General features: G+C 36.1%; 3 protein-coding genes and 1 non-coding gene across 5 annotated transcripts; 2 read left to right on the forward strand and 2 right to left on the reverse strand.

Annotated features, from left to right (window-relative positions):
- Window positions 1–45947: 45947 nt before the first annotated feature.
- Window positions 45948–66920, reverse strand: LOC149844906 (uncharacterized). The gene is made up of 3 exons (XM_089995359.1): window positions 66800–66920; window positions 66623–66703; window positions 45948–47271 (listed from the first exon to the last, which is right to left on the reverse strand). The coding sequence occupies exon 3, from the start codon at window positions 47212–47214 to the stop codon at window positions 46153–46155; it is 1062 nt and encodes a 353-aa protein (XP_089851485.1). The 5' UTR covers window positions 47215–47271; window positions 66623–66703; window positions 66800–66920; the 3' UTR covers window positions 45948–46152.
- Window positions 66921–70129: 3209 nt separating this feature from the next.
- Window positions 70130–71894, forward strand: LOC149844907 (uncharacterized). Its single transcript, XM_089986529.1, has 8 exons — window positions 70130–70386; window positions 70768–70822; window positions 70912–70986; window positions 71070–71163; window positions 71338–71401; window positions 71486–71547; window positions 71653–71719; window positions 71813–71894. Exons 1-8 carry the CDS (start codon window positions 70130–70132, stop codon window positions 71892–71894), a joined length of 756 nt encoding a protein of 251 aa, XP_089842655.1.
- Window positions 71763–101252, reverse strand: LOC149844908 (uncharacterized). Of its 2 annotated transcripts, XM_089995361.1 has the most exons (9): window positions 101074–101252; window positions 98463–98918; window positions 81001–81175; window positions 80400–80697; window positions 73888–73960; window positions 73664–73754; window positions 73456–73535; window positions 72848–73128; window positions 71769–72058 (listed from the first exon to the last, which is right to left on the reverse strand). In XM_089995361.1, exons 1-8 carry the CDS (start codon window positions 101161–101163, stop codon window positions 72871–72873), a joined length of 1521 nt encoding a protein of 506 aa, XP_089851487.1. In that variant the 5' UTR covers window positions 101164–101252; the 3' UTR covers window positions 71769–72058; window positions 72848–72870. The 2 variants fall into 2 exon arrangements, with proteins under 2 accessions (XP_089851486.1, XP_089851487.1); XM_089995360.1 differs by having other exon boundaries at window positions 71763–73128.
- A 22265-nt stretch (window positions 101253–123517) lies between these two features.
- On the forward strand, window positions 123518–123590 carry TRNAA-UGC (transfer RNA alanine (anticodon UGC)). The gene has a single exon. It is a non-coding gene; the product is annotated as a tRNA-Ala (tRNA).
- Window positions 123591–144179: the final 20589 nt, after the last annotated feature.

The raw sequence follows: 144179 nt of genomic DNA on the forward strand, positions 1-144179 counted from the left end.
TGGATGCTCATCAAGCCACCACTCTAAGTTGTGCTCCTATGGATTTCGCAGCTACTCACACACACACACACACACACACACACATATATATATATATATATATATATATGAGTAATGCACTGGTTTTGCCCTCTCAAAATCAATTTTCTTTGGTATTTTTTCTTACAACTAACATCACAGATGTGATCTATAAGTTTTGTTTAGTGAGAACCGGCTTTTGGATCACCGAAATCTGACCTGCATACTTGTTTTTTTGGTGATCCAAAATCAATGGCTACAAAGGTACCAATTTTCCTAGCTTATAAAATACTCCATTCCCACTAAATCGAGCATGCTAAACACATCTAATGGTTCAAATCTATCATAAAACACTTCAAAACTACAGGCAGAACGAGAAATGAGGCCTAAAGCTCTCTCTCTCTCTCTCTATATATATATATATATATATATAGCTCCTAATGGTAGAACGGTGTGGACAGTCTCAAATGTTTATTTTTTTTTTATACTTATTTCACAATCTGACCTTACAGATGTGATCTACATGGTTTGTTAAGGAAGAATTGGCTTTTGAAACATCCAATTATAACATGTGAGTAAGATTTTATAAGGATTCAAAATATGGATACAAATTTTTACAAATTTTTAAAAATTAAATCATATTTACTTATCAAAAAAACATGATCCAACAGTCGACTCCTAGCAAATGGATCATGCTAAACACATCTGTGGAGTCTGATTCATCAAACATGGCTTGAAATACTCAAAATCATTGTTGTCCACAACACTTTATGGATGGTTAGGAGAAACCAATTGCTACACACACTATAAAATAAACCATGACGAACACATATCTAGGGTTGGATGCTTGAGTACTTATGAAAATTCCGAGTTCTTGATTTTGAAGCCTTAAAAAATCCCGCGCATGCTTAACCTTAGAAAAAGAGTTATGTAGATCACATCCTCATGGTCAAATTCAAGAAAAAACTATAAAAAAAACATGAAAATCTTGATTCTTATTCTCGTATTTCTATTGCTCATATTTTATTGTGTTAGATTTACTGAAAAAAAAAGGACAAGACAGTATAAATACACACGATCGTAGCAAATATTTTCCTGTATATGTGTGTGGGGTGCAGTTGATTGCAAAATTTTTTTTCTGATCTAACCATGTAGACGTGATTTAAATGGTTCATTTAGTGAGCAAAGGCGTCGGAAAATTTAACTGCTGCAGCCATAAACACACAAAATTTTTGTGAATTAAAAAGTCAGATATTTTTCAAATTAAAAACGCAAGAGTTGATCCCAAAGAAATAAAGCATGATGAACACATATCTAGGGTTGGCTTGAGTCAAAACTACTTGCAACTATGGGATCTTAAATGATTGCACAAGCAGTCGACCATGATATATATATATATATATATATATATATATATATATATATATATATATATATATATATATATATATATATATATATATATATATATATATATATATATATATATATATATATATATATATATATATATATATATATATATATATAGTGATGGGAGTGTAGTGAAGCTTGGTGAGCAAGATATACCGGTGAATGATTATTTCAAATATTTGGGATTCATCATTCAAAAGTATGGAGAAATTGATGGAGATGTAAATCATAGGATAAAGGTTGGGTGGATGAAATGGAAAAGTGCTACTGGAGTGCTGTGCGATCGTAGAATGCCATTGCGGTTGAAGGGAAAGTTTTATAGGATGACTATTAGACCCGCTTTACTATATGGTACGGAATGTTGGGCTGCCAAGAGACATCATATTCAAAAAATGAGTGTAGCTGAGATGCGGATGCTTAGATGGATGTGTGGAAATACAATAAAAGATAAGATTCAGAACGAAGAGATACGTAAGAAGGTAGGTGTTGCACCCATTGAAAATAAGATGCGAGAGAATCGTTTACGGTGGTTTGGACATATTCGGCGAAGGCCTAATGATGCTCCAGTTAGAAGGTTGGAGAAATGGGAAAATATATTAGTTAAAAGAGGTCGGGGTAGGCCTAGGAAGACTTGGATGGAGATGATAGGAAAGGATATGAATGCTTTGAACCTCACCGAGGACATGGCGTTGGATAGAAATGATTGGAGGAAAAGGATTCATGTGGAAGACCCAAAATGAATTTCTTTTTTGGTTCATATCGCTGACCCCAATTGTTTTGGGATGAAGGCGTAGTTGTTGTTGTTGTTGTTGTATATATATATATATATATAGTAGAGTAGATGCCTACAGCTATCCGTGCTTACCACTGCTGCAGGGGCTTTTGAAGGATTATTTTTCATGTTTTTCTCCAATCTGACCATACGTGATTAATTTTATAGGAATAGACTCTTGCATCATTGGATTCTAACGCACATGTATGCTTTTTTTAAAAATTTTACAAATGTTATAAATATTCAAGGCTTAAAAATCATGTTTTTTTTATCGAAAAAACTTGATCCAAATGTCATAATTGCCTAGCAAATCGATCATGCCAAATGCATCTGAGTAGTTAGATATGGGAAAAAAAAACTTGAAACCCCTCCTTCGCTCGCTTTAGGCTGCTATAGGTAGCTACTCTCTTCTCTCGCTATATATATGATAGGATCCTATATCGTGCGTACAATATGGATGGTACGCAATTTCAATAAATATTTTTTTTTCATTTTTTCGGTTTTTTTCCCCTAATCATATCTAAAGAAAATTTTGCTCACTCTCCCCTTCTTAAATCACAGGATTCCTCTGACTTTGCTCCTACTTTCCCAGCTAAAATACATCAATTGTGATACAATATGATTGTTTGCCCTTATGGTAAAGTGAGAGATGTTGGATCTAGGCATTGGATCCAAAGTTGGCCATTGAATCTCACAAAGGATCCAATAACGACCTAGGTAGTGGACTCAGTGTGCAGTGATAGTGGAGATATATAGACAACTCATGTAATCAGACCAAATCAGGAAGTAGTCGATGTAGGAAGCAATTTTTTAGATTTCAGGACCCAAAAAGTTAAGTTTTTTCATTGAAAAAGAAAAATCATAGCACTGGATTCTAGCAAGTGGACCATTCGAGCACATGTTGGAGTGATTTGCAAAAGATGAGTCCGGACGTAAACAATTAGTGCCATTTTCCAGCCATCATAGCCGGGCTGGTGCCACCCGGCAAGAGAGTAACCAGTCCGGCCATTTCCCAGATGGCGAATGGCCGGAAAATAGCTGACTATTTTTGTTTTTTAACTTTTTTTTAAACTTTTTTATAGTTTAGGATATCCGGCCACCCAACGGCTAAGATTGGCTGGGCTGATGCTACCCTTGCTGGGAGATAATAACTAGGTCATTTTCTGGCCGGAAGCTGGCAGGTTTCTTTTTTTTGTTAATTTTCCCATTTTTTTTGTTTTTTGTATTTTAAAATTCTGAAACCTAGTTTTTAACATTTTGGGTCATCCAAACACCAATAAAACTTAGTTTTCTGGTAAACCATGTTTCTACAAACCTGGTTTTCCCTCTTGTCATCCAAACGCTACCTTCTTAGGTTTTGTTATAAAAAACTGATTTGACACCCCCAAAACCATGGTTTTCAACTCAGTTTTGAGTGTCATCCAAACGAGCCTTAGAGTTGTCCAGCGGTCACCCTTGCCTTGTTTCCGTAAGTTTTGGCTAAAATTCTGGAAGGACGCAGGAAATCATTGATGTGGATCACATTACAACCAGAGGTTCTTGAGGTGGTGGGAGGTTACTTGAAGCACTACATTTAAATTGCTGATCTATGGCATACAATATTCTCTGTAGCAAATAATATTTGTAGACTTTACTCCATAAATATGTTTCATTGATAAATTCACCAAACCTTTTTAACTATACTTTTGTCTTGTTACGATAATACAAAATAATGGATTTATTTTTATTTTTTGATACGCTACAATATCATTTGGACTTTATACTAATAGTAGGAAAACTGAACCATGTGGAATGCAAATATGCGGACTAAAAATATGTGGGCTTTCATGTGGACAGAGTATTTTCCATTTTTTTTTGGCAAATATATCCGAACCTGCAGGTGTGTTTGGCATGGTACAATTGTAGGAACCAAAACCTGGATCATGTCTTCTCAACAAAAAAAGAAGATTTTTTTGACCTTGAATATTCATGAAATTTCTGCGGCTTTTATTCTCAAGCCATAAAAAAAACCTGTGCAAGTGGATGATACAGGATACTTTTGTTTTTTAAAGGCAGGCTGGGGTTAGGCAGACGCCTACCAGTTATACAACTATACCATTGGGTTTTGAACCTGCAACATCCCAACACAAGGTTACATGCACTTAGGGGTGGCAATCGGGTCGGGTTGGCGGGTTGGCGGGTCGGGTTGGCGGGTCGGGCAGACGGGTTGACGTGTTGACGGGTCGGGTTGGCGGGTTGACCCACCCGCCTAACCCGTTTATTAAACGGGTCAGCCGGGTTGGCATACCCCCAACCCGAACCCGACCTGTTTAATAAACGGGTTGCGCGGGTCGACCCGTTTATTAAACGGGTTGGCTTAAGCCCAACCCGAACCCGCCTAAGAGGCGGGTTGGCGGGTCGTGTCAGAAATTGCCACCCCTACTTGCACTAGCTGCTCCTACTAGACAAGCGGGGCCTCGATCCGTTTCCTATAAAACAAAGCATGTAAATTACATCTGTGTTATCAAACTTCAAAAAAAAAACATGAAAATCTGGGTGCACAAGATAGTGCACGTATTTCTAATACATACAATATATATATATATATATATATATATATATATATATATATATATATATATATATATATATATATATATATATATATATATATATATATATATATATATATATATATATATATATATATATATATATATATATATATATATATATATATAATCACTAGAACATGAGAACTGAAAATATGTGAACTAATTGCGAACTGATATTTTCATGGATTTTTTGTGCCTTTCTCTTGAATCTAACCTTACCGATGTGATCTACATGTTTGAATTTATAAGAACCCGCTCAATTGAATCATTGGATTTTGATGCATAAACATGATTTTTTTAATATTTTAAATTCAATAGCTCATAATCTTCATAAATATTCAAACATTAAAAAATCACATTTTTTCATCGAAAATACATGATCCAATGGTTGATTCCTAGCAAATTCACCATGCCAAGCACATTCACATGGTTGGATTTGCAAAAAAAAGGTTGAAAATGCCCATATTTCTAGTTATCATGTTCTAATTACTCTCTCTCTCTCTCTCTCTATATATATATATATACACATGGTTGAGTGCAACATCGAACCAAAAAAAAATCGAACGCATGCATCACGTGCCAAGTGTAAGTAAAAAAAGCTTTTTAGCGGACCACCTCTAAAGCATCTAGTAAAAAAAACCTTTAGCAATGGTCAAGACTGCCACTAAAGGTCATTTTTCTTAACTATGTGAGTGCCACTGATCGTGCACACGTCTGATTTTTTTCTTTTCGATTATACACCATAGCCTATATATGTGTTTATATGAATGTACAATATACTCTAGTATTCTATTGCGGCTACTACCCACATTCTGAGGATCTATACCATGGTACATCTCAATGGTTTGACAGGTACAAAAAAATATATGATTAAACGACTAAATTGGGTAAGTCAAAACTGAGCTCGATAGTGAATCGAAAAGAGATTCCAGTTTAGATCTGAAAATACATGATCCAAGGCTTCTAGAGAGGCCTAGGGATATGTGTTGGGGTCTGATATAGGTGCTAGAGGTTAGAGAGGTGAGATTGAGTCATTGGAGAGACTGATGAGGTCAAACGGGCAAAACTACACGTTTTGTCAAATCAGTATAAGTAATTTTGATATTTTGGGTTCCGAACGTAGGTAGGGTCTTAACTAAGGCTGAGATCAGTTCTAGAGATTGTGTAACAGATCTAGAAAAATCTTAAAGAGGTCTATACATTCAGTTGTTGTCACAGTATATACAAAATATCTCACAACATTAGACTATACTAATCCTTCGGGAGCAGTCTTGGTCTAGACAACTTAAGTAGCTTTAGGGAAGGTTAGGTACTAGTAGTAAGGTATGACAGGGGATCAGCGAGTGTATAAATACCTAGGATAAAGCAGAAAAGATGACTGATTTGCAGAACTATGATTGACAGGGCTCTAACATTAGCTTCCGCAGGTAAGGAAGCACCCCGTTGTAAGACAAAGGTACAAGGAGGGTTTGGGCCTTTAGAAGTAATAAAGGAGCAACCTAGGAAGGCATGGCCTTACATGAATCATAAAGAGGCGAGGGAGAAACGTGATGAAGGAGAGAGAAGAGAGAGAGAGAGATGAAGAAAAAAGAAGGTTATAAAAAAACTTTAATATTATGTCATTGCATTATAAAAGAACCCCAAACCTCTATTTATAGATGAGAGGCCTGAGATAGAGTCTATACTTAATCACATAAGTCATAAAGAGTCCTACTATAAAATAAGAACTAGACTAGAGAGACGATTCTAAAATCCTACATCTACCATAACTTTTACTCTAATCAAAAGTCCTAATTAAAACCAACTTAAAAAGACCCAATTAAACTCTTTTGAATTACTTTCTTGTAAGTTGGAAGAATCCTCTAGAGAGGTGAGGATGTCACACCCTAGACTTCTTAATTAACGGCCTCCCATGTAGGTCCCACCGATTAACTCTCCCTGCTTCTGGCGTGGACAAGTGTCATGCTCTTTTCTCTTCTAGTATGAACATGTGTCCGATGACTTTTTCACATGTAAAGAGGATACCTCAACTACTATATCACCCTTATGGGTCTCCACCTATGCTTGAACAATCCTCACTGCCTGTAAGAAAAAGTATGCATATCTTCGAGCTCGGATCTATACATTCTTCTGAAATTTGGGTTGTAACACATTCTTAATATCAATCCAATGTCGAATTGGCTTGAAACCAGTAATGAAGTACACGCAACAACTACCGGTGCCACTGTACTAAGTAGGTTTCAGGCCAATCTGACATGTTCCACCTGGTTGGTCTTAGGTCGATCTGACATCGGATTCGTATTGATAAAAAAATTGAAACTTTTGGGGCCAAAGAAAGCTAAACTTGATATGAAAGATCTACCCTAATGCCATAATTTTGTTGGTTTTTTAACCAAAATACACCAGATATTGAAAGAGGAGATGATGCCCTTAGTGAGCATTTCGATAATGTACCCGTTTTAGGTATATCATCATGAGGAGCAACTAGAAGCATACAGATGCAAGTATACACTCAGTGTACCAAATAAGGTGACATATATATTGTTGCTTAATTGTAGGTAAAATTGACCTGTAGATGTGAAATGAGATTTTCATGAGTTTTATTCTTTAATTTTCTTAAATCTAAATATACGGATTTGATATACTGTTTGGTTTGAAGGGACCGGCTCTTGAATCATTCGATTGAAATGCCTCAGTAGGAGTTTTTAGGCTAAAAAATAGAAGACTTAGAATTTTCATAATTATTCAAGAATCCAATTTTTTTTTATTGAAAAAGCATGATCCAACAGTTAGATTCCTAACAAATGGACCATGCTAATCACATCTTCAGGGTAAGATTTGCACAAAAAACATTGAAAGTGCCTAGTTCACGCTCTAATTCTCATATTTTAGTCTCTCTCTCAATATATAGTGCGTATAATTCTTTTATTAAATCTAACCATGTAGTTGTGATCTGCATGGTCCATTCATTGGCGAACTTTGGATCTTCAGTTTTTGACTCATGAGTAGGTTTTCTCAGTAATTCAATAGTGGGTGGTCATGAAGGTACCAAATTTTAAGAGTATATTTATTTATTGAACAAAAAACAGGATTCAAGAGTCCATGTAAACCCCATAAAATTTTAATGAATTATCAAATCAATAAAAGATTTCTTATTCAATTTTTGGAGCTCAAATATATATATATATATATATATATATATATATGTGTGTGTGTGTGTGTGTGTGTGTGTGTTGAAGAAAATGAAATGTTTCAAATATTTTTATACTCGAATAAAATTAAAGGTTTGAGAAAATCAACCTGAAATTGAATTCCACAATGGTTGAATTTAATGTTTGGATCCAAATCCCTTCCAGAATTCATTACAGAAGTGGTTTGGATCCGATCCAATCACCTTAAATTTGGTATTTGGATACTGAATCTTGGATAGATTCAAAATCCATCCAAAATTTGGATTTAAATCTTAGTCGATCCAAATTGAATGCAATTCAATTGGGATCCAAAATCAAATAGGAAACCCAAATCAGAAATTTGATTAGGATATCAAGAAATCAAACATAATTTTTATTTATCAATAAAGGATAAGGAGGCTCAACCCTAGTAGGACCCACCTACTTGATAGCATGGGGTTGATCCCCCTTCTCACTCTATATTTATGGCATATAAAACCTAAATTAAAACTAAAACAAAAAGAAAAGCAGGTAATAAAGAAAGAAACTAAGTAAGAAAAAATTAATGTGAATAAGTGATGGTCACTCTTCCCTAGTGCCCCCCTCCTACTTAATTGATTGGCAAAATCTATTTTGAAAGAAAATAAAAATATAAGAAAGAAGAATTGTGGATCGACCTTCCTTTTTCTCTATATGAAAATGAATACAAAAAAAAAGGACAAGAAGAGAGAAACAAATAGGAAAGAAGGGAAAGGATTTTTTCTTAAAAGGAAAACTTACCTTTGAGTGAGGGCACCAAATGGGCAAGAAGAGGGGCCCCTCATCTTTTTATAATTGGTTTGAGGCTCACTAGGGAAGGGAACTTCACACGCCCAACCCTCTCTCTCTCTGTATTCTCTCTCATACGGTTTTACGTGAGAGACTCCATTGGACGAGTTACATAGTTTGGTATTCATGAAAGGGGCACACGTGTAGGCCGTGCTAGTGCCCATCTTCATGATTTTTGGTTTCTCAATCTTCAACAAGATAGGGGTACTTGACCCACTGTTCGTTAAATGACAGACCAGTATGTAAGGTCATGTCAGACCCACATCCCTATGTGCATCGACCCATCATGACCGGTGAGATCGATGGCACAATGGTGGTGAAATGAATTATACTTTTATATGAAACAAAATTTTATTTAAGATCTTCCCACTTAGTGTGATAGTTCAAAAGAAAATTAAGTATTGATGGGTGTTTCATCTTTATTTTTATAGATGCACATTGAGTCATTCACTTCTTTGATGTTTCATGATTTTAATAAAGCAATTCATGAATCTGTTTGGTCAAACTATAACTGAATTCTGTGAGCATCGATTTTAACTAAATGAAGTTCCAAAATTGTATTCCAAATCTAAGTATTTGTGATTATCATTTAATGAGTTATGATGCATGTTAGTCATGAGATCTTTTTATGTGTATCAATCTTTAATTAAAATCTTAGTATCTTGTCTTTACATGACTAACATTACATGTAATCGATTTCCCATCAATATGATTTTGATTTTTTTTTTGTGTCACGTATTCGTGATTATAAGTAATTGATTTCAAGCACCATGTGTTCTCAAAATCTGATTTATCCATGACTGTTTACAGGGTCACAATTCTAATTAGATGACAATTAAGATCTGAATACTATGTCTATGTATGATTGTATTATTTTGAACATTGATTCTAACTTAGTTCTTGATTCACATGTTGTCTAAAGATAGATTTCTTAATTTCAGATTCAAACAAAGTTTTATTCGCGTGTTAGATTTTTTTTATGAATTGAGTCTATAACCTGAACCTTATGAGCTTTTGAGCGCACATCGACATATTTATAAATACATTTATGCAGTGTGTGGGTGCAGAGAATGGACTGGGGTCTGCTCGATCCAAACCCTTTTCTCGAACTGCCCTAGGTCAGGCTGGTCGGACCAGCTGCTTGACCCTGGGACGGTCCAGTCACTGGCCTGAGTGCAGCAATGCTGCAGTAAGGCAAGCAACACCCTGCTGAGCACTGCTGCTGCTCACGGCAGCATGCCACAAGTTGGCAGGTTGGGGTCTACTTGACCCTCAACCTACTTATTCGGAAATTGCTGCGACAATCACCATGATTGTTGCAGCCGAGTAGAAAAAAATAAAATAAAATAAAACTATGGCAGACAGGCTGGGGTATGCCAAACCACAGGTGGTCACTGTTGTGTGGTTGACAGCAGAGTGATGCACCTTGCTGAACACAACAGACTCGGTCTGTTGTGTTGACATTTCATGGTGTATATTAAATCAAATGTTTACATTCTTGTGTCACCGTTATCGGCTTTAACCTTATGTCGCCATTATAATCTATAACGGTGACTTAATTGTTGCCTTTATAGCCTATGACAACGACTTCTTGCCATTATCGACTATAACAATGAGGTAATTCTTCTCATTACAAGCTATAACAATGACACAAAATATCACCTTTATAGGTATCAGTCACCGCTATTGGTGTTCCTAGTTCCAATAAGATTCTTTGTTGGTGTTGGGTCACACATTAACGACGACCTATAAATATCACCATTATTACTAAGCTGAGACAAAATTTTAGTGGTCATTTTTGTTGCCATTAAAGACCTATAGTAGTGATAAATAGAGCAATAACGGTGAGAAAAGTCACTGCTATTGACCCTCATCCTTATGGTGCATGGTTCCGTAAGGTGGTAAAATGGATCTTAGTCGCCAAATCAAATGTTAGATGTAGCCATATAAATGCTTTTAATGTGATAAAAAACATTTAATCATGTTCATTATTCTTTAAGATTCAATCTTGAAGATGACAAGAATAATAGTTAATAATTTATAATAGCTCATAATTTATGAAGATGATAGTTAAAAAATGCATCTGAACAACACATTAGAGTCAACTTTAATTCATAAAAATAGTAAATCATATGGTGCAAAGATTATTTTTTGTTTTCAGAGATTAGAAACATTTACATCAAGAACCTACTGCTATGAGTTATAGACAGACACACACACAAGCAAAGATTTTCCCAACAACCACTTCTCACGAGGTAAGTCACTACGCTGCAAATGTGATAATTTTCTTCTTAGACTTCAAATTGTCTCCTGAATCGTACATTGTTGGCACACGAGAGAAAGGAGGGAGATGCTTGTAGTGTTGGATTGGTGATCGACAGGGTCGGGATAAATTATATCACGGAGAGAGATTTTTCAGTTAACTAGGGTTTTCGTCCACTTGATTCTTCATCTCCTTGTAACTACTCTCCTCACCTCCCTATATCTAGAAGCAAACCCCATGTAGAAACGGAAACACATCCCTTGTTTCTCTCATATTCAGCTCTATCCAAGTAAAAGATAAGATCCACTTTTCGAAAAATGGTTTACAAGATAAAATGAAGATTTTACCAAAACTGAGTTTTACAGAAGGTTTTAATTCAGTAACAAGTAGAACTAGTGGGTTGTGGGTCCCACACACATGAGTCTTCGTGGCCACAATTGCATGAGTGCACCATGGCCCACGCTCAGCTCATCATCTCCAACTTGGCCATGAAAGTCGAATGTATATGCTGTGATTTCTAATTCTCCCACTATTCATAGTTTGAAAAATTTATCATGGTATTGGTCATGATATTAAATTTAAATCAAGACCACATTCTGTTTCTTAGCATACAAGGAATTCATCCATTGTTATGCTATAGGGTTTAATAAATTTTTTAATCAATATGTTGCCCATAATCATAGAAAGCAATTTGTTGGTTCTTCAAGCTCCAAATAAATATGAAGCAACTCACCAGACGATATTCATGGCTGCTACCTCTTAGCCATGTGTTTAAAGGGCAACCAAAATGTGTTTCTTAATCAAGAAATAATGACTCCACCAAAAAAATAATTGAAATTTCCATTATCCTTGCTAGTTGGCACCAAAGTAGCTTTGATTTCTAAAGAAATCAAACACAATTCTTTTGCATTTGCTCGGTCTATCACATATATTTTGTGATATGTTTTTCATCTACTCCAATCATGTAATTTGAATAACAAAAAATATGACACATCACTCAAGGCCTATACTTTAAATACATACAAGCCAACTTTGAATATCACTAATTATATTGTCAACATGAAAGCCCAGAACTATAAATCTACTCCCATTGTTCAAGATATACCTTTATAGGATATAATAACAAATTCACATACAAAAAGAACAAAAATTCAAAGTATAACAGTTGACTGATTCAGGCAAACAAGGATCTCCTCCAGTTGCATGCCTGTCTAATTCATCCTTGAACAATAAACCAATTTGAGAGCATAATAATAGGATCCTTATGGAAATAAACGTGGTAATAGCCCAAAAATCAATTCTCTCTGGAGAGAAACGACTTGGTTAGCCTTAATCTATCTAGACTATCTCCAGCTTTCCTGAGGATCCATAATATCGCATATGGAGCAATACTACATAGATTCAACAGAACCAAACATAAATAAAATGGATCTAAAAAAACTATTTTACATATTCTTGTTAGGAGCTCATTGGTTTCAACATTAGCGGCAAAATATAAGCGCATCAACATTGTGTGGATCCCCATATTTTTGAAAGAAAAAAGAAGGGTTTTCGTGATAACTAATTTAGAAAATGGGTCTCAAAACTGGATCAAAGTTTGAGAGTTGTGGAGTCCGTTCTCCAAGGTTGTATGCCTTTCTTCCTTTCTTTGAGCAAGGATCAATAACACTAAGAGCTCAAAATTTTCATTTTTGGGGTTGTGGTTTGCGAGTATATGTACCTCGTACACATATCCTAAAAAATGTGAGTTTGGTGGAGTGAGCCACAAAGACTCTGAAAAAGATGAAACAAGCAAAATATACCAACATTAGAGAATTCAATACGTATAAAATACAACAAATGAACAAAATAAATGTCAAAATGAACTGAATCTCACATCGGGTTTAGGTAGCCCTTTCTACGTTATTGTAAGTATTGATAACAAATAGGGTTTGTCATCAGAAAAGTGCTAACGACACATAAAAAAAATGCTACCAACAATCCCAAATTTCCCATGTGTCATCAACATTTTTTGGACAACTACTAACGACACATCACATGTCGTCAGGACTTTTGAGTAAAACAAGCTCGATATGTTAACTTGTTCCAGCCATAACTTCCTATTTGGATGTCTGTTTGAGGTAATTTTCAATGCGTTGAAAAATGCTGACGACATTGTATTTCAAGGGAACCCAAATTCTATCATTTTGGTGGTAAAAAATATGCTCAAAGTAGGTGCTATCTGAAGAAAAAAAATTACTGATGAAATAACCTTGTTTTGGTCATAACTTTTTACTCTGATGTCGTATTGACTTGATTTTTTGCATGTTGAAAAGGTAAGATCCTCTAGTTTAATTAATGTTTTGGATAAAAATCTTGATGTATCTGTAACACCCCAAAATTTAAAACCCAGAATTATAAAAATTTTCTTTTGAAAGAATACATACCAAAAAACAATTATTATTTGTAGTTAAAAATTTTGGGTGGGTTACACACATGAAAATTCATTATGAGTCTGGATTCAATTCCTGTATCTGACTTGGGTCCAACTCTAACTCATAATTTGATTCTCACTCATGAATTCGAATAACAATAACATCTATGCATTTAATCAAAATAATTGAGAATCATAGTCATATTAAATACAAGTTTAAAAAATTCATAAATTATTTTCAAAAATATCCCATAACTAAGAAATTGTCACTAGCATCATCCTGCCATTGCTTTACTTTCTTATTCATTACCTAAACATTAGTAAAGTATGGGGTCAGATACAACGAGTCTCACTAGAAAACACCACAACTAAGCATGCATATACAAAATTAAGTGCATATAAAATTAAATATTATTTTGAACATGTATAGTACGCAAATAAATCACAGAGAATTCAACTGAACATGCATAACCAATATTTTGATGCAACATGCTATAAAACAAGAATAGTATCATAATTATGCATATGGTTTATTAGGGCATATTTTCACACATAAATGTGATCAAATTTAAGGCTTTTATATTTCTTTTTCTTACCCTCCTACAGGTACTCGCAGCACAATCCTAGTTTTAAGAGAGACCACTCAGGTGTTTATTATGCCATGTATTTTAATTTTGGAGTGGCTTATTGAGACTGATCTACTGAGAGTGGTTTGTGATAAAAAAATCCACTAATGACTGAGATTTTGAGGATACGCCCTAACACTTTTGCATAATACAAGGACCTACCACTTAGGATATATTGGTAGTCCTTGCCCCTAACTCCGAGGATTAAAGACCCAAGTGAGACGTTGTTTCTCTCAAATAAATATATGATGGTCCAATGGAATTTTGTACCACCTACTATCTTCAAGGTAAACCCAGGTTTGAATGGATTATTAGGTGTTGTTATTAAAACAAGGTTTTATACATTTTTATCACATGTGCCTACATAGCACCCTAAGACTCAAAAAGCCAAAGTAACCCTCCACAATAACTTTCTATTTTGCCCTTCAGGCATGAGCACCATCGTACCTATCATGGCAGTTACACAAGTTTATTTACTCAGTCAAGTTTATAACCTATTCAGTATGCCCAGGTGCCTTTAAATCAATCGAGCATTTTGCATATAAAGGCGATCCCAAATTATTGTGTGTGCATGTGTATATTTATTTTTCATAACTTTGGTGCACTTTTAGCAATCCACTGAGTTTTTTAACAACCTATTGCTCACTCATGAGCGATCCCGTGTGCATGTATGTTTTTTATGCCCAACATCACAATGATATCATATGCTATACATACATACATTCATGCACCCATGCCACCATATTGGTTCATTGAACTATAATTTCATTAATCAATATGTGCATGCATGTCTCTCCATGTCTTACAACACATCATACATATGAATATGCATCATATTAAATTTGTGTTCTCAAAAGCGCTAAATTGGTTTCCTAAACCATATGCACATACATGAGCATTCTCTTATGCAAGCATGCATATCATGTTTAATAGCACATAACAATAATATATAAATCATTATGATGCATACCATAACATCATACTACATGTCATATCATCATTCATACAAGCATGCAAATACAACATGTAGTCTATTAGCCTTGTAACAAAAAAAATTAGTATAGGAATCAACATATGTTGACAATTGAACACACACACACAATTAACATCATTAGGGCTATACACTGCATTCTAACAAGTAGTGTATCCATCTGGTTCAGTTATGAGAACAATTCATGTCTAACTAGTTCAATTTTTGAACCATGACATACATGCAAACAAGAGTTCCAATTCGAAACTCAATCGACAAAATTTATTAGTCAGTATAAATACTGCAGTTCTGATAATGAATTTAAATCTAGGATTTTTATTATAGAGTATAGTTGTGTTAGTTGTATACAGGTGAAAACCTAGGTCTAATCTCATTCCGGATAAGGGAGAAATAATTTTTTATTGAAACTGGTTTTCTATTCACAGAACAGACTTGTCTGGCTTAACTTTACTGAAAAACCATCAGCCAATGAATTTACATAATGAAGTAAATTTTGTAAATTTTAATATAGTAAATTGGGTATGTTTTGACAAAATTTCTAAAAGAGATCATGTCTAAACCCTAGTCCAGCTGAGAATTAAAATTTACGCACTTCAATCTGTTCTTGTTCTTGGACAGATTATGCTTCAAAAATTTCAATTTTAAAACAAACTTTCATCATTTTTAGTTCCTAAACCATAATGAATCTGTGCATAAATTTTTTAGCGTGCATCTTTAATTATATAAACTAACACACATAAAACTTTTGACCATAAACATCTAACAATTTGAAAGAAATAAAATCAGCAAAAACATAGATCCACTTAAAATTGATCCTAGATCGGATACCCCATGGTCTGGATCCAATCTTAATCTAGACCCATAATGACCAGGTCTCGTGTTGGATCCAAAACCCGATCTGTACCTAGATTCGGTCCGGAATAGGACCCGAGTTGGTTCCAGAAACTGTACTCGATGAAGGCCCGAATCTGATTGGGTTCGAATCATGACCCGATTTATCCGGATTGACCCAAACCCCAAAACCAACCCGGATCCGGCTTAGGTCCAGACCACAACCCGATCATTATGGATCAGACCATACTCGAAACCAAATGGGTCTGGTTCCAATCCATTCGGGTCGGATCCAGTTACCAGCCACTATATGGATCAAAACCAGAACCCAAATGAATCTGGATTTGAACCCGGGTCAGATCTTACCCGATCCAGCAGAAAAGAAAAGCAAACCCGATCCACCCAAAATGGGTCTGGATCGAGTTGCCACCGGGTCAAAAAGTAAGGCAGACCCGATCCATAAAAAATGGGTCTGGATCGGGCAGCCACCGAGTCGGTATTCCCGATCCGACCCGATCAATATATCGTAAAAGGGAGCCCAAAGGCCAAAGTTTTCTCAGAAACCAAACGTCACCCCATGGTGACCCACGTCACCGACCAACGTTGCCCCTCGATGACCGACCGAAAGGCCTGCCGATGACGGTGGCCACCACCGTGCTCTACGATCTTCGATGACAACCCTGGCAGAAACTGCCCCGATCCGATCATCATCGAAGAGGGCAAATGCCCCTTCGGCCTCCTGGTTGAAGGAAAAAGATGCTGCCGGTGAAACGACGATGGCCTGCGAAAGAGGTCCCCCCATGCTTTTCAGCGATGGCAGCCGGATGGCCGGCCGGATAAGAAATCAAAGAGGGCAAATGCCCCTTTGGCGCCTCTGGTGACAGGGGATATCGTCGGCGAGGTTGCCGGTGAGGTGGCGACCCCCGACGACAGCATTTCTCTCTCCGACGATGATCCAGACGAAAACCCCCTTCCAACGAAAGGGTTCCACCTGCAGCCACCCTATCCAGATGTCGATGCTCCAACGATGGTGGAAATCCGGTGAGGGCATCAGGCAACAGCACTGACGAGGCCGCCGGTTACCTTTAGCCCCTCACCTCCCCGACGAAAAGCCATCTACAGGTAAAGGGTTACAACCTCTATTTTTTTTATTCCATCGGCAGATCTGCCAGTCACCGACCCAACTAGTTGGGACAGGCACAAGTCTTTCGGTTTATGAGAAACCAAATTTGGTTTCTCAAAAACAGTAAGACAATGGTTTCTCGATGGCGTGGTTCTCCTTCTTTCCCGGTGAAAGTGATTTTTGCCAAGGGGACCAGAGAGCTCGGACCATCCCCTACAGTTTAGAAAACAAACTAGTAGAGGGAGTAGCAGTACGCTTACTACCAGAGAATCTCGTCCAGAACGTGTACAGTTCCTATGGCATCTTCCAACATCGATGGTGTTTTTTTTTTTAAAAGCCAGCTGGGGTTAGGCAGGCCCCTACACAACTATACCATTGGGGTTTTGAACCTGCAACGTCCCAACACAAGGTGAGGTGCACTTGATGATCATACTAGAACAAACATCAGGATTTCAAGATTTTTTCAAATTGAATGAATGGGAGGCTAAGTTATCTAGCTTTTCCAATCCAAGAGGTCTTTGGTGTGTACAGGTGTGATCATGGAGGTATCCCCATTGGTGGAAGGAAAGTTGGTCAGCAAAATTGAAGACTTAATTGCGAAAATAATAGTGGGGGATTAGGGATGACAAAAGATGGCATCAGAGGGTAAGAGTCGATTGGTAGGGTTGGGGGAGATTCTAACATGGGTCTTTTTTCAGCTCGTGACTTTGGAACATAAACACTTAAATAAAATTTCACTAATTCATATAGGTGGGTTGGAGTTTTTGGAGCCAGTTGATGCATCGCATATGGACCAATCTGATTCATACGAGAAGGTTGATTCAGACAATCCACCATTGAAGACCCACTCCGAAAAATAATATCCACGCACATTCTAGCCAAATTAGGGTATACGGTTAATTTTTTATTCTTATTTTTTTATTTTTTATTAGTGTAGATACCTAATTTTTGACCGAGATATTTTTTTTTTTCATAAAAATATGTGTCTTACCATCTTAAATCTAATTGTGTCCCTCCAAAATTACCTCTCTCAAAATTTTCACCACATGAAAATTATCCAGGATATTCTTAGCTTTGCAATCCATAAAAAATCACTTCAATCTGACATCGAAGTGAGAAGTTATGACCAAAATACCATTCACTCTTCCTAACGACAACCTGAGTTGTCATCAACCCTTCAAGAATTATCGTTAGAGCTCAAAAATTATGGGCCAACACTTTCCCTTGTCACCACTGACTTTGAGTTGTCAAAGGATACTCCTCTTTTTGGAATGTGTCGTCATTTACCCCTAACAACAACCGGAGTTGTCGTCAGCACCTACTCAGTTGTCACCTTTGTCTTCCCAACCTGAAATTAGCGTTAGCACCTACCTCTAACGACAACCCAAGTTGTCATCGGCACTGAACATAGTGACAAAAGTTTAAAATGGTAAAATATCGACAGTCAAAAACTTGAAAGATTTTAAAACTTTTTATAAATCTTGCATTTTTCAACAACTTAGCAATAAAAAATAATTTTAAAAATATAAAAAATAATTTTAAAAATATAAAAAATATTTTTTATAAGAAAATATAAATAAAACATATTTAAAAAAAACTTGAGGGTTTTCATGATAAATATCTTGCTAAAAACATAAATATTGTGATAGTTGTCACAGTTTGAAAATCTCGCAAGAAATTATCGTTTGAAACTTTCTGGCAATTTCTCGTGATATTATCATTGGTTTTTTTATAAATCTCGCAATATTTGTCACAAAGGCATTGAGTTGTCATTAACGCTCCGAAATCCTTTTTCAATGCGCTTCTTGAGTGAGATATGCCTTCTCAACCTTCCAAAACTGGAATGGAAAGCCTATCTTTACCCCCCTTTCCCTTTTCTTTTGAAAAACATCCATCCAAAGCAATAAACCCTGGATGAATCTCAACCATTCATTCAGACATATCCATCTAACCGTCATCCATCTAGATGAATCCCTGATATGCATAAAACGTATATGGATCTGCCTAGAAAACTATAAATAGGGACTCTCACCCCCTATTTTAGTATCTGAAATTTGTATTGTTACTCTGTCAAATTCTCTACAAGACCTAGCCTAGTGATACAAAGCAATCATATTGAAGAGGAGTTGAATGTGAATTCAACTTTGCATACTAGATCTGAAAAGAGATAGCCAAGAAGATTCACTCCAAATTCGGACCATTCTGGTCCAAATGGATCTCAAGGGTAAAATCATCATTATACATATTTTATTTTTAGAGAATTTTAGTTCTTATCATCTCAAAAAATATATTTTGATTTGTGGTTCTATTTTTGTGAATTTTGGAATCACCCTTGTATTTTTCTGTTTTATTTTTTTTAAGTGTTCGATTCTATGGATCAAGATAGTAGTTCTGGTGTCCATTAGAATTTATTTTGGGCACTAGAGGGTGTATGGGGTATTTGAATAGTTTTTATATTTTTTTCAGCTTTAGTTTTGAATCTTGAACCATTCGTTTGATGTGGTCCAACTTGCAAGTATTGGATCTTGCAAGAGATCTAATATTTCAAGTATTGGATCCACATTGGTGCCATAGTAGGTTGAATCAATGTGGACCCAACACTCTAGTCATTTATCTCTTCTACAAAAATCGTGTAAAGAGGTTACGAGGCCTCTTAAAAATCGTGGAAGCCTTTTTATTTCATGTGACTGATAGAAAAGGTGAGTAAAAGCCAAGTTCAAAGCTAATTCAAAACCTGTGCTTTTATTGGCCACATTGGGAGGTGGCATTGGAACCTTACTCAGTCATTACTCAGCCTTTGCTGAGTCCTATAAAGCTACTTGAGAAAGTTGTGCAAAAGGCTGCTCTCTTTTTTTTTGTGAAAAAAATTTTGAAGTGTGAAAAATAGAGAAGACATCATCATCATTCCCTACCTCTAGCGTTGGAGTATATCTGTTGTATAAGCTCATTTGCTGCTGCAATCTCTGTTCGTTAATAAGAAGTCTGCTATTGTGGAAGCGTGAATCACTTTGTTGTTGTTAGAAGACTGCTGCTGTGTTGGAGAAATCATAAACATCTCGCTGCCATTGTAACCCTTCAGAATCATGGCTAGTGCTTATTCGAGTTGTAGGCTTTCAAAGTTGTTAGAGAGGCTACCTGGTGAACCTGCAAGCTATGAGTTGCTACTGCTATGAACCACCATTGTTCCCCGACGTCCTATCATCTCCTTCTTCTTGTTGTCCTCTTCCTTTTGTCGATTTGAGAAAAAAATCATGTCATTGCTAAACACGATTCTCTAAGACATCACGAACCTCCGAGCTATTGCTGGAACAATCTTTCTTTTGTCATTATTATCGGTTTGATCTGAACTTGAGTTATTTTATATTAGAAAACTTGATGTGCTTTGCTTTACAAGGAATATATTTCTAATTTGTCTTTGAGATAACTTGTTAGATAAAATATCTATTTGTGATACTTGTTTAGACTAACCAAAAATAGGTTAAGGTGGATGGGATTTTCATATCGTAGAAGCTACCATTTGAAGTGTCTTTCTGTGCAGGTTGAACTATAAACACTAAAACTATGGATTAATCTAATTTTTTGGTGTTTGAAATATTGTATGAATAATTTGATTAACTTCAAAACTCTATCAAAGAGGAAACTTCGTTAGTATTTTGAGCATAACTCACTCGTTCACAGTCAAACAATTACATGGTTTAGTTTGTTGGAAAGCTATCGAGCATCCCTACAACTTTCATGTTTTCATCGTTTCCTGATTCTGATGTTAACTCTGTCGAAAATGCTTCAGAACAGAGAGGACAATCACTTTGATGATTGTCCAGGCCTGTACTAGTTTGGCTTAACATTTGAGCCATATCTGAGTCATTCAAACTCAAATTTCCCTAATTTTTGTTTTGTTGGAACCAAAATAATTTTATCTAGAACTTTCATGTTCTGTCCTTCGACAGAAAAAGTAAGATTAGCCTTAATTCTGGGTTGTCCCAAGTATGACAGTTTTCTAATCCAATAACTAGTCCCCTTGTCTATGTTGTATTTCGACAACCAATTGTCGAAAAACTATAAATTAAGGCTCTATATAATGGCTAAGAAGTTATCTACACTTTTTGTGTTGCCCATATTTGCAGATTAAGCAGGTAGCTAAGTCTAAGCACTTCCGGACTTAACCTTATCAAAACTTTAAATAGTTGTTTAGTGCTTCCTCATGTTGGATCTATTTGAATCTTGAATCGTGGACTGACCCATAGTCGGTACCACATCATTGTTGATATCAAAGCTCATTGGAAGACCCTGTTTCTATATTCTCCAAAAAAGCTGACCTGAACAGAGGACTCTGTCATTCACGTGACTGTGTCCTAGTTTGTCAGATAGTCTCAGTGTTTTTGAGTAATATCTCTTCAACCCAATATTCGTTTTCAGTGTTCTTTTATTCGTTGATGAGGTATCAAAAATACCTCCAACGTTTGTCTTCTGATCGTTTGCAAAATCTGTCATGCAATCTCTGAAAATAGATGTGAACAATGTTTGTCCAGAGTGTCTGTGTTCTAAGTGTATCAGTTTGTTTTGTTTATCAGATTATATCTCTGTGCTTCGATATCAAAAAATTCTGATTTTATTGCGTTGAAAAGATAATTTTGTTGGCTACACTTGCTCAGTTTACCATTTTTTATAAATTTTGTGATTTACTAGACCTAATTCTAGTATTACCAGACTCTGTCCTGTTTCTGTATTTTCATTTGCTCACTTCTGCAATAGAACTAATAGGACTGGAGTCTTGTCTACAAACCAACTCGTAGTCAGTACTGCACCACCTAGTCTATCTTACTTAACCCACCACAGCCTAGCCCAGCCTAGCCTATGTCCCAAATCCTTATCTCACTAGATTTTTTGGAGACCTTGCCTAGCCAAAGTATCGTTTGCGCTCCACCATGCTCGTCAAATGTAGAAAGGGCTACCTAAGCCCGATGTGAGATTTGATTCTTATTTTGATATTTATTTCAATTATTTAATGTGTTTAATTATGTTTTGGATTGTCTAACGTATCGTATTTTGTTTACCTCATATTCTTTTCGAGTCTCGGTGGTTCTCACCACCAAACTCACCTTTTTTTATAGGATTCGTGGAAAGGTATGAATCATCGCAATGCTGTTGCTCCCGATACGACAATCGAGAGTTCCTGGTTAGGCTGACCCTTTGTCATCATAGGAGAAAAATATTTTTACCTTGACTAACATACAGCATATTTTCTCAAATTTGGATCCGATTTTTTAGACTCACGTAAAACAATTTTCTGAAGTGGAAAAAATGTTTGATTTTGTTTTCAAAAATAAAGGAGATCCACAGAATGACAATCACCATGAGATGTTCGCTCATCTTGAAGATTTGAGTTTCTGAAAAAGTTGACATTACGAGGATGGTACCCTTATTTTCGTTTTTATGTGTTTTCGGATATGGATCCACTTTGGATCTAAATCCAGTCATTTTCAATTTTGTACTATCAAACCCTGTCAGAGTGATAAGGGTGTATCTCTCGCTTTTCAAGCTCATTTTTTGCGTTCTTAGGCTCGTTTGAAATTTTACGAGCATGACTTCGTTTCTCATGATTGGCCCATTTTCAGATTTTGTCGATACAGTCTCCAAAAATAGGCATGAATAGTGAAAATAGTCATTTTGTGGCTATTTTGCATGAGAGGGGCTTGTTGTTTTTTATGTTTCTCAGCTATCCAACAACAAAAATCTGTGTTTCTTGGCTCGTTGAAAAGTTGAGAAACAGATCTTATTTTGCTCAATTTTGGGCTAGAGCTAAATCCTTCTCTAGAACCTTTGTTTTCTGACTCAAAACTAGGTATAGATTCCTTTTCTGTATAGAGAAATAGTCTGCCAGTTATCCTTCTTGGAAGCGTATCTCTCTAATCGATCACCAGGTCATTATGATTCTGGTGTTGTTGGAAAGATGACGAAATCTCCTTTTTCTATCCTTTTTATTGTTTTTCATTTTTTTGGTGCAATTGCTTGAAAAATAGCTAGTTTCGGTTAGAACAGGGGCATCTTATGCCTGTTCATCGCATGTTTTAGGGTTGTTTCTGAGGTTGTATCTTGGTACTCGCTTGTCAAAATCTGGTGTGCCATACTCGGTTAAAAAGGTATTTTAATTTTTTGTCTTCTCTCTATTGAGACTTTTCTAGAACCTGTTATCTTCCAAGTAGAAAATAGTTAGTTTTGTCTATTGCTGTTTTCCAGACTTAGAGGATTTTTTGGAAAAAAAATTCCTTTTTTGGGGGTTGGATCTTATTTTCTTGGATTTTGGAGCCCTAGTCCCATAAATCGATGCTTGCATCCTGTCATTTTGTGCTTTTGTGCCATTGGGTTTTAGATATATCTTTTGGGTAAGATTCATATCCAAATCCAAGATCCGATCCACTTTTCTTTTTCGTGCAAAAAACCATTTTGAAAACAAAATCATAATATTTTGGCATACTATTGTCTATTTTTTTTTTTATGAAGAAATCTTAGGTAGATTTGGTGTTTCCTTTGCTGTCTTAGATTCTTAGCATGATTAATTTAGAAACCCTTATTGGGAAATGGTATGTCATGTAGTTTCTTTTTTTTTAGAAATATCTCAACCCTTGACAAGTTAGGAAAGTCAACCTGATTAGGAGATTGCCTTTTTTGTGATTGTTTTTTTCCTATTTGTATTATGTGTCTCTTAGTATTTTGATTGTAGAGCCACTATTTTATGTTTGATTTTTCAAAAAACCTATCCCGTCCAATTATTTGGATACCTACTAGAATCAGGAGTCATCAAGACCGTGAACCCGCTCGTAATACCAAAAACCTTAATTCAAGTGTATCATAAAAAATCTGATTTCAACTCAGTTTGCCACAAGAACGAAACCATGAATATGGAGGGGACTTGCTTGGGTTTTGAGGACCTTCTATTTGCTCAACTCTCTGACTTGGTATGGGGCTGACAACAATCAGAACCTCGAATCTAAGATCTGAGGCGATCAATAGCTAAGTTTTGTAACCGATTTCCCATGTAGACAGAGCACTCTAACATTCAAACTAAAACTCCAGACTTGCAAGTGGCTCTTAAATTTATGGGGTACATGGATGTCTGCCATGGTAGTACAAACGATTCAAAGGTCAAACCAATTCTACTGGACCAGTGCAAATAAAGCAACTTGCCAATACATGGACCGCCATAGGATTGGTTTTGACCTTGCCGGTTTGAGGTGGGCCCTAGCGACAACTTTGGTTCACTAGGAGGAACAAATTCACTAGGGACCAGCTCACCTAAAGAGAGAAGGGGTTAGCCCTTTGAGACAAAGATGAGTCAGGGAGCATGAACTTGTTAGAGGAGTGAGAGGCGAGTCAGGAGAGAGACTCGAGCTAATAGAGAGGTCAGTCAAGAGAGAGACAAATTTGAGAGGGAAGCAATTATAATTTTCATTCCCCATTAAGCTAAAAAACAAGGGGCTATATATAGCCCAAGGGTAGGCTCATAAGGCCTAGACAAGTTACAATATAAAATCAATAAAGAAACCCTAATATTAGATAAATCCTTGAAAGCTTTGGTTATCTTTGGTTAAACCTAGTGAGGTTGGGGTGCCAAGGAGGTGGGTCTCATTGAGTTCTTTTGGTTTACTTCTAGAAGAGGCATCTTAGTCTTTAATGTTGCAAGGATGAAGTGACGCCCCCATGGATGAGTCCCACAAATTCACTTGAACAATTGGATCTATATGTATGCCTGATCACTTTACAACTTAATTATCACACTTATGGATGAGCCCAAATATCCTTAGTTGCGCTATGGTTTGTCTAAGATGAGTCTTTTCTTGACGGGGCCATGTAAACGACTCCAATGAGCCGAGCTTGAAGTGTTCAAGCTCGGCTGATCATTTGGTTAAGCCAAGCCGAGTTCAACCCCATATAATGAGGTCAAAGCTACTCAAGCCATGCTGGAGGGAATTGTTTATAGAAAAAGTACGTGGTTTAAGAGTTGAAGTAATAGGATCATAAAAATATACATTGTTTAAGATTAAGATTTCATCTCTAAATACTACAATCATTTGTTCTCCACAATCATATACGATGCAAATATGTTTATTTTAGAATAATTAGTTTACCCAAAGTGAGTTCGAGACTTATGCTGTTATGTTTTGCATATTTAGCCTATTTATTGAGTCGGAGTAAGCTCTTTCCATGACTTGGCTTACTTCTTAGCACTAATCCCAAAATGGATCCTCCGACTTATGAGGTTAGAGGACCTATATTGATCCTAAACTGATGCATTTCAACAACCAAAACTAGTCCACATTCAGGTGGACTAACCCTAATCATTGGTTGGACAACTAGGGTTGCCTCAAAGATGGATGATATCATATGCCGCATAATAGAATCAGTTCTTGACAAGGGATGTAAACAGTTTGGATTCGGATCGATGTGGCCAAATACCATATCCAACTAATCAAATGTTGGCTAAGCGAATTCGAATTCTGATTCGGATGGTAAAAAACTTATACCGGATCTTATTTTTTTACATGTAAACCGATTTGAATATCTACCAAATTTTGATATTTGTCGGATTCTGTTGCATAAAATCAAAACCATAGCCACACGCGATTATAATAGCATATGGATCCGGCTTACCAGATGCAACTAAAGGGAATCGAATTTGGTTGGACATCAGATAAATCCGATTCATTGACATCCTTATTCTCGACTAATCTTAAACTTATTTTGCTCAATTTTGGGCTAGAGCTAAATCCTTCTCTAGAGCCTTTGTTTTTCTGACTCAAAACTAAGTATAGATTCCTCAGAGAAATAGTCTGCCAGTTATCCTTCTCTAATCGATCACCAGGTCATTATGATTCTGGTGGTGTTGGAAAGATGACGAAATCTCCTTTTTCTATCCTTTTTATTGTTTTTCATTTTTTTGGTGCAATGGCTTGAAAAATAGCTAGTTTCGGTTAGAACAGGGGCATCTTATGCCTGTTCATCGCATGTTTTAGGGTTGTTTCTGGGGTTGTATCTTGGTACTCACTTGTCAAAATCTGGTGTGCCATACTCCGACCCGCCAACCCGACAACCCGTTTTCCCGACCCAACCCATTTATTAAACGGGTTGTCGGGTCATGTCGGGTTACCTGTTGATTAAATGGGTCGGGTTAGTGTTTGCCACAGCCGACCCGTTTAATAAACGGGTCGGGTTCGGGTATGCTGATCCTCCAACCCTCCAACCCGACCCGATTGCCACCCCTACGTAAGAGTGCGTGCTTTCGACGCTAGACGCGGTTTCGACGCGGTTTTGACTTGACGCCTCGTTATGTTCGCAAAAAAACTGCAAATTCTCATTTCTGCTGAAAGGGGGCGGCCGCCGCGACTTCAACCGGTTCGTCTCTCCTTTTTTCTCTCTCTCATTGTTTGTTGTCTGTTCTGTGCCTGTGCCTGTGGTAATACAGTATCCAGTTATCCATTTTTATGTAATGTATATTCTGTATGAAGAAGCCAAAGTGTTTGTAACTTTTGAATTGAAAATGAATCCAAACAGCGGTTTTCAATTTGATGTTGGTGTAACATTTATTTCTTGTTTATTTGAGTTTTTTATGATCTGGGTGTTCCTTGTTTAGCATAGTTTGCTCTTCCAAGTGCTGATCTCGATTTAGGCAATTCTTGTTCATTGGGGTTTCAATTTTTTTATTTTTTCAATCTGTTTCTCGTGCATATTTTCTAAATAGGTTTGCATTTGTGAATTGGTTAGTAGTGTTCAAGGGGTTTGAATTTGGTTTTGTTTGAGATAATCAGGGATTGTCCCTAAAACTGTAGTTTTTATGGCTGAAATTTGCTCATGAGGTATGATGATTGTGCTATTTTCAATATCTTATGCTTCTATTTTATCAACAACACTAATCTTCCTTATCAGTTTGCATCATTTAGGGCTGTATCATTGGGTCCATTGAATTGATCGGAAGAATTCTGGATCAAGTCTGGATCAAGGAAATGTTCTTTTTACATGAATTGTTAGAGGTTATGATACTCCATAAGATCCATATGCTATCTGACTTCATTTTGTCAATCTACTAGACGTGATACTAGTTGCTATGCTTGAGTCTTACCTCACAATGAAGTGACATATGGGGTTATGGGTTACTGACTTGGTTTACGGTTGTCTCAATGGTTAGAGGTTAGCATCTTGTGTCTTTTTTTTTCTTTTTTGGTCAAAATCCTTCATCAATCCTTTTTTTGATAAAATTTTGTTAATTATTTCAGGTTCTTTGTAATTAATTCGTTAATTTGTTTGTTTGTTTTTTTTAAGTACATTTGATGTACATGCTTGATGCTTGATAGTTTTTGAAAATACAACAACAACAACTACTACGCCTTCATCCCAAAATAATTGGGGTCGGCGATATGAACCAAAAAAGAAAATCATTATGGGTCTTTCACATGAATCCTTCTCCTCCAATCATTTCTATCCAATGCCATGTCATCGGTGAGGTTCAAAGCATTCATATCTTTTCCTATCACCTCCATCCATGTCTTCCTAGGCCTACCTCGACCTCTTTTAACTAATATATTTTTCCATTTCTCCATCCTTCTAACTGGAGCATCATTAGGCCTTCACCGAATATGTCCAAACCGCCGTAAACTCAAGAAATATTCAAAAATTTGAAAATCTCCTGAGAAATTCATGAACGAGAAATTGTCGTTTTAAACTTTTGTCACAATGAGTATTAACTATAAATTGGCACTAAATTTCCCTCTAGGTGTATGCGTGAAAAAAGGCAAACCCCTTCCAACGGTTTGGGCGTCCCCCCAACAAGTCCCGACGATGGTTAGCGCTATACTTTTGGGATCCCTCCCGTGCCTCATTATTGCTGCCGTTGTCGTTGTTGGATTAGTCGTACTTGCTGATCGAATTGGAGACATCCATGGAGTCGCCGGAACCATGGTTGGTGAGCATCTTGAGCGTAGCGAAGTTCGCGTTGAGGTTGATGGCACAAGAACTGAAGGTAGGCTCCTTTTTGGCTCCAACACTGTCCTTTATTCTTTATTTTAGTTTTTCACTTCAATATTATTTGGACTAATTATGTTAGATTCGATTAGGTCTGACTAAATCCCTGTATGAAAGTTTACCATTATTGTTTATGTTGTTAAAAACATGCATCAGGTTTTCTTGTTTATTTTTATAGATCATTCGTAAAAAAAAAAATCATATGAAAAATGTTCGTGTGATTTCGAACTAGTGAAATGTCGGAAATCTTCTAAATAAATATCTTATTCAATTTTCCATTTAACACAATTATGCTAGATTCAATTAGGTCCAACTCGATCCCCATATGAAAGTTTATCATCATTGTTTATGTTGTTAAAACATGCAACGGGTTTTCTTGTTTATTTTTATAGATCATTCATAATAAAAAAAAAATCATATGAAAAATATTCATGTGATTTCAAACAAGAGAGAAATGTCAGACACCTACCAAATAACTCTTATTCAATTTTCCATGTCACACAAACCAGGGAGGAATTTTTGGCAAGTTTTTTCATATATATGACAACTTTTCATATCAATAATTTTCTTTTCATAGGGAATTTTTCATAGTTCCATAGAGCCAATCTCATGGTTACGGATGTAAAAGGCTCCATTTTTGTTGGGGTCAACCTTGATTGGATCTGCAATATATATGGATTAATTTTGAAGGGTGGTTCAATCCAGATCTGACAGTATGGCGCCAGATTAGGTTATGAAATGAGACCTTTGATATTGTATCCATTACAAATGGGTAAAAGACTGATTTTCAAGTGGAAAGCAAGATTGGTTGTGCTAGTTCCAGTTCCAACCTGGACAAAGCATATCTTTTCACTTAGCTTCAACTTGAATCCAAGTAAACCGACCACATTTTATTTTTCTCTGTCCTACCCTCCTTTGATATATGATATCTGAATCTGAAAATTTAGGTTAGATCCTGTTTGGACCTGGGCTAGAGCTCCAACCCATTTGCGTCCATGTCCCACTCGGTTGAGGAAGCATGGATGCCCCTGGGCACTATTGCAAAGGCCCTAGAACCGTCAATCGGTCAAATCTGTCTACCGTATCCAAGTTAACACAAATTTCTGAGATATGGGGTTGAAAATGCTGTCAATCATATATTGTATAGGTCAGGTTTGGCTCTTACTTTTGCCGGATATCCAACATGAACAGATCTGACCCGAGTATTTTGCATGCAATTTTCTTTTTTGTAAAAAAAAATAATATTATCTTAAAAACTCTTTCCTTCACACAAGTCAGTTTTGGATTTCAATTTTCTTAGCCTGACATTGCTGCTCGAGCCCCTGAACTCTGCTAATGCTATCTAGTAGGTTTAGAAGCACCCAAATGGTCAGACTGTTTTAGTCAGAGTAACCCGATTGAATCAGCTTTGATCCAAATTTTCACCCAGAATTGGCAAAGTCATTAGAGGTCCACCATGGGTCCCATATGTATCAGGTACCTGTCTGCCTAACCCCAGCTTGATTATTGAAAAACAGAAAAGGGTTTACATTTTGTAGTGTTTGATTTCAAAATTCCCAAAGATAACCAGATTCAAGTTAATTAATATCAGATAGTGAAAAAGCTTTTCCGAGGAAATCAAACACGCTCTTACAATGTCCTTGTTTTCTGTTTTATCAGTTCACCAACGCAAATTCCGTGGAGTACAAATCCGTTCACGTATGGCAGTAAATGACAATTCCTCATCTGGCACTTCCACCGCTATAGCTTGATTCTCAAATGGCGAGGAGACCGCCATTCAGTTCCTTGACAAGTGAAATTGTCAGATTTCTCTGTTTTCAACTCTCAACTATGATTTTCCTGTTCTCCGTTTCTAGTTGCTTTGAATGCTTGTGTTTACTGATCGGATTCTGTTTCTTGCCTTTTATTAGCTCTTTCAAGTTTTTCTGTTTTTTTTTTCTCCCGTTCATAAAAGAATTACTTGTTGAGCTTTCTTTTTCTTCTATATTTCATCCTTTTGGTTTGCATTCATGCAACATTTATGTGGCTCTAAGCTCTTGGCAACCGCAACCAATGTGGTCCACAAGTTTGATGCTTACAGGTGACAACCCATGCCATACGGTCAAAGCTGGGTGTACTTTCCCATGAAAATATAAAACCCAAAATATAATAAATATAAATATAGGTTATCACGTATAAAACTCCTAATTTTTTTATATTTTATGAAAAATAATAGTAAATTAAGATTAAAATATTATTCAAAATTAAGCTATAAATTTAATTATAATTCAAGCATTATTTGAAATTCAAAATAAAGTTTGAGTTGATACTAGATTTCCACTAAATTGAGCATGCTAAACACATCTAATGGATCATATCTATCATAAAATACTTCAAAACTATGGGGCAGAACAAGAAATGAGGCCTAAAGTTCTCTCTCTCTCTCTCTCTCTATATATATATATATATATATCGCTCCTAATGTAGAATGGTGTGGGCAGTTTCAAATGTTTATTTTTTTATACTTATTTCAGAATCTGACCTTGCAGATGTGATCTACATGGTTTGTTAAGGAAGAATCCGCTTTTGAAACATCCAATTATAACAGGTGAGTAGGATTTTATAAGGATTCAAAATTGAATGGATACAAATTTTTAAAAATTAAATCATAATTACTTATAAAAAAACATGATCCCAAAGCTGACTCCTAGCAAATGGATCATGCTAAACACGTGAAATCCGATTCATCAAACATGGCTTGAAATACTCAAAATCTTTATTGTCCACACTTTATGGATGGTTAGGAGAAACCAATTGCTACACACTATAAAATAAACCATGATGAACATATATCTAGGGTCACTATAAGAAAATTGTTAATTAGCGATGGATTAGCTAGAGAAAACTAGTCATTCCAGAATTGAAATTAGTTGCGGAATTAGTAACAGAAAAATTCTGTCTCAAAATTCATCGTTAATTCGCGACGAATTTTGGGACGAAACATTTTCATCGCAATTGCGACGAAATTTTTCGGTAGCTACTCCATCGCTAATTTGCGACGACGTTTTAATTGCCTAGCAAATTGATCATGCCAAATGCATCTGTGCAGTTAGATATAGATATGGGGAAAAAAAAATTGAAACCCCTCCTTCGCTCGCTATAGGCTGCTATAGGTAGCTACTCTCTTCTCTCGATATATATGTGTGTGTGTGTGCTAATAGGATCTATATCGTGCGTAAAATATGGATGGTACGCAATTTCAATAAATTTTTTTTTCATTTCTTCGGATTTTCCCCCCTAATCTGACCTTACAGATGTAATCTATATGGATTATTTAGTAAGAATCAGCTTTTGAATAATCTGATTATGACACTTAAGTGGGCTTTTGAAGGTAGCAATTTTTTATATTTCAGGACCCAAAAAGTTAAGTTTTTTCATTGAAAAAGAAAAATCATAGCACTGGATTCTAGCAAGTGGACCATTCGAGCACATTTTGGAGTGATTTGCAAAAGATGAGTCTGGACGTAAACAATTAGTGCCACCGGCCGCTGGCACCAACCTGGCTATTTCCTAGCCCGTGGATTGTCGGAAAATGGCCCGGCAAATTTTTTATTTATTTTCAGTATTTTTTAACAATTTTCATTTTTTTATTATTTTATGATATCCGACCATTTTCTGACCAGCCACCGGTAGGAAAATGGCCGGACTGTTGCCTCCCTTTGCCGGGTGGCACCAGCCCAGCCATTTCCTGGGCAGTGGATGGTCGAAAAATGGCCCGGTGATTTTTTAATTTATTTTTCAATATTTTTTAACATTTTTAATTTTATGATATTTGGTCAGCCACAAGCCGGAAAATGGCCCAACTGATGAGTCCCTTGTCAGGTGGCACCAGTTTGGTCATTTCAGGGTCGGTGGATGACCAGATCATATCCAACCATTTTCCGGCTATCCATCAGCTGGACAATGGCTGGACTGGCCATTTCTCGGCCGGTGGCTAGTCGGATATCATAAAAAAAAATAGAACAGTAAAAAAATTGAAAAACAAATAAGAAGTCTCCTCGCCATTTTCCAGCCATCATAGCCGGGCTGGTGCCACCCAGCAAGAGAGTAACCAGTCTGGCCATTTCCCAGATGGCGAATGGCCGGAAAATGGCCGACTATTTTTTTTTTAAACCTTTTTTTAACTTTTTTATAGTTTAGGATATCCGGCCACCCAACGGCTAAGATTGGCTGGGCTGATATGCTACCCTTGCTGGGAGATAATAACTAGGTCATTTTCTGGCCGGAAGCTGGCAGGTTTCTTTTTTTGTTAATTTCCCTTTGTTTTTGTTTTTTGTATTTTAAAATTCTGAAACCTAGTTTTTAACATTTTGGGTCATCCAAACACCAATAAAACTTGGTTTTCTGGTAAACCAAGTTTCTATAAACTTGGTTTTCCCTCTTGTCATCCAAACGCTACCTTCTTAGGTTTTGTTATAAAAAACTGATTTGACACCAAAAACCATGTTTTCAACTCAGTTTTGAGTGTCATCCAAACGAGCCTTAGAGTTGTTCAGCGGTCACCCTTGCCTTCTTTCCGTAAGTTTTGGCTAAAATTCTGGAAGGACGCTGGAAATCATTGATGTGGATCACATTACAACCAGAGGTTCTTGAGGTGGTGGGAGGTTACTTGAAGCACTACATTGAAATTGCTGATCTATGGCATACAATATTCTCTGTAGCAAATAATATCTGTAGACTTTACTCCATAAATATGTTTCATTGATAAATTCACCAAACCTTTTTAACTATACTTTTGTCTTATTACGATAATACAAAATAATGGGTTTATTTTATTTTTTTGATACGCTACAATATCATTTGGACTTTATACTAATAGTAGGAAAACTGAACCATGTGGAATGCAAATATGTGGACTTTCATGTGGACAGAGTATTTTCCATTTTTTTTTGGCAAATATATCCGAACCTGCAGGTATGTTTGGCATGGTACAATTGCTAGGAACCGAAACCTGGATCATGTCTTCTCAACAAAAAAAAGAAAAAGATTTTTTAGATCTTGAATATTCATGAAATTTCTGCGGCTTTTATTCTCAAGCCATAAAAAAAACCTATGCAAGTGGATGATACAGGATACTTTTGTTTTTTAAAGGCAGGCTGGGGTTAGGCAGATGCCTACCAGTTATACAACTATACCATTGGGTTTTGAACCTGCAACATCCCAACACAAGGTTACTTGCACTAGCTGCTCCTACTAGACAAGCGGGGCCTAATCCGTTTCCTATAAAACAAAGCATGTAAATTACATCTGTGTTATCAATCTTAAAAAAAAACATGAAAATCTCGGTGCACATGATAGTGCACATATTTGTAGTGCATACAATATATATATATATATATATATATATATATATATATATATATATATATATATATATATATATATATATATAATCACTAGAACATGAGAACTGAAAATATGAGAACTATTTGCGAACTGATATTTTCAGGGATTTTTTGTCCCTTTCTCTTGAATCTAACCTTACCGATGTGATCTTCATGTTTGAATTTATAAGAACCCACTCTTGAATCATCAGATTTTGATGCATAAACATGAATTTTTTAATATTTTAAATTCAATAGCTCATAATCTTCATAAATATTCAAACACTCAAAAATCACATTTTTTCATCCAAAATACATGATCCAATGGTTGATTCCTAGCAAATTCACCATGCCAAGCACATTCACACTGTTGGATTTGCAAAAAAGGGGTTGAAAATGCCCATATTTCTAGTTATCATATTTCAATTCTCATATTCTAATTACTCTCTCTCTCTCTCTCTCTCTCTCTCTCTCTCTCTCTCTCTCTCTATATATATATATATATATATATATATATATATATATATATATATATATATATATATATATATATATATATATATATATATATGGTTGAGTGCAACATCGAACCCAAAAAAAACTGAACGCATGCATCACGTGACAAGTGTAGGTAAAAAAAGCCTTTTAGCGGACCGCCTCTAAAGCATCTAGTAAAAAAAAACTTTAACAATGGTCAAGACTGCCACTAAAGGTCATTTTTCTTAACTATGTGAGTGCCACTGATCGTGCACACGTCTGATTTTTTTCTTTTCGATTATACACCATAGCATATATATGTGTTTATATGAATGTACGATATACTCTAGTATTCTATTGCGGCTACTACCCACATTCTGAGGATCTATACCATGGTACATCTCAATGGTTTGAGAGGTAAAAAAAGATATATGATTAAACGACTAAATTGGGTAAGTCAAAACTGGGCTCGATAGTGAATTGAAAAGAGATTTCAGTCCAAATCTGAAAAGACCTAGTTCAAGGCTTCTAGAGAGACCTAGGGACATGTGTTGGGGTCTGATATAAGTGTTAGAGAGGTCAGGCTGGGTCATTGAGGAAACTGATGAGGTCAAACGGGCAAAACTACACGTTTAGTCGAATCAGTATGGGTAATTTTGGTATTTTGGGTTCCGAACGTGAGTAGGGTCTTAACTAACACTGAGATTAGTTCTAGAGATTGTGTAACAGGTTTAGGAAGATCTTAAAGATGTTTATACATTCAATTGTTGTTACGGTATGTGTAGAAGATTAGAAAAGGCAAAATAGCTCACAAAATTAGACTATATTAATCCTTCGAGTGCAATCTTGGTCTAGACAACTTAAGGGTTCAGTGAGTGTATAAATACCTAGGATAAAGCTGAAAAGATGACTGGTCTGCAAAACTATGATTGGCAGGGCTCTAACTTTAGCTTCTGCAGGTAAAGAAGCACTCTGCTGCAAGACAAAGGTACAACGAGGGCTCGGGACTTTGGAAGTGATAAAGGACCAACCTAGGGAGGTATGGCCTTATGTGAATCATAGAGAGAAGAGAAAAAAATGTGATGGAGTGAGAAGAGAGAGAGAGAGAGAGAAGAAAAAGAAGTCGTCAAGAGAGAGAAAGAGATGGAGAAAAAAAAAGGTTATAAGAAAACTTCAATATTATTTCATTGCATTATAAGAGAACCCCAAACATGTATTTATATATGAGAGGCCTCAGACAAAGTCTGTACTTAATCACATAAGTCATAAAGAGTCTTACTATAAAATAAGAACTAGACTAGAGAGATGATTCTAAATTCCTACATCTACCATAACGTTTACTCTAATTAAAAGTCCTAATCAAAACCAACTTAAGAAGTCCTGATTAGATTCTTTTTAATCACCTTCTTGTAAGGTGGAAGAATCCTCTAGAGAGGTGGGGATGTCCCACCTTTGACTTCTTAATTAACACCCTCTCATGTAGGTCCCACCGATTGGCTTTTCGTGCTTCTAGCATGGACAAGTGTCATGTTATTTTCTCTTATAGTATGAACATGTATCTAATGACTTTTTCACATGTGAAGAGGACACCTCAACTACTATATCACCCTTATGGGTCTCCACCTATGCCTGAACATCCCTCACTGCCTATAAGAAAAAGTGTGTAGATCTTGGAGCTCGGATCTATACCATCTTCTGAAATTTGTGTCGTAACACATTCTTAATATCATTCCAATGTCAGATTGGCTTGAAACCAGTAATGAAGTATGAGAAATATCTGTCAGTGCCAATCTGACCTATTCCACCTGGTTGGTCTTAGGTCAATATGACATCGGATTCGTGTTGATAAAAAAATTTGAAACTTTTGGGGCCAAAGAAAAGCTAAACTTGATATGAAAGATCTGCCCTAATGCCATAATTTCGTTGTTTTTTTTAACCAAAACACACCAGATATTGAAAGAGGAGATTATGCCCTTAGTGATCATCTCGATAATGTACCAGTTTTAGGTACATCATCATGAGGAACAGCTAGAAGCATATAGGTGCAAGTATACACTCAGTGTACCAAATAAGCCGGCATATATATTGTTGCTTAATTGTAGGTAAAATTGACCTATAGATGCGAAATGAGATTTTCATGAGTTTTTTTCTTTAATTTTCTTAAATCTGAATATACGGATTTGATGTACTGTTTGGTTTGAACGCACCAGCTCTTGAATCATTCGATTGAAATGCATCAGTAGGAGTTTTCAAGCTTAAAGATAGAAGACTTAGAATTTTCATAATTATTCAAGAATCCAATTTTTTTATTGAAAAAGCATTATCCAACAGTTGATTCTTAACAAATGGACCATGCAGACTGTAGGGTAAGATTTGCAAAAAAAACATTGGAAGTGCCTAGTTCACGCTCTAATTCTCATATTTTAGTCTCTCTCTCTATATATATATATATAGTGTGTGTATAATTCTTTTATTAAATTTGACCATGTAGTTGTGATCTACGTGGTCCATTTAGTGGTGAACAACTTTGGATCTTTAGTTTTTGACTCATGAGTAGGTTTTCTCAGTAATTCAATAGTGTGTGGTCATGAAGGTACCAAATTTAAAGAGTATATTTATTTATTGAAAAAAAAAAAGGATTCAAGAGTCCATGTAAAACTCATAAAAATTTAATGAATTATCAACAAATAAAAGAGTTCTTATTCAATTTGTGGAGCTCAAATTTTGATATATATATATATATATATATATATATATATATATATATATATATATATATTGAAGAAAATGAAATGTTTCAAATATTTTTTTACTAGAATAAAATTAAAGGTTTAAGAAATTCAACCTGAAATTGAATCCCATAATGGTTGAATTTAATCTTTGGATCCAAATCCTTGGTAGATCTAGAGAAGTGGTTTGGATCCGATCCAATCACCTTGAATTTGGTATTTGGATATTGAATCTTGGATAGATTCAAAATCCATCCAAAAATTGGATTTAAATCTTAGTCTATCCAAATTGAATGCAATTCAATTGGGATCTAAAATCAAATAGGAAACCCAAATCAGAAATTTGATTAGGATATCAAGAAATCAAATATAATTTTTATTTATCAATAAAGGATAAGGAGGCTCGATCTAGTAGGACCCAGTTACTTGAGAGGGTGGGGTCTATTCCCCTTCTCTCTTTCTATTTATGGCATATAAAACCTAAATTAAAACTAAAACAAAAAGAAAAGTAGGTAATAAAGAAACTAAGAAAAAATTAATGTGGGTAAGTGAAGGTCACCCCTCCTACTTAATTGATCGGCAAAATCTATTTTGAAGAAAAATAAAAATATAAGAATCAAGAATTGTGGATCGACCTTCCATTTTCTCTATATGGAAATGAATACAAAGAAAGAAAAAAGACAAGAAGAGAGAAACAAATAGGAAAGAAGAGAAAGGAATTTTTCTTAAAAGGAAAACTTACCATTGAGTGAGGGCACCAAATGGGCAAGAAGAGGGGGTGCGCCCCTCATCTTTATATAATTGGTGTGAGGCTCACTAAGGAAGGGAGCTTCACACGCCCAACCCTCTCACTCCCTTTCTCTCTCTATATATATTCTCTCTCATACGGTTTTAAGTGAGAGACTCCGTTGGATGAGTTACAGCTTGGTATTCATGAAAGGTGCACACGTGTAGGCCATGCTAGTGCCCATTTCCATGATTTTTGGTTTATCAATCTTCAACAAGTTAAGGGTTCTTGAACCACTGTTCGTAAATGACAGACCTATATGTAAGGTCGTGTTGGATGCACATCCCTATGTGCATCGACCCATCGTGACCGGTGAGATCGATGGCACAATGGTGGTGAAATGAATCGTACTTTTATATAAAACAAAATTTTATTTAAGATCTGCCCACTTAGTGTGATAGTTCAAAAGAAAATTAAGTATTGATGGTGTTTCATCTCTATTTTTATAGATGCACATTGAGTCATTCACTTCTTTGATGTTTCATGATTTTAATAAAGCAATTCATGAATCTGTCTGGTCAAACTATAACTGAATTTATGAGCATCGATTTTAACTAAATGAAGTTTGGAAATTGGATTCCAGATCTAAGTATTTGTGATTATTATTTAATGAGGAGTTATGATGCATGTTAGTCATGAGATCTTTTTATGTGTATCAATCTTTAATCAAAATCTTAGTATCTTGACATTACATGTAATGGATTTCGCATCAATATGATTCCTATTTTTTTTGTGTCACATATTCATGATTATAAGTATTTGATTTCAAGCACCATGTGTTCTCAAAATCTGGTTTATCCATGACTGTAAATAGGGTAACAAATCTAATTAGATGAGAATTAAGATCTGAATACTATGTCTATGTATGATTGTATTATTTTGAACATTGATTCTAATTTAGTTCTTGATTCACATGTCATCTAAAGATAGATATATTAATTTCAGATTCAAACAAAGTTCTATTCGAGTATTAGATTTTTTTTTATGCATTGAATCTATAACCTGAACCTTATGAGCTTTTGAGCGCACACACCGGCATATTTATAAATACATTTATGCGGTGTGTGGGTGCAAAGAATGGACTGGGGTCTGCTCGACCTCAGCCCTTTTATCGAACTGCCCTAGGTCAGGCTGGTCGGACCAGATGCTTGACCTTGGGGTGGCCCAGTCACTGGCCTGAGTGCAGCAATGTTGTAGCAGGGCGCGTAGCACCTTACTGAGCGTTGCTGCTGCTCACGGCAACATGCCACAAGTTGGCAGGCTGGGGTTAGTACAAAATGGTTAGTTTTGTTTATGCCTCCAAATTATCAAAAATAAACAAGCTAAATGGGACCAAGTTTCCTGTTTGAAAAAGGCGGATCCCCTTAACTTTAACTCTGGAAGGATTGAAATATGTCCTTAGTATGTCTATAGAAAAACTGAATGACGAATCATCTCAAGAAGAAGTAATCAAATTCAAAAAATTTCAAAAAGATGATCTGATGGCAAGAACCATCATGCTCACCTACATGGACGATGATCTAATCAGAGTCTTTGAAGATTATAAAACTACTAAAGAAATGATGGAGGCCATCGCCACCAAGTATCATACCACATCCGAGGTCCACATTCAATTGTTACTCGAACACTATAACTCATATAGGATGAAAGAAAGTGATAGTGTGGTAGATCACGTAAATAGGATGTTGGTCATGGCTAAAGACCTAGCCATTGCTGAAAATGTAATTTCAGATAGAATGCAGGTGTCCACCATACTGAATAGCCTCCCACATTCGTGAAAAATGGTGACCACTGCGTTAAGATTAAATTCAAAGAATTTAAACTTGACTGAGTTGCCCCTGCAATTAGCCATAGAACAAGAACACATGGCTAAGGAGAAGAAGTCTGAGTTGATGGTGGTTCAAGACACATCATCTCATAGCCAAGTACCCGTTAAGCAAAATAACTTTAAAAAGAAGGGTAATGGCAAGTTTCATAAAGGACAAAGTACAGGTTTTAAACCTCAAGGCCACAATGGCTCACAAGTCAAGTGCTTCAAGTGCGGCAAGATAGGACACATCTAGAAGAACTACAGGACAAAATTTTCCAATAACAGAAGCAACTGGAATGGTGGGAGATACAACAACAATTCAAGCAAAAAGCATGACAGAAAAGAAGTCATATGTGTTGTATCTGAATGTCACTTTGCGAATGAAGAACTCTCAGGGTGGTGGGTGGACTCTAGAGCTACTCGGTATATAGCCAAATTCGTCGATGGAGCTGTGAATCTCAAAGAGCTAGGACCAGGCGAGCATAAGGTCTATATGGGCAACAACTCCTATAGTGATGTTCTAGGAGTTGGGTCCTACAGACTCAATGTGGGAGGGACTAGCGTGTTACTGAAAGATGTACTTTATGTCCCTTCAATGAGGAGGAACCTGGTATCTGTACCAGCTTTGACTGGAAAAGGTTTTGAGGTCCGATTTGTCCCTGGGAAGGTCACTATGGGGAAACATGGTAGAATCCTATTTGAGGGTAAATTTGACAAAGAACATGGGATGTTTAAATTATCTGAAAATAAAGAAACATTTTCTCGTATATTGATTGTGCCTTAGTTATTGATGTGAATGCATGGCATAAAAGACTTGGACATATAAGCCTAAAGAAAATGAAAAATCTGGCACAACAAGGACTAATCCCTAACTTCAATGAATCTCACTTTGAAAAATGTGAATCTTATATTTTTGGAAAGATGACAAGAAAACCCTTTCCACATAATGTTATTTGAGCCACTGAGCTATTAGAAATAATCCATACAGACATTTATGGACCTTTTAGAGTCAAAACTCATAGTGGCATGTTATATTTTATAATATTTATTGATGATTTCTCGAGATATAGATACTTGTATCTCATTAGAAATAAATCAGAAGCACTTGAGAAATTCAAAGAATACAAAAATGAAGTTGAAAGACAACTTGGTAGAAACATTAAAATTATGAGATTTGATAGAGGTGGTGAATACACCTTAAATGAGTTCAACAATTATTGTAAAGATCTTGGTATTAATAGGCAAAGAACTGTACCAAGGACACCGCAACAAAATGGTGTTGCTGAAAGGTATAGCAGAACTCTTCTGAACATGGTAAGATCCATGTTAGCAGGTGCTCATCTACCCAAAGTTTTTTGGGGTGAAGTTGTAAATACAACTATGTATACATTAAATAGAGTACCTTGTAAGGTTGTCACGAAGACTCCATATGAAAGATGGACTGGTATGAAACCAGAGTTAAATCATCTAAGGAGATAGGGATCTGTAGCTCATGTAAAAATCTTAGATCCAACTATGGATAAATTGGATAATAGATCAGCTAGATGTATCTTTATTTGTTATCCAAAAGGATCAAAAGGCTACAAATTGTATCACTAGAGACTAGGACTGATAGAGGGTAGAGATGTTGAGTTTCTGGAAAATCTCAACAATGAATCTGGTGATCCAACTGAGGATCCCTTTGATTTGCTAGATGATCATGATGATCAAAATGAACAGTTAGGTAATGAACCAACTGTAGAATAGTTAGGTAATGAATCAACTGTGGAACAGTCAGGCAATGAACCAACTGATTCTGAACCCTCTATCTCTCAAGGACTAAGTGGTCGTAAAAGATCTAGAGCTCCTTCATCCTACTTGGATGACTACTATGTGTATTTGTATAAGGAACTCTGTTATTCAGTAGATCTTGATGAATTAATCGATAATCTCTCATATATTGATGCAATTGATTCAAAAGAGGTATCAGAATGGAAAAAAGCTATGGATGAAAAAAATGAATCTATTAAAAAGAATAAAGTCTGGGACTTAACTGATCTTCCTGAGGAAAGAAAACCAGTTGGTTGTAAATGGGTTCTTAAGAAAAAATATAAAGCAGATGGATCTATCGATAAATTTAAAGCAAGACTAGTCGCGAAAGGTTTTTCCCAAAAGAAGGGAATCGATTATACGAAAACCTATTCGCCAGTTGCTAAATTTATGTTCATTAGGATAATATTATTCATAGCTGCTCATTATGACCTGGATATATGGCAGATGGATATAAAGACTGTCTTCCTAAATAGTGACTTAAAGGAAGATATATATATATCTCAGCCAGAAGGCTATGTGATAAATGATGATAAAGTGTACAAGTTGAAAAAATCCTTGTACGGATTGAAACAATCGCCAAGAGAGTGGTATTTGACTTTTCACAAAGCCATAACAAAGATTGGATATGAACCAAACAGTTAGACCACTGCGTATATGTTTGAAAAAGTGGGAGTCTTTTTTGTATCCTATCACTATATGTTGATGACATTTTACTGACTGGGAATGATAATGAAAAGATAGTCAATACAAAGAAATGGTTATATACCAACTTTGAAATGAAAGATATGGGTGAAGCTTCCTATATTCTGGGAATTAAAATCACCCAAAATAGAGATTCAAGAACTCTCTATTTAAGCCAAGAAAGGTACATTGACTATATTCTTAAAAGATACAGAATGCATGACTCCAAACCTATTGGAACTCCTGTTGCAAAAGGAGTAAACTTAAGCAAAAGCGATTGTCCTGGTGAGGGCCAACCAAATCTTAAAATTCCTTATGCTAAGGTCGTTGGAAGCCTAATATATGTGATGCTATGTACAAGACCTGACATAAGCTTTGTTGTAGGTCTTGTTAGCAGATATCAAAGTAATCTAGGATGGCCTCACTGGCAAGCCGTAAAGAAAATTTTTCGATACCTAAAAGGTTTTAAAGGCTTACAACTGAGCTTTCAAGCTAACAATCTTGATTTGATTGGATACTCTTATGTTGACTTTGCAAGGTGCAAAGATGACAACAAATCTACTTCTGGCTATATCTTCCTCTTTGGAGGAAGAGTTGTTGCGTGGTCCTGTAAGTAACAGGATTGTGTGGCTCAGCATACTCAAGAGGCTGAGTATATCATGTGTAATGCAACCACGACATTTGCAGTATGGATCAACAGGTTCATTAAAGATTTAAAGATAGAAATATTATGTGAGCCTGTATCAAGTTGCTATTGCTCTAATGAAAAGTGGAGTTGATAGCTCCAAGAGCAAGCATATAATGATGAAATACCACTACATACATGATATGATTGAAAACAATGAAATAACTGTAGACTACCTTCCTACATTGAATATGGTAGCGGATCCCTTAACTAACGGTATTGCAGAAGACTTGTTTATCAAGCATGTTGCCCGAATGGGATTAAAATATATATGATTACGAAGGAAATCCTTAATGGAAAATCCATAATCAATTCAAGGAAGCATACAATAGTGGGAGCAAACTGAACAGTCTCATGTCCAAGTGGGAGATGTTGGTGTGTGTGGCTATGCGCTGCACATTGTGCTTATCCATGAGTAGGCCTGCTCATGGATAAGCTAAGTTCGTTTTACAAATAACCCTTTTCATTTAAAATTCAAACTCTAAGTTTATCAAAAACTTCAGACTCACCGATATTCTCTCAACTGTCTGCTGAGCCGAGAGAGGGAATCCGAAGGCTATATAAACATAGGACTCATACCCTATGAATATATGTGATACAACACACCGTGAAGCCTTTGAAGCAAACCTCCAAGCAGAAAACAATAATCTGCACCTTCTCTTCTTTCTTTCTTCACTCTCTCTCTTTGTTGCCTCTCCTCAACGTCTCTGTTGCCGCCACAACCGAGGACCTTCCGTTGTGCAACCTCAACAGTTATTTTCAGTGTCGGTCTTGGTTTCAACTGTGGCACCCCGCATGTACCCCTTAGTCAAACTCAGTTTGGGCTCGCCCAGCCCTTGGTTCGAAACAATCATCATTCTTGTGTCTGACGGTCACCTACTGCAAACCGTTGCCTCTCTCAGAATCTAGGTGCCGAAAATCTCCAACCAGCCGCCCTCGCCCTCTCCTCACCCTCCCCTGCCGCAGTGCGATGAGGCTCGGCATGACTCCGCCTATGTCATGAGCTGGGCTGGGCACACCCCTCCCACAGCCGTCGAAAACCCATCGGCCGGATTCAGCCAGCTAGCGGGCCCCTTTACCTGTTGAAGGTGACGACAGTGAAGGCAGCGTGATGGCATTAGGGGGCGCCTCCATCGTCATTCCCAACTTTAGAGGGAGGCCCCTTGATGCCCTAACAAGCCGAACAAGGTTCTTGAACCGGTTTGACATTGACACAATTGTTGAACCCAATCAGAATGAAAACCATATTGGTTTTCATAAGCAGGATACCGGTTCGGGGTTGACCCAAACCGGTTCTAACCCGATTCCCACTAGATCCCAAGTCCCAAACTAGTTTCCACTGGAATTGAATTCGGATCCACCTCCCCTTTACTTAAAATTAGTAGAGATTGGTTTGAATTCCTTTTTTTATCAAATTTAGATCATTTTAATGCTAACCCCTATCCCAAACCCCAAATCTTGGACCCAACTTACTAAACTTCAATCCAAATTCATCACCAATACACTTAGACCCAATCAAAAAACCTATAAACCTAAACTCAACCCATGATCCAAATTTGAACTTAACCCAAACTTTAAACCCATCCAATCCATATCCAAACCAAGATCAAACTCGGATTTTGCATGTCCCAAGACTCAGTTCCATCATGACACGTGAAAGCTCTATGTTTGACCCCAGAAGTGACATGCATCGATTGCAGCAACAATTTTCAAAGAACTCTCACCTTGAAGACAAGGCAAATTTGAGAGGTAGATTGTTATGAACCGTTCCAGATTCGACAATGAGAAGCCATTCAAGGATCCGTTCAAGAGACACACTGGAGGCCCCTTTCTTATTTGGATTCTTATTTTTTATCTTTTATTTTTTTAGGACTCTTAAGTAGACTCTATAAATAAGTTTTATTATTTTTTATTAATTATAAATAAAATTAGTGAATTATTTTCCTTTTTGTTTTCAAATTCTTTACCTATTTGTGTTTAAGACGCACCCTCTCGTTGCCCTCTCGAGACCTTTTGGTAGAATATGTTCCATCCTAGGTAGCTGTCAATTCCATGCTTTAGTGTAAATACAATGTCATTTCCCATCTCAAATGCATTAACTCCCATCCCAGCTACCAGTTTCCAAACAGCCACCTGGTGTTAGTTTGACCAACATTTTGCCAAATGCTTTGAATTCTATCCCAGTTCCTAGATTCCAAACAGGCCCTACATTGAACTCAAATTACTCCCTTTTGTCATTAAATGTTATAATACAACTAATTTTTTGCCCCATAGTGTCCTTCGTTGGTTCTTTATTAGTACAAAGTAAGCTCTCAAGACATGTATTTTTCCTTTTTTAATCAATAAAAATTATTTTTTTGTATTTTAATATATAAAAATACATTTTATAGAAATATTATTAAAAGGCATTACTTTTTTTTAAATAATGTCAATATATGTTAAGGTTGTCTAACCGTGTGTGATAGCATGTCCAACTTGTGACACGCTGAAATGGCATGTCATTGTGACATAGGACATAATTTCCAGCTTTCCATCCGTGAGAATGAAAGCAAGGTGGTTAAAGCTGGGGGTGAATTAGATAGCTGGATTGTTAGGTCGCACTATCATAATGGAGGTGTCTCATGCTCAAATCCATGGGTTTAACCCTTGGTTTGCCTAAACAATGGATATGGTTAAAGCCCAGTACCCCCGGAGAGGGGTGCTTGGCTTTGACCCTTTGATAGGAGCAGCACAGTGCATGCGAAACAAGACCTAGATAGACTCGTGGACTCGCAATGGTACTTCCTATTATGGATTCCAAACGATCTTAGCTAAGAGTAGACCAATCTTAATTTTATGAGCCCCATCCAAAATGTGGCATGCTTGTTCAGTTGTTCTGCAAGGAGAGGCTGAGTGATATGATTGAAAATAGTGTGAATATTCATCATCCCAGATGGCGTTGATTGAATTAGTAGGCCTGTAGGATCTTTTTCATAAGTGCAACCAAAATTTTGCCTAAGCTTAACATATAGCAATGGTTGATAGAGTAGCCGAAACAATCTAAAAAGTAAAGCCAATGATGAACGTGTGGCAGCACAAAAGGTAAGGACTGTGTCCAGACCTGATATACCTGTGCCATTGTGTACTTGTCTCGACCTGATCATACGAAGCTGTTGGCATGTCACAGTTGGGCTTAGGATTCCAAGCCACCACCTGAGCTGCTTGGCCTTGAAATTAGTTCATCAAGGATCCCAGGTAGCAAATTTGTGATAAAAAAAGACGGTAGGATTACTATGCATTGGTTATAAAAGTGAAGATACTTAAATCATAAAAGGAAATGCACTTAATCTTGCAGATCTTGAAATTGTGAAGGAATTGTTTTCATGGTGAGCTTTTAGACTTCAGAGATAAAAGCAGGGTCCAAAATTGCTCATGGATGCTGCACCCTGCAGGTAGCTTTAATGCCTACAAAAAAGAAAAAGATCACACAATTCACAGCCAAGTGCCTTCACAAATGGCGTCATTCTTCTCTCATCCACTCTTTCCAAGAAAACTGGGCTCACAAAGTGATCGATTTTCTCATATCTGGAAAAGCAGGGAGTGGTGAACTGATATATCAGTCATTTGGATGGCTACACCAGAAAAAGCACCATTTCCTTCATCTTATGCACTTTCCAAATCTTATGACAGAAAAAAACTTCCAGAGTATATTTCCCATTTTTTGCACTGAGATCCCAACTTGTCCAAAAACTCGGCACCCAATTAATTGAAACATCACTTATCGGAACGTAAACAACTGCCTGGTAGAAGGAACCTGAATCTGTCAGCATTCTTAATGAGATAAGAAGGAAGATTAACAGAAGAAAATGATCTTGGAATTGAACCCATCTTCTTGATCAGCTCCCTATACGTGTACTCTTCAGGAAGCATATCAAACAGATCATTCCCATCGCAGATGATTTTCTGTATCCTTTCATGGTTCAAGTAATGTGCATACTTAACACGGTCAGTGTGGCTGTATCTGTTCATCTTTAGCACAAAATCACTGAGATAACGAAAGCAGAAACTACAGTGCCAACCAGAATCTGCAAATATAGCATCTGATTGTCGCGAGTGCCGGTAACGTGTTTGTTGATTATAAACATGAACAGAAGCTCTCCAACTGTTTGTGTCGACAGGGAACTCAAATGAGTAGAGATAGTTCCTTAGCTCAAGGTGGGTAACTGGTGGTATTCGATCACACCATCTAAGTAAATTGATTGTGTGTGAACTAGGGATCTCATCTGTGTCTGACATAATGAGGTCACCGGGTGATATACTAGAGCGCTTTAAGAGCACATTGACTGAAACACGATGTAAGGCTTCAATTGCAAATGGGCTGCTGTCTTTCAGGAATGCTTGACTGATCAATGTCCCATAGACCAGTTTAGGTTCAACAAAATTGAATCGGGCATGGTTTTGGTGAAAGAAAAGAGGTTTGGGCAAGCCGGTGAAGGTGGTATTGGATTCAAGGATGATAAATTGTGTCACAAGGGGGAACAGCTCATGCATCCGGATTTCAAGCATGTCAAGTTCATTGCTGAAGATAACAGCATCAAACACTCGGCGTGGCTCAGGGAGGGCAGTCCAGCCATGGAGATAGCATAGATGATGCATTGATACATTCTCAGCATAGTAGTGAGGAATGTAGTTGAAGGATTGAGGACTGCTGTCCCAGAGAGGACGTAATAAGTAGGATATTTTCTGACCATGCAAATATATCTCTATAGTGGATATAGAAATAATGATGATGATGATAAGTAGCAAAAATGTCTTCGGTCGAGTTCTTTTTGTCATAGGACGGAAGGGTAGAGATGTTCATTTTTGCTGAGTTCAACCGTCTACTTGCACCATCTGTTAAGGAAAAGAAACATGACAAGCATCATGGAGATGCCACTGATTGTAATAAGTTCATGCAAAATGCAGCCATCTATGAATGTAAGGGGAATAAGTTGCCAAATCAGCCTAAAAAGGAAATAACTAGGATGCAGAAATAAAGTACTTAAAAAATCTTTCTCAATATTTATAAGCAGTTACTCTAGAATTCTGAACTGATATGCTGAGCAAAATAGAATGAAGCATGCACGAGTTTGAGAGTGTGCACACACACACACAAATTCTTATAAGAATTGCTAAAACACAAAGCCTCCAAACTGTTTCCAAGTTGGATAAGCAACACTAGATATGAAAGTCATAAGTTCAAATCGTCAAATAACTGCATCATGATCATATGGTAAATTGTAAAGTAGAAAACAAGAGGTACAGAAAAGAGCATTTAGTTGTTCCATGTTACAAGATTTTCCATCCAATTTTTGGATGTTGCATTCAACAAGAAAACACCTTGGCATTTCCAAATGCAACACATTCGTTCAGATAACACAATGGTAAAAGTCAAAAGGATTCATCAGGAAAAGCCAATCAGTGATCACGGGTCCATTTCCCGGAGCGACATGATCAATACAATGAAACAATGAAAACCCTTGAACACAAGGCTTCTTCCATGTTGAACTTCCATAATGTGCATATACTTAAGGTGAATTATCAACGACCACCATATGCATGTCAGCAAATGAGAAGCATGCAATTTGAAATTTCTGTCCCAAGCCCGGATAAAGGAGGAGGGTTGCGGTAGGCCTGTGACAGCCAACATAAAAACTTAGTCATACCCTATGAATATGAACCAATATGAGAATTTCGTTGGGGCGTTCCCTACTGAGCGATGCGTTGTACTCTATAGGCCCGGAGGCAATGATAAATGGGCAAGGGTTGCTAGGTCGTCGCCCGGAAGCGACGCGTCACACCGGCGCCCGGGTGTGGTGTCAAATAGGCAAGGGTTCCCTCACTTTGTTGGACGGGTAGGGGTAAAGAAGTTAGTCCAAGACCATAAACTTAGGTTAGCCTCTTGGAACATAGGGTCTTTAACTGGTAAGTTGGTAGAGTTAGTAGATGTTATGTGTAGGAGAAAGATTGATATTTTATGTCTACAAGAGACCAAATGGGTAGGTGAGAAAGCAAAAGTGATAGAACCTTGGGGATATAAGATTTGGTATACAGGAATAAATAGGAATAGGAATGGAGTAGGGATTGTTATGAGTCGTGAGTTTATAGATAATGTAGTTGAGGTCCGTAGGAAGGGTGATAGGATTTTACTTATTAAATTAGTATTAGGTACAGATATTATTAATATTATTAGTGTTTATGCTCCTCAAGTAGGTTTAGATGATTCCATTAAGCATCAATTTTGGGAAGATTTAGATGGAGTAGTACAAGGGATATCTTATGGAGAAAGGCTTTTTATCGGCGGTGACCTTAATGGGCATGTAGGCATTAGTAGGGATGATTTTGAGAGTATCCATGAAGGCTATGGTATAGGAGAAAGAAACGAAAGTGGAGAAAGGATTTTAGATTTTGGTTTGTCCTATGATATGATCTTAGCAAACACTTGGTTTAGGAAGAGGGAGTCTCACTTAGTAACATTTAAAAGTGGGGTTAATACGAGTCAGATAGATTTTTTCCTACTTAGAAAGAGAGATAGGGGTTGTTGCATCGATTGTAAGGTTATACCGGGAGAAAGTGTAGCTACACAACATAGAGTCTTAATTTTAGATCTTAGAATTAGACAATGCCGCAAAAGGGATAGATATAGGATAGATCCTAGAATTAAGTGGTGGGCACTGAAAGGAGCTAAACAAGGAATGTTTATAGAACAGGTAGTTAAGGAAGCTGATTGGTGTCTCGAGGAGGATTCAGAATCAATGTGGAATAAGATAGCGGGTGGCATGAGAAATGTGGCTAAGAAGGTATTAGGTGAGTCTAAAGGCGGTGCACCGCTAGATAAGGATACATCGTGATGGAACGAGGATGTCAAATTAGCTATTAAGGTTAAAAGAGAGTGTTATAGAAATCTAAGTAAGAGTCGTGATAAGGAGAATTTGGAGAAGTATATGATAGCAAAGAAGGAAGCTAAAAAAATAGTTCGGAACGCGAAGGATAAGGTATATAAGGAGGTTTATGACAAGTTGGATATCAAAGAAGGCGATAAGGATATTTATAGGCTTGCAAAGATGAGAGATAGGAAATCGAGGGATCTGGGTATGGTTAGATGTATCAAAGATGAAGCACAAAGGGTTTTAGTCAAAGATGAGGAGATTAAGGAGAGATGGAAAAATTATTTTGATAAGCTATTTAATGAAGGTCATGCTCAGGATCTTGGAGACTTCTCTATTCCTTTTCATGAGATGAATCGTGACTTCATGCGCAAGATTCAAAAGAAAGAAATTGCAGAGGCTTTGAAGAAAATGAAATCAAGAAGGGCAGTTGGCCCAGATGGTATTCCTATCGAGGCTTGGAAATGCTTGGGAGAGAAAGGTTTAGAATGGTTGACAAATCTTTTTAACAAGATTTGGCGGACAAATAAGATGCCTAATGAGTGGAGGAAGAGTACTTTGGTGCCTCTATATAAAAATAAGGGTGATATACAAGATTGCACAAACTATCGTGGTATAAAACTCATGAGTCATACTATGAAACTTTGGGAGAGGGTGATTGAGTCTAGGTTGAGGAAGGTTGTCATGATATCGGAGAATCAATTTGGTTTTATGCCCGGAAGATCAACTATGGAAGCTATACATCTTCTTAGACAACTTATCGAGAGAAATAGAGAGAGGAATAAAGATTTGCATATGGTTTTTATTGATTTAGAGAAGGCATACGATAGAGTACCTAGGGACGTTCTCTGGTGGACAATGATGAAGAAAGGTGTTTCTCTCAAGTACATTAAAATAATTAAAGATATGTATGAAGGAGTAGTAACCAATGTCCGCACTTGTGGAGGGGTGACAACCAATTTTCCTATAACGGTTGGGTTACATCAAGGATCTGCTTTAAGCCCTTTCCTATTTGCTATAGTGATGGATGAGCTTACGAGATCAATTCAAGAAAATGTGTCGTGGTGTATGTTGTTTGCTGATGATATTGTTTTGATTGATGAGTCTAGAGCTGGGGTTAATGCTAAGTTAGAATTATGGAGACAGACATTGGAAGCAAGAGGTTTTAAGTTGAGTAAGAGTAAGACAGAATACATGGGATGTCGGTTTAGTAAGCAACGAAGTAATGATGAGAGTGTAGTGAAGCTTGGTGAGCAAGAAATACCGATGGATGATTGTTTCAAATATTTGGGATCTATCATTCAAAAGTATGGAGAAATTGATGGAGATGTAAATCATAGGATAAAGGTTGGGTGGATGAAATGGAAAAGTGCAACTGGAGTGTTGTGCGATCGTAGAATGTCATTGCGATTGAAGGGAAAGTTTTATAGGACGACTATTAGGCCTGCTTTACTATATGGTACGGAATGTTGGGCTGCCAAGAGACATCATATTCAAAAAATGAGTGTAGCTGAGATGCGTATGCTGAGATGGATGTGTGGAAATACAATAAAAGATAAGATTCGGAACGAGGAGATACGTAAGAAGGTAGGCGTTGCACCCACTGAAAATAAGATGAGAGAGAATCGTTTACGGTGGTTTGGACATATTCGGCGAATGCCTAATGATGCTCCAGTTAGAAGGATGGAGAAATGGGAAAATATATTAGTTAAAAGAGGTCGGGGTAGGCCTAGGAAGACATGGATGGAGGTGATAGGAAAGGATATGAATGCTTTGAACCTCACCAAGGACATGGCATTGGATAGAAATGATTGGAGGAGAAGGATTCATGTGGAAGACCCATAATGATTTTTTTTTTTGGTTCATATCGCCGACCCCAATTATTTTGGGATGAAGGCGTAGTTGCTGTTGTTGTTGTTGTTGTTGTATGGTAATTAAATGCACTACAACCAACTAAATTTCCATCTGCCATATACGAACCATATCCAGATGAAACACACTGGCTTCAACATGAAATACACTGCCAAGGATGCATAACAGACAAACTACTTGTCTTACAGGACCCTTCATGATCTGTAATGATGTTAAAGTCACAGTTGGATTCACTGTTTCATTTGAACCAGAACATAACAAAACAGAACTTGATTAGCATGATAAACAACAGAGTCAAAATTTGTTCATCCACAAACTGATTGTTTCCTGCTCAAGAACTATCTTATGCAAACTGCCATCAAATCCATAGTAGCATGGAGTACTCCCCTGACCAGATAGAGTTGAAGCAGAACATGAAGAAAAACACTCGACAGACTGGCATTTTATTCATAGAAAGTTCATTTTAGATTTGCTGCTAAATGCCCTTCAGCTCATTTCAAGTTAGTTTCAATCAAGTGCACATGCATCTTTTCTCATTTTTCTTTTTGATGGGCAAATTGGGAGATAACTCCAGTGAGGTTTGAATCCGAAACTCCTTGGTTATGATAGTGTGACCCAATTATCCAGCTATCTCTTTCGATGCCAGTTCACATATACCTTTTATGCAATAACTCTTCAAATTTCATAAAGCACCATCAAATCCATGATAGCAACACATATTCCTGCGACCAGGAAGAGTTGTGGAGCATCAAAAGACGGTAAGATTGGCATTTTATAGCTAGAAGGTTTATTATAGATTTTCTGACATGCCTTTAAGTTCCTTTCCAGTTATTTCCAATCAATTGACATATGTTTAAGGTTTCACTTCATATATTTACAGATTTGATTACTCTGCCACTTTCTAGATTGAAATTTCACATATATGCTTTACACGGCTATTTTTCAAGTTTTCCCCATGTGAAGCACCCTTAGTTGTCATAGGTGCTAGGCGGAGCCTAGGCGGTGAGCCCCTAAAAAGGCCTACGGCACCTAGGCGGGGCCTAGGCGGTACCCAAAATAAATAAAAAAAAATAAAAATATAAAAAAACATAATAAGAAACATGTATACAACATAAAATCAATCAATAATAAGCAATAGATAAATAATATGTCGTTGAACACTGTAAAACAATTATATTACATAACCATAACCTTCTCAAACAAATTAAGAATAAATTAACAATTGAATAAACAAATCATACAACTAACAATGTGAATAAACAATACACAAAAAATAAAATCATGTATACAAAATAATTAACAACAATAGACAAATAATATGTCTTCTTATTCTTCTCAACAATAGACATAATATAAGCAATAGACAAATAACATGTCTTTTCTTTCTTCTTATTCTTCTTCTTCTTCTCCTCCTCAAAGAAGAAAACAAATGATGTCTTTGAAAAATATCTTCAAAAAAAAAAACTTCGAAAAAAAAAGCCTAGGCGGTGACAGCCTAGGTGGCTGTGCGGCAAAATAGGGCCCCACCGCCTAGACCTGGTCGCTCAGGCGGTGGGGCTGCACCTAGGTCACCTAGGCGGTGCCTGGCCACCTTTGACAACTAAGGAAGCACCCCAGGTTCATGGCCATAAAAACAGAGGCACTGTAATGATGAGACAGCAGTGTGAAGCCTTTGAAGGCTTATATAGCAGTTTTTGAACTTCACAAAAATATCATTGATGGACTATCTACTACAAAAAAATCAATAACTTCAATTCTTCTCAAGCACTAAACAAGACATGACCCCATAAAGTCCTCTTGAAATCTGATAGGATAGAGAGGGAGAAAGACTAGGGTTTCACCAAGAAGACCAAAGAGAGAAGCAACAAAAATGTTTGCTATATTTCATATTGTGAGAGGACTTACCTCTTTACATAAAAAGGGTCAACCCTCTTTAGTGTACAATAAAGAATGAAACAAAGACTAAAATGCCCCCTAGTATTAGGTAATATACAATAAGTCCTAATACAAACTATATTACATAGAAATGTAAAACACTATATTATATAGTTACGTAGTTCTCAATACTCTTCTTCAAACTTGAGAGGATGCAAAGGAATCATTCTAAGTTTGGAAAAGAAAGTATTGAAGTGCGAGGGAGAAAGACTTTTGTAAACACATCTGCAATCTGATTTTTTGAAATGACATGCTCCAAATTTATAATCCCATCTTCATAAGTCCTTGTATAATGGCAGTCTATTTCAATGTGCTTGGTACGCTCATGAAACTCTGAATTCTTGACAATATGAATAGCACTCATATTATCACAATATATCTGAGTTTTCTTTTCATATGAAATTCCTAATTCATTTAATAGCTATCGTATCCAAATAATTTCAGCAACGACTTGAGTCATGGCTCTGTATTCGGCTTTCGCAGTAGACAAAGCAAACATCTATTGTTTCTTGCTCTTCCATGAAATCGGAGAGTTTCCAAGAAAAACATAGAACCCGACAGTGGAAAGTCTATCTCTAGTGGATCCTCCAAAATCAGCATCACAAAAGGCTTTCAACTCTTTGCCAGATGAAGATGAGAAAAACATACCATAGTGTATAGAATCTCTGACATACCTCATGATTCTGAGTATAGTTGCCAAGTGAATTGATCTGGGGGCACTCATAAATTGACTAGCTAAGTAAACTTCATGAGTTATATTTGGCCTGGATATAGTCAAGTATATAAGGCTCCCGACTAATTGCTTGTATACAACAGGAACTTCTAGCTCAACACCATCATAGGTCTTCATGTTCAAATTTGCCAACATGGGGGAATTTACTCCTTTTGAGTCAACTAATCTTGTTTTTACGACCAAATCTATAGCATACTTATATTGAGACAAGTACAGTCCCCTTGGAGAGTAAGCTATCTCGAGCCTAATAAAATACTTTAAATGCTCTAAGTTTTTCATCTCAAACATGTTGGCTAGTTTCTTTTTTGGCTGTTCAATCTTCTTTATGTCATCTCCAATGAGAATCATATCACCTACGTATGATGTTGTTGGGGTTTGTAGAACTTAGAGTTTACGATGTTTCTCAAGTTTTTCTTGATAATGGATCATGTGAAATGATTTTTCCAAGTGTAAGCTTATTGTAGGATGACAGTAAGGCCTTAGTTAAACATGATGCTTTTGGGGAATGTAGGTGACCCCATGTGTGTAATAAAGTGATTGCACAAATTAGATAATTAATTTCATAAGTTAAGAACTTAATAATAGCTTGTTGGGCAAGGCCCTGTATATCTAGAAGGTACATTGAGAACTAATGTAAAAATAAACTTTAATTAAATATAGAACAAGTTGCACAGAGATTGTTTGGTTACATCCTGAAAGATGGGGTAGCCTGTCACCTTGAGTGACCTTGTACTTGTCTTGTAAGCAAGTTTGCACCAACCCCGTGGGATGTGATGTAAAAACCAATATTTTTCTTTAACAATTAAAATAAATAAATGATGAACTTTATCTGCATCTATGATATGAGAGCATTTTTTTTATTTTTTTATTTTTTTATTTTTTTTTATTTTGTTAATTTTGAATTATTATGAAATTAAGTCTCGAGTTATGAAGAACATTGCAAGAATAATTGTAAAATTTAAAATATGTGGACTAAACAAGAAATTAAATGATTTGTATATGTTTAGATTATAGACATTGGATTTGGATATAAATTCTAGCATTCAGATCAAATATGGATTTGAAGTAATAATTTGGATTGGATCTAATTTAAAATATTACTTGGATCCAATCTCATTGAATTTGACCATAAGGTGGGACGCTCCGAAAAATGTTATTAGTGTTTTAGCAGAATTTTTGGCTGATAGGTAGCTCACCTATTAAATCTGAGTTGACCTTGACGTTCTTCATTTCGAGGGTATCGAAATCAACTATTTATATGCTCAAGTTGGGGTTCATTTGAGTGTTTTATCATTAACCAAAATTTATGCCTAATTGTAGGTCAAAATCAATATTTTTTGGTGTCGACTAATTTTTTTTGCTAATCCGTATGTGTATGATTAAATCTAAGATCAACATGATGATCTATGTTTCAAGAGTTATCAAATCGACTATTTAAACGTCAAATTTTGTTGAGTCTTTGGGTCTGTAGGCCTCCCAGAAGGTTAGCATATTACTAGAGCTCAAGCCATGGTAAGAAGTCTTCATTTTTTTTTCTAGCTTAATTAATTTCAAAATCTAATGAGTTAAGAGCCATAATTTATTTTTTTATTTTATTTATAAAATAAATTTCTCCCATTCTCATTTGAGTTCTCAAATTATTCTCTCTCTTCCATCTTCTTCCTTCTTTTTGAAGTTTTTTCAGCAGTCACTAAAGCTCCTCCAAGGTTTGAAGATGCGAGACGAAGGTTATTTTTCATTTAAGAACCTGATTTCCTTTTTGTCTAAAGGATCTATCAATTTTTTGAAATGAAATGGGGATCTTCGAAACACGAGCTTAGATTAACAAGAGCAAGTGTCAAGAATGACACTAAAGCATAACCCTTAAAAAGGGTATAACTGGAAACAAAATAAAAATAAAAATATATTCTTTATTGATATGAAAAACCAATTGCTTAAGAAGCATTGGAGTAAAATACAAGAGGGGCTGCACCCCTTTATATACACAGCTGAAAGAGGACTCAATAGAGCTGTTGGGCACAGTCCAACAGCTCTATTTAGAGCTGTTGGAATGTGTCACTCCAACAGCTCTATTAAGAGCTGTTGGACTGTGTCAGTCCAACAACTCTATTGCTAGTCAAGTCTGGACAGGACTTGACTAGCAACAGTCATTCTAGTTCAAACTGAACTAGATGACATACAACAACAACAACAACAACAACTACGCCTTCATCCCAAAACAATTGGGGTCAGCGATATGAACCAAAAAAGAAATTCATTTTGGGTCTTCCACATGAATCCTTTTCCTCCAATCATTTCTATCCAACGCCATGTCCTCGGTGAGGTTCAAAGCATTCATATCCTTTCCTATCATCTCCATCTAAGTCTTCCTAGGCCTACCCCGACCTCTTTTAACTAATATATTTTCCCATTTCTCCAACCTTCTAACTGGAGCATCATTAGGCCTTCGCCGAATATGTCCAAACCACCGTAAACGATTCTCTCGCATCTTATTTTCAATGGGTGCAACACCTACCTTCTTACGTATCTCTTCGTTCCGAATCTTATCTTTTATTGTATTTCCACACATCCATCTAAGCATCCGCATCTCAGCTACACTCATTTTTTGAATATGATGTCTCTTGGCAGCCCAACATTCCGTACCATATAGTAAAGCGGGTCTAATAGTCGTCCTATAAAACTTTCCCTTCAACCGCAATGGCATTCTACGATCGCACAGCACTCCAGTAGCACTTTTCCATTTCATCCACCCAACCTTTATCCTATGATTTACATCTCCATCAATTTCTCCATACTTTTGAATGATGGATCCCAAATATTTGAAATAATCATTCACCGGTATATCTTGCTCACCAAGCTTCACTACACTCCCATCACTACTTCGTTGCTTACTAAACCGACATTCCATATATTCAGTCTTACTCTTACTCAACTTAAAACCTCTAGCTTCCAATGTCTGTCTCCATAATTCTAACTTAGCATTAACCCCAGCTCTAGACTCATCAATCAAAACAATATCATCAGCAAACAACATACACCACGGTACATTTTCTTGAATTGATCTCGTAAGCTCATCCATCACTATCACAAATAGGAAAGGGCTTAAAGCAGATCCTTGATGTAACCCAACCGTTATCGGAAAATTGGTTGTCACCCCTCCACAAGTGCGGACATTGGTTACTACTCCTTCATACATATCTTTAATTATACTAATGTACTTGAGAGAAACACCTTTCTTCATCATTGTCCACCAGAGAACGTCCTTAGGTACTCTATCGTATGCCTTCTCTAAATCAATAAAAACCATATGCAAATCTTTGTTCCTCTCTCTATATCTTTCAATAAGTTGTCTAAGAAGATGTATAGCTTCCATAGTTGATCTTCCAGGCATAAAACCAAATTGATTCTCCGATATCATGACAACCTTCCTCAACCTAGACTCAATCACCCTCTCCCAAAGTTTCATAGTATGACTCATGAGTTTTATACCACGATAGTTTGTGCAATCTTGTATATCACCCTTATTCTTATATAAAGGCACCAAAGTACTCTTCCTCCACTCATTAGGCATCTTATTTGTTCGCCAAATCAAGTTAAAAAGATTTGTCAACCATTCTAAACCTTTCTCTCCCAAGCATTTCCAAGCCTCGATAGGTATACCATCTGGGCCAACTGCCCTTCTTGATTTCATTTTCTTCAAAGCCTCTGCAATTTCTTTCTTTTGAATCTTGCGCATGAAGTCACGATTTATCTCATGAAAAGGAATGGAGAAGTCTCCAAGATCTTGAGCATGACTATCATTAAATAGCTTATCAAAATAATCTTTCCATCTCTCCTTAATCTCCTCATCTTTGACTAAAACCCTTTGCGTTTCATCTTTGATACATCTAACCATACCCAAATCCTTCGATTTCCTATCTCTCATCTTTGCAAGCCTATAAATATCCTTCTCGCCTTCTTTGGTATCCAACTTGTCATAAACCTCCTTATATACCTTAGCCCTCGCGTTTCGAACAACTTTTTTTAGCTTCCTTCTTTGCTATCATATACTTCTCCAAATTCTCATTATCACGACTCTTACTTAGATTTCTATAACACTCTCTTTTAACCTTAATAGCTAATTTGACATCCTCGTTCCACCATGATGTATCCTTACCTAGTGGTGCACCGCCTTTAGACTCACCCAATACCTCCTTAGCTACTTTTCTCATACCACCCGCTATCTTATTCCACATTGATTCTGAATCCTCCTCGAGACACCAATCAACTTCCTTAACTACCTGCTCTACAAACATTCCTTGTTTAGCTCCTTTCAGTGCCCACCACTTAATTCTAGGATCTATCCTATGTCTATCCCTTTTGCGGCATTGTCTAATTCTAAGATCTAAAATTAAGACTCTATGTTGTGTAGCTACACTTTCTCCCGGTATAACCTTACAATCGATGCAACAACCCCTATCTCTCTTTCTAAGTAGGAAAAAATCTATCTGACTCGTATTAACCCCACTTTTAAATGTTACTAAGTGAGACTCCCTCTTCCTAAACCAAGTGTTTGCTAAGATCATATCATAGGACAAACCAAAATCTAAAATCCTTTCTCCACTTTCGTTTCTTTCTCCTATACCATAGCCTTCATGGATACTCTCAAAATCATCCCTACTAATGCCTACATGCCCATTAAGGTCACCGCCGATAAAAAGCCTTTCTCCATAAGATATCCCTTGTACTACTCCATCTAAATCTTCCCAAAATTGATGCTTAATGGAATCATCTAAACCTACTTGAGGTGCGTAAAATTCTATCACCCTTCCTACGGACCTCAACTACATTATCTATAAACTGACGACTCATAACAATCCCTACTCCATTCCTATTCCTATTTATTCCTGTATACCAAATCTTATATCCCCAAGGTTCTATCACTTTAGCTTTCTCACCTACCCATTTGGTCTCTTGAAGACATAAAATATCAATCTTTCTCCTACACATAACATCTACTAACTCTACCAACTTAGCAGTTAAAGACCCTATGTTCCAAGTGGCTAACCTAATTTTATGGTCTTGGACTAACTTCTTTACCCCCACCCGTCCAACAAAGTGAGGGAACCCTTGCCTATTTGACACCACACCCGGGCGCCGGTGTGACGCGTCGCTTCTGGGCGACGACCTAGCAACCCTTGCACATTTATCACTGCCTCCGGGCCTAGAGAGTACAGCGCGTCGCTCAGTAGGGAACGCCCCAACGAAATTCTCATATTGGTTCATTTTCATAGGATATAACAAAGTTTTTATGCTGGCTGTCACAGGCCTACCGCAACCCTCCTCCTTTATCCGGGCTTGGGACCGGCAGTGTATAACTACACAGGCGGAGTTAAACTGAACTAGATGACATAAAGACAAAAAATAAAAAATAAAGGAAAAAAATTACAGAAAAGAAAGAAATGAAAAATGTATATATATATATATAATAATATAATATTATTATATATACATATATGTACAGTTTTACATTTTAACACTCCCCCTCAAACTTACGGTACAATGAGCGAAAGTTTGTCTAAGAGAAAGTGAAATCGGGGAGCAGCGAGAGGCTTTGTAAAGAAGTCTGCTAACTGATATTCTGAAGTGACATATGGCAGATCAATTATCCCGTGTAGATATTCCTCTCTGACGTAGTGACAATCCATTTCGATGTGTTTGGTGCGTTCGTGGAATGGTCTGTTACTGGCAATGTAGATCGCACTTTTGTTGTCACAACACATTTGTGAAGCCTTTGTTGCTTCAACTCCCATGTCAGCAAGCAGTCGTCGGAGCCAAACTACTTCCATGGTCGTGGTTGCCATGGCTCTGTATTCAGCTTCGGTGGATGAGAGAGATACCTTCTGCTGCTTTTTACACCTCCACGAGATTAATGATTCCCCTAAAAAGACACAAAAGCCAGTGGTTGAGTGTCTGTTATTGGGATCACCTCCCCAATCAGCATCAGTATATGCAATTAAATCAAGAGAAGAGGAGGAATATAAGAAAAGTCCTCGTGAAAGAGAGGACTTGATGTATCTGATAATACGCATGACTGCTCCCATATGAACAGAAGTAGGAGCATGTTGAAATTGACTTGCTGTATGAACAGCATGTGCTATATCTGGTCTGGTAATGGATAGATAGGAAAGTGCCCCGACAAGCTGTCTGTAAGGAGTAGGGTCTGCAAGAAGTTCTCCATCATCAATCTTCATTTTAACATTAACAACTTCTGGAGTGTCGACTTTCTTATCATCAGTAAAACCAGACCTGAAAACAATATCAAAAGCAAATTTAGTCTGAGATAATAAATATCCTCTAGGAGAATAAGCAACTTCAATGCCTAAAAAATATCTCAACAAGCCCAAATCAGTCATTTCAAAATGAGATTTAAGAAGTGTTTTGATTGTTTCAACTCCCTGTTTATCGCTTCCGGTGATGATCATATCATCCACATAGAGAAGAAGCACAATGATCCCTGCATCAGAATTCTTAATAAACAAAGCAGTGTCAGTTAAACAGAATTGAAAACCAATATCAATCATAACACGACTAAACCTATCATACCAAGCTTTTGGTGCTTGTTTAAGTCCATAAAGAGTTTTTTCTAAGCGAAGGACTTTACCCTTAGGAATACTTAGACCAGGAGGGGGTTCCATATATACTTCTTCAACTAGCTTTTCATTTAAAAAAGCATTTTTGACATCCATTTGAAAAATAGACCATTTTTTGATAGAAGCTAAGGCAATTAAGGTTCGGACAGTAGTCATACGAGCCACCGGAGCAAAGGTTTCTTCATAATCAATCCCATATTCTTGGGCATAACCTTTGGCTACTAAACGGGCTTTATATCTTTCAAGAGTACCATCACTCTTGGTTTTAATTTTATAAACCCATCGACATCCTATAGTTTTCTTCCCTGGAGGAAGATCTTGAATATTCCATGTAGAAGCCTTTTCAAGTGCATCTAATTCAGCTTTCATGGTTTCTATCCATTTGATATCATTTTTTGCTTGAAAATATGTGGATGGTTCTTCATATGAGTGAATTAATGCAATAACTGCCCTATATGTGGGTGAGAAAGACTCGTATGATACAAACTTTCCTGGAGGCCTCGAGATTCGGGTTGATTGTCTAGTTGAAATGTTAGAATATTTCTCAAGTGCACATGGAGGATTAGACTCTTGTCGCCTGGAATATTGAATACTAGTATCTCTATGAACTTCTTCATTTTCAACATTAAGATCAATAATTCTTTGATCATCATCAAAGTTACAGTCAAGGTCATATTCATTAGATGTTGATGTTAGATCTAGCAAAAAGGAGTACTCAGTGACGTCTTTTAATTTTCTAAAATCAAAGAAGCTCTCCTTTTCAAGAAAGGAAACATTTCTAGACACATATAGTTTATTATTTTTGAAGTCAAAACATCTATAACCTTTCTGGTTTTCAGCATATCCTAAAAAGGCACAGGGAATCGCACGAGGGGAAAGTTTATCATTTTTGTCAGTAAATATGAAACATTTGCACCCAAATATTCTTAGTCTAGAGTAGTCTGGAGAAATGTTCATAAGTTTTTCAATGGGAGTGATATTTTGTAACGAAGAAGATGGCATCCTATTAATGAGATATGTGGCAGTTAAGGCAGCTTCTGCCCAAAAGTCTTTTGGGACTTGATTTGCTATTAATAAAGTCCTAGTGGTTTCTATAATATGGCGATGTTTTCGTTCTGCCAGTCCATTTTGTTGAGGTGTATAAGGACAAGATCTTTGATGTGTGATGCCATGCAATTTAAGATAATTTTGAAAATCTGTGGATAAGAACTCTCCCCCTGAATCTGTGCGAAAAATAGTAATATCATTTTGAAACTTGTTTTTAACCATATTATGAAAAGTTTGAAAGTATGAAAATACTTCAAGACTTATGTTTGAGAAAGTACATCCATGTATGTCGGGAGAAATCATCGACAAAAATAACATAGTAAACAAATCCTCCTTTAGAAATTACTGGTGCAGGACCCCAAACATCCGAGTGTATTAATTCAAGTGGTCTTGAAGAGAAAAAGGTTCTGTTCTGAAATGGTAATCTTTTCATTTTGCCGAGAATACAATCTTTACAATCAAATGATTCAGAATTACAAAATTTCCCTAGATTTGGAAAATGTTGGATTTTGGCTATATGTGGGTGACCAAGTCTCTTATGCCACAGTTCCAACTCTATTTTTTGAATATTATAACAAAAAACTTTCTTTGGCATTTCCAAAAAATCCATGTAATAGAGTCCTCCTTCTCTATGGCCTTCCCCAATCAACTTGCCTGACTGGCGATCCTGTACCCAACAACCATGAGAAGAAAAAGAAATATTACACCCATAATCAGAAATTTGAGATACAGATAAAAGATTTAAATTTAATTTGGGAACATGTCTAATTTCTGGAATAAAAAAATTTTTTGTTTTATAAATTTTTTCAAAATTTCCTATTCCTTCTATTTCAAGAGAAGTCCCATCAGCAGTAAAGACCTTTGACACACTTGTTTTATTTTTAACACATTTGGATAGACTTTGATTATTTGGGGTCATATGAAAAGATGCACCAGAGTCAAGAAGCCAAGAAATTTTACCTAGATCAGAAAAAGATGAGGCTGCTGCGCCGGTTGAATCTTCAGATAAGGAAGAGGCACCTTTGATGAGAGGCTGAAGAATCTCCATTAGTTGGGCCAGAAAAACTGGTGCATCCTGATCTTTAGGCTCCGATCCAGCAATTGCAGCTCTTTTTTCTCTCAGCTCCTTAAGTTTGGGACATTGTGGCCTGTAGTGTCCCGGTTCATGACAGTGATGACAAATAACTTTCTTCTTATCATAGTCACCATTTTGTCGGTTAAAGTGAGGAGGCCTATATGATCGAACATGATTCTCTGGTCTAGACACGGCTAAAACGGAATCATCTTCAATTTTTAAAGAACCTTTCCGGAGACGATTTTCTTCCATTGTTAACTCTTCAATAGTTTCAACAATAGAAGGAATTTTTCCCCGGTGAAGTAGGGCCGATTTAGTGGTTTCAAATTCCGGCCTTAATCCAGTGATAAACTGGTAAAAATGTTCGGCATCGAGTTGTTTCTGACGAAGCTCGATGTCTTCGGCACAATGCCACTTTGGTTCTAAAAGGGAAAGTTCTTCCCAAAGTTCGGACAACCCATTGTAATATTCACGAATAGTTTTGTCTCCTTGTGTCATCATTTGAACTTTTTCTTGGAGGTTGCACACGTGTGCAATATCTTTAAGGGAATACATATTCTTAAGGTATTCCCATGCCTTATCGGCATGATCAAATTTGGCAAGACTTGAGCATTTTTTAATGTCAACGCTATTGATAAGTCATGACATTATCTTCGCATGAGATATTCTCCATTCTTTCCATTTCTTCTCGTATGAGGCAATAGCCTTGATTTTCTCTTCTTCCGATAGAGGGACCTCTTTATCTCCCTCCTTTTTAGTAAGAGATAGCTTAGGTTCCGAATTGGAACCATCCACAATCCCCCATAAGCCTTTTCCCCATATATGGTGCTTCATGATTGAAGCCCATGTTACATAGTTCATATCGCTTAGTTTCATAGGCATGATGGTGACTTTATCATTGTCATCCATCGATTACAAGGAGAGAAAGAATAGGGATAGAAGAGAAACAAGAAGGAAAATGAAAAAGAAAAAAAAAAAAACAATACAACAAGATGTGAAATCTTCTCCAATGAAGTGATAAAACACTTCTCTTCAAGTGGCGAACACTTTTGCAAACGGGCACGGAAACCGAGGCAGCTTTTCCTCAAGATTTAGTACTTCTGCGGCTCTGATACCATGAAATGAAATGGGGATCTTCGAAACACGAGCTTAGATTAACAAGAGCAAGTGTCAAGAATGACACTAAAGCATAACCCTTAAAAAGGGTATAACTGGAAACAAAATAAAAATAAAAATGTATTCTTTATTGATATGAAAAACCAATTGCTTAAGAAGCATTGGAGTAAAATACAAGAGGGGTTGCACCCCTTTATATACACAGCTGAAAGAGGACTCAATAGAGCTGTTGGGCACAGTCCAACAGCTCTATTTAGAGCTGTTGGAATGTGTCACTCCAACAGCTCTATTAAGAGCTGTTGGACTGTGTCAGTCCAACAGCTCTATTGCTAGTCAAGTCTGGACAGGACTTGACTAGCAACAGTCATTCTAGTCCAAACTGAACTAGATGACATAAAGACAAAAAATAAAAAATAAAGGAAAAAAATTACAGAAAAGAAAGAAATGAAAAATGTATATATATATATAATAATATAATATTATTATATATACATATATGTACAGTTTTACATTTTAACATTTTTCAGGTAAGATTTACGTAGTAGATGCTTCTTACATACATTAAACATGCATATCTAAGTTATATTTATTTTCAATAGCATATTTACATATTTGGATCTGTTATAAATATTTTTTTTACGAAAAAATCGTTATTTATATTCAAAGAAGGTGAATCATGAGTTTTTCATAAAAATGATCTTAAAAAACATGCCTAAATAGGGTTTCTTTGTTGGTTCGTATTGGATTCCGTTATAACTTGATTATCATTGGTAGTATTCATAAGTTAAACCCATATTGTATTTGATTGAATCTAGAATATTGAGTTTTCAAAGATTTTATGGATTCAAGAAGATTTTTAACAAAAATGTTTTCTGAGAAACCTAAGTTTGTGATGACTGATATGTTATTTCCAACCAGTTTTAAAAATAAATCGATATCTCTTCAAATATTAGTCCAAAAAATCTAAATAAAAATAATAAGTTAATCTATGCATCTTGATCTTGATTTTAGAATCTTGTTTTCCTGATTTGGATCTGTATTGAGGGAAAAATGTTCATTCTAACAAAGATCCAGTTTCGAGCTCTAGTTATAGGACTATTTTGACCTAACTCTGATAAAAGATATAAACGCCTAAGTAACATGACTCCGAATATTTTATAAAATTTTTGGACGAAGATTAACATATAATAACAAAAAGTGTAAAAAGGGTTTTGCTAAAAATATTTTTTATAAATTCCAAGAAAATCTTTAATCTGATAAAAAACTTGTAGTTTGTATATTCAGAATCGAAACTCTGTCAAAATAGGGTTTCGTAAATAATTTTTAATTATTTCTATACTCATTATTTTTTAGATCGGTTTATTTTGTTGTGTTCTTGACAGGTACATGAAGCAACAATAAAAATATCATGATTTGTTATGTGATCTACTATTTCAGACAGATTTTTTAAAACGGTCCATCAGGGATCCAAATTTTTCTGATAACTCATGCTTGCGATTAGTTTGTAATGTGTTTGGATCTTATGTTTTTACTGTTTTTTTGTTATATTCTGCATATTATCAGTGTTTAGAAACCTTATCAAATCATAAACAAAGGGCTAAACATTTACAAAGATCTAAGTTAGAATTTATGCAAACTGAAATTGAAATACATTATCAAATCTTGATTGTCTTGTAAATTAACTGTTTTGATTGATTCTAAAGGAGAGTACATTTGTTTATATGATCATATTCAGTATGTTTAGCTTGTTTAATATCTGAATTCATGCTTGACTTAATGAAAATTGATGATTTGTGTTTGAAAGAATCAAAACCCCGATTTCTCATAAATCGATTTAGGGTTTTGAGCTTTTTCTTGAATTTTGATTCTTCCAAATGCATATGTTGTTGAGATATTGTTTTTCCAAGTTATGTACAATATGAACTGAATTAAGTTATGCATATTTATATTATTTAATTATGGCTACAACTGAATATAATTAAAAATATATAAGTCTTTTCGATTTTGGCTTATGGGGGCCTGGATCGGGTAAATCAACTTATGTGTTTTTTGTTATAGGTTAGTTGTACTGGATTCATTGATTCAATATGTTATCATAGATATTTTAATTAAGTCTGATATGATTTGAGTACTGAAAAAATCAATACACTAATTAGAGTCATGTCGATTTGCTCAGTGAGGGTTTATGGGAGTTCTTATAGGGAAAGTCGGGTTTATGGTTTTAATTATGTTTTGGTGTTTTCTCTAAACTTTTTACAAATTTATTTTTGAATCATATTAGATCTGGTATAAATATTTATCCAAGAGTGACAAAACATGAAAATCCAAGAGGTTGTGCGAAATTCACAATGAATTGTCCCTTAAGAAATTCATTGAACAATTGGTGTGTCGCACTTAACACCAAGCAAACACAACAAAAGAAATTTGGCTGGGCGTTCTCTCACTGGCATAGAGTGTTACCATAGTGCACAAATTATGAGAAATTGTAAGAATATATTTTTGCACAAGAACAATAATATAATATACAAATTGGTAATCCAATTTTTGGAAAATGCATTACAACATACCGAAAATAAGGAACAAGCTTGGACGACTGTGTTAAGCATCTCCTTTGTTCTACACGCAACCCAAAATGTGCACAAAGCTATGACACGAATTCTGAGGTACCCAATTCTAAAGAAAACTCAATTTTTCTTGAAAAAAATATTCAAACGAGGAGATCGAAGAAGAAAAAGATGAGGCAACTGAACTCAACATTGCTATAGCTGACAGAGGTAGCGTCAACAACAGGGTATGATTCCCAAGGCTGGGAATCGAGCACACAAAATGAGGAAAACCTCAACAAAAGGAAATTGGCAACGAAAAACCCAAGAAAAGAAAATTGATGGAATGAGGGAGGAATACATACCTCAACATGCCAATGAGTGTGAAAACGGCCCAGAGGCTTGATTCCCAAAGCAAAGAATTGCATAAAACCCCAAAGAGAACCCTAATTAGGCAAAATAGCTAGGTAAAATCCTTGAATTTGAAACAAATTCGAAGAAGATGATGGGAAAGATAAGAAGGAGAAGAAGATGACACTTACCACCACGTTGTTGGATGGCACAGATCCCGAGTGGAGGGCATGAACCCCTAGGCCAGTGCATTTCCCAAGGAGGAGAGAAGAGGGAGTAGAAGAGAGATTTTTTTCTCAAACCCAAAACGAGAAAAATAAAGGAGGGTGTGTCAACCTCTTGGAAGAAAATTATCAAGAGGATTAAGGGCCCTCTTAGGCGCATCATCCAAACTGGGTTTAATTTGGATCCGGTTTGGATCCATATAGGTTAAAACACTAATTAGATTTTAAAATATATAAACAAATACACATGTACTATATATAGATTATATTTCAAAATAAAATGATTAGAAATAGTTAAAAACATCTTTACTTATCATAAAAACTCATCAAATTTTTTAAATTGGGTCGACCCATTTGGGTCCAAACCCATATGGACTTTGGGTCCATTCTAAAATCCATATATTCTTCTAAAATAAATTATTTCTTCATACGAGCTCGAAATAGCTATGCTAATTCTATATGGTTCATGATTTTGATACTTTCTAAAATAATAATTTATTCAATTAAAATATTCTTGGTAAATTATTTATGACCAAAATACTCTTTGATAGAATTTCTTTCGAAAACTACTAAAATGCATCTAATTAGGCTCAAAACACTTTGAAAACACCTAGATGAGTCATAACTCACTAAAATAAGTAGTTTTTATGATAAATCATATATTTTTAATAGTAATTATCTGAAATAATTCTAGAAAATATCAATTTTACTCTTATTGGTCAAAATGAGTAATTGAGTATGTAAAATACCAATAAATAAAATTTGAAAGATATAAACACATTTCTATCATGAAGATAAAGCTAATTTCTTTATTTATTTATAATATCCAAAATTTAAAGGTTTTACATAAGTGATCCCTCCATCCCCACTTCGAAAGAAAAGACCCTTAAAATGAAGGCTCTTGAGCTGGATGGTTACATAACCATTTCTGGCATCATCCACTCGATGGATCAACTAATCAGACTCAATAAGTTATGTATTTGATTGCCCTATGATAATTTCGGAATTCCTAGAGACAGTTTCCTGGCTAGGCATAGGACTACAGAAGAAACCATACCAGGATCTCATAAGAATTACAGGAACCAGACTCAGACCGTATCCAGTAAAATAATATAATTAATCTTTTTTACATTGAAAATTTGCTCGGGTCGGGCCTAGATCTGGTATGCAATAATCAGCCCTTTGTGTCTGACCCAGATTCTAATCTGACCTTGTTTATCACCAAACCCTGACTCTATAAGGTTTGGTACGGGTTGGATCCAAGTCAAATCTGAACCATTGACACCCTTATTCCTCCTGTCCCAACTATTTAAATGCTGTGATCTGATTACTTGGAAGATGTTCTCAACCGATCCAAGTAAAATAGGCCCAGCTGTGAATTGGTTGAACAGCTGACCCATCAGGCTGCACCTGAATCTGTCCAGATCACGCATCTTGGTTCGGGTTCGAATTTGGTTTATGTCAGGTTAAGAAAATGTAAGCCTTGGCAACCTGTATAATTTAAAGAAATTGAGATATGCATTTTTACGTAAAAGATGAATATATAAAATTCAATCTAGCTATTTGGGTATCCACTATCCAATACAAATCATAATCTAAACCCGACCCGAATAATATTTGGGTCACTATCCTTGTGGCGATCGATATGATCCAGAACTTGAAACTCAGGTCCAGGCTGAATACCAGACACACATACGATCAATTGACAGATAAAATGGTAACTGGTTTGGACAAAGGAAGGTACTGTTCTATTGTCAATTCCAACTGATTCACAAAATCTTGGTATTTGGGATTTTCTCTCCAGATAAACTGCAAATTCTTGTTCTTATGTCAAAATCCCTGGAAAATATCAGCAAGTATAGAATATAAAAAAATAAATAATATGAATGAAAAACCTAATAATCTAAAATTTTAGAAAATGCTTTTGATCTAGTATATACTAAGATAACAAAAAAAGGGCTTTATTATGAAAATACCCCCATATTTTCAGGATTATGTCATCGTCTGAGGGCATCAAAACAAAGATTGTGATATCTTCAAAATATCGACAATGGTTGTGACATCATTTCCAACCCGCATTATGTGGGATTAACTCCCAGATCCGAATAGGATCCGACCCGTTTGCTTCCTTTCACAAACCACCAAAGTGGGACCAGAACCTTTCAAAAAAAAAAAGTGGGACCAGCGAAACGTTGCCAAAAATAATGTTTGAAAATTAGCCGTTCTTTCAACTGTTCGTCGACGGTTCACACATCTTTTTTTTATTGCAAACAGATGTAAATCTACACTCAAGAGTCAAGCCTCTCTCTCTCTCTCTCCTCTCTCTCTCTGGCTGTTTTTTCCCTGCAGATCCTTTCTTTTTGTTTGGCTTGGAGAAGAACACATTATACTAGTGGGGTCAAGCTGGCGAACTTTTGCTGCTCGGTTTCTTGTTCAGACATCATGAACATCCTGAGATGCAGATTTTACAACAAGAGAACCATCGATTCCTCCTCTCTTTTGGTCTCTTCTATAAAACCCACCAATGCTTTACTAAGAAAGCCGAAGGCAAGGACTCAAACCAACTTGTTCTTTTCATGTTACTTTCCTTCTCCTTACAATCTATTTGTAACCATGGTCACAAATATCGGCCATTTTTTTAACCTAACAAGATTTTTACATTAAAAACAAATTTATCGTGAGATTTTCCTTCACCGAGAAAATTCTGATACTGAGATTTGTGACTATGCTTCTAATTTTTTGCGAGAGAAGCAAATAAATGTTCAAGACAGACGATACCTCCTTGCAAGCTATTAGAATCACACAGAGTTTTGGAGGCTAATCTTCTGTTTTTGGTGCAGTTCATTATTACCACTAATCCTTGTCTCAATATTAAAAAAAGTTGCCATTTGTTAGAAGTTGGTCAAATGTAGATTTTTTGGCACATTTACGGGCACTTTGAGGGAGAGATTTAAAATCAAAAGAGAATATTTCTCTAGAAAAGGAGTCAGAAGGGAAATTATTTTCAACATTGTTCCATTCACTCATGCAACCATAGGAGAACCGTTTTCATTTTTGCAATCACATGAGAAAATGGTTATCCTCAGTATCATTCTTTCAAAACTTGAATGAATGCTTTTCACAGGGATGTAAAGGCCTTTTTTGACCTTCATTTTCTTGGAATGAAATCTTTTTTGTGTATTTTGCGTTTTGTTGCTCTTAACTTTTCATTGATGTTTCACTGTTATTGTGGCTGGAAATAATAACTGAAAAAAATAAAAAATTTGCTGGTTTCAGGTATGGTTCGGAGAGTGTCCGATGGAAGATCTTGTGCTTGGAAAGGTTCTGGGAATAGGAAGTTTTGGCAGAGTTCATCTTGCTCAACACAAACCAAGTAGAACCGTCTGCGCAGTTAAGTCCCTCTCCAAGTCAGTAATACTGAAAACACAACAGTTGGACCATCTGAAAGCAGAAAAGAATATCCTACAGAGGTTGGATTTTCCTTTCATTGTCAATCTCCTCGGTTATAGTCAAGACAAGAAGTACGTTCATCTTATCATGGAATATGTAAACGGGTAAGCAACAATTTGAGCATGAAAAAGAATTACTTTCTTCCAACAACTGACAAGTTTCAGTAGCATAAGAGCTTGTTTCCAAGATGAGGAAGGAAGGTCTGCAGACTCTCCTTCCATGGAAAACAAGCCCCAACACCTCCCCCCACCCCAACAGAAAATGTTTCTGCAGATTTGGGAAGGGCTGTGTGGAACTTGGCGCTACTTTTCGGTCATAAATAAGCTTCCATGTTTTAACGGGGTATATGGAGCACGCAAAACAGTGCCTGTCTCGGCAGAAACAGCGCTGTTTTCATGGCAAACAAACGCCTTCTAAATCAGACACATGGTGTTGGTGAATACAGCATGGACTTATTAGCACTTAATTTTTCCTATTTTTCTCAGTGGAGAATTCACAAATTATCTGGAAGCAGCAGGGCGATTTGACGAGGCAACAACAGTCAGTATCACCTGCTTGTCTTTTTAATATTTCGGTAACAGACCTAAAAAAAGAAAAAATCATGAAAACATGCACTGGTTTATTTGCAGCGTTTCTACACAGCACAAATTCTCTTAACATTCGAGTATCTTCATGGTCAGAATATAGTGTACAGGGATCTTAAGGTACATAAACTACCTGCATAATCTATTTATTTTAGTTTATCAGATCTTTATGTTATGAACTGTGTGATAAACGACACTTACAGCCAGAGAATTTACTGTTGGATGAGTTGGGTAACATAAAATTGGTAGATTTTGGGTTTGCCAAACACATCTGCAGGAGGACCTTTACTCTATGCGGTAAGACTTCAGTTAATGACTTCTGTTTTCATGTGACAAAAGTTTCATTCACAAAATGTTTGGTTTCTATAATTTGAACTCCAAATTTGAATTAGAATGATCATAATTTCAAGTATGGATCTTGTCAAAAGTTCACCCTGAAGAGATTTTCTTCCTGATTTTGGGCATTTCCAGGAACACCTGACTACCTAGCTCCTGAAATAATCTTAAACAAAGGTTATGGGAAACACGTTGACTGGTAAAGTTTGTGCTATTTCAATTTCTTTAATATTTAGCATTTCAACTTTATAATATTCTAAGCTTGTTGAACTCAACGTTTCAGGTGGACATTTGGTGTCTTCATATATGAGATGCTGGCAGGATATCCACCATTCTATGACGAAGGTCTGCATATATATAGTTCCCTTTATAAAGATGGAATATTAAATTAACCGTTACTAAGAATTTTAAATTAGTTGTTTAATGTTTTATCCCTTATTTCAACTACAGCAAGAGTTGGTACTTACAAAAAAATCCTCAGCGGCAAACTAGACTTACCAGATTATTTTTCTAAAAGGCGAGTAAACAAACAAAAGAGCAAAAATAGAAACAATATCAAAATATGGATTTTTTTTTCAAGCACCAATTTTCTTTTCCTTTCTGCATTTAGATTAAGGAAATGTGTTTCTTGTGGTTACAGTGCAAAAGATCTGATAAGAAAGCTTTTGACTGTTGACTCAAACAAGAGGTAATTTACACTTACGGAGTCTTTTTTCCTCTTTATTGCCTTCTATCATTTCTGGTGTCACTAGGATATCTCATGGATAGTTGCCCATCCAGAATCGGCTGTCTCAAAGGTGGCATCAGCGAGATCAAACTGCATCCTTTTTTTGCATCCGTCAATTGGCACGATTTGCTGCAGAAAAGGCAGAGACCACCTATAAGCCCTAATATTATGGTTAGTTACAAATGCTGTAAGGAAAGAGAATGCCCTATTGGAGAGAGTAATTATACTAATTTTTCTCTTTTTGCAGGAAGAAATCAGTTTCCAAGAATGTTCAAATCAAAACTATCATGACAAATTTGAGATATCAGAAAAGGACCAGCTACAGTTCAAGGACCTATAGGACTTTAACAACATGGGCTTCAACTTTGAATACCTTACAAACTAATGATATGCTGTAACAGCATGGGCTTCAACTTTGAATACCTTACAAATTAATGATATGCTGCGACCGTTGATTATGAAATGCTACAGCATTTGTATGATCTTATTTTAGATCCAGTACTCTATTTCAAGTTAGTATACAAAAAAAATGTTGTTCAAGACCTTTTACATTTTTTATTTTTCAAATCAAGATCAATGAAATTTCTGTCTGCAAATGCATTAAGAATATTTTGATCACCAAGTTGTACTTTACTACTTTGAATAAAAGACTCAAATAGGATAGTGCAACTCTACCTGTCCAGCTATTGCAGTCAGTATGTTTTTTCCTTCATATCTTTATATAAGCATCAAATCTTAAGTACCCTATTGATTTTCTTTCATTTTCAGAAGCCCAGTATTCTTAAATCAATAACAGATCTATATACTCTTCTGAAATGCAACTTACAAGCCATAAAACTGGGCTTTAGCTACCAAACCAGCCAAAAGAATAGCCCTAAGCAATTAAACAGCTATATTTGGCAAATCAATAAACAGAACCTGAAATCAGTAAAGAATTAAATTCATCTGGGCTGTGAAGCATTTATAGCTACTGAATGGTTCTCTTGTGGCCCAGTACCACCTCCAGGTGTAGACCCAAGGTTTTCTCTAGGCTGCTCCTGCCCTTGCTCTCTACCATTCTGTCGCTGTGCCAATCGTCTTTGAACTTCATGCCTTGCACTCCATCTTAAATACTCTATCAACAAAGAATTTGTACTAATTGCAATTCCAAACCCCGTAAAGGATGAAAGGAGCACCGAAAGAATAGGATGAACCTTCAACTGATGCAGATTCCAGATGAACAAAAGTACACCATGAGTTCATTTAGATATCAAGAAAATTTTAAAACAAAGACAAATACAAGTAGCAAACTGATACATGTTCAATTGGATAGGAAATATTCAAACTAAAGGATAAAGAAAGCAAAAGAAAGGTCGTTTTGTTATGTGAAAGGATCATTTCAGCACTGGTGTGAGACAGACAGTACATCTAGTTGGAAATAATCCAGAAACCCTCTATAGTTTCAACACTTAAAATTTGAACTTTGGTTTCGGAAAATACTTATCACACCATGTTTAAATAAATTGTGAGAAGAGTGTTTTACTTACAATTGAGTAAAATATGTGAGCAAATAGGATGACAGCTGCAAACTGGAACGAGGCATAAGCCCATATATAGTTTCTGCTCACTGCAAATATATGTAACTCATCTTTCTTAAAGGAAAACATAAGAACAGCCATCATGCACTTACAACAAAACAATTCACTGTTTGAGAATTGTTAATAAGTTACAAAGGTTAAAATCGGATGGTCATACCCATTGTGGAAGCTATCATGGATGACAGGAGGCCTAGTACACAAGAAAATGGCAAAGAGATTGCAAGAGCACTGGAACCCATATCAGCAACCTGCTTTGTATATTGATGCCCAAAGTATTATGCTCAAGAATCAGTAATAAGCAAAAATGGACAAACATAAGCCAGCCAACCACAGAAATTAAGGTTTCCACTAGATACATGCCACGACAATGAATTTTCTTACCAGAAGCTGCTCCAAGAAACAGAAATAGGCAAGCATGCTAACCATGATGAGCACTGGAACATCCTTCCAAACCCTGCAACGGGTGACATTGCTCATGAGAAAGCATGATTGGAGGTTGATTCAAAAAATTATGTGATCATACAAACTTAAAATTGCACAAAATTATACAAGGTACCCATAGAAAAGAATTTTCTTGGGAGTCTAACTTCAGTACTGTTCTTGCCCATACTTCCAGGACTTCTGACTAGTCATAAAGTAACTTTTCATTGATCATCCTACCAAAAACGCATTCTATACCAACATTGCTGACAACTCCATTGACTTGTAGCACTATTAAACAAGCAAACCTAGGGAAATCATTTTCATTAAGACCATTAAGCCTTTCAATCTTTTCTTTTCAATAAATCTTAGGCTGTCACTGAAAGATTTGACTGATTCTTTTCCCCTGTTTACTGGAAGAAGATCTAGTGTAACTTTCTGCACAGTGAAAAATGAACCCATTCAGATAGTCATAAAGCACTAAGATGGTTCCTTCTCATCTCCTTTCCCCCTGACCCACCTACTGAAACACCTAGCTAAGGATGGCATGAAAAGATCTTACTTGCATATGAAGTCAAATGTAATAATTGAATAGCTAGTGGCAATCAGGCCTGGGAAAGAAACACTCAGGCATTACGCCAGTATCTGCAGCTATTAATCACAAACAATCCCAAAAAGTTCCTTGCACAAACAATCCCAAGCCCTTTGGGACAAGCCAACTAGCGCACAAAATCATCAATCACTTTGTTAAAATATTGCTTCCTGAAGGATATGCTCCTCAAATGGAGCTGCTTTTACCTCATAACAGATGAGTTTTATTTGCCTAACAAGTTATGTATGTTTGCATCACAGGTAGCCTAGAAGAACATGTGACAGATTTCAACTAAAAGATATGAATGTACCAAGGTTGTAAGTATCGTATCGTAACCTGTATCAGTCGGGACCAAAATAAGATATGTATCGTATCATAAAAACTCATAAATTTTGAAATAAAAAATAAAAAATTCTAAAAAAAAACTGAAAAAATCAGAAAAAATAGCAAAAATTCTAAAAAATCATAATACATGAAATAATGACGAAATGCACAAAATGCAACCATAAAACCGGTTTTCACTCATTACTCGAGTACCCCATTTCCAATGACAGATCATTTGATGCCATCTTCTCCCAAAAAAACTCAATAAGAAGCAAAGAATACGGTTTTTACCTTAACCCACTTCCATGCGTGGAAAAATGGTGGAAATGCACTCTTGATGAAATCACAAAGGCCCTCTCCCTTGTGCACGGATTGACTCCCAAATCTCTTGTTGAAGGTAAGGTGAGATGCACAGCAACCGAGGTAGAGAGAGAGAAAGAAAGAAAGAAAGAAAGAGAGAGAGAGAGAGAGACGGCTGGAGAATAATAGAACTTCTTATATTCAATTAGGGCTAATCTCTATATTAAATAGAGATAGTCCAAAGAACAAAATTACACCCAGGTCCCTCATTAAAGAATAAGATTCAAATAACCTCTAGTTTAGAAAAACTTATTTACTAAAAACACCTTAGTCTCAACACTCCCCCTCAAGCTGGAGCATAGATATCAATCATGCTCAGCTTGTCACAACACTGAGAATTTTGGTCTCGCCAAGGCTTTGGTAAAAACATCAGCTACTTGATCTTCGGAAGATACATGATCGGTGCAGATATACCCAGCCTGAACCAAGTCTCGAACATAGTGACAGTCAACTTCAATATGTTTAGTCCTTTCATGAAACACTGGATTGTTGGCAATATATGTAGCAGCCCTATTGTCACACATCATCAAGATAGGTAGGGATACTTTCTCATGAAGCTCGGTCAAGACTGATTTTATCCACATAATCTCAGCTGCAGTCTGGGTCATTGCTCGGTATTCAGATTCAGCACTCGACCTGGCTACAACGGTTTGTTTCTTACTCCTCCAGGTAACAAAATTTCCTCCCACAAACACACAAAATCCAGATGTTGACTTCCTATCTTCAACAGATCCTGCATAATCCGCGTCAGTGTAAGCAACAACGTCCAAAGATGGATTTCGTTTAAACAAAAGACCTTTACCAGGAGATGTCTTTAAGTACCGAATAACCATCATAGCTGCATCCCAGTGAACTTTTGTAGGTTTGTCCATGAATTGACTGATTTTACTCACAGCTAATGAAATGTCAGGTCTAGTAACAGTCACATATAGTAACTTACCCACCAAGGATCTAAAGCTGGCACTCTCCACATACTCAGACTTCTCATCGAACATGTGAGTTTTGGGATCCATTGGAATATTAGCTGGCTTGGCTCCTAGCATTCCAGTCTCTTTTAATAAGTCCAACACATACTTTCTTTGAGACAACACTAAGCCCTCTTTGTTTCTTGCAACTTCGATACCCAGAAAATATCGAAGGTGACCAAGATCTTTAGTAACAAAGTGTTTCTGAAGATGATCTTTTGTGGCAGAAATATCTTGGGCAACAAGGAGTGATCTGAAGCTGACCTGACAAAGCCAAAACTTGACATTACCTCAAATAATTTGTGAAACCATGCCCTTGGACTCTGCTTCAGGCCATAAATAGCCTTCTTCAACTTGCACACCTTCTTACACTCCCCCTGAACCTCGAAGCCTGGGGGTTGTTGCATATAGACAATTTCATGCAAATCCCCATACAAAAAGGCATTCTTGACATCCAACTGAAACAAGGGCCATCCATGGTGCACAGCAACAGACAGAACAAGACGAATAGTGCCAAGACGAGCAACTGGGGAAAAAGTTTCAAAAAAGTCAATACCACAAGTCTGAGTATACCCTTTTTGCAACCAACCGGGCTTTGTACCGTTCAATTGACCCATCCGAGTTGTATTTAATGGTATATACCCATTTACACCCAATAATATTTGCATCAGTTGGAGGATCCACCAAATCCCAAGTGCCCCTAGAACATAGGGCATCCATCTCATCCTTCATAGCCTGCATCCATTTGGGGTCGAATAGAGCCTGACTATGATGAAGCGGAACAAAGGAGGCAGACAAAGCCGAGATAAAATTCTTCATAAAAGCCCCAAGATTAACTTCAGAAACAAACTGAGAAATGGGATGAAGGGTGCACTGTCTTTTCCCTTTTCGCAGAGCAATAGGAAGATCCTCATCAATAGCAAAAACTTCAGTATGCTCAGAGATACTTACCTCAGGAGAAGGAGATAATGGGGGCATGGAGGTAGGTGGTAACCTGTGAGTATACACTATAGGAGGGTTTCTGTATCGAGACTCCCCAGAGGATGGAGCCACAGGCTTTGGAGTGAACGACTCTAAAGGAAAAGGGGGAATTGGCAGAGGAAAAACATCACCCTGACTATCTTGTAACCTTGGAGTAGTACTCGAAAAATAAGGAATAGACTCAAAGAAGGTAACGCCCGCACTGACATACTCTTTATGAGATATAGGGTCATAGCAACGATATCCTTTTTGGTTCTTAGGATACCTAAGGAAAACACATTTAATAGACTGCGCAATAAGTTTATCTCGATTAGGACCCAGCTTATGCACAAAACACACACATCCAAAAACTTTAGGGGGGATAGGAAAGAGAGGAGCCTCTGGATGGAGAATTTAAATTGGGATCTGGTCTTCTACAGAACTTGACGGCATGCGATTTATAAGAAACCCGGCTGTCAAAACCGCATCGCCCCAGTATGTAGCAGGCATATTGGATTGAATCATAAGGCACCGAGCAACATTAAGGATTTGTCTATGTTTCCTCTCAGCCACCCCATTTTGCTGGGAGGTATGGGGACATGTAAATTGAGGTTGAATCCCATTAACAGAGTAGAATTGAAGTAAGTCTTTGGATTTGAACTCACGAGTATTATCAGTGCGAACAATTTTAACACATATGTCAAATTGAGTTTTTATCTCTGCAATTAAAGATTTAAGAATGACAGGACCTTGAGACCGATCTTTTAACAGGAACACCCACGATAGTATCGAGAAGTCATCAACAATAACTAGATAATAACGACATTGAGACCTATTCGGAATCCTACTCGGACCCCACACATCTACATGAAGAAGATCAAACAATCTTGGACTTGATGGACTCTGACTAGAGGGAAAAGAGCTTCGACAATGTTTTCCCAATTGACATGTTTCACACTGAAAAGAAACTGAAGGAGGTATATGAGGAATGACACGACGAAGTTTTGTCACTGGAAGGTGACCCAAACGATGATGCCACAATAGAGGACTTGAGGATGATGTAACAGCAGAATAGGCCGAAACCTCTGGTTGGTGTAGGTAATACAGACCACCTTCCTCGTAGCCACCACCAATCCTTCTCCCCGTCAGCAAGTCCTGAAAGGTGCATCCCATAGGATCAAAAATCACTCTACAATTCAACTCTTTTGTCATTCGACTGACGGATAATAAATTTTGTGGAAACGAAGGAGCATGAAGAACATGCGACAATTGAAGAGTAGGGGTAATAGACATGTTTCCCTGACCTACAATTGGGGAAGAGCTACCATCAGCAAGACATACCCCTTTTTGACCTGTCACAGGTTTTAAACTCAAAAAATTGCTCGAGTTTCCGCACAAGTGACCAGAGGCTCCAGAATCAATGACCCACCTACCACCTTGAGCAGATAGGTCATCACCTGCCGAGCACGCAACCTCCGCAACAGAAGACTTCAAATTGGATGATCGTAAAGCAAGGAGCTCATCATATTCAGCCCTGCTAAGAGTTACACAATCATTGGAGGAATCTGCATCTGATTTAACCACTTGAGCCATAATATAAACTAATGGGCTTGATTCACAAAATGCAGGAGCAACCACACGCGCATACCCACAATCAACAACAAGCCCGACTATATCAAGTTTTGACTTCACCAATGAAATCTAAGAAACACGACCTTCGACTGTTCAGATCCAAACTTCAAATATAATTTTACAGAAACTTGACCAAAAACTTCCACCTCAACCAAGGATGACTATAGGTTGTAAATCAAGATCACACATCCAACGCGACTTAGAATGTGTTACCATCACACATCCGCCACTACGACAACCAGTAGCAGCACCCAACACAGAATCCCACTTCAAAAGACAAGGTTCCCACACACAGAATATTTTTCAACACAGCAGGGAATCACGCCCGCTGATTCCAAAAAAAAAATTTAACATGTTGTTTTCAAACGTCAGCTGAGTCAAAAGGATCACTACACAGCACCCAGCTGCTTGCTAAATAGAATCTGAGCACAACCAGCGATAACATGAGCAGAAACAAATTTTTTTTTTTTAACTCACGACATCTGCTCCCAGCCATATACATCATGACAGCAAAAAAAAATCAATTTCACAACTTTTGCATAGCACTTGTACTTATCAACATGGATAAAGGTATTCACGACAGCTGCTCTCAGCAATAGACTATAATAAGCTGTCTACTACGACTATACATCCACCACTATAGAGATGCATATCACAACTACGATAGAGATGCATACCTCGATTGCACATCCACCACGAATATGCCTCTGATTCATGCTAGAAACTGGAGACTTATTCAACATCCACTCTACCCCCATTGACTCACTTTGAAATCACATCCAACACAGTTGGATCACCATATGAAGAACCCGATCCAGACTGCAGTTTGGATCAATCGTATTGCTTGCTCCTTCCACGCACAACTACCTCGACTTTCACAAGTTGTAGATGTTGACAACGATCACCATCTAATCTGCTTCAGATCACTGGTTCACTGGTTCACGATGATAAGACAACTTTTTTTTTTTAAAAATCACTCAAATTTGGCGCAGGGCACGAGATCACGCTCCCAAGAACGATGGCTCTGATACCATGTTGAAGGTAAGGTGAGATGCGCAGCAACCGAGGTAGAGAGAGAAAGAAAGAGAGAGAGAGAGAGACGGCTAGAGAATAATAGAACTTCTTATATTCAATTAGGGCTAATCTCTATATTAAATAGAGATAGTCCAAGGAACAAAATTACACCCAGGTCCCTCATTAAAGAATAAGATTCAAATAACCTCTAGTTTAGAAAAACTTATTTACTAAAAACACCTTAGTCTCAACATCTCTCTCACGGCTCCTAGGGTACGTGGATACCTCTCTAACAGAAGTGTCCACGATACAAACCCATATCATACAATACGTACAATACGGATATGATACACACTCATATCGCGATACGAGTGTGTATCATATTGTTTTTCTAAAAAGAATCTGGAATTAATATGGTAATGAAAATAGATATTGGAGATATAAATAGTAAACAATTTGTAAATGATGAAAGCACACAGCTTTCTTTTCCAGTAGTATGACTTCTGTGGGTTCCATATTTGTAACATAAATGGCAATGGAACTTAGCATAGACAAAAGGAAAAAAAAGATCCCAAGATGTAAAGCAAGAAAACAGGGTTTTTTCAAAGACTAATTCCAATTTGTACCTGTAACGGCTAACTTCTCTAGGTGGTGGTACAATAGCAGGTTGTCTATTGACTGGCTGAGCATTCTGTAATCTCAATAGTGTCACTGGTAGATTTCTAACTTCTTGCTTGCAAACATCACAAGTCTTGTTACCCTTAATGCTAAACCATTTCACAGCGCAATCTTGATGTGCAAGTGCAAGTTCACCTTTGCAGCAACATTCCATCTTTAGAGTCTCGCCTCCTTCAGCAAGCTCAATTAAGCATATCCTGCAAACTGCCTCTTCTTCAGGAATATCTTCACCATCATCTTCAGGCTCTACAATTAAATGCAAGAATATAAACTATGTAACCAAAATTTCAGTTTGAGAATAACAACGGACCATGTTAAATCTGGTTATTCCTGGAATTTCCATGCAAAAAGCCAGCATTACTCAATCATATATAGGAAGTTGCAAAAGAAAAAAAAGAAGATATAGAATGTATCTGGCATCAAGCGACTTTCAATTGATACTATCAAAGATAACCAACTTAGAAAGATAGCATGTGCTTGATCTAATCAATACCAAACTTTAAGTACATATTGAGAGGTGCATGTACCAAAAAGTATGAGAACACAAACCAGCATTGATATCTGGGAACTCATTAGGTGTTGCACGCTCAACTGCTGGAACACGAGGGGTTGCAGGAATAATACGTATCACACCTCCTAAGGAATCTGCCCGTCTCAGAGTTCTGGTTTTCGCATTCACTGGAACAGAAAGTGAACGTGCCATGTGTTGCTGAACCTCTGGTCTCTGTTACAGCAATCACATGAAACTCGTTATGATATATGCACAATAAACCATGAAAAACAGCATTGAGATATTATTTTCGAATAACTTAATCAAGTATTGGTAATATATTCTTAAGAACTGATCCTTGAAGCATGGATCGATGAAAATATTACCTAAGTAAAACTGATGTTAAAATTGATAGTTGTAACTGGAACCAAATCGTTGGGCTTTTGACAAGAAAACAGTTATAGGTCATTTTCAACCTATGCTTGGGTTCATGAATATGCACTTACGACACATTCCTGTGGCGTAAAAACAGCATGGAAATGATGCCCTTTCTGCAAGCCCCATCCATGTTACCTAAAATAAATGAGCCACTCTCTAATGGAAAGTTGTTCCCATTTTTAGGGGGGAAACCTTTGTTAAATTATGTAATCAATTTCATGTACTCCAATCTATATTTTATATATATAAGGTAATACATATGCATATATTATATATATGTATATGTATCTACTTATTATATATAATATATATTTTTGTATTGATAGTCGTAGGGGTAGTTTAGTCTTTTTATGCATATTATTTTTCGTGAATATGCTTGTAATTCTTTTTTGTATTTTCTTTTTCTTTTTCGTTATATTCTTTTTCTTTTTATTAGATAAAGTTGTACTTACCTTGGGAGGGGGCAACACACTAGTCGTTGGACCCCTCCAACGGTCACATTTGTGACCGTTGTGTTAGAAAATGACTTGGAATACATTAGGTTCAACAATGAACCCATACACATGCACATGAAGTGCGAATATACCCATTAAAGGGAACAACACAAGCACATAATGTGCTAACACATAAACCCACAAAAGGGGAAAATAAAAAAGAAAATTAAAAATAAAATTACAAACATATTCCAAATGGAATATGCGTAAAAACTGTGAAATGTCTAAACTACCCCTATGCCTATAAATAGATAAATATATATTTTATATATAATTAGGATAATACATATGCATATATACCATATATGAATATGTATTATCCTTTATATATATAAAATATATATAATATTACAATTGTCGAATGATACATTTTAACACCCCCCCCTCAAGCTTTGTGTGGGGGAACGAAAAGATTGAAGAAAGCAAGACGAAAAATCTCAAGGCTTCAAGAGCCTTCAGTACGAATGTCATTGTAAATGTCTTCCTCCAATGTCTTTAACGATGAGCACCTTCCATGATCTATCCAAGGTACTTCTTTTCCTCTTATCTTCAAGATCCTGAGGAATAACAACAAAGAACAAGTAAAAAATATCTTTGCACTTACTTCAAAAAAGAACATTCCTAACAAGGTGCAAAATTTATGCATAATAGGATAAGTACTTTATCATAAAAAGAAAATTTAGAAAACCAAAGTTTCAAAAATCAAATATCATGTTAAAGAGTGAGCGGAAACAATTTGCAAGAATGTATAATGCATTCATAAGGTCCAACATTGGACAAACACAACCCCATAATGGGGAATAACAAAAAGGTCCACTAAGGGACACCACAATAAGCCTATGAAGAGGCATAAGCTACATATGTTTTATTGAATGAGGGCCTAAAAGGTCATAATGAGCATATGCATATACTATCAAAAAAATGAATTAACACTTAAAAGAAATCATTAATGAACATGCTTCAAACATACTTTAGTCAAAATGAATCACAAGAGCTCAAAAGGTTTTAAAAGAACACGGGTACAAATGTCCAAAGGCATGACAAATATGATCTTCAATAAGAGAGGCTTTATAAAGGTATATTTAACATATCCACCCAAAATTCAAGAATGAATATCATTTGAGACAAAAAACACATTTTGCATATCAAATACAAAAGTGACCGAAAAACTATAAGCACTTAATATATAGATTAAATGCTAAAAAATCAATTTGATTTAAGAACATATCATAGATATGATTCACTTTTATCTAAAAACCCAAGTTATGAATGAAATTTTGTAACTTTCAATAGTAGTTCATTCACTACAAGCAACTACCTCATTAGTCCTCCAAAACCCATAAATCAAGTGTATAAGCTACTAGATCAATAATATCAATATAATGCCATTAAAGGTCAAATAACACACACAAAGGTGTGCAAAAGAACCTCTTGTCTACATATAATAATACTTGAAATGAGTGCATCTACGACAAGAACAAGAGAATACGCACCAACATGGACCAAAAGCATCTCTTGTCTACGTAAAAATATACTCAAAACCAAGTATGTTCAGCTACTAGAACAAGAGTAACAAGCCAACCATGGGCTAAAACACAATACATCTCTTGTCTACATAAGATGGCACTTGAAATGAGTGAAATAAGCCAACCATGGGCATACATCTCAGCGACTAGAACAAGGACACAAATGCCAACATGGACTAAAGATCACACACCATGGTGTGAATCAACGTTCTTGTCTACATATAATAACACTCAAGACAAGTGTGTTCATCTGCTAGACCAAGAGAGCAAAAGCAAGAGTAACAAGCCAACCATGGGCTAAAACACAATACATCTCTTGTCTACATAAGATGGCACTTGAAATGAGTGAAATAAGCCAACCATGGGCATACATCTCAGCGACTAGAACAAGGACACAAATGCCAACATGGACTAAAGATCACACACCATGGTGTGAATCAACGTTCTTGTCTACATATAATAACACTCAAGACAAGTGTGTTCATCTGCTAGACCAAGAGAGCAAAAGCCAACAAAGGGCAACCAACACACGAAGGTGTAATAAAATTCTTGTCTACATATGATGACACTTAGATAAGGGGCATAAAAGGAGAAGACTTTTGAGGTAATAAAACTTGTAATGACAAACATATATATAAATCAAACCTTGAATCAATAGAACAATATCTTTCAAAAAGAATACCCATAAAAATAACATTTTGGAATAAACTATGTAAAAGTATCTTCAACAAGATACAACAACCGATAGAACAATATTCTTGAAAATAAATGTGTGAACATACGCACACCAAGAACATATGAAACACTTGTGCACAAAAGCACGAAATCACAAATGTGCAAATGCACTCATAATTTTCATAAACAATAAAAGGTTGGGCAATAATCCCTAAAACCTTGATTTTAATATACCTTAAAACATTTTAAGGTTTCAAACATCATATATCCATCACATTTATATATAAATAAGAGCATCCATAAGATCAATGGCCAACATCAAACTAGTGACACACTCATATACCAAATCATTCTAGAGTCCCAAGGTGCCCATAACTCACCTCAACCACCATCTATAATATGGTAAGTGGACAATCTAAAATGACATAACAACGAGTGACACACTCATAATTAGAGATCTTATACCAAATCATTCTAGAGTCCCAAGGTGCCCATAACTCACCTCAACCACCATCTATAATATGGTAAGTGGACAATCTAAAATGACATAACAACGAGTGACACACTCATAATTAGAGATCTTATACCAAATCATTCTAGAGTCCCAAGGTGCCCATAAGTCACCTCAACCACCATCTATAATATGGCAATTTGGACAATCTAAAATGACATAACACAAGGTGCCCTTAACTCACCTCAACAAACATCTCTAATATAAAAATAAAGCCATAAAAAAAGATTGATGCATCATATAACATGTGATGGATAGAATAAGTGTCATAAAAGGCAAAAATACCTTTTCAACAAACATAATGACATAAAGAAATCATCTTGGGATAATCAAGAGAAGATAATCAAGCTTTTAATAAAGAAATCACAAGAACCGTAATGGTTTGCAAAGAGAGCTTTAACACAATATCCAAGAAAAAGATAAAAAAAAAACTTGAAAATTTATAGAGTTGGGATTAAATCCCATGCAACAAGTTTTAATATTCTTTGATTGTGATATGCGGAAACGTACAAAGTGCCATAAGCATTCACAATGTTTTATAATGATTCGATAAAAGAATCAATATCTAAATTCATTACACTTTCACCAAAAGGAATGTGCACAAAATCTCCACAATGTAAAAATGTCTACGAAGAGACAATACATATGTAAGCACAAAAAGTTTTACAAAAAAATGTGCACGAAGGCACTCATACAATACTTGAACAAATACACACCAAGGTGTAAACAAACATGTACTAAGGCATGTATTTCATAGAAAAGAGGGAATGCATACCAGCGCAAATATTTGAGAAACAAATATGCACAAAATACAACAAATACACAAAAGTGAGCAAGCATGCACTTTATAAAAAGAGCAATGCTTGAGACTCTCAAACTTTAATTATGCAATTATATGCTTGACAAATGCAATTTAAAAGAAGATCATATTACAGCCAACGTAGACATCTTTAGAGATATAATCAAGAGGTTTTGAACCCTTATGTGAAAAATACAAACCAACAAGTTTATAAAGTTGCATCATTAAAATTAATGAAGTCTTTTATACGAAAAAGATGTAATAGATACACTATGCATTCTATATAGTGTGAGAAGTTCTTTTAAAAGATCTTTCCTAATGAACACAATGGTTCATACAACCTATTTATCATAAAAATATTTTTTTCAAAATCCTTTAAATAAATCAAAAACATTGAAAGACCTTTAGGAGTTCTCATTTATCATTAACAAGAACTACTTAGGATTCATAAAAAAAGTAAACAACAAAGATTTAGATGAGAGAGATTCTTATACAAGAATTATATCAATTTTTTCACAAAAAATGCACTAAAATCCATAAACAAGAGAGGAGCTCAAAACAAATTAGACTTTATATGAGAGTCAAGAGTTTTTAAGAAATCATATATAATTTTTAAAAGTTAATTTATAGGTCAATCATGAAATACTTATGTAAAAATCATAAATCCCACATAATTGAAGACAATTTTGAAAAACATAAATTACTATTATATGTGATGAGTAATCGATAAACATATAAACAAGAATTATATATTTGAATAACAAACAAGTTTACCAAATTTAAAAGGAGATATTTTTAAAATATACGAACACGCGAAATGTGAAAAGAAATTATTCCACTATCATAAATACTACATGTACATAGTATATGCAAGAAAGATAGTTTATGCATAGTATGTTAAGAAAAGAGATACATACCGAAAACTTAAGAAAAAAGGGAAGGACAATGAATACTTCATCATTTTTTTTGAGCAACACGCATTCCGTTGCACCAAAAGACAACCCCATCGTGACCTTGCTCTGATACCATGTTAGAAAATGACTTGGAATACATTAGGTTCAACAATGAACCCATACACATGCACATGAAGTGCGAATATACCCATTAAAGGGAACAACACAAGCACATAATGTGCTAACACATAAACCCACAAAAGGGAAAAATAAAAAAGAAAATTAAAAATAAAATTACAAACATATTCCAAATGGAATATGCGTAAAACTGTGAAATGTCTAAACTACCCCTATGCCTATAAATAGATAAATATATATTTTATATATATAATTAGGATAATACATATGCATATATACCATATATGAATATGTATTATCCTTTATATATATAAAATATATATAATATTACAATTGTCGAATGATACATTTTAACACGTTGGAGGCGCTCCAACGACTATGTATGCCAAAGCCCACTAATGCCTTATAAATATGGGCCCTTATTCTTGTATTAGGCATGGCTTTGGGTCAAAGCTCAAGCATTCAATAAAGCTTTTTATTCTTTTAGTGCTTTTATGAGATTGATTTGTGCTTTTGTGCACAAGTGTTCTAAGTGTTCTTATTGTGCATGTGTGCACATATTTGTTATCAAAAATATTAAGGTCTTGATCTTAGTATCTTGTTGAAGATACTTTCACATGGTATCAGAGCCTCGTTGAAAAAGGAAGATCGTGTGTCACTTCATTTTTTTTGAGTGCCTCGAAAAACATGCCTTCAAGCTATTGGAGTTTGAAGTGGATCATCTTCTTCGGGCAATATTTTAGAAGCCTCTTTTGTCAAGAAAGACTTGAAAATCTTTTGAGGTACGTGTTATTTTTCAACTTTTATCCTCTTTAATGGGCGAAAATGACTCCCACTTCTCCTATGAGTTTAAACTTAATGGTTCAAATTATCATGTTTGGGCCGGTAATATGGAAGCCCATATTAAAGGAAAAGGGCTTTGGGGGTATGTTCAAGGTTCGATACCGGAACCTGAACCAAAAATTACAATCGTTGAAAATGGGGATAGTAAGATCCTTGAAGGGGAAGAAAGACAAAGTGTAAAAACCCAGTGTTCGTTGTTTTTGTTTTTGTTTTTTTTTTTATTTATTTTGAATTTAAATGTTAAGGTTAAGTTCTCATATTTTTCTGTACATGTATATTTTTACATGGATCGACCATTGATGGGCAAAATCGCCTTTAAGGTTTATGAGTATAAGGCATAGATATAAAATAACGATTCTGGCCAGCATGATTGGAATAGTAAAATCCCTTTCCTTCTTTGTCTTAAGTTATTAAAAACAATTAATTAAAAGGTGGATTTGGTTAGTGATTTAATGACCCCTAATTTAAGTAGGTGAAGATAGAGGGTTGGATTTTAAGGAGGTAAGTAGCACACGTTTTGGAAACTTTATTTAGAAAGAGAGCTACTGTAGCAAGGAATGTTAGTAAAAAGAATTTATTAGATGGCTAGCATAAGGAAAGGAGGTGGCTGGAAGATTGGGTTGACTCATAAAATTAACAACTTAAAGGAAAGGTGACCAGAAAGGAAGAGAGAGATAGTGGTGAAAAGGAGGTAACGTTGAAACAAAAAAAAAAGGGATTTGTTTTGTTGTAAAAGAGAGAAGGAGACGTGGACTGCATCCTCAAACAAGCTTTTAAAAAAAAAAAAAAGAGAGAGGGGGAAAAAAAGAATTTGAGATCAACAGAGAAGCTTGTGCAACTAAACGTGTTGTTCGTCATCTTCTTGCATAGGGAATCGAAGAACCGGAGCTCGATTTGGAAGAAAAAAAAAGGTACGGCAGTTTAGATTGAGGCTTATGATTATGTGTAGCATGTATACGAACAAGAGTTCTTTTTTTTTAGAAAATTTAAATCTGCATTTAAAACATTTGGTTTTCAAAAGAATGAAAAATAGAAATCTGAACTTACACTTTAATGGATACTAGACCAAATGCTAGTGGGTGTTTCCAGTATGTTGGTGACTTTGTACACATATGTCTACATTGGTACAGATGTCCATAAACATAGAAAAAAAAAATAATAAGAACATAAGACCTTGGTTTGATGTTAGGTGTAGTTAGACTACCTTGTTTGACGTCATGTAGGTATTCTAATAATGCAAATCTGTACAGAGGAGTGGTTGCAAACATGTATTAAATATAGATATTATTATTATTACATATTAGGGAAGGCAAGCATTTTATCAACGTTGTGGAATGGCTTAGTACTGTGTAACTAATATATGATGGTGGATGGTTAACACAACAGTGGCTTGATTTCATGACTTCGGACCAGATTCAAGTTTTATACATGTGTATATAGTTTTCGATGAAAACTTGAATACGAAACTGAGTGAAGAATGAAATTTCTAAATTTCAGAAAACAAATAAAGTATGTGTATAGCCTTTTTTTTTAGGTTACTAAGAGATATCTAGTTTAGACAGATTATGACATAACGTTTTTTTTTTATGAGTATAAATTTCTTGTGTAGCCGTGAGTTAAAAAAAAACCAATAGTGCATTAGTGAATACCAATGCCTTGTATTATCTTATTAGATGGTTTGGTATTATATCAATCACATGTGCTGGTAGATGATGTAGCATGGCAGGGCATTGATAACTTGATTACATACCAGATTCTGGTCATACATGGTTAATGACATACTGGTTTTTGCCAGACTGTATAAACAAGAATATAACCTAGGTCAACTTGTGACATGCAAATCTCCGTGATCCGATGGAATTTTTAGGCATGTATGAGCATTCTGGAATCATCGAGACGTCCGTTAACGGGTCCCTGAGTGATATTGAATGGGTTTGAGTTCTAACTTTCAGCAAAAATAGTCTTTTTAGAAGTCTATCAAGAGATATCCTGTTTTGGACAGATTTAAACTGTTAAAAAAGTTTTTGAAAGGTGTAATTTTTTTATTTATGACCGATTGACTAGGTTGTTGACGAGTCTATGTTAAAATGACCAAAGTTGATGTTTTTCAATCTCTGGTACAGGTTTTGCATATTTGAAAGAGTTTCATTCTGGTTCAGATATAAAAGTAGTAAGTTTGAAACAAAATCTCAATGGCTATTTGTATGGGGGTGTTTGGATAAAGTGCACGAAAAAAAAAGGGAATATAAATCTCTTGTGTTTGTGAAAACACCTTATTCCTTGTACCCTGGACCAAGTTGTACATATGTCGTGTACCCTAAATGGGGAAGTGAAACTCCTCCTGAGGGAGTATAATAAGTCAGGACTTCTGTTTGCCTACGGAGAGGGTAGGTGGTACCAGGCTCCGGGATTTCTGTTATATTGTTTGGAGAGCAAGGCGTCTCCTCGGTCCACCCAGCCCGGTTGTCCTAGGGGGACCTGGGTAGTTACACGGGAAAGCCCGATGACTAGCCCTACTGACTGAGCTCAATATGAAAGGCTCACTATGGGACCTCCCGATCAATGTATCGCCCTAGTGGGAGCAACGGCTGTGGGTACCGCAGTCCTCTGTATGTGACTATTGGAATTGATGGCTTGACTTTTGACTAATGGTTAACCTTAACTTTTGTGGACCAGGGACAACGTGGAAAAAAAAATGAATTTATAATTGAACATATTTATATACGTACAAATGATTTCTCTAATGCCATGTTTTCATATGCTTTGATCTTTACTATCGTACTTTGAGAGGCTAACCTCTCCGTTGAAAATGTTACAGGTTTTGATTGATGGCGAGGCGTTGGACAAGGCTCGACGAGTGTGTTGCTCTAGGGATTTGGTTTTGGGGCTGTTTTGTTATGTTTTGAGACTTATTCTACTGATTCCTAAACTATGAACTTGAATTTTCAATATGATGGTTTGTTCAGTTATTTGTTTGTAACGAGCCCAAATCTATCGTGTGTTTCAACAAAAAAAAAAATGGTTCAAAATTTTGTGATGAATTTGGGGCGTTACACAAAGGGCTCTTGAAGATTATTCAAGAAAGCATGACGAATGGGAGATGAAAAATTTCAAGATCTTGTCTTGGATTTTTTCATCCGTTGAAACAAAGATCAATGGCAACATTATTAAGTTCAAAAAAGCTTCTGAAGCTTGGGTATATCTTGAAAAAATGTATACTTCAAGAGACTTGTCACACAAATATTATCTCCAAAAGAGGGCATTGACCCTCCAACAAAATGAGATGACTATTCGGGAATACTCTGTCGAGTTAGCTCCCATTTGGGACGAGCTTGCTATGCTTGAACCAAAGTGGAGTGGTGAAGCGATCGAATTACGACATAAACAACTTGAGGAAGATCATTTTTTTAATTTCATAAATAGACTTAGACCCGAATTTGAACAAATTCAGTCATCTCTTCTCTCCGCTTTCACATCTCCCTCAATTGAAGATGTTATCACTAAATTAAGTGGGGAGGAAACCCGTATGAGAATTAGTAAGAGTAATTCTAGCATTCTTGCTACCTCTTCTACTCAAGAAGATTATGAAGGGGTGAATGTTGTGCCAAGACCGGAGAATAATGTGAAGGCCTACAAACCTCATCATTTCAAGAATCAAAGTCAAGGAGGAAATGATCGATATGAAAAAAGAGACTATAGCAAGTTAAATTATCATTTTTGTAAAGGTCTGGGGCATATTAAGCCTATTTGCCCAAAATGGAAGAAATTTCTTGCAATGACTATGTCATCTCAACCGGAGGAACGACCATCATCATTAAATGGGTTTCTTTCTCTTCAACATATCGTAGAAGTTTTACAACCTCTTCTCAAGGGAGAAATTTCCGGAGCCGCTATGTCTACCTCCTCACCTCCCCGTAAGACATCTTGGCTTTTAGATTCCGGCGCATCTTTTCATATGACCTCAAGTGTTTGTTCTCTTTCTGAATTTTCTAAAAACTCTCTTCCATCTTTTGTCTCAACGGCAGATGAAACACCTCTTGAAATTAAAGGAATAGGCAATTTTGAAAAACAAGATTTTTTTATTCCAAAAATTTGTCTTATACCAAAACTAAATTTAAATTTACTTTTGATCTCTCAACTCTCGAACCATGGTTACGATATAAAATTCTCTTCTAATAAATGTTGAATTCAGGATCGCCGATTTGGGAGATTGATTGAGGAAGGCTCTAGGAGAGGAGACCTCTACTACGTTGATTGTCTCCAAGTTCCCAAGAATCAATTTTGTAATGTTATTCAAAATAAAGATATTCGTGTATGACATAAGAGATTGGGACATCCTAACATTGTTAAAATCTCTTATTTGCCTTTTATTAAACATCTTTGTAAAGAAAATTTTGTATGTAATGAATGTATCCTTAGAAAGATGAAAAGTCATGTTTTCAGCAGAACCCTTTGAAATTGTTCATTCTGATGTATGGGGTCCCGCTCCTGTGATATCTAAAAAAGGATTCTCATATTATGTAATTTCCGTGGATGATTATACTAGGTTTTGTTGGATATACTTTCTTAAACATAATCATGAAGTTTTTTCAACGTTTAAAACGTTTCATATGATGATTTTAAATCAATTCAATGGAAGTTTAAAAATTCTTAGATCCAATTCTGGAGGTGAATACCTTTCAAATGAATTCAAGAGTTATCTTGAAAATTATGGTATTCTCCATCAAAAATCTTGTTCGAAAACCCCACAACAGAATGGGTTAGCCGAACGAAAGCATAAGCATATTATTGAAACAACTAGAACTTTGCTCATTTCGCAAAACATCCCAAAGAAACTCTGGGCTGAGGCAACCCTTACTTCAGTCTATCTCATAAATAGACTTCCATCAAAAAATTTGAATAAAATTTCTTCCTTTGAAAAGTTATACGAAAAAGAACTTGATTATAGCAGGTTAAGGGTTTGTGGATGTAAATGTTTTGTCCTTACAGATAAAAATGATAAGTTTTCTCCAAAAGCCATTCCTTATGCCTTTCTTGGTTATTCGGAAACCCAAAAGGGTTTTCAATGTTATGATGTTAAAAATGACAATTTGTATGCTTCCAAAAATGTGAGTTTTTTGGAAAATCTTAGTGGCTTTGAAAGCCCAGAATCACATAATGAGAATGTAGACTATTCTTTTCTATTTGAACTGTTAGCCAAAGATGATGATACTAATGATAATGAGTCAAGTCAGAATGACTCAAGTGATAATGAAATTGAGGAAATCATTCATTTGCTCTCCTCTGATCAACATATTGATAAGGGACCATCTAGAGATCTCATCACCTATGTTCATAGAGATAGAAACGCCTTTCGAAGTGCTCTTGAAAAATATAATGATAGTCAGATTGTTCCTCAAGGTGAGGAGAACCTATGTAAGACCGAAAGACATAGGAAAGCTCCCTCTAGGTTCATATCGTATGACTCTTTTTCACCCAAATATAAATCATGTCTTAATGTCATCCATTCTTACGTAGAACCTAGAAACTTTGAGGAAGCACGAAAAAGTTCTGTATGGATAGTTGAGATGGAAAATGAACTCGGAGCCCTGAAAAGAGCCAAGACGTGAGAATTTCAAGACCTTCCTAAGGGTAAGAAAACAATAGGGTGTAGAGGGGTATTTAAGGTTAAAACTAAGAGTGATAGATCCCTTGAGAGATATACGGCTCGATTAGTTGCAAAGGGGTATAGTCAAGAATATGGGATTGACTATGAGAAAATCTTTGCCCCTGTGGCTCGAATGGTCACTGTCCGGTGTCTCATAACTGTTGCTTCAATCAACAAGTGAAACATCTATTAAATGGACGTTAAAAATGTCTTTCTAAATGGTGATCTGAATAAAGAAGTTTATATGGATGACCCACCCGGAATGGAGGCCCCCAAAGGAGAAGTGTTTCGCCTTCGGAAAGCACTTTATGGTTTGAAACAAGCTCCCAAGGCTTGATATGATAGGTTTGATTCTGTAATATTAGAAAATGATTTTCATCCTGTTTTACTGATACTGTTTTGTTTGTTAGAAAATCCAATGCAGGGATTGTGATCTTGTTGTTGTATGTGGATGATATGCTCATCACTGGTAGTGATTCTAATGGAGTTAAGAGCAAGAAATCAATTTTGAAAGATAAATTTGAAATGTCTGATTTGGGTTTTCTAACTTATTTTTTGGGTATTGAAGTAACATACTCTCATAGAGGGTATTTCTTATCTCAAACTAAGCTTGCTTCTGAGATCATTGATAGGTCAGGTATTACGGATGAAAAGGTTTGCGAAACTCCTGCTATAGTAGGAGCTAAAATAAAGATTGATGATGGTGTTTCTCTTTCTGATTCTACTCCCTACAGACAACTTCTAGGATCGTTGATGTATCTGAGTATTATCAGACCAGATATCTCTCATGCAGATCATACTGCAAGCCAGTTCCAGCATGCACCAACATCAGTTCACATGAGTGTCATCTTGCAAGTCGTAAGATACATAAAGGGTACTCTAAATAAGGGAGTTTTTTGTCCTCTTCTGTTTTAAAATTAATTGCTAATACTGACTCTGATTTTCCTTAACTCCGCCTGTGTATAACTGTTTAGTTATATACTGTCGGTCCCAAGCCTGGATAAAGGAGGAGGGTTGCGGTAGGCCAATGACAGCTAGCATAAAAAACTTAGTCATACCCTATGAATATGAACCAATATGAGAATTTCGTTGGGGTGTTCCCTACTGAGCGACGCGTTGTACTCTATAGGCCCGGAGGCAATGATAAATGGGCAAAGGTTGCTAGGTCGTCGCCCGGAAGCGACGCGTCACACCAGCGCCCGGGTGTGGTGTCAAATAGGCAAGGGTTCCCTCACTTTGTTGGATGGGTGGGGGTAAAGAAGTTAGTCCAAGACCATAAAATTAGGTTAGCCACTTGGAACATAGGGTCTTTAACTGGTAAGTTGGTAGAGTTAGTAGATGTTATGTGTAGGAGAAAGATTGATATTTTATGTCTACAAGAGACCAAATGGGTAGGTGAAAAGGCAAAAGTGATAGAACCTCAGGGATATAAGATTTGGTATACAGAAATAAATAGAAATAGGAATGGAGTAGGGATTGTTATGAGTCGTAAGTTTATAGATAATGTAGTTGAGGTCCGTAGGAAGGGTGATAGGATTTTACTTATTAAATTAGTATTAGGTATGGATATTATTAATATTATTAGTGTTTATGCACCTCAACTAGGTTTAGATGATTCCATTAAGCATCAATTTTGGGAAGATTTAGATGGAGTAGTACAAGGGATATCTTATAGTGAAAAGTTTTTCATCGGCGATGACCTTAATGGACATGTAGGCATTAGTAGGGATGGATTTGAGAGTATCCATGGAGGCTATGGTATAGGAGAAAGAAACGAAAGTGGAGAAAGGATTTTAAATTTTGGTTTGTCCTATGATATGATCTTAGCAAACACTTGGTTTAGGAAGAGGGAGTCTCACCTAGTAACATTTAAAAGTGGGGTTAATACGAGTCAGATAGATTTTTTCCTACTTAGAAAGAGAGATAGGGGTTGTTGCATCGATTGTAAGGTTATACCGGGAGAAAGTGTAGTTACACAATATAGAGTCTTAATTTTAGATCTTAGAATTAGACAATGCCGTAAAAGGGATAGACATAGGATAGATCCTAGAATTAAGTGGTGGGCACTGAAAGGAGCTAAACAAAGAATGTTTATAGAGCAGGTAGTTAAGGAAGCTGATTGGTGTTTCGAGGAGGATTCAGAATCAATATGAATAAGATAGCGGGTGGCATGAGAAAGGTGGCTAAGGAGGTATTGGGTGAGTCTAAAGGCGGTGCACCGCTAGGTAAGGATACATCATGGTGGAACGAGGATGTCAAATTATCTATTAAGGTTAAAAGAGAATGTTATAGAAATCTAAGTAAGAGTCGTGATAATGAGAATTTTGAGAAGTATATGATAGCAAAGAAGGAAGCTAAAAAAGTAGTTCGAAACGCGAGGGATAAGGTATATAAGGAGGTTTATGACAAGTTGGATACCAAAGAGGGCGAGAAGGATATTTATAGGCTTGCAAAGATGAGAGATAGGAAATCGAGGAATCTGGGTACAATTAGATGTATCAAAGATGAAACACAAAGGGTTTCAGTGAAAGATGAGGAGATTAAGGAGAGATGAAAAGATTATTTTGATAAGTTATTTAATGGAAGTCATGCCCAGGATTTTGGAGACTTGTCCATTCCTTTTCATGAGATAAATCGTGACTTCATACACAAGATTCAAAAGAAAGAAATTGCAGAGGCTTTGAAGAAAATGAAATCAAGAAGGGCAGTTGGCCCAGATGGTATACCTATTGAGGCTTGGAAATGCTTGGGAGAGAAAGGTTTAGAATGGTTGACAAATCTTTTTAACAAGATTTGGTGGCCAAATAAGATGCCTAATGAGTGGAGGAAGAGTACTTTGGTGCCTCTATATAAGAATAAGGGTGATATACAAGATTGCACAAACTATCGTGGTATAAAACTCATGAGTCATACTATGAAACTTTGGGAGAGGGTGATTGAGTCTAGGTTGACGAAGGTTTTCACGATATCGGAGAATCAATTTGGTTTTATGCCTGGAAGATCAACTATGGAAGCTATACATCTTCTTAGACAACTTATTGAGAGAAATAGAGAGAGGAACAAAGATTTGCATATGGTTTTTATTGATTTGGAGAAGGCATACAATAGAGTACCTAGGGACGTTCTCTGGTGGACAATGATGAAGAAAGGTGTTTCTCTCATGTACATTAGTATAATTAAGGATATGTATGAAGGAGTAGTAACCAATGTCTGCACTTGGGGAGGGGTGACAACCAATTTTCCTATAACGGTTGGGTTACATCAAGGATCTGCTTTAAGCCCTTTCCTATTTGTTATAGTGATGGATGAGCTAACGAGATCAATTCAAGAAAATGTGTCGTGGTGTATGTTGTTTGCTGATGATATTTTTTGATTGATGAGTCTAGAGCTGGGGTTAATGCTAAGTTAGAATTATAGAGACAGACATTGGAAGCAAGAGGTTTTAAGTTGAGTAAGAGTAAGACAGAATATATGGAATGTCGGTTTAGTAAGCATCGAAGTAGTGATGGGAGTGTAGTGAAGCTTGGTGAGCAAGAAATACCGGTGGATGATTGTTTCAAATATTTGGGATCTATCATTCAAAAGTATAGAGAAATTGATGGAGATGTAAATCATAGGATAAAGGTTGGGTGGATGAAATGGAAAAGTGCAACTGGAGTGTTGTGTGATCATAGAATGCCATTGCGGTTGAAGGGAAAGTTTTATAGGACGACTATTAGGCCCGCTTTACTATATGGTACAGAATGTTAGTCTGCCAAGAGACATCATATTCAAAAAATGAGTGTAGCTGAGATGTGTATGCTTAGATGGATGTGTGGAAATACAATAAAAGATAAGATTCGGAACGAGGAGATACGTAAGAAGGTAGGCGTTGCACCCATTGAAAATAAGATGAGAGAGAATCGTTTACGGTGGTTTGGACATATTCGGCGAAGGCCTAATGATGCTCCAGTTAGAAGGATGGAGAAATGGGAGAATATATTAGTTAAAAGAGGTTGGGGTAGGCCTAGGAAGACTTGGATGGAGATGATAGGAAAGGATATGAATGCTTTGAACCTCACCGAGGACATGGCATTGGATAGAAATGATTGGAGGAGAAGGATTCATATGGAAGACCCAGAATGATTTTTTTTGCTGGTTCATATCGCTGACCCCAATTGTTTTGGGATGAAGGCGTAGTAGTTGTTGTTGTTGTATACTGACTCTGATTGGGGAGGTGACCCAAATAATTGTCACTCTACCACTGGTTTTTTTGTGTTCTTAAGAGACTCACTGATTTCGTAGAGATGTAAGAAGCAGCAAAAAGTGTCTCTATCATCAACTGAAGTCGAATATCATGTCATGGCGACTACTACCATAAAAATTGTATGAATCCATCAGTTGCTAGAAGACATGGGGATCACAATAGAAGAGTCCACCAAGCTATGTTGTGACAACAAAAGTGCGATTTATATTGCTAAAAATCACACTTTTCATGAACGGACTAAACACATAGAGATGGATTGTTACTATGTTCGTGAGGCATATCTAAAAGGTGTCATTGACCTTCTATATATCACGTCAGAATATTAGCTGACAGATTTATTCACTAAAGCTTTGTGTGCTCCGCGATTCAACTTCCTCTTTGGCAAACTCTCGGTCATCGTGCCCTAAGTTTGAGGGGAGTGTTAAATTATGTAATCAATTTCATGTACTCCAATATATATTTTATATATATAAGATAATACATATACATATATTATATATATGTATATGTATCTACTTATTATATATATAAAATATTTTTTTTTATTGATAGCCATAGGGGTAGTTTAGTCTTTTAACGCATATTCTTTTTCGTGAATATGCTTGTAATTCTTTTTTGTATTTTCTTTTTCTTTTTCATTATATTCTTTTTCTTTTTATTAGATAAAGTTATACTTACCGTTGGAGGGGCTCCAACAACTATGTGTGGAGCCCCTTCCAAGGCCCACTAATGCCCTATAAATATGGGCCCTCATTCTTGTATTAGGCATGGCTTTGGGTCAAAACCCAAGCATTGAATAAAGCATTTTATTCTTTTAGTGCTTTTGTGAGATTGATTTGTGCTTTTGTGCACAAGTATTCTAAGTGTTCTTATTGTGCATGTGTGCACATATTTGTTATCAAGAATATTAAGGTCTTGATCTTAGTATCTTGTTGAAGATACTTTCATAACCCTCCCCACACACCTCCACCACCCCAACAAAACAAAACCATGCAGAGGGCTCTGTGCTCTCTTCCACACTAGACAAATGTGCCTTTAAAGAAGTACATACATCCCTATATACATAGTGTCGGTCATCCAAAGTTTGATATGAGGTGTTGAGATGATTATGCAGTCTACAGAAGGTATCAACAACCTTCACCATGTAGCCAGAAAATACAAAAACCATCAACAGAGAACAAAACCCATAAATAACATATCCAATGACTAGGGAAGTCCATTTTAAATTGTTCATTGTAATATAAATTGTAAACATTCATTAAGCAAGAAGCAGAGGAGGAAAATTGAATAAAAAACAAGAAAAAAGCTTACAACTGAAATAGGATTGTCCCTTGCATCCCTTCCGTGTAGTGACTCAGCATCTGAATTTGCAACTGGTGTCACAGGTAATGAATGTGTTTTCTTTATTGAAGGCAAAAATACCTTGGTCAGAGAAAAGGACCTTGAAGTAGAAGTTTTTTCTTGTGATTCTTCAGATAAAGCTCCAGGCATGAGCAGAACTGCTTTCTCGCAATCTGGTGTTGGAACTTTAGTCATGAAACTCCTCTGAGGAAACAGACTTCTAAAGGATGATTTGCCTTTAACAGAACTTGGCCTAGGTGGGAGGTTTGATCTTGCAGAAACAGGGCTGGGTGTTGGGGTCACATTTATTCTGACAGAAGTTGGACTTAGGTTTTCAAGGGATCTTTCAGGTATTTGTAGAGAAAGGTTTGGCCGCCTTGGATGGGGAGCTGAAGTGGGCTCGCTAATTATTTCGTTTTCATGAACCTGAAAAATCAATCAGCACCCTTTCGATCATATTCATGAATCTCAAAAGACAAAAGTTTTATCAATATGGACATGTAGATTATTCGGTCAAGGTTGTCAAAAATTTCCTATGAAGTATCATATCCACTTAACTGCCATTATGCCATAAAAAACCCTTGGTGTGACAAATGCCAGAGGAGAGAACACAAATGCAAGATAAGAATAAAAGACTTTCTTTCAGGCATTTCCACATCCTGGTCAGTATTCAATATTGTCTAATGTATGAAAAATACGTTCATGGCAAGCAGCAAAACTTCATGGTGGCAATCCAGTTTATACCAGATCGGCACAAAATAAATATGAAACTTTAAGAACTCTTTTGGAAATACTAGTAATGGATGATGATAGGGTGCTCCGAAGGCCCCTACACACACCTTGTAGAAACCATAACTTTTCATATTTTTTGAGTTTTTATGTCAATCAAACCTTATAGATATAATTTACATATATTGCTTAGTAGAAACAAATCTCGGATCATGAGATTGTGATATGCATGTAGATTTTTTAGGATCTTTAAAGATCAATGGCCCAAATGTGCCAAAATTTCATGACTTGAAAAATCACATTTTTACATCCAAAAAACTTGATATGAGGTAAGAATCCTGTGAAACAAACTATGTTAGATACATCTATGACGTCTAATTGAGAAGATGCAACCTACACCCATCGTTTCTAGCTAGATGGGTGTCGGTGCACCCGAAGCGCCCTATCATTACTAATATAAATATGTGCCTATCACATGTGTGTGCCTTTTTTTGACCTTGTTATTAACAATTTAACCAAGTTAGATGTGTACATAATATTTGCCCATTATTGACAGTTTATTTTCTTGTGTCATTTTTTATTGATTTTTTTAGTGTAGAACATTTTAAATCTCTTTTCACACTTTGATCATTTTTTGTCTTTTTTCATATTGCTGACTATGGTCTGGAGAAGATGCCAACTCATTGGGTCCTCAAGAACAGATGAAGCCTTTGGGTCTGCGACCAAAATCAACCGTGAACAAGTAAAGGTGCCTAATCAATTACAATTATTGAATGTTTAGAAAAAAAGGACTTTGGCTGGTACTAGGAAGGCAATTGTTCTTGTATAAATCAAAATTAACAAGAGTTTAGTGATCATCAACATATTAAATCCTTCCAATTTCCAGTTGCCTAAATGCCCCTAACCGCCATCATCAACCTACCCTCTCGATTCCTCCAATCTATTCCAAAGGAGTGATCAAAAGCAGTGCCTCCATATGAGAGATCACATTTTTATGAAACTGAAAAGATGGTCACATACTAATGTTGGCGTCTTTGCAAGCAAACCCATGACGAGTCAAGAGGACTCCACTCGGCTGAGTGCAGAGCAGCTATTTTTTTTATCAATGATGGTGGCATAAGAATCAAGTACTTCGAAGAATTAACAATACTTTTGTTACTAAACAGCATTGAAAATTTGGCTGGTACAGGCAGCACATGGTAGAGAGAACTCATGAAATACAAATATCGGCTAGGCTAACCTGCTAATGAAAATTCCTATTTATTGGCATCTTAAGAATCACTTAATTAACTTTAACGTCCCGGATATCTACTACAAAACCCTTCCCTTATATAATGCAAACATAGATCAAATTCCAACAAATTGAATTCGTTAATAGAAATTCACTGTCACAGATACTTAAACAGTGGAATCAAAACACAACAGGCATTTCACACTGTCATTTTCTTAAGTGTTTCACATTCTTCTCTCTTTTCATCTGTAAGATGGGTTCTAGACAATAATCCTTATTATCAAGGAACAAACCATTTCCGCCCTTTAAATTCGGCATCCCAGGACATCTTTTAGAATGAACTCAGCAGCATTTCGATAAATTCACAAGAAAGAAACGATGTTTTTCACAATTATTCCATTCATGATGAACATTACATCCATTCAGAAAGCCCATAATCATAATCCCCCCAAAAGAAGAAAAAAACAACAACCAAGCTTTCATCACTGAACAAAATCAGAATTCTCCAATCAAGAGAACAACAAAGAAATCAATCTAAACAAACACGGAATTCTTCACATCTGGCATTCAAAACCACCAAAGAATCATGACAAAAACGGGTGAAGAAGCTCAGAAGGGTACCGGTTGATCGGAGGATTCTGGAGGAAATTCAGTGGAGCTGACTTCTCTATCATTATGATGAGACCCATCATCTTCCGCTTTCTTCTCCATTGAGAGAGAGGGAGAGGTGTGGTTTGGTTGGGTTGTGGGTGGTTTGATAGTGGTAAGCAGCAGTGACAAAAAGGAAGGGTGGGGGCTCAGCAACAAGGGCACCACTTGTACAGCCAGCCCTGGGTAGGGATGCACATGTCCAATAATTGCTCCACATTAGATTTCCTTATATTTGAAAATAAAAAATAAAATTAGTTAAAACAAAATTAAGACATCCTCTATTATTTTTTCACTTTCTTAGATTCCATTTGTTGACCTCTGTTTTTCAGTCAATAACAATTCGTACCACTCCCACAATTTGATTTCGTAACATGGATGTCATCGGATCTGATTTTATCCGATATCCTATCAAAACCGATTCTGTTTAGTCGGATTTGGTAAGTCAAAACTATATCTGATATGGTTTTTATTTTTTGTTATTGAATCCAACAGATATCTGGATTTGATAGATATTTGAATCCAATCCCATCATTAGTTTAGAGCTTCGCTGGATGTGCACGTAGATTTGGACTTAGGTAATGAGATCTGCTACTACACCCAGAGCCAATTAGCATCATACTAATTTTGACTGAATTTACGTGACCAAATGACCTGCCTCAATAAAATCTGCATTGAATTTGATATACCTTTTTTAAGTTTCCAGCAATGTTTTCAGTATGGATATGGGCCCCAAAATGATCCATTGACTTGAATCGATCTGAATCGGCTCAACCAAGAGCTGACATGTGTCACCGCGTTGCCAGCTGTATCTGTAGCTTTTAGATGTGGGCCTTAGTTTTCCTTTGCATGTTTCTCGTCATAAAAAAAAAGCATTAAAAGTACTAAAAAAATATTTTTAATGATTTTAAGCATGCTTTAAAAATAAGCAGAATCAGTCCGTTTTGGATCGATTTGGGGCCGACCCGATTCGCACCAAAGCTGACTACATTGGTTTCCATTATTCAACCTTGAATGCCACTAAACACTAATCAGGTGCTGAGGTGCCTTGACATATTTTCCAAGTCCAACTGAATGGGTTAGTTGGATTTGAACATTTTATTTTTTTCATTATTGTAATAAAGTGTTTTTTTTTATATGTGAGGATAATAGGACATGTATGATGGTGATGGTGAAGGGCCTAGACATGAGCAATCGATCATGGTAGTCAACCTAGTTTGGTGTCTTGGACCACATTATGCATTGATATTGATGATGATCGGACTTGGACCAATGTTGTCAGTGTCCGTACGGGCATTAATCGATTTAAAACGATTAAATGTATCGGTCGATTTCAACTATGACATGAAGATATCTGAATCGGCCAGTTTTCAACCAGGGGATAACACGTGTCATTAAAAATATTAAAATAATACTAAAATATTTATAAAAAATAAATGTTTTTCCAGTATTTTTTGAAAAATAAACCAATTGAGCCTTATTTCGTATCAATTCTGAATGTAACGATTCAAAACGATTGGCAATGATACTGACAACAATGATTTAGACTAGTGTAGATTTAATTGAATTCATAACGAAAGCAATTAGATGGTATATGTTTACCTATTATGTTCCTTAAGCATATGGATTAATAATATGATCATTATAGGAAAATGCTTAGGTGCACGACCACTTTAGAACATGTGCATCAAAATACATCTTTAGACTTTTGTTGCCGCTAAAGGTCCCTGCTTAGACTTTTAGCGGCGCTAAAAGTCTTTTGTGCAGAAATAATTACATTGTGTCCATCGTGCACAAGTTCGCTTTCGTTATGTTAAAAAATGGTCATGCACCTAAGCACTACTCGTTCATTGTGTATATATATATATATATATATATATATATATATATATATATATATATATATATATATATATATATATATATAGAGAGAGAGAGAGAGAGAGAGAGAGAGAGAGAGAGAGTAACTACCTAGACCAATATGTGCCTACCTCTGCCTATGAGACTTTTGAAGGGTTCTTTTCATGTTTTTCTCAAATTTGATCATACTGATGTATTTAGCATGTTTGATTTTATAAGAATACTCTTGCATTATTCAATTATGATGTGCAGGTAGGTTTTTATAAGGTTGAAAAAATGATGGTATAAATTTTTTATAAATATCATAAATATTTAAAGCTTAAAAAATCTTATTTTTTTATATAAAAAAAAAAAACATGATCCAAGTGTCTTTCCTAGCAAATCAACCATGCCAAAAGTATCTGCATAGTCAGATTTGAGAAAAACAACTCAAAAACCCCTTCATTCGTTGTAGGCTGCCGTAAGCAGTTACTCTCTCTCTCTCTCTCTCTCTCTCTCTCTCTCTCTCTCTCTCTCTCTCTATATATATATATATATATATATATATATATATATATATATATATATATATATATATAGAGAGAGAGAGAGAGAGAGAGAGAGAGAGAGAAATATTTGCTACTAATAAAGGTAGGGAACTAATGAGCTTGACATCATAAGTGAAAGCTGTATCCACCATGTAGATCACATCTGTAACACTTGATTTACAAAGAAATGAATTTTTTGAACAAAAAGAAACTGGTTAGTTCCTTACCTTTATTAGTAGTATATATATAGAAGGTGATAGCTGCCTACCAAGCTTTGGAAGGATTTTTTAATTTTTTCTAAACTCTGACCATACATACGTGATCTACATGCTTGATTTTATAAGAATCAACTCTTGGATAGCTTGATTCTGACACACAGGTAGGTTTTCATAAGATTTAAAAAGCTATGGTTTATAAATTTCAAAAACATTCAATGCTTAAGAATTATATTTTTATTAGAAAAACATGATCCAAATGTCATTTCTTAGCAAATCGCCATGTTGAATACATTTGCAAGGTTAGATTTGCAAAAAAAAAAAAACCTAAAATAGCTATTTACTGGTGGTTGATGCGAGTGTGGGCCGAGGGGTTTGAAGATTCAAGGCGTTACTAAACTAGGTTAACTTGGGTAAATAGAGTGGTTGGGCACAGGCAGATTCTAAAAAAACAAACGCCTCTCTTAAGTAGGATGATTCCAGACACCCTAAGGCAGGTTCGATTTAAATTTCAGGGAGACATAGGAACAGAGAGAGAGATGAATTTTTTAAAGTGGTTGAAAATTTTAGGATAGGACAAGGGCAAGCAAGGATTCAGGCAGTCCGGTTATAAAATCCAGTTCTGGTCATTGAGGACTCAATAAATCATAAAAATTGGAGGGTTGACTAAGGATACACTGATGTAATTATGGTTCAACCATCAAGATTAGACTCCCTATGATTTGGGATAGGAGATTTTTTAAAGTCTGATGGGATTTTTAAGAACTAGAGGGTTTAGGTAGGTTGAACTAGGTTACAATAGGCTCAACTGGGTTTGGGGGGCTCAGACCTTTACAGACCTCACATGCCTCATAAGGGTCTTTTCAAAAGGGTTAAACATGTTGGATGGGGTCCACTTTGTCAAGGAAGGCTTGAGGGGGTCTGATCACACCGATTCCACGAACTTGGGCAGCACCGAAAGACTAAGTTAAGCTTCAAATGACCTATGGAAGGTTTAGTAACCAGAGAGAGAGACATGAGAATTGAAAGAGAATTTTAATTTCATTTATTTATTTAATACCTTCATAAAGAAGAATACAATGCCTTATATAGGCATATGAGCCCTTATTAAACCCAGAAACAAATTTCATAAAAATATTAAAAAACTCCTAAATCTATTTAAGCCTCCTTAGAATCTTAAGTTGATTAAGCTATTTTTGAAGTTTAGACCTCTAGAAATAGTCAAGCTCCCTCTTACTCATTCTTAGCATTCTCTACTTTTGGTACTTCCAAAATTAACTTAAGCTTAGTTTAGATTTTCCTACTTTTAGGTCCTTTAGAAGTAGCCTAAGCATAGTTTAGCATTTTCTTCTTTTTAAGTCCTCCAAAATTAGCCTAGACTTTTTTGTTAAATTTTTCATAACCCCACCATCAAGAGGGTTTCACGATCCTCAAGCATGGCCAAAAATAAGGAAGGACGCTCCTTAGGTGGGCCTCACAAAGCCTAGCTACCTAGCATATTGGGTATATGGATCTCAATCTACCCAACACTTTTCATATATATATATATATATAGAGAGAGAGAGAGAGAGAGAGAGTCGCTAGAATATGAGAACTAGAAATGTGGGCATTTTTTACACTTTTTTGGCAAATCCAACCATGTAGATGTGCTTGGCATGGTGAATTTGTTAGGAATCAACTATTGGATTGTGTATTTTCAATAAAAAAAATGTGATTTTTTAATGCTTGAATATTTATGAAGATTATGAGTCATTGAGTTTAAAGCCTTAAAAAGATGATTCAAGAGCGGGTTCTTATAAAATTAAGCATGTAGATTATGTTTGTATGGTTAGATTCAAGAGAAAAAATTTTTTATGAAAATTGTGGTTTACACATTAGTTCCTATATTTTTAGTTCTCATATTCCAGTGAAGGTAAGAAACCTATATATATGGGAAATGAAAACCTACTAAACAGAGCAGAGTTTTAAATAAAACATGCCAATGAATTTTTTATGGTTTTTCCAAAATTCTGACCCCATAGATATGTTCAACATGATTAATTTACTAAAAATTGACACTTGGATCATTTATTTTGGATAGAAAAATAGCATTTGGAGCTTTAAAAAGTTATAAAAATTATAAAAGTGATAGGCCATTGATTTTTGAAACATTATGAAAACCTATCCATGCATTGGAATAAAATGCTTCAAGAAGTGATTCCTATACAATCAAGCATATAGATCATGTATGTATGGAGAATATTTTGAAAAAAAAAAAACAATGAAAATCCAATAGCATGTTTCATTTAGCACCATGCCCATTTTGTAGGTTTTCATTTTCTATATATATATATATATATATATATATATATATATATATATATATATATATATATATATATATATATATATATATATATATATATATATCATCAAATAGGTAAAATACAACAACAACAACAACAACTACGCCTTCATCCCAAAACAATTGGGGTCAGCGATATGAACCAAAAAAGAAATTCATTTTGGGTCTTCCACATGAATCCTTTTCCTCCAATCATTTCTATCCAACGCCATGTCCTCGGTGAGGTTCAAAGCATTCATATCCTTTCCTATCATCTCCATCCAAGTCTTCCTAGGCCTACCCCGACCTCTTTTAACTAATATATTTTCCCATTTCTCCAACCTTCTAACTGGAGCATCATTAGGCCTTCGCCGAATATGTCCAAACCACCGTAAACGATTCTCTCGCATCTTATTTTCAATGGGTGCAACACCTACCTTCTTACGTATCTCTTCGTTCCGAATCTTATCTTTTATTGTATTTCCACACATCCATCTAAGCATCCGCATCTCAGCTACACTCATTTTTTGAATATGATGTCTCTTGGCAGCCCAACATTCCGTACCATATAGTAAAGCGGGTCTAATAGTCGTCCTATAAAACTTTCCCTTCAACCGCAATGGCATTCTACGATCGCACAGCACTCCAGTAGCACTTTTCCATTTCATCCACCCAACCTTTATCCTATGATTTACATCTCCATCAATTTCTCCATACTTTTGAATGATGGATCCCAAATATTTGAAATAATCATTCACCGGTATATCTTGCTCACCAAGTTTCACTACACTCCCATCACTACTTCGTTGCTTACTAAACCGACATTCCATATATTCAGTCTTACTCTTACTCAACTTAAAACCTCTAGCTTCCAATGTCTGTCTCCATAATTCTAACTTAGCATTAACCCCAGCTCTAGACTCATCAATCAAAACAATATCATCAGCAAACAACATACACCACGGTACATTTTCTTGAATTGATCTCGTAAGCTCATCCATCACTATCGCAAATAGGCAAGGGCTTAAACCAGATCCTTGATGTAACCCAACCGTTATCGGAAAATTGGTTGTCACCCCTCCACAAGTGCGGACATTGGTTACTACTCCTTCATACATATCTTTAATTATACTAATGTACTTGAGAGAAACACCTTTCTTCATCATTGTCCACCAGAGAACGTCCCTAGGTACTCTATCGTATGCCTTCTCTAAATCAATAAAAACCATATGCAAATCTTTGTTCCTCTCTCTATATCTTTCAATAAGTTGTCTAAGAAGATGTATAGCTTCCATAGTTGATCTTCCAGGCATAAAACCAAATTGATTCTCCGATATCATGACAACCTTCCTCAACCTAGACTCAATCACCCTCTCCCAAAGTTTCATAGTATGACTCATGAGTTTTATACCACGATAGTTTGTGCAATCTTGTATATCACCCTTATTCTTATATAAAGGCACCAAAGTACTCTTCCTCCACTCATTAGGCATCTTATTTGTTCGCCAAATCAAGTTAAAAATATTTGTCAACCATTCTAAACCTTTCTCTCCCAAGCATTTCCAAGCCTCGATAGGTATACCATCTGGGCCAACTGCCCTTCTTGATTTCATTTTCTTCAAAGCCTCTGCAATATCTTTCTTTTGAATCTTGCGCATGAAGTCACGATTTATCTCATGAAAAGGAATGGAGAAGTCTCCAAGATCTTGAGCATGACTATCATTAAATAGCTTATCAAAATAATCTTTCCATCTCTCCTTAATCTCCTCATCTTTGACTAAAACCCTTTGCGTTTCATCTTTGATACATCTAACCATACCCAAATCCTTCGATTTCCTATCTCTCATCTTTGCAAGCCTATAAATATCCTTCTCGCCTTCTTTGGTATCCAACTTGTCATAAACCTCCTTATATACCTTAGCCCTCGCGTTTCGAACAACTTTTTTAGCTTCCTTCTTTGCTATCATATACTTCTCCAAATTCTCATTATCACGACTCTTACTTAGATTTTTATAACACTCTCTTTTAACCTTAATAGCTAATTTGACATCCTCGTTCCACCATGATGTATCCTTACCTAGTGGTGCACCGCCTTTAGACTCACCCAATACCTCCTTAGCTACTTTTCTCATACCACCCGCTATCTTATTCCACATTGATTCTGAATCCTCCTCGAGACACCAATCAACTTCCTTAACTACCTGCTCTACAAACATTCCTTGTTTAGCTCCTTTCAGTGCCCACCACTTAATTCTAGGATCTATCCTATGTCTATCCCTTTTGCGGCATTGTCTAATTCTAAGATCTAAAATTAAGACTCTATGTTGTGTAGCTACACTTTCTCCTGGTATAACCTTACAATCGATGCAACAACCCCTATCTCTCTTTCTAAGTAGGAAAAAATCTATCTGACTCGTATTAACCCCACTTTTAAATGTTACTAGGTGAGACTCCCTCTTCCTAAACCAAGTGTTTGCTAAGATCATATCATAGGACAAACAAAAATCTAAAATCCTTTCTCCACTTTCATTTCTTTTTCCTATACCATAGCCTCCATGGATATTCTCAAATCCATCCCTACTAATGCCTACATGTCCATTAAGGTCACCGCCGATGAAAAACTTTTCTCCATAAGATGTCTCTTGTACTACTCCATCTAAATCTTCCCAAAATTGATGCTTAATGGAATCATCTAAACCTACTTGAGGTGCATAAACACTAATAATATTAATAATATCCGTACCTAATACTAATTTAATAAGTAAAATTCTATCACCCTTCCTACGGACCTCAACTACATTATCTATAAACTGACGACTCATAACAATCCCTACTCCATTCCTATTCCTATTTATTCCTGTATACCAAATCTTATATCCCCAAGGTTCTATCACTTTAGCTTTCTCACCTACCCATTTGGTCTCTTGAAGACATAAAATATCAATCTTTCTCCTACACATAACATCTACTAACTAAAATGTTCAATGAAAATTGGATGTTTTGTGCCTCTGATTGTGCAAACGATCAATGGCACAGATTTTTTTTGTTTTTAATACTTTTTAGCAGTCAAGAATAGCCATCAAAAGGTCATTTTTTATTTATTTTTTTTATGCACGGCTGTGCATCCAACTCTTGGTCCTAAACATGCTATTAGATTTTCATTGTTTTTTTTTCAAAATTTTGACCATATATACTCAATGAAACATTGAAAACCTACTCAATGAAACCACCCACCACTCAATGAAACATGATATTGGATTTTCATGAATTTTTATTGTTTTTTTTTAATTCTGACCGTGCATATGTGATCTATATGCTTTTTTTTTAAGGAATCATTGATTCCAATACATGGATAGGTTTCTATAAGTTTTCAAAAATCAACAGCATGTAATTTTCATAACTTTTTAGGCTTAAAAAACCAATTTTTCATCTAAAATGCATGATCCAAGTGGTGATTTCTATAAATTAATCATGTTGAACACGTCTATGGGGACAAAATTTCAAAAAAATGCCAAAAAATATATTTTTAGTAAGTTCCCGTTTCCACACGCACATATATATTTAGTAGGTTCCCGTTTCAAAAAAAAATGCGTCCGTGTGTTACTACTTTTTTAAAGACGGAAGAGGAGTATTGTTGGGCAAAAAGTTTTTGCTTTAGAAAAATTTTGAAAATGACTCCACAATTACATTGGACACAGAATGTCTTTTTCAAATTTTGTATAAATCTTTTTACCATGGTCAGTCAGGCAAAAGAGAGAGAGAGAGAGAGAGAGAGAGAGAGAGAGAGAGAGAGAGAGAGAGAGAGAGAATTGTAATTCTAAAAGGCTTTGTTACGATTAGAGGTGGCAATCGGGTCGGGTTGGCGGGTCAGCATACCTCAACAAGAACCCGACCCATTTATTAAACGGGTCGGCTGTGGCAAACACTAACCCGACCCATTTATTAAACGGGTAACCCAACACGATATGGTTAACCCGTTTAATAAATGGGTCAGGTCGGGTAAACGGGTTGGCGGGTTAGCGGGCGGGTTGGCGGGTCAGGTTCGTGTTAGCGGGCGGGTTAGCGGGTGGGTTGGCAGGTCGGATTCGGGTTAACGGGTTGACCCATCCGCCTAACCCATTTATTAAACGGGTCAGCCGGGTTGGCGGGTTGGCATACCCCTAACATGAACCCGACCCGTTTAATAAATGGGTTAGGCGGGTCGACCCGTTTACGACACGAACCCGTTTAAGCCAAACCCGAACCTGCCTAAGAAGCGGGTTGGCGGGTTGTGTCAGAAATTGCCACCCCTAGTTACGATGGCCCTTCAGGCAAGTGAGAGAGAGAGAGAGAATTGTATCTCTTTGCTTCTCAAGTATAATAAGATAAGTTTTTTGGGGTTTTTTCTTATTTCTTCATAATATAACTGTTTTTATTTTTAATTGGAATACCTGTTTAAAAGGCATCCTTATAAAAGGTCTCATGTATTTATGTTATTGATGCCTTTGTGAAGGAAACTTGTGCTTGTTGTGAACTTAGGTATGGTTCACGAATAGCCATTGTGGGTTAATTAATGGAGGCTAACAGGTTGAGAGTCAAGTAGCAAGACATTGTAAAATATGAATGCATTTTTTCCCAATGAATTCTATGGCGAGTTTTCTGTTTTTGAATTGTAGGTGTTTTATTTGCTAAAGTTTCTAAGCAAATGTGATTTTTTTTCATGTTCTCCAACTTTGAAGAAATTTTTAGGTGAGACTTGTCATATAGTTAAGGCAAAGTCTTCAGCTTTAGGAGACTTGTCATATATAGTCTTATGAAGCTCTTAATGGGTTGAATATCATGGAACTTCCCTGGTATTTAATGCAAGGACTAAATACATTTTTTAACTAGCAACATGCATTTTGGATTGCACCTTCACCATCAAGCATGTGAAGGTGCAATCCAAATAGACTAAGCTGGGTCAAATGTGTGACAGCTAGGTTGGTAAAGTAAAAGCAGCGCCACTTACGTCCGCATCCTTAAGGTTAGAATGCAAACACAGTGAAAGGTTAAAAAAAAAACAGGGGAGAGGGGTCCCTACTCTCTCTCTCTCTCTCTCTCTCTCTCTCTCTCTCTCTCTCTCTCTCTCTCTCTCTCTCTCACACACACACACACACACACACACACACAGGTGGCAAGGGGTTGAGGCTGGGGGCGTGGGGGGGTGAGGCTGGCTGCGAGGCCTGTGTTGAGTGTCCCTTTTCTTCTTTATTTCCTTTTTGTTCGCTTAACTCTCTATCTCTCTATTTTCTTTTTCTTTCCTCTCTCTTTGTGTCTCTCCTTATTTGTTTTTCGTACTTCATTATTCTTCTTATTCTTCGTTCTTCTTCTTCTTAAGTCTTTGATTAGTTTTTTTTTATTAATTAGAGTTTTTTTTATTGATTAGGTTTTTTTTATTTTCATTGATTAGTATTTTTTCTTTGATTTTCATTGATTAGGACTTTGAATCAAATTTCTTAAATTAGAGCTTTTTATAGTTAATTTGATTAGAGTTTTTTATTTGATTTTCTATGATTAGGGCTTTGAATCACATTTTTAAAATTAAGGCTTTTTATAGTTAATTTGATTAAGGTTTTCTTTACTTTGATTAGATTTTTTTTATTTTCTAAGATTAGGGCTTTGAATCAGTTTTTTTAATTAAAGCATTTTATAGTTAATTTGATTATAGCTTTTCTTATATTTGATTAGGGTTATTTTTTTATTTGATTAGGGGTTTGAATTAGGGCTTTTTTATTTAATTTTATGGTTTGTTTTTCTTATAATTTAGGTTTTTTTTGTTTATTTTGTGATCTATTTTCTTGCATTTTAAGGTTTTATAATTTAATAGGCTTTGATAATTTGATTTTTATAGTTGATTTTATTTTTAGGGTTTGATATTTTTATGATAAAATTTTATAATTAGATGTAATATGATATTTATTAAAGCATTTATATATCAAAAATATCAATTTTTATTTTTTCTCAAATTACACAAATTTTAGACATTTTTTAGTTTTTAGATCCAATCCAAGATCTATATACAGTGCTAAAATCCATAATAAATATACTAAAACACTCATATGGTTGGGCAGATCGAATCATACAATCCAAAACAAAGTTATCGGCCCTATTATCCATGTGTATTCATGGTGTTGGCACACAATATAAAACAAACGTTGGACACAAGAAACATAACTTCTTATAGAATCGAAACAACGTTGTCCTTAGTATAGTTGTTACATAACGGACAAAACATGAGTTATATCTATTATGTTTGTTCGTTCGTTCTATCCAATCTTGATGATTCATCAAACAAGCCTTAAAAGAGCTGATTTGACCAACTCAATTGCAACTCATATTGGTAAATTATTAAGAAGAAAAAAGCATTATCAAGCCCCCCTTCTGTCGCTTGTCAAAAATTACAACTATCTGCATAGAATGGGAAGGATTTTTTTTGTTTCCCATCAATATAGAAAAAGAAAAAAAGGCCAAAGTGCTTAAACTAAGATTGAAAAAGAAGCTAAGCCACTGGTGGCTCAGCTTATTTTTTACTCATAAAGAGTTCGTTCAAACTCGTAAAATAGGTTCCGCAAGCTGAAGAATAAGTACTCAGTTTGGCTAGACTCTTGTAAGCTCGTTATGTAGTAAGAATTATATTTTTTTTAGATAGACCCAAGGGGTTTGGTATAGTGGGATGGGGCCTAGACCGTTTGATAGGCAGTCTAGATTCAAATCCCATGGATGTCACCCCCCAGCATAAGCCAAAGCTTAGCGACTCCTTGGGGTTGAGGGGTAAGCCCTCAGTTTTACACTGACATAGATAGAGACCGTAAGTACGGCAGGCTGAGCCAATGTGGCTAGGTCTCTCCGCTTGAAGCTGTTTCTATGAGTAAATAAAAATAAATATATTTTTAAAAAATATATCTAAAAAATATAATTCTTTTTACATGTTTTTTTTTTACAACCATATTTCTTCAAACTCTAAATCAATTCATTTTTTCTATATGTAAACAAGCCCGCTCTAACTTTTTTTGTTTAACTCATACTGATTATGAGCTCAAACTCCGCTTAGCTCGCCACAAGAATGAGCCAAGCTTAACACTTCAAGCTCGTTTACCAGCCTTAGATGAGACAACAATTCATGAAAAAATTGATAGTGTGACCAAAAAATTAACTTTGAATATTAAGCCTCTGAGTTATACTCTGCCACCTTTTTTAATATCTAGTAATGCTTTCCTTGTTTACAGTGTTAATATAATCCACTCTTTGATGTACTTTACAACCGATCACTAATCATTAGTCATCATTGTGACCTTATGTACTTTAGGGGTCTAAGGTCTCACAAATCTCCTTTCCACCCAAGCCAAACATGCTTGGAGTTGGAGGTATGTCCCCCATGCATAGCACTCTACAAAGATAATAAAAACAGACTTCACATCGTATACGGCACCACCTGACAGTTGTATTGCGTGTTCATCTGGAGAAATGTTGAGATGGATGGTCAGCAGATGTGTAGTTGCAGAGTCAGCATGCAGCACTGCTGCATAAAAGATGACCTCTTAAAAAGCTGCCTTACCCGTTTTGGTTATTTCAGTAAAACCCAAGGGCATTCACAAAATAGCCGCTCCACAACTCCAACTCCTTGAAACATTCCTTGCTTTAGAGGGTGGTGTATGTTCCCCCCCGATGATTCACTGAATCCCACGTCTGTGTTCGGGGCTTTGAATGAGCACCACATATACAAGCACATGGGGCTTGTATTCCCGTATATGTTGACATAACTTTGCATCGGACTCTGCTGTTGTTGCAAAGACTTAAGTACCCTTTCTAGTTATTCTTCTCATAAAGTAATGGTTTGAGAAAATGAAAAAAATGTCTTTCATTCAAAAAAGAAAAAACAAACAGTTCAAAAAAGGACAAACATGTCCTCCATCCAGAAAGTCGAGGCTGATGTTGACTCTTCAAAGTCTTCTTCTTCTTTCTCCGTAAAACACTGTAAAACCCTCTCTCTCTCTAGAGAAGAAATCAAGGGAGGATTCTTGAAAAGACTTAAGTGCCTCAAAGATGATTATTTAAGACTCAGTCTTTGCATTGCAGGATTATCCGATAAAGAAATCTCCCCTGGAGGAGGCCATGAACATCAACCCTCTCACTCACTCTCTCCCTTCTCTTTCTGCTTCTGTGCACATCCAGCAAAAGATCTTACATTGCTCCATCAAGCACCGACTGACCTGCACATTGACTGTTGTGGAGCCTGATTCAGAGTTTTTACCCTTACAGGAGGAGGGTTTGGGGGCTCCTCCCAGCATGGGTAGCATCATTCAACTAAATGAGTTGTAGATCCTGATTCAGAGTTTTTACCCTTACAAGAGAGGGGTAAAACCTCATCTCACTCTCTCTCCCTTCTCTCTCTACTTATGTGCACATCCAACAAACGATCCAACATTTCTCGATCAAACACCGACTGATCTGCACACTGACTGTAGCATCGTTCAACTTGATGAGTTGTGGAGCCTGATTTAGAGTTTTTGCCCTTACAGGAGGGGGGTTTGGGGGCTCCTCCCAGCGTGGGTAGCATCATTCAACTTGAAGAGTTGTGGAGTGCAATTCAAAGTTTTTACCCATTCATATTTTAAGGCATTAAATCTCATGTTTGAACATCCACGCACGTGCAGTTTGCTTTCATCATGTTCAGTTGCTTTCTAGATTATACTTTGAATTCTGGTGCATTTTAGATCTATCGATTTGTATGTAACCAGAGCTCATTTTAATCTGATTTTTTTACTGCAACTTCATGCATATGTCTTCATGCTCTCCACCAAAAATCAGATCATTCTGAGTATGTTTAACCCACTTTAAAAATCGAGATTCAGAACCTGTTGTTTTGCACCGTCAGGATTTTAGCAGAATCAGGACCAACTTGCGGGAGTGATTTCTCCCTAACCAGAGATGATCTTTCTGATCCGTAAAACGGGTTGTTTTATAAATTGAATCTAGTTTGTTCATACCAAATTTCAGTGATTTCTATGGTGTTTTCATATCAGTTTTGGGTCAAAAACCATAACCCTGTCACCCTGTGTCATTTTAATGGCTCAGATTTTGATCCATTTTGTTTGAATTTTATTTCCCTAATGAGAGATTTTTTTTCAATTCTGTAAAACGGGTTCTCTTCGTTTATGTGTCTAGTTTATTCCTGTAAATTTTCAGAATTTTTTATGGTGAATTACTATTTTATTTTGATTAAATACCAGAACCTTGTATCTAGATTTTATAAATGTTCTGATTTTGGCCCCCATATCATGACTGTTGTAGCACTTCTTCCACAAATCGCTATTTGATCAGCAATATTCTTCAGCAAATCATTGTTATGATTTTTTTGGGTCTCTAATGAGTCCCTACTATGATTTGTAGTATTTTTGGGTCTCCAACGAGCCTCACAAAGATTTATAGTGGTGTTCGGTCTTTTAACTAAGATTTATAGTGCTTTGGGGTCTCCAACGAGCCTCATAGCGATTTTTAGTATTTTTCGGTCTTTTAACTATGATTTATAGTGTTTTCGGGTCTCTAATGAGACTTACAATGATTTATAGTGTTGCTAGATCTCGCTATAGTGATTTGTAGTGTTTCTCGCTAAACACTACAGCGATTTGTGATACAAATCGATATCTGAATCAGGACCAACTTGTCAGGGTCATATCTCCCTAACTAGAAATCGGATTTCAAATCCGTAAAAAGTGGTATCTTTGTTATGAAGTCTAGTTTATTTCTGTAAATTTTCAGCAATTTCTATGGTCATTTGATACCCCATTTGGATCTAGAACCAGACCCCTATCAGTCTGCCTTATTTGAGTGACATAGGTTTTTATTTCATTTTGTAAGAGTCATAATTCCCCAACGGAAGATCATTTTCCAAATCCGTACAAAGGTTTTTTTTTTCTATGTGTCTATTTTATATCTGAAAAGTTTTATAACTTTCTATGCTCATTTGATATTTCAAACCTATTAAAAACTAAGACATGTTATTATTCTCTTTTAACTGAGTGGATGGAAGTTAATTATAACTTGTTGGAGACATATCTCGGTTTTTAACAGGTTTGAAATATCAAATGAGCATAAAAAGTTATAAAACCTTTCAGATATAAACTAGACACATAGAGGAAGAAAACCCTTTTTACGGATTTGGAAAATGATCTTCCGTTGGGGAGATATGACTCTTACAAAATGAAATAAAAATCTATGTCACTCAAATAAGGTAGACTGATAGGGGTCTGGTTTTAGATCCAAATGGGGTATCAAATGACTATAAAAATCACTGAAAATTCACAAGAATAAACTAGACTTCATAATGAAGACACTATTTTTTACGGATTTGAAATCTGATCTCTGGTTAAGGAGATATAGCCCTGACAAGTTGGTCCTGATTCGGATAGCGATTTGTATCACAAATCGCTGTAGTGTTTAGCGAGAAACACTACAAATCACTATAGAGAGATCTAGCAACACTGTAAATCACTGTAAGTCTCATTAGAGACCCGAAAACACTATAAATCATAGTTAAAAGATCAAAAAACACTACAAATCGCTATGAGGCTCGTTGGAGACCCCAAAGCACTATAAATCATAGTTAAAAGACCGAACAATACTATAAATCTTTGTCAGGCTTGTTGGAGACCAAAAAATACTACAAATCATAGTAGGGACTCATTAAAAACTAACAATGATTTGCTGAAGAATATTGTCGATCAAATAGCGATTTGTTGAAGAAGTGCTACAACAGTCATGATATGGGGGCCAAAATCAGAACATTTATAAAATCTGGATACAAGGTTCTAGTATTTAATCAAAATAAAATAGTAATTCACCATGAAAAATTCTGAAAATTTACAGGGATAAACTAGACACATAAACAAAGAGAATCCATTTTACAGAATTGAAAAAGAAGCTCTCATTAGGGAAATAAAATTCAAACAAAATGGATCAAAATCTGAGCCATTAAAATGACACAGGGTGACAGGGTTATGGTTTTTGACCCAAAACTGGTATGAAAACACCATAGAAATCGCTGACATTTGATATAAACAAACTAGATTCAATTTATAAAACAACCCATTTTACGGATCAGAAAGATCATCTCTGGTTAGGGAGAAATCACTCTCGCAAGTTGGTCCTGATTCTGCTAAAATCCTGACGGTGCAAAACAACAGGTTCTGAATCTCGATTTTTAAAGTGAGTTAAACATACTCAGAATGATCTGATTTTTGGTGGAGAGCATGAAGACATATGCATGAAGTTGCAGTAAAAAAATCAGATTAAAATGAGCTCTGGTTACATACAAATCGATAGATCTAAAATGCACCAGAATTCAAAGTATAATCTAGAAAGCAACTGAACATGATGAAAGCAAACTGCACGTGCGTGGATGTTCAAACATGAGATTTAATGCCTTAAAATATGAATGGGTAAAAACTTTGAATTGCACTCCACAACTCTTCAAGTTGAATGATGCTACCCACGCTGGGAGGAGCCCCCAAACCCCCCTCCTGTAAGGGCAAAAACTCTAAATCAGGCTCCACAACTCATCAAGTTGAACGATGCTACAGTCAGTGTGCAGGTCAGTCGGTGTTTGATCGAGAAATGTTGGATCATTTGTTGGATGTGCACAGAAGTAGAGAGAGAAGAGAGAGAAAGTGAGATGGTTGATGTTCATGGCCTTCTCCAGGGGAAACTCTTTGCCTCCCTTGATTTCTTCTCTAGAGAGAGAGAGAGGGTTTTACAGTGTTTTACGGAGAAGGAAGAAGAAGAAGATGACGATGAAAAGTTCAAACAGACATTTTTGATAGCTCAGGTTTGTTTCGTCGGATGACCATCGGGAGGAGCCCCCAAACCCTTCTCCTGTAAGGGCAAAAAACTCTGAATCAGGCTCCACAACAAATCAAGTTAAACAATGCAATGCACATTAGGAGGAGCCCCCAAACCCTCCTCCTATAAGGGTAAAAACTGTGAATCAGACTCCACAACTCATCAAGTTGAATGATGCTACCCACGCTAAGAGGAGCCCTCAGACCCCCCTTCTGTAAGGGTAAAAACTCTAAATCAGACTCCATAACTCTTCAAGTTGAATGATGCTACCCACGCTGGGAGGAGCCCTCAGACCCCCCTTTTCTGTAAGGGTAAAAACTTTGAATCAGACTCCACAACTCTTCAAGTTGAATGATGTCACCCACGTTGGGAGGAGCCCCCAGACCCCTCTCTTATAAGGATAAAAACTCTGAATCAGGATCTACAACTTATTTAGTTGAATGATGCTACCCACGCTGGGATGAACCCCCAAACCCTCCTCCTGTAAGGGTAAAAACTCTGAATTAGGCTCCACAACAGTCAATGTGCAGGTCAGCCGGTGCTTGATGGAGCAATGTAAGATCTTCTGTTGGATGTGCATAGAAGCAGAAATAGAAGGGAGAGAGAGAGTGAGAGGGTTGATGTTCATGGCCTCCTCCAGGGGAGATTTCTTTCTCAGATAATCCTGCAGTGCAGAGACTGGGTGTTAAATAATCATTTTCAGGGCACTTAAGTCTTTACAACCACTCCTTTTCAAGAATCGTCATTTTTTTTTGCACCAATGGAGGAGAGGGTACTAAAGTCTTTGCAATCGCATCAAACTCCAACGCTAATTAATGCTGACAAACATGGGGATACGAGACACACATGCTTACATACGTGGTGCTCTTTGGGACCCCCGAACATGAGATGTAGCTAACTGCCCTGTTCGGGGGGGGGGGGGAACATATAACCTGCTTTGCTTTTTTAACCATCAACATTCTTGGCAAGAAGGAAAACATTCTTTTCAAGATACGAAAGGTAAAATAATGCTATATAGTACAAGTCACTTTATTCATTAAAGTAGCTGACGTGCACCTGGATCTGAATAATTATATGCACCTAACACCTAACCTTGACTTCAAAGCTCATGGTCAAAGTAGTTGATGAAAAATTTAATCTTTTGAGGCATATTTTTAGGGCAAAAAATGACCCTAATGTGTTTTTCAAAAAACTCCACAATTTGTCATGATCAAAAGTAAAATGTTGGGCATTAAAATGATCATTTTAACTTTAGCATGTCTAAACCTCTCAAGGATATGTGAATTTATAGACTTTATTATTTATTTTTAACTCAAGAATTGAATGATTTTAGAGAAACAAAAGAAATAAAAAAACTAAATAAAAATATTTTTTCGATGACATCTGAATCGCTGAAAAATGATGAACAAGCATTGAGATATCACCATAACAGTGTTTCAAAAAAATGAGATTAGCAAGCATGATTACGCCAACACCGATTATTCTATGCTATTTTTAGCCACTTGTACTTAGAAAAACAATAAAGTGGATAGACAAATCGATGTGTTAGCTTTACAATGCCACCAAGATTGCCTTGATCTGATGAACGATTTAAGAGAAACGTTCTCTGAAAGATAGACTTTTTTGTTGTACCACACCTTCTTACTAAAAAGTAGATTAACATAACTTTTTGTGAACATCACGAAGTCCGCATAAAATATAAGCAAGAATGAATTCACATAAAAAATGACCAATATTTGTAAGGATGAGAAAGTTTGCATATATTTTATAAGAAAGTCCTCACAAAGTTTGCATAAAATATATGCAGACTTCCTCATCCTTGCCTATATTTTATAAGTACTTCCTTATCCTCACAAATATTGGTCAATTTTTACAACTTTGCAAGGTTCATAAAAAAATTGTATGAATCTACCTTTTAGTCAGATGGTGCGATACAACTGAAAAGTTTATTTTTCAGAAGATGTTTCTCACAAACTGTTCATTAGATCATGGTGATGTTAATGGCATTGAAAAGCTAACACATCAATCTGTTTGTTTATTTTATTGTTTTTCTTGATTTATGATACAACTACCAAAAAATATCATACAATAATCGAGTTTGGTGCAACATCGCATGTTATTCTCTTTTTTTTTTAAATATTGTCGGGTTTGTCATTTTTTAGCGATTCAAATGTTGTTGGTGTTACAGCCCGAATTTCAAAGATGGGGCAAATCTGAACTCCAAGACCTACGTGCCTTTCCTTGTAAGCATTGAGGGTCATTCAAGCCTAGGTGGGATCTAGGTTGATGACATAGCTTTTCTAATGGTTGACAAGTCAAAGATCTAGAGTTTAAGGCAAGAGAAGGAGAAGCATGACATGTGTCAAGTTTAGAAAGCATGCCAATTAAAGAGTGGGGTCCACCTAGAGGTTGTACCATGTTAGAGAGTCCTATGGTACATCCTCTAGTTCTAAAAGTTAATTAAATTAGTTAACTAATTATAGAAGAGTCTTTTACTTAGTTTGTTCTTGTGAGAATACCTTAGCTAAGTAGGAGTCTTAGTAGTAGATTTCGTTATGTCATTAGGACTCAACCCAAGCTCTTTCTATATAAAGAGGTCTTAGAAAGCCATATTAAACAATGAATAATATTGAATTCCTTAAAGGCCTAGCCCCCCCGCCCCCCCTCACTCTCTCTCTTCTCACGCCCTCTCTTTTTTATCCTTTTTCTTTGACGTTCTTACCACTTTGACGTCTTTTTTTCTTCTTTTTTATCTCACCTGACACAACGTGTGTGGAGGTGGATCCAGCCTACACAATGAGCCCAAGCCCTTTATGAGTTCCTTTCAGAGATTCAGAAATGTTATACTATTAAAAAAAAATCGTTCAAAAGCCTCTTATGGTCCTGCTGTATTGCCCTCGGTAACCAGACCTTAGGTTGCATTAGCTTATTTTTCATAGCCCTAGATCCAAAACTACATCTTTTGAATAACTCGAAAAACCCTATTTTTACCGTTTAAGCATTTCAATCAGCCAATAACCTATTTTAGTGACATTTGACCTTCAACAAATTATCCTAACCTTGACACACATCTCTTTGTATCAAGCAGGCCCTTAGTTCAGTCCATATCAAATCTGAACAGAAACTTTTTTTCGATTAACCTCAAAAGTCATTTTTAGTCTACCTTCTGTTCCCTAATATCTTTTTTCATAATCACCCAAAACCTACATTACAGTTTGAATACACATGAATGGGTATGATAACTTGAATACACATGAATAATGAGTAGGATAACTTCATTTTAGATCATACCCAATGTGCGTGATGCACATCAAACAAACCCTTAAGCACCCATTTTGCATAATGAGAAGGTGGTGGGGGAGGGTGGGACTCAAGCAAATAATGGTGGGGCCCTGCAGAGGAAAAAATGAAGTAAAAAACACTGTGCTTTTCACAAGATAACTAGAATATGATGCAAATTCTGGATAAGGCCAGCGTCGCCACTAAAAGTAAGATCCACATTGTTGCGATAACTTTACACATTTTTTGGTTTTGTGCATGGTTCTATATAGAATGCCTGAAAAGTTTATAGAACAATCCAATGATATTTTAAAGCTGCTCCAAACCAACAGAAAAATAAAACATATTGCACTCTAACAAGATGAATGCATCTCAGCTTGATGCTGTCATGAATTATGAGTCTCTTACACAACAATCTTATCTTGAGGGTAGATACGAGCAGTGTAGTCAGAATCAGTATCAACCCTTAATTGATTTTCAAAATGATTTAGGGAATCGGCGGATTGCGATTCAGAACTGGATCAGCTAATTTTTAACCAGCAGATGAAACATTGCAAAAAAATACTTAACAATTATTTACAAATAAACCGAATCAGCTTGGTTTCATATTGATTTTGGGCTGATGCAATAAAAGTCTGTCGATTCAGGCTGATTCGCAATGATACTAAGCTCAAAACATCCAAACTGCTCACAAACAAATGAAAAGAAGGTGAAAAAGCACCTAAAATCGACATGCTGAAACCTTTAGCCATGGTCCTATTTTTTTTTAAAGGTCAGCTGGGGTTAGGTATACCCTACCTATTATACAACTATACCATTGGGTTTTGAACCTGCAATATCCCAACACAAGGTGATGTGCATTAGCTGCTCCTACCAGACAAGCAGAGCCCCCATTGGTGTCATGGTCGTATTTTTGCCCGCAGCTCAAAGGACATTCGGTCAATTTTTGCATTTTTCTTTTCTTTTCTGATTGGCAACTCTGAATGGTCGGACTAGGGATGGCAGTGGATGGAGGGAAAACCCGACCCAATCCCGCCTCACCCTGTTTGAACCGGGGATGGAGGATATGAAACAAGAATGGAGGTCAAAATCAAAACGGGTGCAGGGATGAAGGCAAGGATGAACTTATGCTTTTCCTGCCCCACCACGTCCCTGTCTTCGATCCCCGCCTTGCCCCGCCCCGCCCCACCCCCATCTTTCTTTAGGGATGACAGTGGACTGAGGGGAAACGAGGTCCCATCCCGCCTCGCCTCATTTAGACTTGGGATGAAGGACATGAAACGGGAATGGAGGTTAAAATCAAGACCCATGCAGGATGAAGGCAGGGATGGAGGGCAGGATTTTGAGACAGGGCGGGGCTGGAGACCTTGTCCCCCGCCTCCGCCCCGGTCCACGGCCATCCCTAAACTTCGCCTATTTCCAATTCAAGAATCTTGATTGCCATGTCCAAATCTCATTGTTGATTGAACAATAGAAATCGATCATGGTCTTTTTTTTAGGCCTCACATATGAACAACCTCCAGCTTCACTACCATGAATAAGAAAGGCCAAATAAAATCTTGATCAATGAATAAGCCTTCTATTCATGGTTTTTTTTTAATGATCGATGAGGACCCTTCGCCGAGAATCCAGTCACTTAGTGGGCCTGGTCTGTGAAAGATAAGCCCGAGGTGGGGTCATTGACACCCGACCCCTAACCGAGCTCACCAGTTAAAGGCACCCACACACCCAGCGTTTGCCGAACCTGAGACATGGGAGTCAGCATCTTCTCCCCAGGCCCTCTACCATTAGGGCGACCAGTGTAAGCCTTCTATCCATGTTAACTGTCGCCCTCATTGGTCAGTCTGCTAATCGTTTTCATGACTTGCCAACCATGAACAAAATCAAATGATGATCTCATGGAAAGATTATTTTCTGACCTAGTTTGACAAGCATTATGATCTGCTCCCACAGCCTTACACGCAGCAAATCTCAGCTGTTGGATTTTTGATGTTGATGTTTGATAAGTGGCAGACAGATCATGCACATCATAATTTCTCTTTTGATCAAACTGATAGTGTGTCTTATCCGCTACAGTAAGGATGACACTTTTTAAGTTCATTGTTAAAAAATTAACAAGCATGAAATAAATGAAGTTTACGCAAATATTTAGATTACTGCTGTAATGGAAGGTCGGGCAACTTAGGCAAGAGAGTGACAGGTTCAAATTAGTGGGGTGCACTTTAAGGATGACACTTTTCTGAACTCTTCATTTTGGCTATGTAAAAGGAATCCTCAGCTACATAGAAGGAATGAACAAGAGCAAAAAAAAAAACAAATTTATATATATAAATTAATTTCATTACGCTTCATACAACGGGGATGTAGCTCACATGGTAGAGCGCTCGCTTTGCATGCGAGAGGTACGGGGTTCGATACCCCGCATCTCCAGTTCTTTTCGCTTTTTTATTTCTTTTCTTTTTAGATGCCTACGAAAGCTGAATTTACTGTGGTATATAGTGGGTATCGAAATTCCTGGATTTTCTTTAGCTAACAGGATTTGGATGGGGGTGTGTCCTTTATTTATTTATTGTATGCTTTGAAATATACAGTTAAATACAAACATCCTCTTGAATGGTGACTATAATTGTCAAGATCATGGTTAGCAAAACTTCATTTAAAGCACAACTTTTTAAATAAAACTTTGAAAAGAAAAAAAGAAATAGAAAATCCATCTTTTTCAAAATATCAGCATCTCTTTCTTTCATAGAAAAGTTTTGAAAACAAAAAAGATTAAATTAAAAGTAATTTTGAACAAAACTCTTATATGAATCAAAATTTTATATTCCCACAATTCTTATTCCTAACTTGTTTTCCTAGAAAAATCTCATATATATATATATATATATATATATATATATACATTGGTTCTTTTTTACCTAATTTTTTATGAAATTAAAATTGAATTAAACCCATAGGCATAATTTGCTGTTTTTTTTTTTGTAACTAAAATTTTTATGCCTTTTTTTTCATCTGCCTTATTTGAATGTTAAAACATGTTTTAACCATGCATTCATTCTTTACTGATTTTTTGCATTCTACATTTTTTATATACTATAAAGGATCTAGTTGATCTGATTCGGCCAATCTCAGATCTGAATCTTTTTTTCTTTTCTTTTTTATTCAAACATTTCTGACCTTTACAATATTCAGCAAAAACGGAGCCTTGTTGGTTCAGAGCCAATCAGAACTTGATTCACTTACAGCCCCTACTACACACAGTCATATCATACCGTAAACCTGGTTAATATGGACTGAACTGATAGTGGTCGACTACACAACATAACTCAAATTCATGGCGAACTTGAAAAGCCACTTACAGACGCTTTATGCTCAATCATTTCAGCTAAAGCTTGCATCCTCTGTCTTAATCACAGGTGCTGGCATGGAGTTAGCCTATCGAAATTTATTCTTCAGATACCTTCATTGATTCTTTAAGAAAAAAAAGTTTATGACGTGAAGGTCTTCTACCTCCACTCAGCATTACTCTGTCAAGGCTTAAGTGGCTTGGTGGTGGGTGAGGTGAAAAGATCAGGTGCAATGATTGCACAAATAGTTGTGCGCATTATGCACCTGATCACCCTCCAGGACAGGGCCTGTCCTGTCAGTTGTGGGGCCAAGGTCTGATGGAGGAAAATGAGGTGCTTGATGCACAAATATTTGTGCAATAATATTGCACTGACTCGTCGGTGAGGGTTGTTGGTCATGAAACAAAAAGTGAGTCGCCAACTCTTGTTGACAGAAGTCAGTCTTTGACAGCATTGTCACAAATCTTGGTATTAAGATTTTCTTGGAAAGAAAAAATCTTACAATACTTAAAAAATATATTTTTGGTAAAAATCTTGGAAAAAATATTCATACATAAAAAAATTGCTGATAAAAAAAGAGAAACATAAAATTTTTGAAAAGGGATTAACGTTATGATGTTTAAAAAAAAGGTAATATTTTTTTACATTATTATTATTTTAATAGAATGTCAAAAGTTTAAATATATTGCAAATAAATTGGAAAAATTATCAAAATATTTTCCATTGCTCCTTTTTTTTATATATAATGAGGGGAGACCCTGCTTTAGGTGGCTTAACAATAGAGAGAATGATGCCCACACATAGCTCATTCCCAAGCGGTTAAACATTTTTCTTTTTTTCTTTTTTAATGTTGTGGCCCTCGTCTAAAAGAGAATCGACTTCTTCGACATTGTGGTAAAGGGATGTGCATCCTAGACGTCGAACACTCGATGTTCTTTAGCTTGAACACCTTAAGTCGATCTAGATTAAGCTCCTTTCAGATTGATAGAGGACAAATTTTGGGTTTTAAGAAATGAAAAATACTTAAAATGAAAAATAATCATACTGTATGAAAACATTGACATGTTTCCCGAAATGTCCTATAATTTTCAAAATTCATCCTATGTCTAAATTTGCAAATGCTCACCTTTTTTAAAACTTTTTTACCCTTCGCATGTTGTACCGATCTCACCACTCACTAAAAGGTACATTTGCATGATGATTTTGTGGACCTCACAAAGTTTCCATAACCAAAATTGTGAACCTCCTATAACTAAAATCTATGTACCTTCACAAATATTGTATGAAATTCACATATATATATATATATATATATATATATATATATATATATATATATATATATAACATTCACAAGCTACCATGTGAATATCTTTTAAGTAACTAATCCTCAAGAAGGTACGCAAATGTGTGGCGTCATTCATATGTTAATGTTTGTGAATGTCCTAGACCTTCACACTCTGGTTGATCTCTATAAATAAGGTATTACCTTCATCTATAAAGTATGGCATTCATGAGCTACCATGTGAATCTTTTTAAAGTAAATGATCATCAAGGAGGTCCGCAAATGTGTGGCAACATTTGCATATAATTTTTGTGAATGTCCCTGACCTTCTCATTTTGTCGTTGTGAATTTGCTCTGTATATGTGAAAGTTTTGACTCATTTGCAGAGTTTTCAAACATTGGCAAATTTGAGGAATGACTTGTCTGCAAAATTTTCTACTTTTTGCAAATGTTCGTACGAGCATTAAATGTGATGATCATCAATATAAAAGTGATGGTTCACATTTCAAAGCTATTTTTCATATAAATGGTCTTTTGTAGTTTTCAACATTCTTTCCTGAACAAATTTTTTAGCAACTATTTTTGACAATTCATCAACGACACTTCATTAGCAACTTTTTTAGAATCATCAACAATGAGTTTTTTCGGTAAACACATCTTTAATAGTTGAATCAATTATTTTTTGAAACATCGACATGAATCAGTAAATAACTAAAACATTAAAATGAGTTAGTCGTTTTGTAGAAGAATTGCATAGTTTTCTAGTTAACTTTGCATGTTTAACAGCGTATTCTGTTTTTTTTGTTTAAATCATTTGTCAGTGAGTGTCTGTTTATCATTTTGTTTTCTTAACGATTGGTATGCCTTTATCCTCGAATTTAGTTGTTTATTTGTTGTATATCTTGTATTATAAATATAAGTAAGAAACACTTGCATCATTTTTTAGTTTTTTTTTACATTTTCAATAACCTATTCTTAGAGGTGTCAATGGGTCGGTTCACCCGAACCCGACCTGAACCAAACCCTCTAAAGTTTGGGTATGGTGATAAATAAGAAGACTTGATTAAGACCCAGGTTTGGACCTAGAGGTCAGATTAATACATGGACCCAGGTATAGTTTGTAAACTTTTATACCTGACCCGAGTTTCGATTAAGACCCATAAATTTTCAATATAAAAATAATAAAAAGTATTATTTTATCAGGTGATACCGAGGTCTGGTTTATGTAGTTCTTATCGGGTTTGAATATGGTTTCTCTTATAGTGGGTACAATTAGATTCGAGTCCAAACCCGATACCATACCCAAAAATCGAAACCAGGTCTGATTCCACTTGGGTCTGAACCAAACCCGAACCATTAATACCCCTTCCTATTTTGTTTATTTTTTGTAATGCTTTTTCAATAACTTATTCCCTATCTTTGTTGCCCGCTTGTTTACCTTTATTCCTTATTTTGTAGAATATGACCTTGTTACTATAAAAAATTTATAAAATATCTAAAATTTATAGATCATCCAAAATTTACAAAACATCGAAATTTTACAAAACATCCAGCCTAAAATGAAATTAAACAACCAAAGTTTACAAAACATTCAAAATTTATAAAACATGAAAGAATTAAAAAACATCCAACCTGAACTAAAGTTAAACATCAAAAATTTACAAAACATTAAACATTTAAAGAACATCCAACCAAAACTAAAAATAAACATCCAAAATTTATAAAACATTCAAAATTCTGTCAAATTAAAATAATAAAAAATAAAATAAAATAATTATTAAAAAATCATTTTATTTTACAATTCTATCAAATTCACAATAATAAGCAATAATGACAACCCAGAATTGTTTACAACTCAGCTTCCTGAGCAAGGTGATCCAGCACCTCATCTTCTTATGTCTCCTCCTAATATTCTCTCTACTTGGCCTTTGGATCTTTTGTTTTCTATTGTGATCATTTTTTGTTCTTTGCCTCCTCCTTAGCCTTCGTTTAGGTAGTCGCATCTTCTTCTTTTTAATTTCTCATGCATTTATAGAATTTGATCATACGCTTACTATAGGTTATTGCATTATCATAAAGAAAGGTTATTAGCAAACAATTAACTATAACTTATATCAAAAAATCATAGCAAAATAAGACATATAAACATGTACTTGTATGAAATTAATTTTTGTATTTTTGTCTAAGTATTGCATATATAGTAGAACAAATGTACTACAATCAAACATATAACAATCATATACCAAGTCAAGAACATATACAAAAATTGTTCTTGCTTCGACCATTTTTTATGAATAATTAATGATAAAAAATTAAATTTTATTAGTCCGTATCTAAACATATAGTAAGCGTATGTTTAGATACTGACTTGATTTGGCGAACAAATAAGATGCCTAATGAGTGGAGGAAGAGTACTTTGGTGCCTTTATATAAGAATAAGGGTGATATACAAGATTGCACAAACTATCGTGGTATAAAACTCATGAGTCATACTATGAAACTTTGGGAGAGGGTGATTGAGTCTAGGTTGAGGAAGGTTGTCATGATATCGGAGAATCAATTTGGTTTTATGCCTGGAAGATCAACTATGGAAGCTATACATCTTCTTAGACAACTTATTGAAAGATATAGAGAGAGGAACAAAGATTTGCATATGGTTTTTATTGATTTAGAGAAGGCATACGATAGAGTACCTAGGGACGTTCTCTGGTGGACAATGATGAAGAAAGGTGTTTCTCTCAAGTACATTAGTATAATTAAAGATATGTATGAAAGAGTAGTAACCAATGTCCGCACTTGTGGAGGGGTGACAACCAATTTTCCGATAACGGTTGGGTTACATCAAGGATCTGCTTTAAGCCCTTTCCTATTTGCGATAGTGATGGATGAGCTTACGAGATCAATTCAAGAAAATGTACTGTGGTGTATGTTGTTTGCTGATGATATTGTTTTGATTGATGAGTCTAGAGCTGGGGTTAATGCTAAGTTAGAATTATGGAGACAGACATTGGAAGCTAGAGGTTTTAAGTTGAGTAAGAGTAAGACTGAATATATGGAATGTCGGTTTAGTAAGCAACGAAGTAGTGATGGGAGTGTAGTGAAGCTTGGTGAGCAAGATATACCGGTGAATGATTATTTCAAATATTTGGGATCCATCATTCAAAAGTATGGAGAAATTGATGGAGATGTAAATCATAGGATAAAGGTTGGGTGGATGAAATAGAAAAGTGCTACTGGAGTGCTGTGCGATCGTAGAATGCCATTGCGGTTGAAGGGAAAGTTTTATAGGACGACTATTAGACCCGCTTTACTTTATGGTACGGAATGTTGGGCTGCCAAGAGACATCATATTCAAAAAATGAGTGTAGCTGAGATGCGGATGCTTAGATGGATGTGTGGAAATACAATAAAAGATAAGATTCGGAACGAAGAGATACGTAAGAAGGTAGGTGTTGCACCCATTGAAAATAAGATGCGAGAGAATCATTTACGGTGGTTTGGACATATTCGGCGAAGGCCTAATGATGCTTCAGTTAGAAGGTTGGAGAAATGGGAAAATATATTAGTTAAAAGAGGTCGGGGTAGGCCTAGGAAGACTTGGATGGAGATGATAGGAAAGGATATGAATGCTTTGAACCTCACCGAGGACATGGCGTTGGATAGAAATGATTGGAGGAAAAGGATTCATGTGGAAGACCCAAAATGAATTTCTTTTTTGGTTCATATCGCTGACCCCAATTGTTTTGGGATGAAGGCGTAGTTGTTGTTGTTGTTGTTGTAGTCAGTATCTAAACATGAAGACTATCACCTTATGTGTTGTTGGGCCCTTGGTTAAGTTTAGGTAGGTTAGGTGGGTTAGGTTCAGGGTTAAGTCAAAAAATCAAATCGGGTAACATGATAGGTTAGTTCTGATAGGGTTTGGTAAAAAATCTGGTTTGCCCAAATGGTCCTATAGAAAAATCTTAAAAAATAAAAAATTTAACTAAACACCTAAATAAATGTATATACCAAATTTCAGAGTCAGGCTTTATAGTTTGTGAGAAATAATTTGGACAAATTTTAGGTAGGGATTGGATTTTCTACTTACTAGACTGGGTTTTGGCAAAATAGACTTGGTTTGTAAAATTTATATCTTCATAAAGAGATATGATAAAATTGATATTTTTGGAGGGTCTTATCTAGATATCCTAAGGAGACTTGGGTCAAAATTTTAGACCCAGATGACTAGCAGTTTGGGCTAGGTGACTTTGAAAACTCTGACGAATTTTAAACTTCATCAAAAAATATGTTCTAAATAGAATTGATTTAAGAAGGGTTTGGGCTTAGGGAAAAGGTTCTATTGACTTACAAGACTTTGTTTGAGTGTGATAGGTCTTTTTGAAGGTCTGGATCAACAAGGGTTGACCAAGGTTCTGTTAGATTGTTGAGCAAAGTTGAATCATCCAACTAGTTGGTGCAATCCACATGAACCGAATGGAGTTGGTTGCTTATTCTTAGTGCTTAGGCAATTCAAACCCAATGAGGATCTAATCACCTTTGGTTGGCAAGAGAGAGCCCTTAGAAAGGGTGAGATGAGTCAAGGGGACGGAGATTTGCAAAGAGATGAGAGAGTCTAACATGAACTTTTTTTCATAATTTTTTAAGAAATAAAGATGAAATTCATGTCTCAAATTTGTCGACTTTCAATTTGGGTCTGAATTTCAATTTGGATATGGAATGAGATCCATAGGGTGGGACACTCTTTAGGACTCAACCAAGTCCAAGGCCATCCAAGGGGAGGGGGGCGGAGGAACGTCCCCACCTACTTTCATAATTCTATGTTCGTAGTTTAGTCAAGCTACTTAATTATTTTTTTATTCTATTAAAATTCCTAGTTAGCCAACTTGTTTAATTATTTTCTTATTGCATTAAAAATCCTAATTAGCTAGGAATTATAAAACTTATCTCTATTTCAAATGCAATTCAAATTAGCAAATAACTAAGTGGAGTTTCCTTTATTCAATATGAAAACCCATGAGGAAAACTATTTAAAGAGCCTCATACTTTCTTCCTCACACATGCCCCTCCCTATTTCATATTCTCTTTTTCTTTTTCTCTATCTTTCTTCCTCTCTTTCCTATTCTCTCTCTCTCTTCTCTCTTTCTCCTCCCTCGTGCCCATTTCTGAATAGGGAAGAACACCACAGAAGCTGGTGTAGGGTGGCTACACCTCTATTAAAGTGTGCAACAATGGAAAGAAGTGGTTTGGTGAAGATGATTTTGGGAGAGCCTTTCGTAAGATCTAATAGTTTTAAGGTAGGTATACAATAACTTTATACGTGTGTATAGTGTTAAGATACATGAGCATGCTAGGATAATTTTTGGATGTGTATCAGCACATATATTAGGCTAGATACATGTAAGAACTTATATTGTGTGGTGCATGAAAGTTTTAAAAACCTGAAATCCTTTTTCGAAAGCCAACTTTAAGAAAACATGTTCTCTTTAGAAAAATTAGTGATTTCGAATGTTGATTCTTGATTATGCATTGTATTTATGTGGTTACAGTCTAATTAGATATTTATATGTATGAATATGATGTGTTCTTAATGGATCATCAATCATTGGATATGTTTTTTTGATATTTTTGTTAAAATCAAGAAGTTCTAATGATTTATGACTTGTTTATCATTTGAAAGACAAAATTTAACAAGATTGTTCTGTTAATAGAAAATATTTTATGTTACAAAAATTTTAATTCCTTACCTAAAATGAGTTAAGATTTAGGCTTTTGCTTGTATGCATGTAACATGTTCAAGAACCTTCAGTAAAAATCCCAAAGCTTAAACAGTTTTGTAAATTTTGTGTTATCAATCCTGAATTAGGGGATTGTGTGTTTGAATGCAAGAGATGGTTCCAAAAGTGAACTAGATGAATATGAAATGGTTCCAAAGGTGAACCATGTGGGCATATGTCATGCTGATGTACAGTATGTGGCCCTACTGAGGCCGTGTGGTTATGTCATGTTTGGTGAACATTATTTGAATGTTAAGTTTTAAAATTATGCCATAATGTTTTAGTGTGCAGCATGTTGTTATGATATGCAATATGATGTTATGATATACATCATGATGTTGTAATGTATAGTATGATGTTATATTAATGTGTTATAAGGCATAAAAAATGCACATGTGAATGCTCATGAATGAGCTTATGGTTTAAAAGAATAAATATGGTGTTATAAGTGCACAAATATGTGATGTAACATGCAATGACAATGCGTTATAAGTCATGAAAAATATGCATGCACACATGAACGCTCATGAAGAGTAAGTGGTTAAAAAGAATCAATGGAGTGTCAAAAGTTTACCAAGTTATACAAAGAATATATATGCACATATAACATAAAGTTACCTCAAACAGGATGCAAGGGTATAAATGTTTGACTGGTTTAAAGGCATCATAGCATACTAAATAGGTTATCAATATAAATGAACAAATAAACTGTGTAACTACATCAAAGCGAATGCAAGGTTATGATTCTCATGCCATGAAAGGCCATGTGAAAAGCTACTCTATAGGGGTACTTGGGCTATTGAGTCATGGAGTGTTAAATGATATATGACATATGTAATAAAATGCAATGAGCCCTTGTTTTAATAAAAATACTCAATAACTCATTTAGTCTCAAGCTTACCTTGGAGAGAGTAGGTTGTTCAAAACTTTATTGGATTATTATATATTTAGAGTGAGAAAGACTCATTTGGTCTTCAATCCACTAAATTAGGGGGTCGGACTATGAATGTATTTTAGGGAGTATGTTTATGTTTTTAGCATAAGTTTAGGAAGTATCCTGAAATCAGTGGTTACTCGTGGGTTTTTTCTCAGTCACGGACCTCTCTTAGTAGATCTGTTTTAGTAAGTCACTCGAGAAATTAAAATACATGGCATAACAAACCTCTGAGTAGTCTTCTCTGATTCAATGATATTACTGCGAGTATCTACGGGAGGATAAAAAAAACACAAGCCTTACACTAAAACAGATTTATTTTGTATGAAACTTGTATTAAAAATATGCCCCAATAATGTAAATGCTTAATTATGGATATATTATTATTCTGCAACATACTGCATGAATTTATTCATTATAGTTGTCTAGTTGAATGTCTCATGATTATTATGTTGCATTGAACATGTTCCGAAAGGGTGTATGATTTCGTGTATGTTTGGTTATGTATATAGTTATTGTGTTTCTACTGAGACTCGATGAGTCTGACCCCTATATTATAAACAATTTAGATAATGAGTAAATAAGCTAGAACGATGATAGGATGTTGCAAGTGGTGCCAAGAACTAACTATTTTAGATTCGGAGTTTATTTAGAAAATAGTCTACAATTATTAAAACTTGTTAATTCATTTTGACAAATGATTACAAACAATTCATTTAATTGGTGAATGGTTGATTGGTTAATAAATTAAAATATCTCATTTCTATTTTGGAGTTTGGATCCTTGATTGGACTGATCTATGATTTGGACCTAGACCCAAGTCCAATACGAGAATTGGATCCAGTACCATGTTGAGTTTAAATACTTGTAACCCGCCCAAAATTCTAATTGTATTTAAAAAAAATGAATTTTGTCCTTGATCATCTCATTCGCAAAATTAGTTCTGGTGAGCTAATATACGGTCGTGTTTGTTCTCAGATGGCCCCCTAGTGCTTAGTCTCATCAGAGCATTGCCATCAACAAAGCCTTATTTCATTCACTTTAAAAAAAAATGATCATATTTTTGGGTTAAAATTTTAGGGAATTACGAAGAGAAAAGAACGTCCACTAAGGAAAGGGGGCGTGAACTAAAGAGAGAGAGAGAGAAAAAAACGATTTTGAGAGAGAAACTTCAATTCATTTCTTTATTCTAAATATACCAAAATGATCCCTTTTTATAGGCTAAGGGAGCTTTCATAATAGGTTCACAATAAATAAATCATACTTAAATAAAAATCACCTACTTAGGTAAAATCTTTCTTGGCTCCTTAATTGAAAAACCAATTTCACACGAATCACTCAAGCTTCCCTAAAAATCATTAAGAGAACATTTCAAGGGGCTGCATGACCTTCCTAGAGAGCTTAATGACCTTGGAGTGCCAAGAGGTTGGGGCCCACTTGTCCTTCCATGGCCTTCTAGAGGGGACGTCCCTTGTGGGTTTCACTTGCATTCAATGCTAACAATAAATAAGAGGGTGCCCAAGATGAGTCCCACACTTTTGATGTGGCTACTAACTGAGGTATCTTGCAAGGCTGATATGGACACACTTGGCATGGGTTTCACTTGGTTGAGGTAGCTTACAAAAAATGGAACTTGAATAACATATCTGGGTCAATCATCAGTAGATCCATTTGCTCCTTGTGGGCCCTAAGAGATAGATCTAGGTTTTCTTTGGCTTGATCTGCATCATCCACTCTCCCTTGAGATTTGCCTAGTCCCTTAGGCAAAAATCTTTGATATCTTCTTTAAAGATCCTAATCAAACTCCCAAGTGAAAGTTTCTTCTCCATCCCATTCGACAAGGTGCTTCTTCACTTGATGATCATACATCTTTCGAGTCTTTTGAATCTGAATTAACCTTTAAGATTTGGCCAAATTGGGAGAGGTTGCAACTCCTTTGAGAGGATCTCTATGGTGTGCCTTAATCCTAGACACATGGAACACCACGTGGATTTGGATTAGCAGGGGCAACTTGAGTTTGTAAGCGATGGGTCCAATATGCTCCAAGACTTGGTAAGGGCCATAATAGCAGTGAGTGAGTTTGTGGACATCTCACTCTTGCTCGGACACTTGGAATATAGATCTCCTTTTGAGTCATAGTCAATCCTCAATCTAAAACTCTCTATCCTTTTGGTTCTTGTAATGGAGTTGTCGCATTCTATTTTGTGCCCTTGCCAAGTTATCCTTCAAGAGACGAAGAAGTTAATCAGTCATCCTCAATTGTTGGCCTACCTCTTGAAACTTGGCGCATTCTTTCTCATAAAACAAGGTTTTGGGTGATGGATGATCATAAAGGTCTTCATAGGGTGTGATTCAGGTTGAGAAGTGGAAGGAGGTATTATAAGACCATTTGGCCCAAGGTAGATAGTTGGTCCTTGACTTGAGTTTCTTACTAGCAAAATAATGAAGGTATGTTTTGACAATTCAGTTTACTACTTCAGTTTGGTCATCGATTTGAGGGTGGTAGTTTATGCTATATTTCATTTTGGTTCCTAAAAAGTTGCATTATTTCTTCCAAAAATGACTGGTGAATAGGGAGTCTCTATCGTATACGATGGGCTTGGGCATTCCATAAAGTTTTCCTACATTATGGTGAAAGGTTTTGACAATGGTTTGGGCAGTATACTTGTGGGGTAAGGCCATGAAGTGGATGAACTTGGTGAATCGATCAACTACAATGTAAATGACCTCTTTCTTATTGAAGAAAAGAAGGCCTTCTATGAAGTCCATTGGAATGTCGGACTATGCTTGGTCCAGAATGGGCAATGGGTGGAGGTAGCTGGCATGCTTGATTGCCTTGTATTTATTGGCTTGACACATGAGACATTTTCTTACAAACTTTGCCACACGATCATTCATCTTGTGCCAATAAAATTCACCCTTGATTCGATGTAGGGTTTTGAAGATCCCTTTGTGTCTACCTAATGAAGATGAGTGGAAATGGTGGAAGAGATCGAGAATTGTTTCGATATCTTCGGGGAGTAGGAACCTCCCTTTGTAGAACATCACTTCTCCCTTCACTTGGTGATGGGTGTTCGTTTGAATCTTTCATAACCGAACTTCTAATCTTTTGAATTCTCTAATCGTTCTTTTGAATTTGACAAGCCTTTTTTATAGATCACATGTCACTAAGGAGAGCACATTTAATCTTGCTTCTTTTGCTTCCTCTTTGGTACTCCCTTGGTAATGGATTGGCAAAAAATGGCTTCTTGAGTGGACCCCAATATTTGGAGAGTCTCCTCAATGCCTATGTCAACTTCCTTTGGCCAATGAGCCTTAAGGTGTATACTTTTTCTACACTTTCGAAACTTATTTTTATCTTGTCAAAGTTTCAATGGACCTTTCTAGGGATCAGATCCAACGCATCCCTAGAACTATGTCAACTCCTATAATAGAAAGTACAAATAGGTCAACCTTAAACTTGGATCCTTGTACCTTGAGATTTTTGTTGGGGCATACAATCATGCATTAGAGGTGGTTGCCATCTCCCACTACCACATTGAACATGGGTTGTTTCTTCACCTCACAACCAAGATTTGGTATGAGATCTTCTCGCACAAAGTTGTGTATAGATCTGATGTCGATCAACACCTCTACATATAGCTACTGCATCTTCTCCTTTACTCGCATGGAATTGGGAACAGAAACTCTGAAGAGGGTATGAAAAGAGATTTCATGGCCTAGGTTCAATTCTTCCTTCGAATCATCCAAAATGTGGACTGGTTCATCATCACTTGTCTCATCTTCGCTTTCACAAGAAATGTACATTTTTAAGGCTTTGCATCCATGCCCTGAGCTTCACTTCTCATCACAATTATAACACAGCCCCTTGCTGCGTCATTGCACCATTTGAGATTTACTAAGAAACTTAGTTTTTCTGGGGAGTCCAAATTTGCTTTTAGCACCCTTTTTCTTGACTTAGGTGTGTGATCTCGACCTATCAGGGGGTCGAGTATAACTCTTGACTTTACAAAATCTCTTTCATATTTTCTCAACTAGTCGTGCTTGGATATAACACTCTTCCAACGTTTGGAGGTCTAGAGCCATAAGATCGATTTGAATTTCTTTCTTGAGACCTCCCATGAATGTGCCTATCAAGGCGGGTTCAAACCAATCACTACGCAGTGTGCTTAAGTCCTTAAACTTGGCATGATATTCTTGGATGGACCATTTTTTTTTCAAGTTCATCTCAACATTATGATTCATATATAGAGAGACTCTAAATCTTTTCAAGAGTTCTTTCTTGAATGCTATCCAAGTCGGTGTTCCATAACATTATACTCGCCAACAATACCACCGAAGTGATTCACCTTCAAGGTGAGAAATGGTGCATCCTAACCTACTTTCATAGGGGATTCCTTGGTTTACATAGTATTGTTTCAACTTATGCAACCAATCATGGGTTCCTTTCCTCAAAAAATAGGAATTTGTATCTTCATGGGTTACAAGAGAGAGAGGTCAGAGTTGAAAGCTTTTCGTGATCGTTGCCACCTTTGCCTTCGATGTTGAATTGCAGGTGTTGGGTGGCAACTTGTATGGTGGTCTGGAGCTGCTACACTATCTGGGTGAGGTTGGCTATGTTGATCTCGATGGTGGTCATCCAGTTTTTTACACCTCCAATTTTAGTGTTAGTGTCATCCGTAAACTAGGTGAAGGTTTAGATGTTCATTTCGGGATTTTGGTCTTGGGGTTTTTGGAGAGACATGGGAACTTTGGTTTGATACCACTTTGTTGTGTTGATGGGCCTTTGGGGTAGGTTTAGATGGGTTAGGTGGGTTAGGTTAGGTTCAAGGTTAAGTCAAAAAGTCAAATAGGGTAACATGATAAGCTAGTTCTGATAAGGTTCGATAAAATCTAAAAAAATAGGGAATTTAACTAGATACCTTAATGATTGTACGTACTAAATTTAAGGGTCAAAGGGTTTGTAGATTGCGAGAAATAATTCAGACAAGTTTCAAGTTGGGATTGAGTTTTCTGCAGACTAGAGTGGGTTTTGGCAAAATAGACCCAGTTTATAAAATTTATATCTCCATACAGAGATATAATAAAATTGAAACGTTTGATGGGTCTTAACTAGATATCCTAAGGAGGTATATTTCATAAAATAAGGCCTATGTCAAAATGACACCAATCAAACATGTTAAAAAAATAGATATATATGAAAATTCTTTTCCTGAATTTTAATGGGTTTAGCAAATTTTATTTATCCTTTCATAAAAATATATTTTAATATATTAATATATCAATTTTCTAAACATTATATAATCGCTCGACTTCTTTACAATTGGGAATGATATCTTTCCATGATCTAATATTATTCTTTCTCTTATTGGGTAATTATCTAGGAACAAAGACCTCCTCAAGATGTATTTTCATCTAACAAATTCGATCTGATTGGGCCTATCATGGCTACATGCATAACTAGATGAGCTTATTATTTTGGATGTACCTATGCATGTTATTTATATGCTTACCATTCTCTTTTTTATTAATACATCACACCATTGCCTATGCATATCATTTTCCAACCATTTATGTATCTATTAGCACATGAATCACATACAAAGCATAAAACACAGGTACACAAGCTTACCTCCATCCATGTACCCATCCATGAGAAGGAGGCGGCAATTATACCCACTAGCACAATGGAAAAAGAAAAAAAGAAGAAGACAAGTGTATTGCCGAATACGTCTCGACAAAAGATGGAAGAGAGGCTACTAAACGATACAATTTTTTTACCAAAGCAAATAACATTTTGAACAAAGAAACAAGAATAACAGGTACCCCGAGCACCACAATGGTTTGGATGGGTGGTCCATATCTAATTATAGTTGAAACCATGTGTGATTTTTCCTTGACCAAATTTTGTAGAGCAAATTAGTTCTGAACTAAACATCGGTAATCACAATAACATGTCCTTTACAAAATTAAGCATCAGCTTTTGGGTGACACATAACATTGTGAGATGGACACACCTTGGTGGAAAAGTCTATTGTGTGGTCTTACATATCCCACATGGTTACCAACTACCACTCCAACCCACACAAAGATGGCATGGAAGCAAGAGTTGTCCATACAAACAATATGGGAGATTTTCTTTCTATATCTCAGCAAATTACACCACCTTCTGAACTCATATAAATACCAATACCAATCAGTTGCATAGTAGTCGTTTACAAGCACCTCTCATATACTTCGCATTCACATGCAGGAAGTCATGCATGATACCATGGTCGAAGTGATGTCGTCTATTGTCGGTCAATGGTTCATACTTGAGGTATACAAAGCCTTCTATTCTAGACATTACATCATCAACGCCATCAACCAGCCTCTACCAATACACTTTCATTCCAACATTGCCTGTTGATATTAGCTTTCTGCTCTAACTATGAATCAAACATCAAAAGTGATGGCTTACAAACTTCTTTTATGTATATATAAATTTACACAAGTCCATAGGTATGTCCAGATACCTACCATGTTTGTCATGGACAGTGCGCTCTGTCACACTCGTTGTTACTTGGATGCTTGTTTTTTGGCTAATTTCAGGATGGTTACATGATTGCTTACGGGGTGGTGTGATCCTGTTTTGATTGTTTGTGATGCAATCTTTCTTTAAATGCACATTTTTTATATGAATGTGTTTGTTCAATATTCAAGTAACAATTGTGTTCAGATCTACCATTAATTCTCATAACTCTCATCCACAATCAGAGGGTTCCAAGTCATCTCCCTCAATGCTTACATGTGACTATTCTCGGTGGGATTTGCTCTTTTTTTTTCTTTTTTTTTGCATATATCCCCATAGTTGTCATGTATGGTCTTTCTCTGTTCTAACAAACATCTCGTATTAGGTGATTCTTATACCGTGTCCAGTCTACAAGTTACGGGTTTTTTTTCTTCCTATTTCTTCATGTATCGTCGTGAATTTCAAATGGTAAGTCATATGTTTTTGCACATTTTGCTCTATGCTTCTTTCCTTCTTTTGTTTTTTTACGTTTATTTTTTGCTTTGTGATGCCCTTTTGTTCATTGAATTTGTCAATTTTTTTCTTTGTTGAATGTGTATTTTTTTCTTCCTCTGCAAGAACCAGAACTCCATATGAAATACATGCATCAATCGTACGTGAGATTCTGGGGAATATATCTTAAAAGTGCCCACATTTTGGCATATGATCGGGCTCATATTCCCTTTATTCCTAGTTTTGCTTTGGCCATCGACTCTCCTACCTTTCAAGCTTGCATCGTCAATCGTGACAATGATTAGTTGACGAAATGGCTTCCATCAGGGCAGTCTTTACTCTTTGGATCATGCTATAATTTGTAGTGTTTGCAGCAAACATATTGTATTATGTAAATGTTGTAATGTACAAGATTGCATTGTCGATCGAGACACACACAAAAAGATGACGAAATGACATTGATCATACCAATCTTTACTCTTTGGATCATTTTGTAATATGTACTATTTCTCATAAGTGTTTTAGTATAAATATATTAATCTCTTTAATTTGTTCGTGTCCATTCATATTTCTCCTCAATTATTAGTCTTGCAAAAATTTCTATATTTTTTACTATAAGCTTTCCTGTTGTGCTATTTTGGGCTTTCTATGTCTGTCTATCTCTCTTGTGCTTCTCTTTATACTTTGCCTCTCTCTGACTATCCATCTCTACGATGCGTGACTCGTACCAACCTATGTGAGATTCCAGAGAATATATCTTAAAATTGTCCACATTTTTGCATATGGTCAAGCTCATATTCACTTTATTCCTGGCTCAACTTTGGTCATCGACTCTCCTGCCTTACAAGATTGCATTTTCAGTCGCGACATGGATGAGTCGACAAAATGGCTTTGATCAGGGCAACCTTTACTCTTTGGATCATTCTGTAATATGTAGTTTGTCTCTGCTATAAACATCTTGTATTATGTAAATGCCTTAATGTACAAGATTGCATTGTCGATTGCGGCAATGAAAAATCGATGAAATGGCATCGATCAGCCCAATTTTTATTCTTTGTGTTCCCTTTGATCCGTTCATATTTTTGTGGCTTCATGCTTTTTAAGATTTAGATGATACATATGGTCATTGCCTTGTACCAAGTACACCTTCTTGTGGACCCCATTGTCATATTGTGGATCCTAAATTTTTAATGGGTTAAAAATATAAGTTTTCACAAAAAAAAATATTTTAGAAAATAGGTCCGAGATCCGGATCCTAATTTGAGAGAGTGTGGGAACCATTTTTCAAGGTAATGTGCCTTTCTTCTTTCGTTGAACAGAGATCATCCAAACCAAGAACCCTCAATCTTCATTTTTTGAGTGACGACATTGTGAAAGGTCATACCTCGTATGTGAATCCTATAAAAAAAGGTAAGTTCAATCATGAGAACCACCAAAACTAAAAAAACACATACAAAACAAGCAATATACGAACATTAAAGCTATCAAAACTTAGAAAATATACTAAATAAATGAAATATAGGTAAAAATAGAATAACCAAATCTCACCTCAATATTAGGTAGCCATTTCTACTGTTGATGAGCACGAAAGAGTACATACAACATTTTGGCTAGACACAGGCTCCAAAAAGAGGGTGAGACAAGAGATTTTGGTCATAGACTAGGCTAGGTGGGCTTGATTGACTAGGCTAGGTCAGTTAGTCTAGGTAGACTAGGCTTCATCGGCTGGGCTAAGCCTTGTAGAAACTCAAGTAAAGTAGAGATACAAACACAAGATGAACATCATATGCTGAAATAGGGGGTATGTCTCCCTATTTATAGTTTTCTAGGTGAATCCAGATATGTTTCCTATGCATTTGTGATCCATCAAGGTGGATGACTTCTAAATGGGTTATCTTTGAACGAAAGGCTCAACTTTATAGCCTTAGGGATTTTTCTAAGAAAGGGGGTTTTGAAACTTGGAAGCTTTCCAATTCTGAGTTTGGAAGACTAAGGAGGTGATTTTTATCTAAAAGGCATGCAAAAAAAGTGACTGACGACAAAAAAAAGGTAGTTGACAACAACTTCCGCTGACGATCATCTAATGACCTAAGTTTAAGAATGCTGCTATAAATTTTTTTGTTTTTTTTACTTTTTTATTTTTTTTAAGAAAAAGGAATTGCTCTTGCTAAATTTTATTTGGAACAAATTTTGAAAATAAAATTTTCATCTAACTGGATACATGCCTTGAAATGTGTTGCAGTCATGAGAAGAGTGAATGTAGAAGTGAGTATGTGCAACTTGCATTACTCAATAGTAAGTTGATTATTTGTTGATGTTATTAGAATAAATCTTTTGTTTGACTTTTAAATTTTAAAGCCACTAGTCATAAAAGTACATGCATAAGCTCATGCTTCAATAGCTGCCAATCTAATCTCACAAAGATTAAGACTCCAGAAACTTTCAAATGATCAAGACTTTTTCACCATGTAGGCTTGAAAATGAGAGCTTCAAATGCATAAAAGGCTTGAGACTTTTCAATCTGGTGCACTTTAACCTCCTCACTCTAAGGCTTACATCAAACTGATCCATTGAATATTTTCAAGTAGCCAATTATTTTTAGCGAATCTGAAAAAAACAAATAGGACATGGGTTATTGAATAAAGTGAAAGGTAATGACGATGGCAAGGGATGAAATGGTAATGACTTTATTTTTTATTTTTTTTAACTTTAAGTATCAAGAGGCTCAAAAGGGGTACCAATGAAGGTTGAACATGTCATTCTTGAATGTGTGGCTCAAAGAAAATAAAATAAATAAAAGAATTTTGGGCATCTCTTACTTTAGATCTTCGATTGCAGAGGAAGCACTGAAATTTTTGGAGCTTTTTCATATTTTTCGTTTTTCTTTTTTCAATAATGCCTCTCTCTTTTTTTCTTAATGTCCTTTTTTGGCATTTTGGTATTGTTTTGTGAGAACTTTTTTTTTATACTCCTCTTCGTAAAATAAAAAAATACCCCAAGATAAGGCCTGAATGGATAGGTTTTGCTTTGTATAATGAGATGACCAACTTAGTACTTTTCAAGGATGTTGAAAATAAGACTTCAGAGCAAAAGGTACCAAAGCATAAGACAAATAAGTCTACAAGACCGACCAAAGGATATGATGAAAAGTAAAGACAAAACTGAAGGTAGTCTTGACATCTTTCAATTTGAATAGTTTTTCCTCTAAGTGAGCCATTTTAGAAGCCAAAAATGAAATTGAAGTTAACATAACCTTAAAATGGGTTGAAAACACTGGATTTTGGTATGCAACTCATGACATGAAATAACTCGGTTAAAATTTGTATGTCTATACACATGCTATCTTCTTGTTGCACCGCACATAAATTGTGGGTCCTTGGAAGATAATTTTTATTTTTTTTTCTTTTTTGCCAACTTTCATTTATTTTGGTGAGGTTTTCTTGTCATCTAATCGTCTTTCTTTTTTTATCACCATGTGTTTGATGGTATACCTATCTTTTTTGTTTTGTTTTTTTGTTGTAGAGGAGGTCATAATATGCTTTGATGATGCCTGTTGTTGAGAAGAAGAAGGAAACATACAATGTTCTAGATGTGTTTCATGTGCTAATGTATACACAAATGGTCAAAAAATGATATGCATAGGCAATAGTGTGATGTATTAATGAGAATGAGAATAATAGGTAATATGATTATGTATGCATCTTTGTCTTTCGACTTCTACCAACAATCGCTAAAGGATCGACCAATAAACGTTTAATTCATTGGCATCACACGTGCCAAGCACGTAAGTTACCTAGTTGGTAACACTATGGTTCAAACTATACCTATAGCCCCTGTTGGGTTGAGTCTGTTCGACCCAACCTTAAGTTGACCCTAAATTTTATTCGAGCAATAAATTGGCTTTGGACATTTTCTAAATGAAAAATCGACCGTGAACATGTTTTGAGCATTATACTAATATGTTTTACTTGCAGATGGCAGATGGGATGGAAACTTATGTATGCAAGGAATGAAAATTGAGAGTAGATCATGCATACGGAAATTTAGATATGGATCAAAACCAGCTTAAACTACACGCCATAAGAGCTAGTGTTCCAGATTTAGGAACCCAACGGGAAAAGGTTGCAATCATGGTTTTAAAAACTCGTTGACTCATCACTCGGCTCATCCTTGAGTGACCCGTGACTCGGCCGGGTCATGTTAACTTTATATCTTATATAAAATATATAAATATATGTATATATTATAGTATTTTATCAATATATTATATATATTGTGCATTATATGATATTTTTATAATATATTTAATGCATAATTTTATTAATATATGTATAACCATATTTTTATATATAATATTTATATTATATTTTATATAATATATATAATTATGTATAAAATATATTATACATGTATATATATATATATCCATGACTCGCCACGACTCAGCTGGGTCAACTCGGTGATTCGGCTGAGTTTTGTACAAAACGAGTTTGTACTCCTCTTTGATTGGGCATTCGGGGCCGAGTCAACCAAGTCACTGGGTTGACTCGGCGATGTTTTAAACTATGGTTGTAGTCATCTTTCATTATCTATTTATGAAAATGAAACAATTCAAAGTAATTGGTTAAAGATCGTCACAGATCTCATCTGGTTCGAAGCACCTAAAAGATGTCAGA

This window comes from Nuphar pumila, chromosome 2 (assembly GCF_984573655.1).
Source record: "Nuphar pumila chromosome 2, dmNupPumi1.hap1.1, whole genome shotgun sequence".
In the NCBI taxonomy this organism is placed as follows: Eukaryota; Viridiplantae; Streptophyta; class Magnoliopsida; order Nymphaeales; family Nymphaeaceae; genus Nuphar; species Nuphar pumila.

Excerpts from the sequence above, each read along its gene's own strand:
- LOC149844906 (XM_089995359.1), bottom strand. The coding sequence starts at position 47,214 with ATGACAAAAAGAACTCGACCGAAGACATTTTTGCTACTTATCATCATC.
- LOC149844907 (XM_089986529.1), top strand. The coding sequence starts at position 70,130 with ATGGAAGATCTTGTGCTTGGAAAGGTTCTGGGAATAGGAAGTTTTGGC. Across the intron at positions 70,823-70,911 it reads GATTTGACGAGGCAACAACA|CGTTTCTACACAGCACAAAT; the intron begins GTCAGTATCACC and ends GTTTATTTGCAG. Across the intron at positions 70,987-71,069 it reads TAGTGTACAGGGATCTTAAG|CCAGAGAATTTACTGTTGGA; the intron begins GTACATAAACTA and ends CGACACTTACAG.
- LOC149844908 (XM_089995360.1), bottom strand. The coding sequence starts at position 101,163 with ATGGAGAAGAAAGCGGAAGATGATGGGTCTCATCATAATGATAGAGAA. Across the intron at positions 98,919-101,073 it reads CAGAATCCTCCGATCAACCG|GTTCATGAAAACGAAATAAT; the intron begins GTACCCTTCTGA and ends TTGATTTTTCAG. Across the intron at positions 73,755-73,887 it reads GTTTCTTGGAGCAGCTTCTG|GTTGCTGATATGGGTTCCAG; the intron begins GTAAGAAAATTC and ends TATACAAAGCAG.